Genomic DNA, 140,039 nt, shown 5'->3' on the forward strand with positions numbered 1-140,039 from the left:
GGGGAAGCGATTGGCTCTTTTAAAAACAGCACAGCTGCTGCTTTTTTTCCGCTTCTCTTCTGGTCTCTGTATGAGGAAGGCATGTCATTGATACTGTGCTGATGAGTGACTGCACCACATTACATATTTTTGCCCAGTTTGGACCTTTTTTATTAAAAAAATAAATAAAAGGATTCTTCTAAATAGTATTTCATATGTAAGTCTTTTCAGGGTTAAATCTCACCTGTGTGGCTAACACTTCCTCTTCTGCTTGTGTTGGCGCTCCCTCTACTGCTCTGCATCACAGAGCGACTTTCTGAGCGCTGAAGAGTAGTTTCCAGTCGAGTCATGCTTAGTTCAGTAATAATTGTTCCTTTAGATTGCAATTCAGTTCTTCAGGTCAACTCTCAGAAGTCACGCTTTGGTCTAGAGCTGTTGCTTGTGTTATTTTCTAACTGAAATATATAGAATATAAATGAATTCGATTAAAAAATATATTTTTATATATAAAATAATTTTAAAATAATGGAACATTAACTTACCTTTCTTGTCTATATAGTTTATTGTTTTATAAAAAATGTAATACATGTATTCTAATTTTTATTTTGGATTTATGAAAAAAATTGGTATGTTGCTTGGTGAAATTAAATTGTAAGTAAATGATGTTATAAAATTTTATTTAAGTAACAATGTTTTTATGGTTTCAGTTTTAGTTATATATAGTTATATATAATAATAGTTTGGGCACCTCTGGTTTGAGCAAAACCGATTTTTGCCAATTAGTCCGATTCTTTTTTTCTGTGTACTGTTGAAATTTTGTTGTGCATTGTGCATTTAATAATTTGCTTTTAAACAACAAAATTCATTTTAAATTTTCTGAGTTTGGTTTTATTGTAGATCATCTGGCTCCTCTGACGGCTCTTCAAATTGACGGTACACACCAGATTGATGCACACGGTCAAGTCATGAGACGAAGTAGCACAGAACAAACTGACATCACAGCGGCCGCTTGTTCAGGACGTATCACCTTTATTTCCCTTATTGCCAGATTGTGACAGAATCCAAGCACTGATGGATCATTTAAATCTCTTGAGGTGATAGCAGAGACTTTTAACTCCTAAACACAGCGATAAGTGCAATTTTAGCAGGATCTGTACCAGAAACAGAACATTTTAATGTAATTTAAAGTTCCCTGAGGCTTAAAGATTCAATGGTTTTTATGCCAGAGCTCAAGTAATGTTACATTTTACAGTAACTCAATTTAACATCTGCATATGTGTTTGAGGCATGAGCTTACAGCACAAACATACAACGTTAGCAAGACATGCACCTTTTAACGTAAGATGAGCGTAACCAGCAATGATGAAATATAACAGCACATAAGTCAATCCAAAAGCAGAAGTCCACAAACCTTCTCAACGTTTCCAAGACTTCACTAATGCCCTTGTCAGTGTCTTGTATCGCTCCTTCTTCTCTCCATCTCTGCAGCTCTCCTCCTCTGGCTCTTTCCTTCATTACTTACGGAGCAGGAGGTGTAACTCAAGCTAGACTCTGTCTCTCCTCATGACTGTTTCATCACACCTGCTCTGTCCCTGTTGCACCCGAGGCCTCTTCCTTGTTCTCCTGTTCCCAGTTTGCATGTTGTTCTCCTCGTCCTCTGTGTTCTTTAGTTATTTCCAGTTCTGCCTCTGGTTCTTCCCCAGTCAGTTTTCCAAAACGCTGGTCCTTCAGCTCCCAGACCTGAGCCATGCTCTCGCAGCCCAGCTGGATGTGACTGATGACTTTGCGATTCGAGTACGCTGCTGTGTTGTATTTTAGCATCCATGTTTTTCTGGAATATAGTGTTACGGTCTGTTCCCTGAGGACTCTATGATCGGCTCATTAAAACACAACAGGATCACAGAACAAACCTCTTACACCCCTCTTTGTTTTTCGTGAAGTCACACTGATGGCAGCTCAAGCTCTAGTGCTCATTCAAGTGCAGAATACTTTGATCTTCTTGGCACTTAGCAAAAGCCTTCTAATGAAAGCAATATTATGATTGCAATATCATTTTAATATAAAATGCCTCACCCGTTTTTACTCTTAAGGAACCAAAAAACTTGTTTCATTTGTTTGCACCAGTTGCTACAAAGGTGTTCTAAGTGGTTGCTATAGTGTTTCTATATGGATGCTGCAATGAGTATGTGGTTACTAGTGTGGTGCAACCTACTTTGAGTTTACTAAGTGTTACAGGTATTGAAAGCTCCATAACTTTAACTATTAGTAGTAATAATAGTGAAGCTACTCTTGGTGAAAAGAAAGTATAAAAATGTCTTAAATAAAGCTGTTAATATTTGATCTCAGGATGAATATCTAAATCAAGTGAAGTACTTTACTGAAGTAGTTACGTTGAGACATATCAGAGAAGACCAAGAGACGTGAGCTGAAGGCTCCCCATTGTGTCTCATCCATGGCCATGTGGGGTCTAGCTGGTGTTTTCTGCCTGCAGGACGCTTTGACTCAAGAGGACAGACAACATCTGTCGTTCTTTGCCCCCTCCCTTCCCTCCATTCACAGGCACACACTGCCTCTCCCAAATGGTGCTCTTTTGTATCGGCTATTGTCCGCCGCTACATTGTGACTCTGCCTGTTCCCCAGAGCTCCATTGATGAGTGTTGTAAGAGACCTCAGCCAGAACTCCTCTGAACTTCTCCTCGAGCTTAATGTTTAGCCATAAAAGCTCAACAAAAGACATTTTGTTTTCTAGCTGCATCAGTGTTAAGATACAAAATCTCATACAAACTGTCTTTTAATAGAAAGCGCAAGCGAACATCATAAAGAATAAAAAGTACTTTTTTTTTCTTGGTTGTTTTGGTGATGTGTGTTTGAAATCAAGAAAGGCTTCTCTGCCAAAACACCTGCCAAGTAGTTTCATCCAGTTAGGAAATGTGCCAACTGGTTCAGTTTTTTTCCCTTCCCAAAGCCTTAAATTTCTCTCTCTAGTCTGGTTGGAAAACTTGTAAACATCCTGCAGCTATTTGACGGCATTTCTCAAAGGCCCTTCTCTTGAGCGATGCACCCGCGGCAGGCAGAATGTGGGGTAAAGCCATGAATAGCCCAGTATGGGGTGACCGAGAGGCCAGAGCAGATGTTAATGATTAGCTTCGTTCTCATCCCTATAAAGAACCCGCATCCCAATCTACTCCCCATTTTCTAAAGAACCATTTCCAACCCTTACAGAGTGGCACACATAGAAGTCATAAATCCAGCACCCAGAAAAGACTTGATTGAATATGCGAACCACCACAAAAGAGGCTTACGAGAAAAGAAGCTACTATTTAGCAGGGTCTCACAACACTTTAAAGGTTTTGCAGTTTGTTTTTGGTGGATCGTGTGGTTTATAAGTTTGTCTTTTCTTTAGGCCGAAAAAATTCTGTAACAATTGTGTATGTGGTAGGGGTAATAAAACAATGAAATACTTTTGATAGTTCATAATCTTTATTTGGAAAAATAATTTAAGCTAAAACTTCATTCAGAAGAGAACCAAACAAAAGCCTGTTAATGAAAACAATAGCATTAAAAACATTTTTTTACAATCCTTCTTTAAATAACTTTTTCTCAAAACATCCCAGCAATCCCGAAGTGCCTTTGCAAGTAACAGGAACAACTTAGGAAAAACGCAAACTTAAATAATCTTGAAAACATTACAAATATTTAGAAATACACTTAAATAAAAATAAATTAACTTAAATCATACAACTCTTGTTATAAAAGGAAAATAAAAAACATATAAACAAGGATATTAATCATCATCAACAACACAAAACATATTTTTTTACGTAGAAAAAAAAATTACATACATTTTCTAAACCATAATGCAAAAAAAAGGAGGCTTGGAAGACTTTGAGATATTTTCTTTGAGATTATTTTTTTTTGAGCACTTACACATAGATTCCACTGGTCATGTGACAGGATATGACATCATGTGACATTTTAATCCAGTGCAAGACAGGCCAGTATGGCTGAACATCCACCGTCCCTTGTACACTGACTTGTGGGGCCAGCAAATGTTGCCAAAATATTGCTAAAATGTTACCACAACTTTGCCACGGTGTCACAGAGACAGTCATTGGCAAAACAATTTGTGGCACATTTATTTTAAACTACGTCCTTAACATCCTTAATGTTTGGTGCAGTCTCTGGGCACAGTAAAAGCCTGTGGGAATTATTGGCGGAAAAACCAGCAAATGTTGCCAAAATATTGCTAAAACGTTGCCACAGTGCTGACACATTATTGGACATCACATGGCAAAACACTGCGATACTTTTCTTGTATTCTCTTTCTGTTACTTCTTTCCTAATGCCATTTTCGTGTGATGAACCCACGTTAAAAAAATATTTAAATATGGACACATATTGTCCAACACCTTAAAAATGGCTTTACAGGTCAATTTTACAACTACATTTGAAATTTGAACGAAACTCCTGCCACCATTATCATTTCCGCAAGTTTCCAAGCCTACAGGCCGCCACTGCCTGTGCTTCTTTCAGTACAGAGAACCAGCTCATCCTGAATATCAGTTAATCAGTCTTAGTTTCTCAGCAGCAGTAGTCATGAGGTGGGACATTTCCACCAGGTTTCGAGCAGCAGCATTTTCTGAGGGAGTTCAAAATGTCTCCCATAGGACAGAATGAGCATCGGCTTCCTGCAGGCCCATTACACCTGAGATGGGAAAAGGGAAAAGACAACAAAACGTCTGTTAGTTCTCAGAATCAAGGTAAGAATGCTAACTGGACATACTTTGCATAATGTAGAGTCAACTACATGTGACACTCACCTCAGTTGCGATTACACATTCATCTTTTTCCTCCGACATCACCATGACGGATTTGTATTTGGTGTCGACACAAGCCGACGTGGATGCTGATGCACATGCCGACGCACATGCTGGCTCGGAATACAGCGAATCGGAATACTTTGATTCTGAATACTTTGATTCTGAGTACTTTGATTCTGAGTACTTTGATTCAGAATACCTCGACTCTGAATATTTGGACTTTTCTGATGCATCACTTTAAAGAAAAAAGAGAGTAGCATGTTAGCGATGCCTAAAATGTGAGAGAACACCGAGTACATTTTTTAAAAAATTATCCTGGACAAGAATTCTCAAACACAATTTTTACCTTTTCAGACGTTTCCTGCGCTTCTCCTCAAATTCAGAAGAATCCAGCAGAGATTGGCACTTCACGTCATCGCAGCTCTCGGACAACTCCTTTGCCGCCATCTCCTTCCCAGCGTGCTCCAGTTTCACCTCATGCTTCATCTCGTATTTTACTTCATGCACCAGGTTGTAGTCTGCAGGCGCTTGTCGTGTCTTATAGCTCCTCTTCTCCTTCTCAGTTTTCATGCTCAAGTCTTCGTGATCACTGTGAAAATCAATCTTCTTGTTGATGTTCTTTAAAGGTGCTCCCCCGATGACACTTACGGCCAGGTCTTTGTCACGGTGACAGTTGTTTGTGAGGTTGTTGATCGTTTCGTTTTCCCCATTGGCGACCTCCTCCTCCCTATCCCTTCGGCGCTGCTGAACCTTCGAGCGAACGCAAACCACCACCACGGCGCATGCAACTACCAACAACAGCACCAGCAGGACTCCCGATCCCACAGCAGTCCAGGGAATGTCGCTGCCAATTTGGGACGCTCTGTCCGGAAGCAAGAACTGGCAGTTGCGTCCTCCGTATCCCGGAACGCAAGCGCACACGTAGCGGTTGTTCCTCTCGTGGCAGGTGGCGCCATTATGGCAGGGGTTGTGTTGACAGCGGCTCACAGGTGAGCTGCAGTTTCGTCCGGTGTATCCAGGTGGGCACGTGCAGATGTAACCGCTAGCCCCTTCCTGACAAGTCCCCCCATTTTGGCAGGGATACAGCGAGCACTCATCCCCGGCACGATCACAGTTCATACCCGTGAACCCTTCAGGACACTGGCACAGGTATGAGTTCACCAGGTCGACGCAGCGTGCACCTGAGGATCGTAAATAAAGGAAGAGAATGAGATTCTGGACCACTTTTAATCACAAAGATTCATGGAGTTCAAATCCAAACGGGCATCATACCATTAGAGCATGGACTGGAGGAGCAATGGTCGATCTTCTTCTCACAGTTGAACCCTGCGAATCCTGTGGGACACTGGCAGAAGTACCCACCGTCAGGGTTGTCTGCACAGCGTCCACCATTAAAGCATGGCCCATCTGCACACGTCATGGCACTAAGCTCACAGTTGTTACCATAGAAGCCAGGAGGACAGGTACAGCTGTAGGTGTTCTCCATGTCCTATAAACGCAAAAGGAACGGGATGCTTAGCAAAAGAACAAGAACGAGTGTTTTAATGCAAAAGCATTGGTATGTACATAGTAGCTGAGTCTAATTTACATGTTCCCAAACATTTACACTCACAGTGCAGCTTCCTCCATTGCGGCAGGGGTTTCCTGTGCATTCATTGACCTGGATCTCACAGCTGGCTCCTGCGAACCCTGGCCGACAGGAACAGGTGTAGCTGCCCTGACCGGTGTTGCTACAAGTGGCTCCATTCAGGCAGGGCTTATGATGTGTGCAGTAGTTCAGATCTGTAACAGAGGTGGACATATGTTGAGCACATGTGGATTAATCCAATCCAAAGCAGTGACACATGGCTGCACCGCAGCTGGACAGCTGCTGCATGCTCAAACCTCTCTCTTCAAAGCCTCTCTCCTCTCTACCCAACATCCTTGTGTTCCTTAGTCTTTCAAGGCCATTCTAAATGCTTTTCTTTGATATTTTGTGTCTCTTTCGCTCTGCTCGCTCTCTTACCTTGGTTGCAGAAGAGGCCACCCCAGCCTTCCTGGCAGTTGCATTGCCATGGTTGCTGGCAGGTTCCATGAAGGCACCCTGGGTAACGTATGCACTCATCACAGTAGCGGCCTTTAAACCCCACTCTGCACCTGATGCACAAAATAGACAAATCATCCAATTAGAAAATCAATCCTGAAGGTGGTTTCACTAGCATTCATAACATTGAAATAAACATACTTGCACTCTCCAGGTTTCTCGCAGAAGCCGTGCTCCTCATCGCATCCCGGGAGGCAAATTGCTGTAAGGAGGACAAAACACCTGCATTAGGATCATGGAGGCACATTTTCTTATTTTAACTTTGTTTTCCAAAAATTCTAACTAGGATATTTTATGTCAGATGAAGAGGGATGTTGGGTCACTTAAACCTATTAGTGTTCTCTCTAGCTAAAAAATACTAAAATCTCCTAATCACCACTGAAGAATTTCTGCTTAACACATGACAACAATAGGGTGCTCACAAACAAGGGGACCCTTCTTTCCACCCTCTCTTCACTGTGGGTTAAAACTTTTTTTTCTCCCTCCTGTGCTCTCAATGTCTCTGGGTAGGGAAGATAAGAGTGGACAGCTGGTGTATGCGCGGCCAGCGGGCGACAGCTGCTCCATTGTCTGCGCACTCCCGGCAGCTGCCCACTTCAAACAATACCTCCCCTACGCCAGCCAATCAGCAGCTGGTCCACTCTGGGAGCAACCAATCGGACGCCAGCATGTAAATTTATGGCACGCGTGAGATTATTCCTAAAAACTTTCCTCCTCCCGCCTGGAATAAATCAAGTGGTGTGTTGTGAGAGTGGGTTGGAAGGGGGAGTGTGGGTGTGAGGGGCGGGGGTATTAGTTACAAGTTGTTTGTAACCGTTAACTTTGCTTTTTCTCCCTCTCTTTTCTAAATAAATTGTATACAGTGTTTTCAAATCTGGGTTTACATTTTCAAACGAACAACATTACATTAAGGGAAACTGATGGGATTTTATGCAATTTTTACTATATTAAAATACAATATTTTAACTCACGTTCTGTGCAGTACTGGCCCTTCCAGCCGGCGTCGCAGATGATTTCTCCACGTTCTCCGCAGGTGAAATGCCCGAATGCATCATCTCTGGGCCGGCAGAACACAGAGCATCCCTCGCCGTAGTAGTGCTCGTCACACACAAAGCGGTAGGAGTACTTGAGCTCGGTTCGACCCGCGCTGTGCAGGTCCTGGGACCAGTCCTCGCCCACAGTCAAGTGCCGCTGTGTGGTCATGGTACTGATGATGCGCTCTGGGTTTTCTGCATAGAAAATGATTTTCAGTCATGGAGTTCAAAAATATTCATATTAACAATCTTTTTCTGTTATGAGCCCACATACCTGTTGTCAGATCCTCTTTGGAATCAGCATGCACTGCTTCGATGATAAGAGAAAAGGTTCCCTACAATAGCAAAAAACAGATTTGTCCATCAGAAAATGAACTGAATATTACTTCTGAATTACTTGTCAAAGGCAAAGTCAATGCACCAGTACTCACCGGCCACGTGAAACCGAAATTCATCCTGATGGGATTGGTGAAAGAGCCATCCGGTAAGGTATCTGGCACTTGGAAAGAGTTGGAGCCCAGCACGGGGGTGACGGTGCCTCCGTAGGTGCAGGGCGGCTCTGGAGAAGCATTGGGCTGATAATGTTTCAAGCAGATGCGGAAAAAAGTCTTGCAATCGCACTGCTGGTACTGTGTGGTCAGTCCACCTTTACAGCAGTTCTTGTTGCCTTGCACACCCTTCTTGTTCAAAAACTCCTGCAACTTCAGCTCGAAGACGCCTGAGGAAGACGCCTGGAGAAGAATCAGTGCTTGAATATTAGATCTAAATGTCATAGAAGTAAACACATTGCTTTAGATTCAGACAAAAGTGAGAAGTCAGTCTTACCTGGCAGAGCAGCATGTACATGATGGAGAAGAGCAACAGTAAGTAGCGTCCCATGATGAATAAATAATTAATAAATAGGTTATTGAAAGTCTTTGAGCAACTTGGATGCTCCCAGATCAGCCAGGGGATCCCTCGTATTAAAAGCCTTTTCTTTTCTGCGACTGATTCATTGGAAGAGGCTTGCTTTCAAAAGAGACTGAGCGTGAATGCAGTTCCCTTTCATGTCAAGTGCGCACAAAGCAACAGAATCCCCAGTTCTTCCCCGAAAAAGTGTGTCCAAAACAAACTGAAAAGTCCCAGATTGAAATATAAAGACTTGTTGAATTCCGTCGGAATGATATAATCCTAAGAAGTCGGAGAAGAAAAGTTGAAAAGATGCTCGTGTGTATTCTTTTAGTTCCTGCTTCGTCTGATTATAAACCAGAGTTCGTCACTGGTCCAGCATCCCTCCTCACGTCCTTCTCCAGCGGACAGTGTGTGTTTGTATCTGGAGCGAGGCCGCCTGCCGCCAGTTTTATACGGAGTGCCACATGCCGGGGTAATAATATGCTAATGAACCACTACCCCCAATCTGTCCCACGCTTTACAATGCAGCTCCCTTGCAACCAACCAAGCTCTCCCAAACACATCAGCGCTGCTCGTGTGTGCGTAAAAGTGACGTTCATTTACAACTTGAAGATTTAGGTGTTAGGTTATTTATTAGGCCTATAGATATATTATTTGCATCAGAAAACACATACAATGCGACACAAAAACTGATAGTTTTGTGTTCGTTTATTCGCTCGGGGAGTTATAAAACGCGGTTTTGGGCATAATTAAACTAAGCTAAATTTCGCTTCCAGCACATTTGAGGAATGAATCCTCAAAAAGTTTTCAACAAATGTCTACTTCCCTTTGCGTTTCCTGCTTCAGGGAGTCTCCTGATTTGTGTCTAAAACATTCCTCGGGCTACTGTGCGCGCGTCAGGCAAACTCACAAAAGAATACGCATCATTTGTATGGAGGCCAAATTCTCCACTTGCTTTCCTTTTTCCGCTGTGTGTGTGTGTGTGTGAGAGAGAGAGAGAGAGAGAGCGTGTGTGAGTGAGTGTATTAAACACGTGCAGTAAAAGAGTCCGAAGCGCGCGCGCGTGTGTGCATGAGTGTGTGTTAGCTTGTTGGTGTGTGTGTGTGTGTGTGTGTGTTGCTCGCGTGGCCATCCCCGGGGCGCTCCTCTATTGTGTGCAGGCCGAATAAGTTTGCTCTCAGCTGTATGGTAATTCAGGAAGCACCTGCGCTACCGATCTCACAAAAACAAGCAAATCGCCTCCTTATCGTTCTATTCTCAGCAGTCCATTTAAATAAATATATGTTTGTTTTTGCTGCTCTTTTGAACGTCTTCGATGCCGGACTGTTGTCTTACATTAGCCGATTTTCTTTTTCCATGCCAGTATTCGTTGTTTGAAAAAAGTGTATGTGTGTGTGTGTGTAAAAGAAAAAAAAAGAGGCAGATTTGCGCGTGTGCACTGGGGGTGGGGGTGGTGATGGGGGGCGTTAATTTGGTCGTTCATTTAAGTGCGATTTTCTTAAGCACAAAGGTTTTCGCCTGAGGTCCATAGTAACCAAACACAAGTGAGACAAATTACATCACTGTGTTAAGATATGCTTTGAGCTCTTTCTGTATTTCTAATCCACCAACCTTTAAATGAGCCAAATTCTCTGTGGAAAAAATGGATTCTTAGTGAAACTTTGCTGGTCGCAGTGGGCAAGGAAAAGATGGCATTCCTCTTTTTCTGTAATTAATCCCTGTTTGAGTTTAGCACTTCTGCTTTTTTTACAGTTTCATTACTATTTTTCCCATCATGTATAAAGCCTTTATTTTTAATACTAGTTCTGTGTTTCTACACTGTTTAATTTTATTATAAAAAAAAAAAAACAGGCTGTGAATTTTAATGTAAAAACTGTGTGATAATGTTCTGAATGTATACTGCATATTTTACTAATTGCATATGCAATTAAAGATATAGGCTCAAGTTAAAATACCAAGCAACCTTACATATTTACTTTTTTCTTTTTTTGCATCCATTTATAACTGTAAAACTTTCTGATAACACCACAGGTGGTGCATAAAAGGTCACATGGTGACTTAAAAAGTTTATCAAATTGGCCTCACCGGCAGCAACTATGATTAGTAACATACAAAGTGTGACCCATAAAAACGCCATCAGACCCCACACACAACACAACCAATAGTGCAATATGCAACACACCAATACAGATAACTTTTTAATAAAGCTCAACAAATGTGATTTCGTTTATTCTTTCCTCATAAAATAACAGGTAATTCATGTACATTTTATTTATGATTTTGCATATTATTTTTGTATTTTTTTTCTTAGAAGTTCATTATAAGTTATTTCTTCTTTCTTATATATATATATATTAGGGGTGTAACGATACGCGTATTCGTATTGAACCGTTCGGTACGACGCTTTCGGTTCGGTACGCGGTATGCGGTTCGTTGGACTAATTAATTATATTTGAAAAAAAAAAAAAAAGAAATAAAATGATATGCGTTCAACAAGGTAGCCCAATAACCCAAACGACGTAACAGGCAACGCCCCTGACACTCCCGAAGAAGAAAAAAACACCAACTTATATGTTTATGTTATGTTATGACTCAGTCAGGCGCTCGCTCACTCAGTACGCGCTGAAGGCTCGTTGCAAAATGGCCAATGCGTTTAACAGACTAGAAAAAGAAGATGACTCTCAAACATATTGTTTGAGATGCATGATTCCATCTATGAGCTGCTCGATCAGAGTGACATGAGAGCCCCTCCTTAGAACATTATTTGTAAATCCATGTTATGGTAAGTGTGCACGTGAAGTCTTTGCACACTTTCTGAAATCCACACTGTGGTAAGTTTGCACACTACACTAGTGCTCTGCATTCTTTCTAAAATCCTATATAGTGAGGGCTTCGCGCGGTTGCTTCATTGCTTTAAAAAAAAAAAAAAAACACCAGCGTGAATACTTGAAACATGTCAACTCATTTACGCCGCCATCACCTTATTGTGTCAGTATCTGGGAAAAGACGAAAAAAAGAAGAAACATGCACGCAACAAACTATGCCTGCAGCATTTAGACACCAGTATTATAGCTTACAGGGAATCCAAAGTGCACCCAAACACCAGACCTGTTGGTTATTTTAGGATCTTATATTTCTGGTCTGTTAAATGCATTAGACATTTTGCATTGAGCCTTCAGCGCGTGCTGAGTGAGCGAGCGCCTTAGGGTCCGTTCACATATCGCTCCTAAAAACGCGTGGAAAACGCTAAGCGCATCTTTCTCCTCCTTTCCAAAGCGCTTGGGCAGAAGCGCTCATGAGGCGTCTGTCTTTGCTAAGCAACAATGACGTGCTCTCTCCATGAGACGCGGAAATTTCAGCGAAGGATAAATGGATTTGCAGCTCTAAAAATCGCTTGCAGTAGCTCTGCTACTAAATTTATTTCAAAATTGCAATCCATATACAACTATGATCAGCTGTTCCTTCATCTTGGCTGAGTTTTCAACGTTGTTACGGGAAAGGATGAAGCTGATTGGTTAGTTCTTGTCACATGACCCGCGGTGCGCTTGCGGCATTCTGAAAAGTTGAGATGTTTTTGCATTTTGCTGTATCTAAAACGTACCGAACCGAACCGAACCGAACCGTGACATCAGTGTATCGTATCGAACCGAACCGTGAATTTTGTGAACCGTTACACCCCTAATATATATATATATATATATATATATATATATATATATATATATATATATATATATCTACTGTACGTATGTATGTAGGCCTATATAAGAGAAAGTGTAAAAGTCAAAATTGCATTTAATACACATTTCACAATACATTATAGACTATTTACAAATGTATTTATTCCCATATATATTTTGTAATATTTTGTTACTTAAAGGTAACCATTTTACTAGCCTATATGTTTACATTGCTTTAACTTTAACTTTTTTTCAGTTCTCAATTTTTTTATTTTTTTATTTCAGTATACAAGGCAAAAATGAGTGCTTGAGTTGAGCCACATCTTTGGTCCGGTTGTTTTGCTCGCTGATTCTCCCCTCTGGAATGAACAAGCTGTGAAGAGAGTAGTCTATTGAAGTGTTGGAGCCTGTAGGAGCCTAACTTGAGCCCGGCTAGCGCGCTTCTTGTTCTTGCGCTTTCGTTTTTTATTGATTGTGAAGCCCCTCGGGGGACAGTCACTGAAGGGGGTCCATGGTACGCCTTCAGACGCGACCAGACCCTTACACACCATCTGCCACTGACTAAACGCCTGTCTCCTCCCTCCCTCAGCCCGTGTGTGTGTGTACTCGCTACCCTGCGTCTAAACTGAACTAGAAGCATGCTAAAGAACCTGTAACGGTATGGGCCGGCAGGGGCCAGATGGCGCAGGCGAAGCCAGAAGTGTTGCAGTCCCAGCGGAGTTAGACAGCACATGGGCGGCCGTGGGAACCTAAGCTGGGCTCGCATCACACGGGATCGATCATATGAAGTCGTGTGGGGATCACAATTAGGGGCTATAATGTTGTTTGCGACCTATCGATCGGCGAAGGGGTTGGAGGATCTGATTTGATACGCAACAGTGTGTCTTACAAAACCGTGGCGCTAGACTGAAGAAGCTTACATGGATGATAGAGCAGGGAAAGAGAGAGAGAAGATGCGCGCGCAACCAATGTCCACTTCTGGGGAGGCTGTTGATTATTTTTAAGGGGATTTTAAACATCTCTGTTGTGAAATGCGCATTGAAGGGAATTTGACCCTGCTTTTATAGCTAATAGATAGATGAGCAAACACTAAAAACTACATCTTGTAAATGCAGATGTCAAATAGACGTATCCTTGATGTACCTGCGCTACCAAGGATACTTGTAATTAATTAAAAAAAAAAAAAAAAATATATATATATATATATATATATATATATATATATATATATATATATATATATATATATATATATATAGCCTATAAGAATAAAATTAGGCCTACTAATACACCCCCAGAGTTTTGACTTTGTACACTGTAATCAGAAATAAGTGTTGTAGTCGCTTCTTTATTCTATGGCTCACAGAAAGCGCGTATGCACACGCGTGTTTACCAGGCTACCTGTGGTCCGAGCATTGTTTCAGGTCGTGTTACTTTGACCAACTGTCCGCGGGCACGCAGAACAATCCACGCGCACCCCCGCTCTGACCACGAGGCTCATTATCATGCGCCGTTGCTATGGACCTGGTGGTCGTGGCTTCACTGCTTCTCTCGGGGGCCCCCGAGGGGATACAATCATTCAATAATTACGCGGGGATCCTCTTATTTGCGCCCGCGTGCGTCTGTTTGTGGGTGTGTGCGAGCGTAAGGACACAGGCGTGGACGTTTGGGAGCTGACGCTTGTCGCGTGCCTGCGCGTATCAAAACACATCTGCTGAGGGCTCCAGGGACTGATGCGCGCGTCCGGCCACCACAACATATCGACCTCTGTCTCTCTGTCAACATATTGATTTGACAAATCATAGGCATTTTTGACACCACGATCCCCACGCTAAAGATTTCGATGCATTGCGCTCTCATCCCAAGTGATGATTCGTGTCTCTTGTTGTTTTGTTTTTCATTTTATTATTTGTATAAATTAGTTTTATGATTTCCACTAACTAATGATTGCAAATACCTTTTTAGCTAACGGCTTATTGATGAATTGATAAATTGCTTTTGTAGACAAATATAGTGTCCCCAAAATTATTGAGACCCAAGTCACATTGAAAATCTCTAAATGTCCATAAGAACATTGCATTTTAAAGAAGCACGTTTATTTTAAAATAGTATGCCAGTCAGATTAATGTGGCCAATGTGGGACCATGCACTTAAAAATAATAACAATTATTTAATTGCATTAATATTATATATAAATGTGAATTTGAGGATAACTGACTTCACACATCCACTAAAACTCACTAAAACACCAGCTTATTCAAAGACATTGAGCAAAAAAATAAAGAAAAAATGAATGTTTACCAAGAGAAAAGATCTTTTACAGACACTTGCTCTAATGTTTTTTTATTCTCTAAAGCAGCAGTATTCAGACTTTAAGTGTAACATAAATATCCAAATACATTTTGGGGTCACAATATAAAATGTGTATAAACTGAATTTAATTAAAATGGATGGAGAAGGAAAAGCACCGATAACCCTCATAATGTTCCTCTCTCATTCATAAAATAAAGTTTATTCGTTGGCATTGATGGTTGCATGAAGAACCTTTAGCATCCATGGAATATTTCCATTCCACAAAAGTTTTTTTTTTTTTTTTTTTTTTTTTTTTTATAGTGGAAGAAGGTTCTTCAGATCATTAAAATGTTCTTCACACTAAGAAGAAAAAAATAAATAACTGAATGTTCACTGAAAGGTTCTTTGACCAAAATGGTCCTTCTGTGGAATCATGGTAAAAGGCCACTTTTGAAACCTGTATTTTTAGGAGTGTTTAGTTGGCCTCTACCTAATAACATATGTTTCCCCGTAGTTTTGATGACTTTACTATTACTCTAAAGTGTGAACAACTGTAATAATGAAGTATGAGTAGGTGTGTCCAAACCTTTGACTTACTTCAGGCTTTTGTTTTGAAAATGAAGCCCATCAGAGTTTCTCTGTCTCTTTCTCTGTCTCTCTTTAGCAGCATCTGCCCTGAGGATGAACAGATGTAGGCACCTGTGTTTAGGACTCACACATCCCCCATCCTCCTTTTCTTCTCCCTCTCCTCCCTTTTAACCTCCTCAATCCTCCTCAGAAGGCCCACAAAGGGGTAAAAGAGGAGGAGGGGGCAGTAACTATACCCCCTGCTCTATACCTCCATCACCCCCTCACACACACACACACACACACACACACACACACACACACACACAACCACACATTCCCTGAGGACACAAGCTCTCTATAAGCCTTTGTCATAAGCACTATCTTTCAGACAGGCCCAAACAATCTGTTGCAAGATGATTGCTCATTTCCAAACAACCCTGACAACACAGGTGTGTGTGTGTGTGTGTGTGTGTGTTTGGGGTGTATTGCATGCATTCATGTTCATTTATATGTGATGTGATGCTCTCGAGTGTCACAGTGGATGAAACACATGGTGCGTGATTGTATGTTACAAGAGCTGCAGGTACAGTAATCACACTCTCCAACACACTTCTGTAACAAAATCGAGTGTTGAATGTCAGCGTCACACCCTCCAAAACTGACCCACCCTCACCAAAGCCACAGAAAACACAATAACTAAGTTTAGCTTTTAAGACAAAGCCAGTGGCAGGTGTTGAGTGTGTCGGTGTTAAGATGAAGCTCGTGGGAAGCGCTTCATCACAAAAGGACTTGTTTTCCAAGCACGCACTGATCCGGAGTCAGCGGTCGAAGGCCATCCTCTGACATCTCATCCATCTCTGTTCAACATCAGATATGATTCTAGATCAGGGACATATACACACACACACACACCATGATGCTCATGTTTATATTCACCCTTAAACAAATATCTCAGTAACTGTTGAAAATCAGCCCCTGTGTTTCTTACGATTGTTTAGTGAGGATTAGTGATGATGGATATTCAATCAACAATATAATTAGTAATTAATATAATATAATATAATATAATATAATATTACTATGGACTTAAATTTTTTGTATTATATAACATTAAATTATTGTATAAATATAAAAATATATTGCAATAATAAATATTTTTTGTGTGTGTGTTTTATTATATTTGTTTATTTTAAAAAATAAACAAGCAAGTTTATATGGTTTATAGTAATGTATATATAATTGAAGTTTTATTGTAAAAATAGAAACTTACTAGTAATAATAATAAATATGGTTTAATATATATTTTTTTAATTTGTCATCATTAATATAATTTTATGAATTAACATTGTAAATAATTACATTAATGTTGATATTTTTAAGTAAAAACATTAAATATTATTTACACTTTAAACATATTTTTAAATGCTTTTCAAAAAGTCTCTTCTGCTCACCAATGCTGCATTAATTTGATCAAAAGAACAGAAAAAACAGTAATACTGTGAAATATTATTGAAAATGAAATTTATTCCTGTGATGCAAAGCTGAATTTTCAGCATCATTCCTCCAGTCTTCAGTGTGACAAGATTCTCCAGAAATCATTCTCATATGCTGATTATCAATGTTGAATGTTAAATATCTGATGGTACCTGGTTACAGCTGGTCTGGAGTCAGTTCTTTTAAGTCACACTGGACTTGCGTGTCTTGTTTGTCTTCCTGTTGCCCTCTCATCCCTTCTCTCTCTGTTTTTCTCTTTTATTTCAGCGTTTCTCCACTGTGCACCTGTTGTGATCTCTTCAGGAATTCTCTCTTACACGTGGGGCGCTCGGGGACAAACAGGGGTCCTGAAGGTGAGAGGGTGAAGCGCTCTTTCTTTCCCAGCACTCAGCCTTCTCTTCCTCCACTGTTTTCTCTGGCTTTCCTGCATTCTGTCGCTCTTGTGCTCTCTCTGTAGAGGTCTTAGACCCCTGCCCTGTGAGTCCTGCCCCAGGGGAGAGGGGCTTTTGTGTACCGATGCCCCTGCAAGCTGGACAGACAGCTGCTGTGGAGTGGTCATCTCCACACACACACTCTCTCTTACCCCTGACCTCAGCTCACAGGCAGAAATGCAAAGGCGTGGTTTCGTGAAACTTTAATGAAGACGAAGTCGAGCACGCAATGGAGGCCGTGGCTCTGGAGTGACCTGTGCTCACACACTTTAGACTCCGCAACCATTTATGAGATAATAAGAGAAACTCCAGAGCGACTGTGTCATTTATTCAAGTTTATAGAGAATGAAGACTTATTTAATGTGCGAGTGAGGCGTTTAGTGACCTGAATGCTTTATTGATGCTGAATTCTCTGTGCGGTGCTCAAACATTACTTTTTATTGAGCCTCACTGAAACAAATTGTCCAAAAATTATAGTTTAAGGAGTGTACACACACTTCTGCTTAATTTTGCTTCACCATTTTCCCACCTTATATATATATATATATATACATGTGTGTGTGTGTGTTAGTGAGTGTGTGTGTGTGTGTGTGTGTGTGTGTGCGCACTAGTTTTTTAGTTAAAAGCACACTTGTAAGAAATAAATTCAATAAATGTAAGCAATAAAAAATATTTTCAATAAACCATTCATGTAAAGCTTAAAACTAACATGTTGCATTAACTCACTTGAGGATGATGGCCTCCACACACACACACACACACACACACACACATGTGGCCATATTTCTGTTGTCCTGTTGCAGATCTGTGTGATAATGCCATTATGTGGACGAATCTAATGACGCCTGTTGGTGTGTTATTAAGGCAGCACAGGGGTCATTAGGAGTGTGTGTGTGTGTGTTATAATAAAAGCAGCATGCTGGTCATTAGGAGTGTGTCTTCAGTTGGTTCCCATGCTCTGAAGCAAAGCCGGACAGCAGGGCTGTGCTTTCACACACACATCATGGCACACGCCTGTTGACTGAGGCACAATAAAAGTGTGTGACATCGCCGTGCCCTGGCGCCCCTCTGCATCCACTATGTCTTTTCTCATCCCTCTCCTCCCACCCTCATTCTTCCTTTCTTTCTTTTGGGAATCTCTCTATGCGTGCCTCCCTCCTCAGCTTAGAGTCCTGTGTTCCAGCGAGACCCTTCCTCTTCTAATCATTTTTAACCATCAGATGATCCGGCCCCTTATTTCACACTGAGACTATTAAGATAGAGTCCTCCCCCACTGCACACACACTACTGTGGGTCCTGAGGGAAAGCATTGGAAGCATTGTGTGTGTAGACACACATCTGCGTCAACACACATGTACACATTCAGACACAGTGACTCTCATATGCCCAGGTCACATTTCACCCCCCCAAAACTAAAGAAATTTAAATTAGATTATAGATATATTTTATATAATATGTAAATATAATATATAATATATAATATGATATTTTAAATAAGTAAAATATCTCTTATTACCATAATTGTAAAATAATTCTCATCAACATAATGCAATAAGGAAATACAATAATTATCATTATCGTAAAGCAAATAATGCCATGATTAAATAAAATAATGATCATTACCATAATGTTAAAAATAATTATAAATACCATAATCATGGAAATGCAATAAATAAATATATAACATATAATAATTGTAAAATTATATAATAATTTTTATGCAAAACAAAATATAAATAAATAAATACTTTTCATTACCATAACTCAAAGATTATCATTATCATAATACAACAAATAAAATAATTCTCATTACCATAATGCAATAAGTAAATAAATAAATACTTATCATTACCATAACTGCAAAATTCTTATTACCATTATGCAATAAATTAATAAATTAAATAATGATCGTTAGCATATGGGGGGAAAAAACGTATTACCATAATGCATTTTTCTCATTCTCATTACTCTGATGTGATGTGTTAAAATGCTAATATGTTCTTTTAATATATTTGTGTGTGTGTGTGTGTGTGTGTGTATATATATATATATATATATATATATATATATATGTATGATGTATGAATAACTGATGTAATTGTAGTGCATTAAATATTGTCATTTGAAATTTATATTGATTTAAATGACCAGTAAAGTGAATGTGTTTAATTTATGAAGAAAAAAAATAGTTTTGTTCATATAATTTTATACATATTATAAAAATGTATAGCCTGAATACTCTGTCCCATCTGCTTAATGCATAAATATAAATACAATTTTAGGGTGAAATATGATTTGGACTTTCCTTGATAGGTTTCATGATATTCTCCCACATAAATGTGTAACATGCATGCACATCCACACTTGTGTGAACATGCACTGACACAAAAACACACCTAAGAAATGTATATGTGTGTGTGTGTGTTGGTAACTTGGTATCTGGTCTTATCTGGCCATGATCTGACGGGTGTTTGATGGACTTGTACCCAGCAAATGTGTTTTCAGCCGATCTGTGTGTGTGTGTGGATCAGGGGCGTGAGGTGCCTTTGATGGTGTGATAAATGCGCATGTGTGCGCGTGTGTGTTTGTGTGTGAGGGCGGCTGCCAGGGTCAGCTCTGTCCTGGGAAAGTTGAGCTCTCCATTTACATCAGCACATGTTGAGGCCTTCTGGTGGCTGCACGGGTGTACAGATGGCACCAGCTCATAGCTGCAGATTCACTGAGCTACACGAGCCTGATAAATGGAGGAGAAGAAAAGACATGCATCAGCGTGCTATTTTTCATCATAATCACTGAAAATGTTGCATTAGGGAAGTAGATATGAAATCAAAACAGTGTTATAAATATCAAATCACTAGATTAAGTAGTATGTTTATACTTTTTGAGAGAATTCATGTGCACGTCTTTAACCTATTTAGTCGAGTTTAGACCATAACCAAGTTGGCCTGTTCCATGTCACCACATCCTTGACCTTTCACATCATTTATCACTTGACCTCATATTTTATTCAGGAGATATTTGTGCTTTTGGTCCATCCATCTATCTATCTATCTATGATTCTCTGTGGTACTTTTTGGTGTGTTTTACTTTTATAAAGCGAAAAGGATTACTTTATAGGACCTTTCTGATGTGTTCTCCGACTTTTCCGTCCTTTCCTCCAGCTCTGCGTCTCGCGGCTCAGTGAAACGCAACACCGCGCGCATGTGTCGTGCATTAATCCTCTTACTGCAGCAGATGCTCGTCTGTCAGTCAACCTGCCGCGGGAGCCCGCGCTCGAGCTCGACCGGAGAGCGCGAGAGAGAGAACGCAGCAGGTGCGCGAGGGATTCAGCGCCGTCTTTAGCGATGAAGGAATGGTAAATAAAGCCGTTTATTGAACTTATCATGTCTTGACAGCGGCCACGGGCTTGTTTTGAACCACTAAAGTTGCATTTGTTAACTGGAAAACGCGATGCCGTCGCAGGACGAGGCTGAGGCGGTAAATGAAGACGACAGTCTGCCTCCGGTTCCTCCGCGAGCGAATCTTCAGCTGAATTCACCTGAGCGCCGGCTCAAGTGTGTGCTGGTCGGGGATGCAGCGGTGGGGAAGACGAGCCTGATCATCAGCTACACCACTAACGGATATCCGGCGGAACACATTCCCACGGCCTTTGATCATTTCACAGGTAAACTCAAATATCCATAGGCTACTGCTTTAGAAGTGCGCACCTGGTCCCCGTTATATGTTAACATGTAAAATAAGACCTGTTAAGGACTTTTTGACATCTTATAGGTGATATGTTATGGTAATTGATCATTAATAGCTACATTTATCTCAGCTTTATGTTTAATTGATATTAATTCGATTAGATTAATATTTGAGTGTTTCTCTTATTTCAGCTAGGGTTGTGGTGGATGGAAGACCAGTTGAACTTCAACTGTGTGACATGGCAGGACAGGTGATCTATCTATCTATCTATCTATCTATCTATCTATCTATCTATCTATCTATCTATCTATCTATCTATCTATCTATCTATCTATCTATCTATCTATCTATCTATCTATCTATCTATCTATCTGTCTGTCTGTCTGTCTGTCTGTCTGTCTATCTATCTGTCTGTCTGTCTGTCTGTCTGTCTGTCTGTCTCCATCTGTCTGTCTCTCTGTCTGTCTGTCTGTCTGTCAACATCTTGATGGATGGATGAACTCTTTTTCTCTCTGTTCTTTGAATGGCAGAGCTGGGGGGCAGCAGATCAGCCTCGATATGTAAGCAACAGGAAGAGCGCCACCTACTGTTAGAATCAGATCCTTGTATCCTCTTAGCACAGAGTCCTGTAGATTTCTGTGTGACTGTCACATAGATCGAGTCTGTGATGTTCAGCTCACAGTAATAGAACTTACTCATCAGACTGATAAAGTGTCACTCTATAATGCATCATTTGTCTGGATATCTTGTGTTGTAAATAGAAAAGCACATGCAACTTGCAAAGGTGGAGAAAATGATGCAAGTTGTTGCTGCTCTTCTTGGTAATTTGTGAACCTGGACCACAAAACTAGACTTAAGTGTCAATTTTTCGAAATAGCAAAATAAATAAGCTTTATATATGGTTTATTAGGATCGGACAATATTTGGCCGAGATACAACTATTTGAAAATCTGGAACCTGAGGGTGAAAAAAAAATATAAATACTGAGAAAATCACCTTTAAAGTTGTGCAAATTAATTCTTAGCAATGCATATTACTAATCAAACATTACGTTTTTATATATTTATGGTAGGACATTTACCAGATATCTTCATGGAACATGATCTTTACTTAATATCCTAATGATTTTTGGCATAAAAGAAAAATCAATAATTTTGACCCACACAGTGTATTTTTGGCTATTGCTACAAATACACCCCAGCGATTTAAGACTGGTTTTGTGCTCCAGGGTCACATATATGGTATATATTACTAAATATATATCACAATATTTAAATCATTAAGTAAAATGCATCAGCTGGCACACTTTTCTTCCTGTTTTCAGGACGAGTTTGAGCGCCTCCGTCCACTGTGTTACCGTGATGCTGACGTCTTCCTGCTCTGCTACAGCGTGGTCCTTCCATCCTCTTTCAGGAGCGTGATGGACCGCTGGGCCCCTGAGGTTCATCGCCTCTGTCCGGGAGTTCCCATCATCCTCGTGGGCACCCAGTGCGACTTACAGGAGGACGTCCAGGTGTTGATCCGACTCGCAGACAGCCAGGAGAAACCGGTGAGCGGAGAGGACGCCCGACTGTGCGCCCGGAGCATCGGCGCCGTGACGTTTGCTGAGTGCTCAGCGCTGACACAGAAGAACCTGAAGGAGGTGTTCGACGGCGCCATCTTGGCCAGCATGCAGCACGCGGAGGAGGCGGCGTGGCCGAAAAAGCACACGCTAAGAGAAAAAACTCCAGATAAAATCAAACAGCTCTCAGAAACATGGTGGAGGAAACTGAGCTGCGTCCAGAGCTTTGACCTTCAGTGATGGAGAATCCAATAATGAAAACATGCTTTAAGAAAGTAAACAAGGTCAGTTCATGTTCACTAGACATTTTAGAGATCATCATGCGACACTGAAGACTGGAATAATAGCTGCTAAAAAATTCAGATTTGCATCACAGGAAAAATTACTTTTTAAAATATATTCAAATAGGCAACAGTTATTATGAATTGTAAACTACATATGTATTTATTTTGTTTCTCTCTCAGTGAGGACTGAGCATGAGGGCCGTATTTAGCGTCACCTGTTGTGTGTTGTGTATTCCTGTGACCCAGAAGGGTTTTTGTGTCGTTTGGCCCAGTGCTCTGCTTTCATAGCAGTGGATTAGCTGATCCCGTAAACAGACTGAAGGAGAGGGATTTGATGTCTCCGTTACACCTGTTGTACTCCTGTATGGTACCATGTCTTGTTTACAACTTCATTTCAACTCTTTACTTCACTTTATGAAGTAAAGTGTTACCATGTTTTCATCTCATACATTTAAATGAGTTTAGAAGTAGATGTGCATCAGTGAAAATGAACTTCACCTGCGAGTCTTGTTCTGACGGCCCTGTTAACGGTCCGTATGGCCCAAAAGCCTTTAATCAGATCTGATTCCTTTACCTCATTGTGGTACGCTTTTCCCTCAGTAATCTGGGATGTAAGTACCACCATCACAGATGACCATTACCTGTGCAATGACACTTACTGCAGGCTCTGAGTGCATCTGAATGGTGACAACTGAAATAATACGAAACCCTTAAATAGCAGCATTTAATGCTTCTGATATCATGATGATGCTGCTACACTAATGAGATTCAGATGTGCAAAAATATACTTGAATTCAATGTTTTAAGCCACATAAGTTTAACGAGGTCTAAACTCCTGAGCTTCTTCTCAGCATTTCACTCTTTATCAAGAATAACAAGAACTGTAAAATATATATTGATGGACCACTAATATGAATTGCAATATATCTAATGAAGTTAAAACTATTTTAGATTTTGATGCATTTGGTGTCTAATTGCATTTAATATTTATCAGTTCATGCATTCCCTTGAATTTAAAACCATAGCTTTGGCATTGCTAGCATCATGTTTTAATATCCGAGCTAAAGAAATGTATAAAGCTGCATGCATTAAATTTGAGGGTTTTTTTTAGAAAGAATTTAGAAATGATAATGATTTTTTAGGTGTCATTACCGAACCGTTCAGTACTCTTCAGTGGACGTTGATGAATTCGAGGTGAGTTTATCAGAGCTGTTGCTGATCCGGTAATGGGTCGAGACAGAAGCCACCTGTGGGAATTAGGCGGGCAGATGGCGACTGGTTTTCCCCTCACAGGATCTCTTGACCTCAACCCCCACCTGCTGCGGATATCACCAGTACATAAGTCTTGAGAGCAGTTCAGATCTTCCCACTGAACCAGGACGATGTGATCAGCAGGACTCACTGAAGCGTAGTCTGTGTGTTTCTGATAACTCCTGTAATAACTGGTATTCTTGAGTGTGAGTTACTTATGTTTATTTCCAGCAGCCATGACTGGAAACAATGTTTTGTCACTTGTCAGTAGTATTAAATCTAAAGACTTCATTGTCAGTCTGATGGTGCTGGAAGCAGAGTGTTTTTGGAGCTTCACCTGTAGAGGACACTGTTGAGTTACATCTTGAAGATCAGGTGAACCCATGAGGTCAAGGTCATTCAACATGAAGCATCTACTGTGTGTCTGCATTAGTGCTTACAGAAGTCACAATGAAGGTCTGAATGTCATTGAAATCAATAAAATAGCTAATTAAGTGTCTGTATCGGCTTGTTTCGAAATGCTGCAGAATCCTTTCTCTTCACTAATGTCATTTTTCTTCACATTTGCTCAGGGTTTATTGAGCTCATGTGTTTTTTGGTGAGTGTTAGATCTCTCAAGGGTGCGCACAGATGCAGCGGCTCCGTTCAGACGGGACGGGTGAAGGCTGCACTCCCTCAGATCTGGACAGACAGCAGCAGACACATGTTCAGCACATGTGGAATAATCCTGCAGCACGACAGCTGCTGCTCTCACCCTGATCTCAGGAGTTCATGAGAACAGCCTTTATTCAAAACAGAAACCATTTGGAACAATAAACACTACCGTTCAGATTTTTGAAAGAAATTAATACTTTTATTCAACAAATATGTGTTAAGTTGATAAAAAGTGACAGTAAAGACCTATATTGTCAGAAAAGATTTCTATTTGGAATAAATGCTGTTTTTTTTTACTTTTTATTCATCAAAGAGTCTCGAAAAAGATATCATAGCTCCTAAAAAATATTAAGTAGCAAAAAAGGTTTCCAACATTAATAATTAATCAGCATATCAGAATGATTTCTGAAGATCATGTGACACTGGAGACTGGAGGAATGATGCTGAAAATACAGCTTTGATCACAGGAATAAATTACATCTCAAAGTACATTAAAATATAACGCGTTTTTTTTAACTGTAATAATATTTCACAATATTACTGTTTTCTTTCATCAAATGAATGCATCCTTGATGAGCAGAAGAGACTTCTTTAAAAAGTCATAAAAATCCCTTCTAAGATATTCAGAAAATGTCTTTGTCGTTTTGACTAAAACGGCTTTTTAAAAGATGTTTATCAGATGTTTGTACACTGAGGAAGTGCTCTGGAGTGGTATTTGTGTGCTACCTTCACAATCTGCTGGTCCAGTGGTCAACAGAAGCATCTGCGGGGTGCTGGAGATCAATGTGGACAGCTGTGGGACGGAAACAGCTGTTCATCAGAGTAACTGAAGGAGGTGCACAAGTGTAACACGAGCGTCTAAAGTTGAACCCGGCACAGATTCACCAGCTTCTGATGTGAAAACTACCAACAAATGTTTGTTTAGACACATTATACCAGTAAAACAGAACTGTTCTCTGGAGACACACTTTCTGGCTCATCTATACACACACACACACACACTCTGTGGTATTGCACAGACGTGCAGCTGTCAGTGAGATTAGACTTTTAGCAGGTGTCTATTTTTAGTGCCGGTTGAACAGATCACAAAGGCACGTCAGCACTTCTGATCATGCTGTTTAACAGCCAGCTGATAACAAAGACGTACATCACATCATGAGTGTCCATCAGCAGCTCCAGACTAAACCTCAGCACAGGGGTCAGAGGTGGCCACGGGGTTTGGACCGTGCCGGACAGTTCTTGGCATACGTGCAAATAGCTGGACGGGTGAAGAAACTCTTCATTAGAAAACCTGTTGGAGTGTTAAACATTACACACACACACATATCAGGCTCCAAAAGACCACACTGGAAATCTACAAATAACTCTCACTTGGTAATAAAGTTTTATGGTTCTGGAAATGTTTGAAACAACGTTATGATGCTAAAGGTCTAAGAAATATTTCAGATTGTGCACTGATTTTAGTACAGTGATCATATGAACTCTGATGATGAAATTATGAAATGATTTGCACATGCATCTCCAGTGCTAATACGTTCTAAATACACTCTATTATGCTGTTATTATGAACTCATTTTAAAATATGAAATAAAACATCTATTAAAAAAAATAGTAATGTCACTAGTGGATTTAGACTTTTGGACCCCATTTGGTCCAAACAAATCAGACATATACAAACACATTAACGATTAAAAATATACTCTGGATAGAAATGTCATTATAAAAAACTAAATCTGTGTCCAAACTGGAACAAAACAACACAAAAGGTGTTTATTCATACCTTAAGAATTATACCGACATGCTGTATGATACTGTGATTTCTGAACATAATATGGAGGGGACACGCTGTTACTCAAACAGAGTTTATTCATTGCAGTGCATTAAGAGTACTTCTGTTCTGCAGGTGAAAATATATCTAGCTGTGCATGTTCAGATGTACAAATACAGTGGGCAAAATGTAAACATCGCCGGGGAACATCAACAAGTTAGCATATTTCATATACTACATTCAAGAACATCAATGTAAGTACCCTGAAACCCAATGAGTTTCCTTTTATGAAATGATAAGCAAGTGTATAAGAGAATAAAAAAGTCCAGATAACAGGCAACCAGTTATTAAGATAAAGAGCAAAGTAAAGGGTCACGGCGCATTCAAAGTGTCTATGACGTCAGTGCTGATGCCTTTTAAATATGACAGAAAAGCTAAATGTGTATTTTTCATATCAGATCTGTGCTCTAATAACTTAATGCAGGATAAATAATCACATTCACAAGAATCAAATGATGGCCTTCAACTAGCCCTCAATTATTTTTTCCATCTGAAATATTCATTACTTGACATCTTTGTGCAAAAAGTGGATTAAAATTGATTGTTGGTGATCGGGGAGGAAGAAACACTTGCACAGCACTGCACTCCTAACACGGCCTTAGTTAAAACAAACCAAACACATTCAGAAGAACAGTAGGTTTTACAGCTGACATCGTAATGACAATAACATTCTGGAAAGATCAGAATAAACAATCATAGTCAGAAACAAACCACTCATCCTTACATGAAATGTTTGGTCCACACAAAAATATAATTTGATCATTAAATCCCTGCAGCCCATGTTAAAAATCATGACAAAAGATCAGAAGCCATCTAATATACCCACCAAACACTGAACACCAGACATAAAATGCTCATTAAAAGCTAATAAATAATAAATAGAAACAAGATACTACAAATATTAAAAACAAAGTATTTGAGATACGGCGTGTTTTGGTGTAGTAGTCCTTAAATGCATTCATGAGAAAGTGATTGTAACCAGCATCAGAAAGTATTTTAATACTCTATAAAGAACTTCTGAATATCATATTGAATTTAAAGGAGTGCATGTATCTTTTTGTTCAGTTGTTGGATGTTTCTCTTGCGGCGTCATCAGTGATAGAAACGGCTCTACCTCAGTCGAGCAGAGAAGCAGCTCATGTACTCGGTCGTCCAGCGCTCGTCCCTCACACTCAGTGCTGATCTTCTGGACTTCTCCAGGTCAGCTGATCTCGCCCGCCGCCGGTCTGATGATCGTCCACCTTTTCTGACCTCTCTTCTTGTCTGGACGCCCACGTCTGCCCGATGTATCTGAAAATGAATTTGGATTAATTCAGCTTCATGGAGCTCTGATGCGACTCATTTTCCGTTTCCACACTGGTGAAATCCAGCTCCTTAAGCTAGGTAAAAAATGTTAGCCTGAATGCACTTTACGTCGCTTTGGATAAAAGCATCTGCTAAATGCATTAATTTAATTTAAGCTACTAAACTTCTGTATACCAGAGAAGGTAAACTGACTGAAGCTTCAGGTTATCACTGCTCCACGCTGAATAATTCACCGCTTCCACACACAGAGTCAGATGTCACACAGCGCTTCATGCCACTGATTAGTACTCGGCTGTTTAGTCACATCAAAATCTTCCTCTTTGTTTGTATCATTCATTCAAATCTGTTAAAAACACACTCTTGTTCTCTTTTGCTAATGCCTATCAATGTGGGGAAAAAATACAGTGCAGCTTTTTAAAATATTATTAAAAAAAACATTGGAGCAATAAAAAAAAATTAATATATAAAAGATCTTTTATTAAAAATTATATATATATATATATATATATATATATATATATATAGTTGATTTGTAATAAAAATTATTAGCAACTAATTTCTGCTAATGGCTATCCATACAGCAAAAATAAACAAAATAAAACATTTTAGCCAAATTTAGTGTTATCATTATAAACTGAAACGTTTAATTAAAAATTAAAATTTAATTATTTAATATATGGTCATAAAGTCTGACACGATGTATTAAAAAATATATATTTTTATATTATAAATCTAAAATATAATTGTATATTTTATATTACAATTATATTTTAATTGTAATACCAATATTAGCAACATATTTCTTATATATATATATTACAAAACGTTCTCATGCCAAATGTCATCATCTGAGGTAATGAACTGGCCTTTATATAACATTGTATAAGGTTCTGAAAGTGAGAGTAGTTTGCATTGCCTCTAATATCAGATTCAGTTCAGAAAGCTGCTTTTATCATCAGGCCTCACCTCTCCAGCGGACACAGACACTCTCATATTTGGTGTCCTTCTGTCCCTGGTCTCAATGTGCCTCTCTGCCCAGTCATGACGGATGAAAGACCGTCTGTTCTCACGGTTGGACGTCCGCTCCTTGCTGCCCGGTGGTTGGCTCTTGGCCCTGGATGGTTTTCTTGATAGAGATAGCTGAGATTCGTCACTATCCAGCTCTTTATCAGGGTAGCAGGGCTCTGAACGGGGCGCACGGTGCCTCTGTCGCCGTTTTAGATTCGATTCTGATGGTCCGTTAGGAGTCACATCTTTATAACCATTTTCTGCGATAAAAGCAAAGATACTACTTTGTTTAAAGGAATATAAAACTTTGTTCGAAGGACAATATAAATCAGGTTTCAGTCATTCCAACAAACTGAGGCTTGCAGGACATGAACGTACCCAAGGGAAGAGAGCTTTCCCCGGCTGAACTCGTATCCGTGTGAACTTCTCCATTCACCTGTGGCTTCCAGGAGGACAGCACCTCTGCGTTCTCCTTCCTGGACTCTGATGAGGAGCTGTAGTGTCTGGCATTCAAGACGTTCCCGTCTTTCAGTTTGGGACTGGATCTGCCGCTCGAGTCGGACCCGCTTTCCCATCTGTCCCCGAATAACGGTCTGTGTGTCTGCTCCATCAGCCTCCGCGTCAGTCTGTACTTCACAGAGTCCTCATAACTTTTGGAGAACGTCTCCCATTTGGGATCTCTGAACTTCTTCATGTACTCCGTCCGGATATTCTTGGACATGATGTTGTTATTGGAAGACATCTGGCCCTGCTGAAATATGAAATAAGCACCTAATAACCTATAATAATGTGTCAGTCTTGTCCATGCACGTCCGCATACTTCACGAATCACTCACCATCTGTTCTCAGAAGTGCACAGTGTGGCTTGCGATGCTTTTAATACTGCAATCAGATGCATGTATCGTTATTCCTGCTCTTAGAGTAGGTTACAGCCCACTGCCCACATTATTTATTTATATTCTTTACATAATACATAAGCCGATGCTACATCCGATCTTTCTAAATAGCATATATTACGTTCTCGGGACGTTTTTAATACACGTTTATTGATAAATCGCGACGATGCTGCCGAGCATGCTTATGCATGCTTAATCATAATCTATTTACAACACATTACATTAAATAAAGGTGCAATCGCACTTATTGTAATTAAGAAACTGGATAAAATCATGAAAATATTAGTTGCTAATCTATTAGTTGAAGAAAACAGTCTGATTCGGGCGGCAGCGCACAATGTTTACAGGTCTGTCTTCACCTGAGTGTGTAGGTAAACATTGACTCGGATAAATGTAAGCGCTTTAAACTCACCCACTCCTTTCTTTTCCGTTCCTAATGTTTTAGCGTTGGAAGAAGTCGTACATTTTTATTCTTGTATCCTTGTGAATTCCAAATCCATCAATCCATCGCTGTTGAGCGCCTGCTGCGTACTAGAAAAACAAGCCTCGGCGATATTACAGCTTTGGTGATTTACAATGCGCATGCGCACAACATCACTCGGACTGCCTAAGCACTTGATGCGCACATACGCACACACAATCCAATCTACCGTTTAATTGATCCTAATTTGATTAGAATCGTCTACTTTATTCCAGTGGATAGAAGTTGTTCATTATTTGTGGTGTTAGTTTGTCGTTCGAAGTTTTCCTAAATGGCTAGAGAACATCAGGTGACTGTCTGTATACTTCTTTCCTCTCTTTGTAAGTGATGAAACTTTCTTAGCGCATGCGCATGAAAAGGTATTTGTCTATCTGGAAGATATTTGAACTTAAATATGAAACAAATATGAGGTATGGGAATATTTTTTTTTTGGATTTACTATCTCTGTGCTGTTGGTCAAACAGCCGAAATTAGCTCGTACTTTTCAACAGCAATACATTTTATGGTGGTATGGTACATTGGAGGTGTCACAGGGCCATACTAGAGTACTTTGGTTTAAAAACGTTTTTCTTTACAGTTATCAAAAGTTACCATATAAAGAAGATAATAATTCAGTATTAAACCTGTACTGTTATTCCTTTGAGGTTTATAAGTAATCAGTCTAATTGAGTGTCATTATATAAAGTATAAACTAATAAAGAGTATGATTGCTTTATAAACTGTAAGACTGTCAGTGCTACTGTAATGCTTCTGTCATCCATTAATCATCCTCCATTAGAGCCCATTTAAACAGCCCAGATGGTTTATAGTTGTCAGATTACAGTCATAACAAGACTTTGTGTCATGTCTTAGAGGTTTGATAAATTATGTTTAGTCTGTCTCAGTGTGGGCTGAATCCTAGTGTACTGTATCTTATAAGACTACTGAAACGACATATTCATTGACCATGTACCATGTTTAAAAATAGATTTTCACTTTTATTTGTCTGTTGAAGTGTGATTTGTGTTGGTTTTCGACTGGACCGGGTGTACAGTGGAACGTATTTCAGAGTCACTGGAATCTAAGGGATTCAAACAGCATTCGCCAAAATACCAAGCCATGGAAGTCAGTAATAAATACATTTGTTGTGCAATGAGAGTGCTTGGTATTTTTCTCTCCCTTGACGTTAGTGTCTTTCTCTCAGTTTATGCTTTTCTGCTTGCTCCTGCATCATCTCATAAATGACGACTGTAGAAAAGCTGTCCACAGGAGCAATGCACCGTCGCTTGGTTCCTGAGCAGGAAGCAATGATTGGATGGTGAGCCGGGCGCTTAGAAGCACTTGCGGTGGACGATGCTGGGGCCAGCCTCGTCGTATTCCTGCTTGGTGATCCACATCTGCTGGAAGGTGGACAGGGAGGCCAGGATGGAGCCGCCGATCCAGACGGAGTACTTACGCTCAGGGGGAGCGATGATCTACAGAGAAAGACGACATGTCAACATGGAAAAGCCAATTCAGCAAAAAGCTTGAGTTTTAATGCTCTAGGCCCTATTACCTTGATCTTCATTGTGCTGGGAGCCAGGGCTGTGATCTCCTTCTGCATCCGGTCAGCAATACCAGGGTACATTGTGGTTCCACCAGACAGGACGTTGTTGGCGTACAGGTCCTTCCTGATGTCAATGTCGCACTTCATGATGCTGTTGTAAGCGGTCTCGTGAATGCCGGCAGACTCCATACCTGTGCAATTGTTTTGAGGAGAGCGTATAAATGGATGGAGGACTAGAAGGTAAGACAACAACCGATAATTTCAGGTGTTTTCAAACGTACCAATGAAGGAAGGCTGGAACAGGGTCTCAGGGCAACGGAAACGCTCATTACCGATGGTGATGACCTGACCGTCGGGAAGCTCGTAGCTCTTCTCGAGGGAGGATGAGGAGGCGGCGGTGGCCATCTCGTTCTCGAAGTCCAGGGCGACGTAGCAGAGCTTCTCCTTGATGTCACGGACAATCTCACGCTCGGCTGTGGTGGACGACAAAGCAAGAGTTCTTTGTTTGGTCTGTTGCACACATGCTAGAAATATCCCAATGAAAAGTAATGAGGTACACACCGGTTGTGACGAAAGAGTAGCCGCGCTCGGTCAGGATCTTCATCAGGTAGTCTGTCAGATCGCGACCAGCCAAGTCCAGACGCATGATGGCGTGGGGAAGAGCGTAGCCCTCATAGATGGGCACATTGTGGGTCACGCCATCGCCAGAGTCCAGCACAATACCTAATAAAAGCCAGGAACCAGAAATCAATCAGAGCTAACAGTAAGCTGTGTGTGTTTATAAACTGTTGCTCTTTCGATGACAGCATGTTGTCTTACCGGTGGTACGGCCGGAAGCGTACAGGGACAGGACGGCCTGGATGGCCACGTACATGGCAGGGACGTTGAAGGTCTCAAACATGATCTGGGTCATCTTCTCACGGTTGGCTTTGGGGTTCAGAGGGGCCTCGGTGAGCAGGGTTGGGTGCTCCTCGGGGGCCACACGGAGCTCGTTGTAGAAGGTGTGGTGCCAGATCTTCTCCATGTCGTCCCAGTTGGTGATGATGCCGTGCTCGATTGGGTACTTCAGGGTCAGGATACCTCTCTTACTCTGAGCCTCGTCTCCAACATAGGAGTCTTTCTGACCCATACCAACCATCACACCCTAGAGGAGAGCAAGGGATACAGCATGATCAGAAAAGCCCAAAGAAAACCCATTCAATTATTCCATTGGGAAGGCAAATACAGAGCCAAGGATTTTTGTATTTACCTGGTGACGTGGGCGACCGACGATGGAAGGGAAGACAGCCCTGGGGGCATCATCACCGGCGAAACCAGCCTTCACCAGGCCAGAGCCATTGTCGCACACCAAAGCTGTGGTCTCATCATCATCACACATCTTGATGGTTCTACAATTAAAATGAATGAGAAAAAGCCATAGAGAAGTTGAAAAGGACACTACAACCCTGACAAAATCATCACTCACACTGGTAACCAAGTTCGTTGAGAACTGAAGGCATTATTCAAACCAATCATCTGACCAAAATTTTGTTTACATTGAGAAACTGCATTAATTAATAGCATTCTTAATTATAGCATACTAAATAGCAGAGTGGAATGTGAATGAATGAACAGTTATTTTTTATTGTCAAATACTATTTGTATTTCCATTTGCACCAATATGATAAAATAATCGCAAACATATACTTCATTATTAAAAATAGCTAAACAAAAAAACACACTCCGATTATTTTTATTGTTAAAGACCACTGTTTTGAAATTAAATTCACAGTTAAGATACTCAAAGAACACTGTTTCTGATATGAGTGCAATGAAGTGAATAAAAAAAGTTGTTCATTTCTTTTAAAAGTCAAAACATTTTCCGATTCCGAATCGCTGTACAGAGATAATTAATCTAGTTTGGGGCGTCGTGAAACAGCGCTTACCTGTGTCCGCTCTCAGAGTCGTGAAGTCAAACTGAAGTGCCGCCGGCTCCTGCTACATGACCCGCGGGCGCTGACTCTTATATACACCCGTCCTCTGCTTCTCCTGCTCTTCCGACAACCATTAAGGAATGTCGGTACATTCGAATGGAATTCTTCGCGATCCTCATCCATATTTGGGTGTCGGTGGGTCGAGCGGAGGGGCGCCGCGAGCCGGGCTCCATATATGGCGTTCCAGACCCCAGACCACAGCGCGCGGGCGCAGGGCCGTGTAAGGGAGTCCAGGGCCACCATACGAGTGGACTCAAGAATACAACACTGTTTGTCGACTACATCTCAATATAAGGGCATGAGATTGTTTATCATTACACTTTACCATTGCTCAAATGAAAATGCATTCAAGGTGTAATGTAAGTTGCTGTGGATAAAACTGTGTAAATGTAAATGAAAGTAGCTTCTCCTTCTTTGGTGGGATATTGATCATCAACTAATTATTTACATTTCAGATATCTACTTTAAAGGATGACAGCAAACCAGGAATTATTAAAAATGATCATTTTTGCAATGTATTATAGAGTGAACTCGGGTAAATTGGGCTGTTTTTTGAAAGTCATTGCAATGCAAATAATGGCTTCATTTGCATAAACATGACATTTCTGAAATAAATTAGGGATTCGGTCAGCCTGTGGCACTGGGATAGCAGCATTCAGTTCAGCTACTTCCTTTCCCATAGAAAGCCACAGAAGCAGAAGTTGCATCCCCAAAACTGGATAAAGGGGAGGAGAATCATGGAAAATCTCTTCCTTGAGTCTGATGTTTAACTGAACACTCACCACATTAAGCCCTTAATATACTATATCCATCAAAAGAAGGATAGCAGCGTATTTTCTAAAGCTTGTTCATCAGCTGCCATTACATAATAATTATAAAGATGCATTGTGAAATCATAATAAAAGTATCACCAATATAATCAAAATACCCAGTCAGCAATCCCCTCTGCCTTTCTGAAAACAGGAAATTATAACAATGTTTTACCTTCTTGGAGATGGTTATTAAATTACAGTCATTAGATGATTATTAGACAAGCACTACCCTGTGGCATTTCAATGTTTAATGCCAAGCCTAATGCCACATCATAAACAAGTGAGTATCATATTTCCTCCTGGAGTTCCAGACAGTTTATGTAGTGTCTTTAGTGACTCCAGAGGCTCACACCCCATATAGGGTGTCAGAGAACCCCCGTAAAGTGCAGCTTATTTACTGCGGGCACCACTAATTTTACCCTCTCTTCCCTATTTTTAGTAGACAGTTGCTTCTCCATCAATTCAGCTGCTCTTTTCACACCAGCTGCTGGAGGACGGAGTGGGAGCAACAGATGAGAGGAAGGAGTGAAAGAAAACAAAGATGTTCTCAAACAGATTCTTGCACATACAGAGGTCCCACAGGCTTTAGACACTCAGTAGTGTCTGTACTACGGTGTCGATATCTGCAAACAAATGTGGCACAAACTTTTCTGAACCATTCGTGCATGATTTTAAACTGGTGACGCATGAAGTTAGCTAAAGTTCATTTAAAACATACAAATGTTCATTCTTTGTGTGAAATGTTTTGCTCTAAAAGTGTGCATGCCCAAAAAATGGTCACTTAAAAGAATCTTTTAATGCTGCTCAAAATTCAATGTAAAGACGCAATGTTGCATAAATTCCCACTTATATTTGCCTGCTCTGACCCACCTCTAGTATCAGAGCATACAGTTGTAATTATTGTATAAGTGCATTTATGCCACTTCAGAAGCGCTTCAGTGCCACCTTTGCAGAGTAAATTTGGCATTAATTTGATGTTTTGTCATCTAATACAATGACGTTCAGACATCTTAGAGTGTGGCCTAAGAATCCAAATACATTTGGGTTCACTATCTTTAAGAAAGCACCATAAAACCATTTGTTTTTGTGAATCGGTCTTTGTCTTGCGGCAGAAGATTATAAAAACTGAATGTCTATCATCAATTACAGAAATACAGTTTATTCAGAAAACTCAAGCGTAGGTTCGTGTAAGTATTATTTTTTTGAAACAGTACAAAACAATGTTGGAATATAAACGAGGAAACAGGAAGTCATGTCAAATCTGAGCTTTCTGGTAGTGCTCATAATTTGCTCGCAGGAGGAACTCAAAGTACGGTTTCGATTTGAGAGTCTCCAGCTCGTCTTCCTGCAGAAGATCTTTCACGTCAGGCAGGTACGACTGCAGAGAAACACCTGTGTGCACAAACACAAAACACACTCTGGCTGAATATACAGATTTTGCAAGGAAACTCACTATATGTCCTGAAGTAGCTTTGAAATACTCTATACTTCATACCTGCAAAAATCAAGTCTCAAATAAGCCCTAAACCACTCTTGACACCTCAAGACAAGCTACTAGAGCAACTGTTTGCGTGTGATTGGCAGAAAAGAGAGTCACTGTACCTTCCTGGATGAGTTTCTGTAGGATCTTGACGAAAGTGCTGTCTCTGGCTGCTTCTAGAGGATCGTCATTATCATCAGACGATGACCAACTGCAACCAGTCAGTCAATGAAAAATCATTAGTCATGAAAAATGACACATCCATCCACACTAATCTCATTTGAGAGAGTTTTGTGATGCTCACCTCTCCTTCCAGTCTTTCTTTAAGGCTTTACTGAAGATCTCTCGTTTAATGGCATCAAGATCAACTCTATCCTCCTACAAGTGATGAATACATATTAGAAACGTGCTTAGAAAAGCAACTTTTTAATGTAGCCTGTTATTGACAGATACCTCCTCCAAGTACTCCAGCAGATCGAGAGCTTTCTTGAAGTCATACTCGTTGGCTCCACGGTTCTCATCGCAGATGTAGAGCTGGACGCAAGGAAAAGAGAGACAAGGCAAGACAAACGAGGATGAGGAAGTCTGAAGGAATTAAAAACTGCTGCCAAATGCAGTTGACTCACATGAATGAGGTTACGAGGGCTCAGTAGAGGCATGCTGTCTGGGTTCAGCTGCTTCTCGTCCAGCAGCTGCTTAGGAAGAGTCTCCTGATGAAGCTGAAACCGCTCCTGCTCCACTATATCTAAAACACACACACCGGACAACAGCAATTATGCTTCAGAAATTTTAATATGGCATAAACTGATTGAATTTTTTGGGACTCAAGAGTTTATTTGGGGAGGGAGAGAGGGAAATGTGGGACAGATTTGAACCACAGGTCATGTGATATTCACTAGGCCTGACAAATTGAGCATTAACTCCCATTATTCTCTGTGTCTTGCTTGGTTGGACATGACAGAGAAAATACAGAAAAAGTAAGAAAATGATAAAAATAATATGAAATCCATTTTATATGGACTAAAACTGGTTTTAAGAGAAATCAGGTAGTGGTTATGACTTTCAAACTCGTATGAAGGCAGATGACTGACCGTTGAGCTGTCTGCGCTGCACAGCTTCAGGCATGTCTGACACCAGAGCCGTGAGTTTGCTGAGGGCCAGCAGGGTCTTCTTCTTGCTGAAGTATCGAGTCTCCATGTTGGCCTGACTGTACAGGGTGCGATGGGCCTGTCGTGAAGAAAACAAAGCATTCATAGTGTCAGTAACCTCATGGTGTGCACTTTTGCATATACATATATAAAAACGAATTAAATCTGTGTGTATTTTGTTCCTCTTACTCTCTGATAGTTCTGCACATGTATGTCGTGCAGCCAGCTGAGGTGATCGTGAGCCTGCAGGAAGCTGGCCAGCTGCTGGTGCGTTGCAGTTGGCTGAGACAGCAGCTTCCCTCTCTTGCCTTTCTCCATGTACCAGCGGAACAGGAAGTCAGCAAAGTTCTTCAGGAAACACAGAGAGCTGTGAGTAACTGAATTCGGCACTGTATCTATGATTTCAGTCTGTTTTTAGAACTGTATTCCAATTAGAATTCTTAGAACTGTATTTCAAGAATTTCAAAGTGTCCGTGTGCATAAATATTGAAATATTCTCTACTAGCCAAAAGCTAAACTATCCAGAAGCATCTGTTGATAATGCAGTAGCGGTTAATTAAAAGTTTGGGATCATGAAGATTTTTTAAAAATGTTTGTGAACGAAGCCGCTTGTGCTTATCATGGCTGCATTTATTTGATCAAAACAAACAAAAACATTAAACATGATCTTCAGAAACCATTCTTGGATGCTGATTCGCTGCTTTCAGATTTTTATCAGTGTTGAAAACAGTTGTGCTGCTTGTTATTTGTGTGGAAACTGATATATATATTTTTTTTCAGGATTCTTTGAATTAATAGAAAGATCAAAAGAACAGCATTTTTTTTTTAAATCGAATTCTTTACAAGATAAAACATTTCTTTGCTGTCACTTATTATCAGTTTAATGCATCCTTAATGACTAAAAAGTATCAGGTACCCCAAACGTTTAAGCGATAGTGTATGTGGCATGTGTTGACATGTAAGAGTTCCCGGGTCATTGGGTTTCTCACCTGATCAGCGAATTTGACCATGTACTGCTGTAGTCGACTCTGGTTATCCGTTCGCTCACACAACTGCACCAATATGTCAAAGTCACAGTACTTCTCGGCCAGCGCCGCGACCCACTGATGCTGCCCCAACTCCACTGCAACACACAGACAACACCAAACTACTAAGTAGTGATCGACCGATGTATCTGTTTACCGATATTTTTCCCGATATTTAAGCATTTTTCCATAATCGGGTATCGGTTTTGTAATATCGGATTCGCCGATTTACGGCGCCATCTTGTGGCCGTTTTGAGATTTCCGCCATTGCACCCCGGGCGTCAGAGGAGATCAGTGAACAACAACTCAGTGCATAGGTAAATATATGTTCTACTTGGTTTGCTTTAATTAATCAACTTTATTTAACATAACAGACATGCACAAATGAGATATGAGACATAAATTCCTGATATAGTTAATTTATGCAGCTTGTTTCTAAACAATTGAGACGAACTCATTGAGTCACGTAGTGTAATTCATCATGTCCTGCCCCAATAAAGACGTATCTTTACATGAATTAAATAAAACAGATATGAATGAGTGCATGTTGAAAATAAAAGCGTTGGATTTAATTCTCTATCTGTTGTATTTGCTCACCATTAGTCTAGAAGAGAAAGTTTGTTCATATTGCTTCGCAACTGACGGATGATCTGGAGGCTTAAGCACGGCGACTGAATGAAACTTTTGACAAGATTGTCTTGTTTAAACACCCTAGATTATATTATCATTTACTACATAACAATTATTTCGCTAATACACATATAAATATAGCCGCTTTGTGGAAATTAATTATTTATTATCTCCATACGCGATCGCGGTTGATTAAGTTATAGTCAAACAGCACTTTGTCAGTTGGCATTTCATGATTTAACGTTAGATTAAATTTAGATCATAAAATGCCAACTGACAAGTGCTGTTTAACTGTATATAGTCTCGGGATAAAAGTTCGTTCATATTGCTCAGCACCTGGGTTGATGATCAGGAAGCCTCAAGCAATGCCACTGAATGAAACTTTTGACAAGATTATCTTGTTTAAACACCCTAGATTATATTATCATTTACTACACAACAATTATTTCGCTAATACACATATAGGCTACATATACCGCTTTGTGGAAATTAATTATTTATTATCTCCATGCGCGATCGCGGTTGATTAAATTATAGTCAAACAGCACTTTGTCAGTTGGCATTTCATGATCTAACGTTAGATTGAATCTAGATCATAAAATGCCAACTGATAAGTGCTGTTTAACTTTATATAGTCTCGGGAAAAAAAGTTCGTTCATATTGCTCAGCACCTGACTGGGTTGATGATCAGGAAGCCTCATGCACGGCCACTGCATAAATTTTTTGAAGGAAGCAGGCTTACAGGGCAGAATGCTGAAAGACTCTGTTTTCTACACTAAAACCTAGTTCTGCTTAACTGGGAGTATTAAGTTACACTACTGAATAGCCCTCCCGCCCCCACCAATATGTTAGAATCATTTTTGTGCTTTATTTTTTTACCTGTTTTTATTTTTTTACCTCATCAAAGCTTTTATTTTAAAACAAAGACACTTAGTAACAGTGCGCTAAAATTTTTGGGACTCAGACCCCTCTATTTATTTGTGTATAAATATAATGCTTTGTTTTTTTGTATTCAAGGAGGGAGTGATTGTTATAAATAAAATGGTTTGTTCAGCTCATTTGTTTTGTAATAATTGTCAGAAACAGAAGTATAACAGTAAATAAATATCGGTTCTGCATATCGGTTATCGGGTACATAAACATACAAATAATCTGTATCGGTATCGGTTATAAAAAATCAATATCGGTCGATCACTACTACTAAGCACATGATCTGGCCTGTTTTTCATCTTATTCTGACCACACAGACAGACTGACAGGTAAAATGAGCCATCAAAACTCACGGAGAGGTGCGAGCAGCTCCGAGCGTTTCTGTGTGTACTCGTTCTCCAGCGTGACGTAGCGCTCCTGTTGTCCGGCGCGGCGGAGAGACGTCAGCTGAGCCACGTATCCGCTCAACAGAGAGTCCAACAGCGCCACCAGCTGCTCGCTCAGCACCGCGCGCAGCTCCACGTCTGCGTGAGGATACGCCGCGTGCAGGATCAGCTCGTGCTGCCGCGTGATGACGGTCCGGACTCCACCCGCTCCTCCTGAGGCTGAGAGGAAGAGACTATGACGCTCATATTGATGGAGAGCTGCTGCTGTGTTTATAGCGCTGTGGCAGTTAAAAAAAGAAAAGGAAGTCCTTTCAGGTGTGTGTACCTGTCCATGGGATGTACTCGGGCTCAGGGACGCAGTTCTCTGGCGCTCTGTACAGAGATGCTTTGGTCTCTCGGTACTGTGCTGCTGCTTGAAGCATATCCTACCACACAAAACAACATGATTATTCTTTTCACAAACTGAAAAATATGATTTTATGTCCAGATTCATGATGATCTGAATGAATGAATGAATAAGTAAGAAAGACTGCTGTGCACCTTGACAATGTCATTGACGTTGAGCACCACCTCGGCCCACCGGGCGGCATCCGAATGCTCTTTTAAAGCTTTTTCCTCCTCATCCAACAGACACTCAAAGATGGAGGAGATCTGAGACACCTGGAGACACAACCATGAGATAAAGCAGAGCGAAATATATATTCTACATTCCAGTTTGATGAAGCGTGTGCTGAAGTCTTGCACCTCTCTGAAGAACACGTCCGCAGGCGTGAGGTTGGTCTGTATGTCGGTGTTGCTCTTCTTCAGGGCCGACAGGATGGCAGTGTTCACCAGCTCTGGATGCTTGGCATGATGGTTCTTCAGCACGATGGCGGCCGAAAGCTTCTCTGCGTGTTCACACAGCAAGAGTCGCGTGGCCATGGGGGACATGCGCACCGTTGTGGAAGTGAGGCGATCTAGAAGTCCTGTCTGTAGATTGAACAGAAAGAAAGAGCACTGCTGAATACTGGGAGAAGAATGAAAGCGTATCTCACAGAGTGTGTAACTATTGAGGAACCTGAAGCAGGAAGTCCATGAGGCAGCGGTGAGCTTTCATCTTGTCCTCCAACTGATGCAGCAGGATCAGTGACGTCAGTGTAAATCCAGCGCCCTCTACAGGACAAAACACACAAACTACTAACTGACCAGGGTCCAGAATTAACAACATTTACCATCTTAGAAGTTTGTCACACAAGTGACAACACATATGTGTGGAATATTCTCCACAATAAGCCACAAATAAAGAAATTCAAATGTGAACAAAATCAAATTGCGTCTGACAATTTTTGTGACTGGTGTTTATTTAATTGTATTTTTTTTTACCAGAAGCTAGCTCATTAATTCAGGCAAAAAAATTAAAATAATAATAATAATAAAAAAAGAAAAGAAAAATAACTAAAAATCAATAAATACAATTTATAATATTTAATATAAAATAAATTGTATATTAAATATTTAATGTAAAATAATAATAAACTGTCTCTTTAGGGAAATAAGGACTTAGATCTGGGTCATCAATTTCAGATGATCTGAGTGCATGAATAAATAAATAAATAAATAAAATACCTTAATTTTTTTATAAGAAATATTTATGGCCAAAATATTTTCTTAATTATCTTGTATGAATTTAGGATTGTTTAGCAGAACTAATAATTTATTGTGGTAAAATGAAGTGTTTTCGTCCCATCTCTCACCATCAGGAACCGACTCGGCCCAGCGTGGGTCACATGCAGGGTAGTCGTCCACCAGATCCAGGTCAATCTGGGTCACCACAGCATCCAGCTCCGCACTTCCCTCTCCATCGCTGGGAAAGAGCTCGTCCACCATGCTCTGAGCTCCAACCGGATCATGACTGCAGATCACAGGTCACGGATTCAACGATCACAGACACAAGCAGCCCAGAGATTACGTCTGTCAAGTGAAGGAAACTCACCGGCAGAACTGCAGGAACGCTTGCTTCAGCAGTTTAGTTTTGTCCTCGTGGGCCACCAAGTCCATCTTAGGTGGCGTCTCTAATGGAGTGCCCTGACAAGGTGACAAATATTTCTTTGAATAAATTAAAACATTTTAAATGGATACATATCAATTCTATACCAGAGAATAGTTCATGAATATATAAAAAACTGTATGTAATTATACTTGAAAAAATAAATGTTCTTATATAGAAAAAATAATATTTCCAGATTTCTAGTTAAAGAAATACAGTTAAAGAATATATATATATCAGACTAACACCTGAATACACAATAAATTGAATATATAAAATAGTTTAAATATAATAATTGTTTAAATCGAGAACATTTTAATTTATAATGGGTTGCCCAGAAAAAATGTCACTTAAATAAATGTAAATATTATACATTTCTATATACATATAAATGATATATTATAAAACTAATAATAATTTTTTACATTTACAAAATGTACATTTATAATAAAGTGCCATTAATAGAATGATTTATAGTGCCTTTATAAATATATATATTTCTATATACCTATAAATAACTTTTTTTCTTTTTTTTTTACCAGACACTAGAATACACAAAACTGTGAATTCATAAAATACTTAAAATATTATATAACAGAATACATTTCTATACACAATACACAAAAATGCCTTTTTAAACATAATATTATAAAGGATTGCCCTGATAAGATGACAAATATTTCCTGGTTTATAGTTATATATATATATAATATATTATTATTAATCCTCCCTAAGTAAACCGAGTCCAGACCTCAGGTCCAGGTCCAGCCACTGAGGTGCAGAGCGAGTCCTCCATGGTCTCAGGCAGCAGGGAAGCACTTTCTCTCGCTAAAACAGCAACCAGCCCGTTGTTCTGAGAGAAAAACACCGGCAGACCGGCACACACCCCACCGCCTCGGATACGGTCCCCTGCAGAACAGACAAAACAACTGAGAGGAACTCCAGGAAGAGAACGAGCGACTTGATTGGGTTTCCCCGTCCGAGGGCTGCACCTGGAGAGCTGAAGGAGATCTTCTCCTCGGCGAGTCCTCCGCGTCCAGCTCCAGTGCTGCAGGTGAACACCAGCTCCTCGTTATAGAGGAACGCAGCAGGACTCGACGGATCGGGCAACACCACACGCGTCTTCTGCAGCTCCTCCTCACTCTGACACACAAAAGCACAGCTCAATTCACAGTTTCATGATTTCACTTCAGGAAGCTCACAGTCTAAACACTCGGATCATTCAGCTATGACTGAAGCGTGTACCTGGAAGGGCGGGTTGTATTTGGTGACCTCTACAGTGAGCAGGTCTGGTGAAGGAGCTATGCTTTCTGCAAGAGTAACCAGGCAGAAATACGCCACACATGGAGTGTCGCCCGGATGCCACGCCGCCGCCAGCACCACCAGCCCCGCTCTGAAGAGACACACAGCATGAGTCACTGTCTACTGCTGCACTGTATTACACATCAGTCTGAACATGACATTCAGTTTCATATTCAAAACACTCACTTGCTGTACTGCATGTCCAGATAAGAGACATTCACTCCTTTCTTGATCTCCGAGTAGTTACTTTCTGAGTCCTATAAGACAAATAAAGGGTATTAGATAAACACACACACACACACACACACACATACATATATATATATTTTTTTTTTATAAATTAATTTGAAATAAATTAACACTTGTATTTAGTAAGGATACATTTAATGGCTTAAAAGTGACAGTAAAGACATTTATAATGTTACACAAGATCTATTTTTCAAATAAATATTATTATTTTGAACTTTCTATTTATGAAAGAATCCTGAAGAAAATCAGTTACAAAATTTGAAGCAGCACAACTGTTTACAACATTTCTGAAGATCATGTGACACTGAAGACTGGAGGAATGATGCTGAAAATACAGTTTTGATCACAGCAATAAATTACATTTGTAATATATACCCAAATAGAAATAGATGCAGCATTGGTGAGAAGAGATTAAATTGAAATCTTACTGAACTTTTGAGCACTAAATATATGTAAACAAATAAAATCAAATACACAAGCTGTATTGCTCATTTCACAAATGAGGCATTCAGGGGCAAAGATATTTTCTCACAGCCAGAAAACAGGTTTATTATACACAGGTTTATTTATTAAACACTACCAGTCAAACATTTGGAATACTTAATATTTCTTAATAGTTTTTTCTTCTGCCTAACAAGGCTGCATTTATTCAATAAAAACAGTAATACTGTGAAATATCCTAATTTTAAAATAACTATTTTCTATATGAATATATTGTAAAAAGTAATTTATTCCTGTGATCGAAGCTGATCATTTTCAGCATCATTCCTCCAGTCTTCAGTGTCACATGATCCTTCAGAAACTTTTCTAATATTTTTTCAGATTTTTATCAATGTTGAAAACAGTTGTGCTGCTTCATATTTCTTTGGAAAGAATCTGATCCTTTAAGCAGTCTGCTCTGGTTCTATGCAAGGACTTCAATTTCTATATCAGATGACGTTTAGAAAAGCACATTTCAACATAATTCTAGACACTTCCAAATAATAAAGAAGAGAAGTATCTGACCCAGATGGCGTCGGTGATGCTGTCAGTGATGATCTGATTGGTGCTCCAGCTCAACACCTGCGTCTCACTGTTCTCATCCACCTCCCATTTACTGAGTCCACACGAGCTGAGCGAGTACAGACAGCCGGTCTCCTTCACCCAGAGCACACTGAACACCTGAGGAGCCAGACGTCCCGTCACTGTCTGAACACATCATCTGCTTCCACCTCTAAATATCACACAGTACTGACCATGACGTCGGCCGGCTGGCCGCGGATGCCGAACAGGCTGGAAACCCTGCGTCCGATGCCGGACAGCATCCCCTGACCCTGCTGCACGGGCCGCTGGTGCAGTTTACCGGAGGAATCCGGAGTGAGCCGGAGCAGGTGCCCGCGGTACGACGACACGATGAAACTCCCGCCCTGAAACAACAAGAGAATACAGCTCATGGAAGAAGAGATATGGAAATACAAGCTTCTGCACTCCTCATTTAGCCTGACTGCTCACCTTAACAGCGGCGACGTAGTTGCACGTGTGTCCGGCGAGATCCAGAGATGTCTCAGTGTAAGTGCCGTCATGAGCCAAACTGGGCCAAAACCGGGCCAAACCGTCTGAAGACACGGCCAGTGCACTGACAGACTGAGAAAAAAACACACATTTGCATTGATGTGTGCATCAGGAAATATTTTGTGGGGTATGCGTTCAGAGGTGATCTCACCTGTATGGGTGCAGAATCGAGTGGCTTGGAGGAAGTGATGGAGATGAGATCAGCGCTGTACGCAAACTCACTGGAGGGCAGCTGGAGGTCTTTACACACGGACAGCTGCAATGACAGCAGGAGCACAACGTTTGTACAGCCTTGGCAGCAATTTCAGCACACAGTAATGGTTTCTTTCTGACCTTTGCCACAGACGTCTGAGACACTTTCCAGATGATCAGCTGCTCTCCACAAACCATCCACGCCCAACCGGACGCCTCCACCTTCACAGAGATCTGATCATCCACTGCAACAGACACAGCATCATACACTGACAAGCCTTCAAACCAGAGAATCCAAAGACTGGAAGAGACTAACTACTAGTCCTACTCACAAACGTGTCATTTGAAATGTCTACAGATCAGCCCCAGAGATTGCTGGTGGCAAACCACTAAAACTTCTAAGCAGTTCAGAGCATTGCTTACTGAAACTAAAGGACTTTTGATTGAATCCCTTGTTAGAAAGTAATGATTTACAAGGTTTTGAAGCTTCATGAAGCAGTGTTCTGATTGAATTGCTCCCATCACTAGTTTTAATGCATCAATGATGCCTACAGCTGTCACCTAGGTTGGCAGCACACTCAGTTTTGAGACATATCTTCACACTGGAATTACATGAATCACACAAATGACAAGTTTGCACCCATGAAAGTTAAAGAGCCCAATCTTTACCATCAGCCATGGTCAGCGCCTCCATGACTTTGACCGGCAGAGATGATCCGAAAGTCTGAACATCAAAATGATGCGAATCGACGACTGCATGACTCTGAACTCGGGTGGGAGTGGATCTAGAGAAAGAATGGAGATGCACAAATCAATAAAAAAATTAATAAAAGGTCATATTCATATTCAGATTTAATTTATTTATACAAACTACCTTTTTGTTATTAAAATAACATTAATATTTGTTATAAAGATAAGAACTATTTCATAATTATTGTACAATTGTTTACATAACATGTAAAAGAAACTCCCGTACATACCGTACTTTATTATTTTATAATTAACAGAATAAAATACATTTAATATAAAAAAATTAATTTAAAAAGTATATACTGTCTGTGTTTACTCTATATTACCCTATGGTTTTACCTGGATGTGACAGCGGAGCGGCGTGGAGAGAACAGCAGCCCGGGCTGAACGGCACTCACGCTCCTCCGAGCGCCGGTTCGGGGCGCCTGTCTGCGGCCTGAGCTCGGTGTGCCGCGGGGAGAGAACATAACGGACCCGCAGCCTGTTTACAAGGGACGGAAAATCATTCGAGATAACAGTTGGAAATATTTTACCGCGCGCTCGCTACAGTCGGTCAGGCGCACACAATGTACGTCATTCGAACGCGCATGCGCTCTTGCTGCTGAAGAGTGTGCTGAGCATATACGTATAATATGTCTATGGTGCTGAGCAATAAAACTGATTCTGGGTCAGTGTTACAGAACAAGCGTTCTCGAATAGGATTGGCTGTTTCTCGGAAATGCAGTTTCAGGTTTAAAATGTTGCATATTATAATAACTCCAGTGTGTCTGCGCCGAAATGTATCCATCTCAACATTAAATATAATTTCTTCTTTATTTTTGTACATTACAGCAAAAGCATATCTAGCATTTATCAGTCTCCACTTGTAACAACAAAAATAAAAAGTAATACAAATGTCACTTAAAATATTATGTGTCTTTCTATGTATACATTTTGATTTTATTGATTTTATATAGGTTTCAATTTATATGTGTGTATGTTTTTAACTGAAGGGATGTGAATTGAAGGTCATTGCAAGGCAAATGTATTTTAAAAGTCTCATAAAAAAATAGGAACACCTTTAAGTTATTTATTTAAAAAGATCGTGACTTGATAAATATGATGTTATAAATATAACAATATTTAATTATGGTTATTTTATGCGGCCGTTGCGCCAGATGGCAGTGCTGTGCCGCTGACTCAGCGCGCTCTCAGTGGATGCACCGAAGAAGAGAGCGGGTGACCAATGGAGCTGCGGTGTGGAGCAGCAGTCTTCTCTTGAACTCCTCTTTCATGGCTTAGAACTGCGCTTTTCTCCAGGACTGTCGCACACGGAGTATGCAGTAGGTGTTTAACAGCTTTAATAACCAGTAAAACAGATCTAAACAGCTGCGAGTCGAGTGTATTTGAGATCAGAGTTTGATAATGAGCTCAGTCACTGAGGCCGCGCGCATACTTGACCTGCAGGATCCTGAGAGCAGTCTTGATTGATTTCTTAAATCTCTTCCAAGATAATCAAAGAATTGATATGTGGCTATATGGCGCAGAAATTAACCTATTTTCCTGTGTGTGTCTCAAGTCATTATCTACCTAGGCAGCTATAATGAGGCATCATAGACGTGTTAAAATTTAACGTCCGAGTTGAATCGAATGTTCGCGCACTCTTATGATGTTTTAAAAAAAATCAACTCAAATATTGGAACATTATTTTGATTCCCAGAATCATATAAATGTAATATACTTATGATGCCCTACAATAAAATAAAATATTCGAGCATTTTTATGATTCTCTGAAATCGAATTAAATATTCAAGTATTCTTATGATTCTATCAAATCAAATAATCAAGCAATTTATGATTTCCTGAAATCAAATAAAAATGTAAAGTGCTTATGATGCCCTAGAATCAAATAAGATATTCAAGCATATGATTCCCTGAAATTGAATCAATTATTAATTGAAGCATTCTTATGATTCCCTAAAATCGAGTCAAACATTTATATTGATATGATTCCCTGGTGCTGTAAATCCAAGCTTTAGTCTTTATGTTGAATATTCTTTCACCATTAATGGGTGCTGTGAAGAGAGATATGACGCTGTGTGTGTGTTACGTGTCTCCTTCAGGAGATGAAGCGGGTTCGGACCGAGCAGATCCAGTACGCAGTGACCCAGTACCTGAAGAGGAGGCAGTATATAGACACAGATGGGTCTCTGAAGGGGGCCAAACTCTCCCAGTCTGCTGAGGAGATGGCAGCCAGTCTGACAGGTGAATACTCTGTAAATGAACACGGATCCTTAACTCTAAATGACAGTAATAGCGATGCTCCTGTCTTCTCTCTCTCTGGCGTGTGCAGTTCAGACGGAGTCCAGCTCTGTGAACGTGGTGTCTGCAGCCCCGTGTCAGTCAGACCCGCAGCAGTACGAGACCCAGTTCTCCAGACTGCGCTGCTTCCTGCAGGGTGAGAGATGACACACGCACACTCTCTTCTGATGCTGTAATCCAGATCTTATCTGGGTTTAACTGCCGTTTTCTGTGTTTCAGAAGCAGAAGCACCGTTAGTGAAGGAGGTGAGCGGCGTCTTGTTCCCGCTCTTCCTCTACCTGCACCTGGACATGGCGCGCTGTGGCCTAAAGGGGGCGGTGGACTCCTTCTACAGTCGCTTCCACTCATTCTTCCAGCAGGACCCTGAGCAAAAAGCCATCGTAGATCTGCTACGAGGAGTCGTCACGCCTCAGGTCAGTTACTTTACTGTTAAAACTTTTTCTGTTCATGGTGAGACTAACCAAACTTCATTTGCTCTCATTCTTTGTGACACAGATTTTTAATGCATCAATAAGGCATCGGTTACTCACCAAATGCACAAACTTTGTTCTTCAATTCAATTTACATAATGCATAGTTAAGTAAACAAGTGTGAGGTCAGATAGCTGTTATCAATTAATAAAAAATGTAAAATGCAGGTCAGATTTACTTTGATGCATTAAATTTACACTAAATTAACAAGTTTGCATATTTCTAACAAACATATTTCTTAATAAAATGTATATAATTAATATAGGTCATTCTATATATATATATATATATATATATATATATATATATATATATATATATATAAAATGTGTGTGTGTGTGTATACTTGGAAATAATCTATATATAGCACTTTCTAAATATTTGTATATAAAAAAATAAAAAAACGAATTTACAAACCAAAAATGTAATTATATTTTAAAATCCATTTTTATTTTATTTACACTTTGCCATTTTATTTTATACACACACATATATAAAATATATATATTATACACACAAATAAAAATGTACATGTATATCTATTATTATATTTTATATTATTTCTTGTAAGCACAGGTATATTTCTACATTATATAAAATAAATTATTAAATGTAATAGCTGAGTTAAAATACAAGTATATAAAATATAAACATGAGCTTTAGTAGCTTATTGTGCAGTTTATTTGTGACACAGTCAGTGTTAATTTTGACACAAAATTTTAATTTAGTTTTAGTCTTAGTCTTTTGACTATAATTCTTTTTAGTTTTAGTCAAGTTTTAGTCATCTGATTTGTTTTAATTTTAGTCTTATTTTAGTCGACTAAAACTGCTTGGTATTTTAGTCGACTAAAATAAGACTAAAATCAATAACAGATTTACTAGACAATTTTTTACAGCTGGTATAGGAAACAAACTTAACCAAAATATATAAAACACAAATTCAACTTTATTTCAACACAACTGTGTCTTTATTTCGATTCAAAAGCTTTTATGCAGCAACAAACACTGTCATGATAATGTAAACAATAACAAGCTGCCAATTGACCATCAATAAAAGAAAAATAACGTTAGGTCCAGGACCTTAAAGCTTACAGCGGAGCTGAACAATAAGTGCATACATTTAAAGTAAATATTTAATAAGTTGGGAGCTAGGTGGATAAAAAAAAGTAACAAGATTTTATAAGGTATTCATTTGTCTAGCAATATTGTATGTTTTAAATACTACAATATTGCTAGATTAGTATGTATAATGATAGGATGTGAACATTCATGTTTCACATGACTAATATAGAAATATTTGTGATATTGTCAACAAGTAGAACATTATAAAATATACTAAACATTAGTATTAATCAAATGTATTTATCATGATATTACGTATTAGTATTGTGCTCTCATCTAACTTGAAGAAGGGGCTATTTTACATTACTTTTCAGTTCGTAATATTTAATGCTACAACATCTACGCACTGCACTATTCCAATTTTGCTTAGCTCAATAAACAAAAGAACATCGTTGTGAAATTACATTTGAGAAAATGTCCGGGTGGCTCGTCTGTAAATGTCTTTTCAAATTGGTTGTGTTCTTGCCACGAATGAGCGCTCCGCGTGCTTTACACTTTGTTTTGTTTTGTTCGTCGTCAAACATGAAGTGAGCTGTGGACATTTTGTCGCTCTTTTAGACATCACCTCTTCGAATGCCGTCTTCCCGGGAGCTCATTTAAAAACTGAAAACCTTCGCTTCATGTCTCAATAAGTCAGGCTCTGATTGGTTCTCTTCTCTCATGCAGTCTCGCCTGTTCTGTTTTGCCGGTTCTTTTGTTGATTCCTCGCATCTCTCCCGTCTGCTGATTTGATTTTCGTCACAGTCTATTTTCGTCTCGTCCTTTATTCGTTGACGATAATGTCAATCAATTTAGTCATAGTTTTAGTCTCCATCAGTGCCTTCTATTTTAGTTTTTGTTTCGTTTTCGTCCGCAAAAATATATTTGTGACGAAAATAATGACGAAAATATTTAGTCAACGAAATTAACACTGGACACAGTGAATAATAGTAGGTGCATTGCATTGTGGGATGCAGTATTCCACAGCGGCAGGGAAGTTGTCAATCTCCTAGCATGCTGAAACTATTATTTTTTTTTTTGTCCTTCCAGGATGTGAGCTCAAACCCTAAGCTCTGCTCGCTCCTGGATCACAAGTATGTGGTGCACCTGACGGATCAAGCGTACAGCTACCTGCTGCGTTACCTGCAGAGCGATGACAACAGCGCCATCTGCTGGGTGCTCAGCTCACACGTGCAGGTAAGAGTTCAGCTAGGGACTGCTCACAGAAAACCAGTTGACCTTCACCACAAAGGTCTTTGTCTTCTCTGTAATTGGTATCATTCCTCACATGTTGTCTCAGGTGGAGGTGACAGCAGCGCACCGAACCGACTACCAGCTGTACGGCGCAGGCACAGGAGCAGGAAACACTACCTCCACTTCCTCTTCCTCCACTGCATGGACTGCGGGGGATGGGGCGGAGGGGGCGGAGCGTGTGGAGGTCACGGCAGGGTTACCTCAGAACGAGGTGGCGCTGGAGGCGCTGCAGGACTGCATAAAGCGTGTGCGAGAAGGTCCGCCTTCGCTCACCACCGTCTGCTTCTACGCCTTCCAGCACACGGATCAGCAGCTGAACACGGCCGAGGTGTCACCGGACAGCCGTCTGCTGGCGGCCGGCTTCGACAACTCAGCCGTGAAGCTGTGGAGTCTGCGGGCCAGGAAGCTGAAGGCAGGACCTCACAGGGTCGACGTGTCTAAAATAAGACTGGCCTGTGACGTGCTGGAGGAGGAGGTGAGTGACTGACAGCTGGCGGTCTCTCTTGTGTCATGAAGCTAATGGTGATCTTCATTAATATTAGCAGTGTGTGTGCACATCTGATGATAGCAGCTGATGGGTATTTTTCTGTCTTTTGACGGTTTTAAGTGTCTATTTATTTGCTCTAAAATGGCTTACAGAAATTTTACTTTTAACTTATTTTATTTTCAAGTAGAAGTAAAATGCAATGAAATTTAGAATAAATGAACTCTTAATTGACTAAATAAACAATATTTTAAAAACAATATAATGTACTAATAGAACCATGCATTATTTACATGCATAAATAGAAGACATTTTAAAGCTTGATTTACTTATTTTTGCCTAATTAAGCCATGTATCGCCATTAAAGTTTCTGATGTTATTTGTGAGACAAACTCTAATTACTGCAATGTAAAAAATGTAATGAATGAAATATAAGTGAATGAAATATACAATATTTCATTAGTAATGTATTTATCATGGTAATATGTTTTCAGCTTTTTATTTGTTGATTTTAAATATCAAATCAATCAATAAAATAATCAGTTAAGGGCACAGATCATCATTCATTTAATGTGCCTGAACGTTTCCTGAAAATTCAAATAAACCCTAGTTTTAACCAAACAGTCTTTTTCCAGTATTTTAGAATGTTTAAGTAAAATACAGTATAATTTACAATAATTTAACAATATATATTTTTAATAAGTTATGTTTTATTCATTTTTATTAATCTAAACATTGCCAAATAAATAGCATTATTTTACATATATAAGAACAGGAAGATTTTAAACTTTGCATGATGAGATTTTTGAGTAAAGCCACAAACAAATGAATGTTATTGATTCAAAATCACTCTGCAGATGAATCGTACAGCAGTAGAGATTCTCTTTTACTATTTTAGCTATTATATTATCTTCATATTGATTTAGTTAAATGTGTTTTCATCCATCTTGTGTCATTCACACGTATCTCTGTTTGTAATCAGGCAGATGATGAGGATGCCTCGGGCAGTGAGATAAAGACCCTGCGCGCTCACAGCGGTCCGGTGTACCGCACGGCGTTCCTGACGGACGGCTCCGGCCTGCTGTCCTGTTCGGAGGACTCCACCATTCGCTTCTGGGACCTGAACAGCTTCACCAATACAGTCCTGTACCGTGGCCACGCTTACCCCGTCTGGGACGTGGACGTCAGTCCCTGCAGCCTGTACTTCTCCACGGCGTCCCACGACCGCACGGCTCGCCTCTGGAGCTTCGCGCGCACCTATCCTCTGCGTCTGTACGCCGGACACCTCTCTGACGTCGACTGTGTCAAATTCCACCCCAACTCCAACTACGTGGCGACGGGCTCCACGGATAAAACCGTACGCCTGTGGAGCACGCAGCAGGGGGCGTCTGTGAGGCTGTTCACGGGGCACCGCGGACCCGTGCTGTCGCTCGCCTTCTCACCCAACGGTAAGTACCTGGCGTCGGCCGGAGAGGACCAGAGACTGAAGCTGTGGGACCTGGCGTCCGGCACCCTGTTCAAAGACCTGCGGGGTCACACCGACAGCATCACCAGCCTCTCCTTCAGCCAGGACAGCAGCCTGGTGGCCTCCGCCTCCATGGACAACTCTGTGCGGGTGTGGGACATCCGCAGCGCCCACGGCACCGCCCCCACCGACGGCTCCAGCAGCGAGCTGATCGGACAGTACACGGGCAGCACTAGCAACATCCTCAATGTGCAGTTCATGGCCTGTAACCTGCTGCTGGTGACGGGCACGGCGCTGGAGAAACAGGAACAGTGAGAATGTGTGTGGGGGGCAATCTCAACAAAACACGCTCAGGTTATATTTCACCCCAAAATCAGAAGAAATAATTCAGATTCAGATCGGGTCTTTTCCGCTCCAGGAAACTCAATGGCAAAATGCATCCCAGTTCACCTTGAAGCCATTTAGCACCATAAATGATCTTTTTGCATTCTGGCATTATTTTTATAACACAAGTTTGCGTTTCTGTAATGCACAAAAAAACAATTAGATGTAATTTGAATGGTAAGGTATTTATCAGGGTGGTATTTGTTGCATTGCTCTTAATTCGTTGATTTAACTAAATAGAGCACATAAGTTTATTTTCTCTAATGCATCTAGATGTTTTACAATAAAAATTATAATTGTTGATATATCAGTGGTGTAATATGGTAACCATGAAATAATTCTGCATAAATTAAAACGTAGTTCAACAAATATTTATAAATTCATAATTTGCAGTATTATTATTATTTTTTATTAAAGGAAGTACAAAAAAGTATTATTACTTTAAGAATTTGGGAGACATAAAATTGGCATAAAAATAAAATGGCACAACAATAAAAAAAAACAACAATCTTATTAGACTTTATTTTCTTTGAGCAAAATATATTTCTAATTTTTCTTTAGGTGAAATATGTCCTGGACGTGTTCTTGATGGGTTTTGGTTGTGTTTTGTAAAGTGAGCGTGCTGGTGATGTTTGGCTCAGTTTTGTTATTATGTATGATGATGCCTCTAAAGGACAGAGGTGCAGCCTGCTGTTCTCATACAGATGTAAATATTAGATATTGTATTAAATCTTTTTTTCCTGAAAAGAGTTAGGTCATTATTTCCATGTTTGTATCTTTCAGTTCAGCTCTTTTCTGTTGCTGTTGTTTTGTTGCTGGCTTATGTTTGTAAAGGTAATTCTGAAAGCACCTCTCAAGCTCTTCTCCTGGACGTTCACCAGGAAGCCAGATAAACTGGATACATCCTACTGTAGGTGTGAGATACAGTCCTCACCGTTTGTCTTTTGTAAGAACATAACTCAAGGGTGGACTGAATGAAGTGTTTCCTTGAATCTGATTTCACAACCCTGCACTTAGTTTTGTACAAAGCAAGTTAAGTTTCTCTGTTTGAATTGATTTTCTTTTGTGTCCCTGTTGGTCAATAAAACAATCATGGGACCTTTGTCTTTAACCGTGAAGAAGAAAAGCCTTTGTAGTTTGCTTCCTGTAAAAACAGAACAAGTGTTTGGTTCATCCTGATACTTGTAAATATACTTTTGTAATATTTCCTGGCTGTCTGGATCTCATTTTTGATGTTACTATAGTAAAGTTATCAAGCAGGTTGCCGTCCACTTCCTCACACACAGGCTGGGCTGCTTCTCCCAAACCTGTTCTGCTCTTGATGGGTGTGACGTCTACCTGACGAGCCTGTCTGCCGCTCTGGCTGAACTCCTCTCAAACACAAGCGCACCGCTCCAGACGAGTGTCCTGTCTGTGGTTTTGGTTTGAAGATGCCCTACAGCGTGACTCTGCCGAGTGGCTCGAAGCAGGCGACACTAGTGGACAGCACACAGGCGGACGGGAAGACGTATGAACAGCTCCGCCAGGAGTGTTTGCAGAAGGGGAAGCTGTTTGAGGATCCAGATTTCCCAGCTGTGGGCGACTCGCTCTTCTACAGCCAGAGGGTCCCCATTAACTTTGAATGGAAGAGGCCAGGGGTAAGTGTAATCGGTGGAGCATAAAGTTGACAAATGTGTAGAACTATCTTTATCTCGATACAAAAGTATCAGACGATTTTCAAAATTCAGTCACATTTCTGACAGAACTATTTAGTGCCATAACTGGTCATTTTATTTTCAAAGGGGATTTATTAATGTAAAAAAAAAAAAAAATCCAGTTTTTGGATGGGGTGAGGCATTTCTTTCTCTGTGATGCTCTTCCTGTTCGTTTATGGATGGATGTTAGATGAATGAATGAATGAATGAAGTGTTTTTTTAATGGTTAGCAGGCCTAATTACTAATGTTTTCACTGTAGTATTACATACATTCCAATTTAGATTTTTGACCCTTAGGATACATGACTTCTGATTTTATGCACAATTTGCATAATTTAGAATGCAATGAAAGCACTTTAAAACCCGTTACACAAGTTCTCAGGATAATTCCAGTCTTCAAATCAACCATGCTGCTCGCTTTATGAACACACACCAGTGCTCTATTTCCTAACATTTCAGCTTCCTTTGAGTGTCAATGTGTAACATCGAAACAGAGGTCATATTTGTGCATTAAAGACACTTATGAAGCCATGCAGCAGGTCATGAATGCAAATGGAATTATGGCATGCACAGAATGCGCACTGTTTATTTAGTCAAGAGTGATCCAATGGAAAGTGGATGTAGGCTTTATTCAGTTGGAAAGAGACTACTGGGTTGAGTTTAAGAACAGGTTATCAGTGGTTGTGACATGATATAAGATGATCCACACCCTTCTTTCACTCTTGTAAAACTTTAAGGACCTCTGGATGAAACTACTTCTGCATTTCATTCCAGGGCGTTCCTGCAGAGCGACTTTAGATATGCAGTGCGTGAAGACTGTGGGCTTGTGTTAGAATGTGAACACACCTCACACAGGCATCATGGGCGTTCAGACGTCTCCCTCTGTCTCGAATCAAACACTTCATTAGATCTACACTAACGGCAGATCATGTGATGTGTTGTACCTTCGTGAAATGTCCATAAAAATAGTTCAAATTTAAAATACTGTTATGTAAAAAATCCTCAGTGTTACCAATTCTTCTGTCATTATTGCATTCAAGATACTTCAAAAAAAGGATGGATGCTTTTTAAACGATTGATGTTTTTTGCTTATCTGGATGGATGGATAAATGGATAGCGTTACGGATGGACATTATTATTTGATTTGATTGACCGATATTTTCTCCTGATTTGTTCAAATTCAGGAAATCTGCAAAGACCCCAAATTCATCACAGGAGGAGCGACCAGGACAGACATCTGTCAGGGCCAACTGGGTATGCGGTCCTCTCATTTCAGATTATGACAAAATGAAACCCAAATCTGATCAAAACCCTTCCAATGACCAAACAATGAAATGATGCATCGGTGTTGGGGAAAGTTACTTTTAAATGTGATGCATTGCAATATTGCATCCCTCCATGAAAAAGTAACTAATTGCATTAGTTACTTTTTATGGAAAGTAATGCAGTTTACTTTTTCATAAGGATATGTCGGTATCAAATTTTCCTGTTGTGATCAATTGCTAATGCTTTTATCACGTATACGGTATTATCACTGTATTGAAATTCAGTTTAAAAAAAGTGGTCATAATACAGTATAACAGGTTAAATAACTTTTTTCTAATAATATAAATAACTGAACATTTGAATTCAATAATGCAATACAGAAAAAATATAAAGTTAAAAGTTTTACACAGATTAAAGTGCAAAAGAACTATAAAGACCAATCGGTATCACTTTACAATAAGACCTCATTAGTTAACCTTTAAGATTCACAATGAGCAATAGCTACATTTGCCACAGAAGTTATTAATCTTTGTTCAAAAATACAAGTCTTACTTCATGTTAGCTCATTAACACAGCAGCAACTTTCAATTTTAACAACGTGTTATTAAATATTGGAATACCTAAGATTAATGAATGTTCAGATTAATTTTTCATTGCCAGTTTATATTAACCAATGAATTAACTTTCAAAGAATATCTTTGGCATATTGTAGTCCAGATTAAAATGAAAAACAAAAAAGTTTGAAAATAATAGCCTATTAAGTTTAAATATTTAAGTATTTGGTGCTGTGATGAACACCATAGCAAATCCATAAAATCTGAACGGCTATTTTAAATTATTTAAATGTGTTTTAGAAAGTAGGGCAGCTGCTTTATTTATGGGGTTTACTGGGTAAGGGCTGCATTTTCTGAAGTTTAGCGCCATCTGCTGTCAGAGAGTGAGTGTGCTTTCATTCAGCATGTCTCTCACGTGTTCCTCATGTGCTTCTCATGCTGCTTGTTTACATCAGAGCACACACGTGTCTTTCAAGCAGCGTACAGCTGTGATGCGCATTTTGACCAGTTGATGGAAAAAGTATTCTGAAAATGCATTCCAAATTCTGAATAATTTGTAATATATAATTATTCACAGTATTTAGAAGTGCCCACGATAACAGTATCATGCATATTCATTACAGTGATATATCACATTACTGAATAACAGAATAATCTACTACTGACATGACAAATTTATATTTTTGGCAACTTTAAGAGCCCTTTCACACCAAAGCGGAAGTAAACAAGCCTCAGGCTGAAGGAAGTACCTCACACACATTTTCTTTCAACAGGTGGACAGATGTCAGTGATAAATGAGAAAACAGAGTAACTTATGCTATTTAAAAAGAGTAACTTTGTTGTAAGTTTAAGAAAAAAAACTAGAGAAAAAAAAAATAATGCATTACTACTTAAAAAAAAAAAAAAAAGTAACTTGGGTTATTTGTAATGCATTACCCCCAACACTGTGATGCACTAAAACTGATCATGTGATGATCTCCATGCAGGAGACTGCTGGCTGTTGGCAGCGATCGCCTCCCTGACCATCAACGAGGACACCCTGAGGAGAGTCGTACCACATGATCAGGACTTCGATCGCGGCTACGCTGGAATCTTCCACTTCCAGGTGAGTCCCACTCTCTGAACACTCTACCGTTTCCCAATGACCTTGACCCCTGAGCAAACTCCCCTTGTTGTGTAGTTCTGGCAGCATAATAAATGGCTGGACGTGGTGGTAGACGACAGACTCCCGTGTGTGAGGAGCAAGCTGGTGTTCGTCCACTCCGCTGACCAAACTGAGTTCTGGAGTGCACTTCTGGAGAAGGCCTATGCCAAGTACGCACTTGAGTTTACCAAACAGGATACACATTGACTTCTTCTCGCATCTAGCTTTGAGGCCTCAAGCATGTTTGTGTAAGTCAATCATCTCCTGTGCGTCTCTCTCAGGCTGAACGGCAGCTATGAAGCCCTGAAAGGAGGAAGCACCATGGAGGCGATGGAGGACTTCACGGGAGGCGTGGGCGAGATGTTCGAGACGAAGAACCCCCCCAGCAACCTCTTCCTCATCCTCAAGAAAGCTGTGGAGAGAGGATCAATGCTCGGCTGCTCCATCGATGTAAGCAAAGCTTTGTTGGACTCAAAGTGAGATCAGTGGCTCATTCTGTTGTTCCTGAATTCCAGATGTTGGTGTTTTTGTATCACTAGATCACAAGTTCTGCTGAATCTGAAGCCCAAACCACGACTGGTCTGGTTAAAGGCCACGCTTACTCCATCACTGGAGTAGAGGAGGTAACCACAGCAAACCTCATTCAAACCAGAGGTTAATTGTCATCATCTCTCTTTTCTTTGCTCAGATTTACACATCATCTCTTTCATCTCGTCTCCTCAGGTCAACTACAGAGGAGCAAAGGTCCAGCTGATTCGTATTCGTAACCCCTGGGGTCAGGTGGAGTGGAACGGACCCTGGAGCGACAAGTAAGCGTCCATTTATTAAAAATGATCAAAATCTCATAATAAGAGTAATCAGTAAGAAGCCTCATACAGATTTTGTGTCATTACCTATGTTTCCAACCAGTTTTTATGTGAATTTTGGGTGATTGCATGGAAAAAGCTGGATGTGAACAGCAAGATCCTAAAATGTGCACTTAAAAAAAACAAATGAGGTGGATAATTTTTTTCAATTCAATAAGAAAACATGCCGATAAACTATGATGGAAACCAATTTACTAAATAAATTCATGGATGCACAAGAAAATTCACTTGACTTTGCCTCAACAGAATGTAAAGTCAGAATGATTTTGTATAATTACATCCACAAACATCCATCCACTTCCAAATGCAAGATAACATGACAGCGATTGTTATTGCATTTCGTTTTTGTACAGTGAGGGGCAAGTCATCTAGTATATAGGATAAAAGAGCCACAGGCTTCCCCAAACGAGGCAACTTTTTATTATTTAAATCTCATCTTTCAGCTCCAGGGAATGGAACGCCATTGACACTTCAGAGAAGACACGTCTTCTGCACAATTCCCTGGATGATGGCGAGTTCTGGTACATACGACCCATTAGACATCCAGTTCACACGAGACTGACTCCTCATATAGTCACTTTCACATGAGAATCAGTGTGAGCTCATTCAGAACTAACATGATTTGTTGTGTTGCAGGATGGAGTTCGGGGACTTCAAAGCCAACTATGATAAAATCGAGATCTGTAACCTGACTGCGGACTCTCTGTCGGACGACGTTAGTAAGAAGTGGGAAGTGAATTTGTTTGAGGGCAACTGGATCAGGGGCTCCACCGCTGGCGGCTGCAGGAACTACATCGGTCAGTGCCACATGGCTAACTTCACATACATTTCATCATAAACATTTGCATGCTAATCCAAACTATTGATTATACATGATGGCCATTATTTAGAGTTCCTTAGACCTATATTTGTGTTCTTGATCTCAATCTTCCCTTCTCAGACACATTCTGGACAAACCCGCAGTTTAAGCTTCGCCTGGACCATCCGGATGAGGGTGACAAGCTGTGCAGCGTCATTGTGGCCCTGATGCAGAAGAACCGCCGTCGGCTCAGGAAAGAGGGGCTTGATCTGGAGACCATTGGCTTTGCCATTTACGAGGTGCGAGAGATATAATGCTGTTTTGGAAGATGGGTTTGGAGAACTGCTTGTAGTTCCTCTCGCTTCACTGACGTCTGACTTGCTCACTTACTGTGCCCATAGGCTCCTGATGATCAAGACCACCAGGGGAAGGACTTTTTCCGCTACAACGGCACCAAAGCACGGAGCCGTTCTTATGTCAACATGAGGGAGGTGTCCGAACGCTTCAAAATCCCACCAGGAAACTACCTGCTGGTGCCCACCACCTTCCAGCCGCACCACGAGGCTGATTTCCTGATCCGGATCTTCTCCGAGAACAAAGCCGGAGCCATGTACGTCCATGCAAATAATCCCCAGGGTCATATCAGACAGATTTTAAAGCAAAATTTCACCCAAAAACGAAAGTTTACTCCCATTTACTTATGTAATTCAAAAACTCAAATGCTGCTGTTTTTTCTGTGACCACATAATGAGATTTAAAAAAATAAATCTTCATGCAGCTTATGGTGAACATATTGATGCAGCTCCAGAAAACACAGAAATGCACTAGTAGTATTATGAAAGTAGTTTAAATGACATCATAAGCATTATATTGCACTATATGGCTGCATGTACACTGCGGGTCTTGATGCCCAAATCCGATTTTCTGACTACCGTATTTTTCAGACTATAAGTCGCACCAGTGTATAAGTCGCATCAGTCCAAAAATATGTCATGAGGAGGAAAAAAACATATATAAGTCGCACTGGACTATAAGTCGCATTTATTTAGAACCAAGAACCAAGAGAAAACATTACTGTCTATATGTGTTCAGTGTAGACTACAGGAGCACTGAGCAGCATAGAGCGCCCTCTGGCGGCTGGAGACGGTAATGTTTTCTCTTGGTTCATGTCTCTTAGTTCATTTCTCTTGGTTCATGTCAAATTAATTTTGATAAATAAGTCGCACCTGACTATAAGTCACAGGAACAGCCAAACTATGAAAAAAAAGTGTGACTTATAGTCCGGAAAATATGGTATATTCTTTTGACGACCCACTTACATCATCTTTTAAAAGTTACTTGTATCCAATTTTCGCATTCACACTATACACTGATGAAACTACCGAATGTAGACCTTCTGATCTGGAAAAGGAAGTAAAACAACATGAAATAAAATGGTACAAATGCAAATAAAATTATACAGTGTTTTGCTTTTGTATTTGTTTTTCAAGCTTTTTTTCTTACATTGGCACTGTAGTCAAGAGCGCTTAAAACCGTGCCTCCCCATTTCTCATAAAATATCTTCAGACACGGATTTATTTCTGTAATAACACTGTCTCTTTGCCCCAAAGACTTAAAAGACATGAAACCTCTGCATTGTTCTACTGAGTATCTGATTTGTCTGCTTACATGGCACACGCAAATGCACGCATCTGATTTATATCCGATTTATTACCACATATGAATGAAGCCTGAATCCGATCTGAGAAAACCGGAATAGTTTCTATGCCACATGATCGGAATTGAGTCACTTGAACCATGCAGTGTAAATGCATAGTGAATTCATTTATGAAAATGGGTGTTTGCTTCAGTGCAATTTTAAAAAATATATATTTCTATAAAGTAAAACTCAAAAACAGAAACAAACATTTTAAATGGTGGTCAGTGAGGTAGTATACTCAAATGTATACTTTTAAATTTCAAGTAAAATAAATTCAGATTTATTTTTACACCAATGTCATGTGTTTTGTGTTTGCAGTGAGATGGGAAACACCATTCAAGCAGATCTGCCAGAGGTGAGTCGGATCATTTAGAGCAAGGTTCCTGAAATCTGAACCTGGAGATCCACTGTCCTGCAGAGTTGAGCTATAACCCTAATCAAACACACCTGAGCATGCTAATCAATGCTAATCAGTGTTTGGGATCATTAGAAAATCACAGGCAGGTGACTTTGATCAGGGTTGGAGCACATCAGACCTCCAGGACAAGATTTGTCAAAGGGGGATTTAGAGTCTTGTTTTTTATAAGACATAAATAGTTCAAAACATAATTGTATGCTAAAAGTGTGTTTGTATCTGATCTGCGCAGCCGCCCAAGCCAAACCCACCTGAGGAGGAGACGGATGAGGAGAAGGGCCTGAGGAGACTGTTTGAACAGATCGCTGGATCGGTACGAAACTGTGATGAACTCCAGTCGACCGTCTACTGCAGTGTCGAAGAAAAACACATAATTAGCTGAGTCCCAAATATGTCAAATTAAAATAAAGTATAAAAATCTTCACCTGCGCATCACGTGACTATTAACCCACATGACAGCTAATGTGTGATCGCGCAGAGCTGCGTCAGTAAATGATTACACGTAATCTGGATTACAAAAAGTGTAAATTGCATTTTAAAATACTGGTAATCAGATTAGTTTTTTATGGATTACATAGGCCTATTATTCACTCAATAACAAAAAATTATTCATAACTTATTGATTCTCCCTAATTTCTTTAAAATGTTCCTTTCTAAAATAACCTACTGATTATGTACACTCAGAAAGTCCAGTTTTGTGGACATTCACAAAAAGACCACTGGATTTACAGAAATCATTTCAGGTTTCTGAAGCATTTCAACATTGCATCAACTACTGATGAACAAATTAATTTTAATCTGAATTATCACTCAGTAGGTTTTTTAACCATGTATTACTATAGCTTTGGAAGGCTTCACGTGTTCACATGTTTAAGGGGAAGTCGTGGCCTAATGGTTAGAGCGTCGGACTCCCAATCGAAGGGTTGTGAGTTTGAGTCTCGGGCCAGCAGGAATTGTGGGTGGGGGGAGTGCATGAACAGCTCTCTCTCCACCTTCAATACCACGACTTAGGTGCCCTTGAGCAAGACATCGAACCCCCAACTGCTCCCCGGGCGCCGCAGCATAAATGGCTGCCCACTGCTCCGGGTGTGTGCTCACAGTGTGTGTGTTCACTGCTCTGTGTGTGTGCATTTCGGATGGGTTAAATGCAGAGCACAAATTCTGAGTATGGGTCACCATACTTGGCTGAATGTCACTTTCACTTCACACTTCACTTCACTTAACATGTAATGCAGGCATTCCCAAACCTTTGTCATCTGTGTCTCTTTCACCTGATATATTTACCTGAAGTGCCCCTGAGATTTTCAACTAAATATTGAATAGTAAAGTATCACATTTGCATTTTCATCGTTCTCTTGATGTTGTCTGTTGGTCACATGACATGCAGGTAAACATCAAATAATTTTTTTTTTTTTTTTTTTTTTTAATTGTTGGCTTTTCATTTAACTCCTAAACAGTTTAGGAGTTATGACGCTTTGTGCTTTTGCATCATTGTGGTACAGGGTTATCCTATTTAAATCACTGTGATAAATGACATGGGTCAAAAGTAATCAAAATCTAGTCTGTTTATATTACCTAAAATGTGTAATGTAATGGATTACGTTATAAACTAACTAATATTTTTGTCCTGTCATTTGGAATAAGTAACAGATGACAAATTGTAAGTAATATACCCCAGTCCTGGTGGTGGTGCAGTGATGGCACTTCGATATTAAAACAGATTGAGCATGCCCTCGTCTGGTGTAATTGTGAATTACAGTATGTTTTACACTATTCCCCATCTCTCCCTGTAGGATAATGCCATCAGCGCCAGAGAACTGCAGCACGTGCTGAACAATGTTCTGAGCAGAAGTGAGTCTGCCACCATTTTCAAGCATTTTAATCCAAAACCAATAATACAATAAAGATCCAACATGCCATGCATCCGTCTCTCTGCAGGAAAAGAGGTGAAGTTTGATGGTTTGACGCTCAATACCTGCCACAGCATCATCAACCTGATGGATGTATCCTTTCAAAGGCTGTGCATGTGCTATTAGTCTAAACTAACCCACTTCTGCATTGTTTAATCACACAATCTAACACTCTCTTTGATATGGGAGTATTATTTCGAGCCACTGTCATGGAGTTTTCCTGAATCGAGTCCAGGTGGATAACACCGGAATGCTGGAGTTCGAAGAGTTCAAAGTCTTCTGGGATAAACTGAAGAAATGGATCGTAAGCTAACATTTACTCATTAGTTACCGTCTTCCAGAATATCACCGTGTTTCTCAGAATGGGAACTGTAAAGTTGTGTGGTGTGCTGTTGTAGATGCTGTTCCTGTCTTACGATACGGATCGTTCTGGACGCATGTCATCCTACGAGCTCCGCAGTGCTCTTAATGCTGCAGGTAAACACACGGGACAGTCCCATCATGAACCATTACTGTGCAATTAAAACCCAATCAGTTAGAAAGCAGTATTTTATCTGAACTGGTGTGTTTTCTTCATTCAGGCATGCAGTTGAACAATAAGCTTTTGCAGTTGCTGGGCCTGCGGTTTGCGGATGAAAACTTTGAGATTGATTTTGATGACTACCTGACGTGCATCGTGCGTCTGGAGAACATGTTCCGTACGTTATGATGATGCATTAACTAATAGTCTTAGACTTAATTTCTACTATGTCTAATGCTGGAATTTTTGTGTTTTTATGTGATTTATAAACAATATTCACTATGTTCCAAAACATGTGGAGTGTAAATAAAGCTTGGCATATAAATCTGAATTTTGAACATATGTTACAGGCATTTTCCAGGCCTTAGATAGTCAAAAGAAAGGAGCGATCAGTCTGAACATGATGCAGGTAAAACTTTTTATTATTATGATTTGTAAATGTAAAAAAAGAAAAAGGCATAACAGTATTTATTTATTTTTTGCAATAGAGTTGCAATGCATGAGCTACAAGTTTTTTCAGAAATGTTAACTCTCCTCCTTCTGGTAGTTGTTAGTTATTTCCTTATTTAACAACTTTTGGAAAGATTTTAAGGAACATTGCTTTCAAAATTCGTTTATACATTTATGAGCTCCTTTCATACATATTTTAGTAAGTAGAGTTACTACTTTTCATCATTGCAACACGCAGTGAGGTCAAAGTAACAAACAAATGTTCATTTCTTCACAGTTCCTGATGTTGTCCATGAACATCTGAGGATTCAACAAATGTGATCGAGTCAGCTGTGCCACTGTGGATTTCCACTGTTTTGCTGAATTACTCTTTACACATTTGTGTTTGTTTGTGGGGTCTTTCCCATTGCTACCGAGTACTGATTTACTTGAAAGTTTTACTGCAATTACATTTTGAACAAATTCTCCAGTGTTGTGTTCCTGATGGCACTTTACTTAATGGATGTTGCAAGAATATTTAATGATTGCAAGATGTTGTAGTATTCACAGAGCTGCTAAACCGTTGGGTTTTCGTCTTGAAATGTGCATGCAGGAATTAACAAAATAAGGAATATAAAAATGACAATAATGTACTTTGGCTAGTGTTATGGAGGAGCTGTGATAGAGCATCCAGTAACTGAAGTGTTTAATAAAAATATTTTAAGATTAAACAAGGCTCAAGCATTCTGTCATTAAAATCGACACCAAAAAAAAAAAAAAAATGGCCAACGTATTCCTGGTTAACATTGTAAACATTTTAAGCAATTCAAGCAAATATTCAAATAAAAAAAATGAAGGAACATACCAATGAAGGGGATTCATAAATATATATATAAAATATTGTAATCAAAACAACAGGCACTGGAACAGACACAATAAAAACACAAGAAACATAGAAAACATGACTAGATTAAATGACAAAAAGCCAATGTAATGTGAGTTGGAATATAAAAGTTAACCATTTAATACGTTTCTTAGAAAAGCAGAATTTGTCGAGTAGCGTCTAACGTCATCATCAGTACGACGTCACGTCCCTATAACGGTCGGGTCGCGCCCTTTAGCACGGTCGTACACCAGCTTCAATATATAATTTTAAAACATATAAACAAAAAGCATCATATATAAATGATACATGTTGTTTAAATAACAGGACTATCGTTCCTCCTTCAGTCAATCCAGATGGTATGGTCTCAAAAATAGTCCACGTGTTTCTGACAGAAGGATTATTTCCTCGTTGTTTATTTTTCATGACGTTGATACTATTGAAATCACTTTATGCCTGAAATAAAAACGCTCGGATAATACATTAGTAATACTTGTAAGGATGGTGGAAACTTCTGTTTTTTGTTTGTTTTGTTTTTTTACATATTTAATAGCTGTCAAGGTGAATCCAGTACGTGTGTATATCACTACCCTGTTAGTTATTAAATAACTTTGTCATGTAAACACGAAATACAGACTTGTTTCAGTGAAGGTTTATGCTTCAGTTTTATGTTTTAGTAAGACAGCAAGCAGTCTTAATATAATATTTAATGTGTTTATTGTAAAACATTTGGCCCAAACACACAAAGATTAAATAAAATCTACCCCAAAGTGACTCAAATGATCCTGCTATAGCAGCATATGAGATATGTGTGTTGGCTGAATTATATTTGTGAACTGCTTGCCTCCAGTCTTACAAAAAGAAGAAAGCCTTCATCAATGAGAAGAACGCAGTGTCCTTGCACCTGGTGAACAGAAGTGCAGATGAGACGGCACCTCAGCATGTCCCTCTTCCTGCTGCAGGGTAAAACAAACACACGAAACCGGTTACGCAGGCATGACATTTAAAATGCCACCCCCGGACTGTGTACCTGAAGCACCTGAGATAGACGTCCCAGCCCACAGCTCCTCGCTTGTGCAGAGACACAAGACCAAAACCTGCAGAGGTTGAAGAGGACATGGAGGAAGACCCTTCAGCAGCAGCTCCTCCATGCAGCCCTTAGATCTCCATTTCTCACAATATATTCTAAACGTGCCACTGATGATCCCATTTTTAAAATGCATACTGCACCTTTAAAAGAGTAGTCCATACAAAAAAATGGAAATACTCACCCTCATGTCATTCTAAACCTGAAGGATTTTATTTCTCTGTGTAACACAGCACAGAAAGATATTTTTTTATACTTCTGGCAGTCCTGGTCAAAAATGTCCGGCCAATAAAACATTTCCTGGAAATGTCTCCTTTGGCTACATTATCACCAAATACTGAGTTCAGTCTTTTTTTTTTATCAACTTATTATTATTATTTTTGATCATAGGAAGATCTGGTGGTAATATAACATTATGAGGTAATATAACATAATGAATTTATAAGCTATTTTTAAAAAGCCTGTTCATTTCTGACTGGAATTTTTGCACAGGGCTTCATTATTTTGTGTGGACATATTTTAAATGAAAACATGAAATTGAGGAAGTTCTTATTAATAGCCATCACATCAGCTGGGAATCAGGTTTTGTTACTTGCTCTTTCAACAAAAGTAGGTGTTGTTAGGGAACAAAAATGTGTACACATCTCTCAGTTATTTTTACTGAAAATATGCGTGCAGCTATAGTGAGGGTTACAACAAACTACTTTATGGTCCGATTGCATTTCCTGCAGATGATGGGCATTGTTCTGTTTGTGTTTTGATGACACTCTGATGTTTTATGTTGATGTTTATCATTCATGCAGACAGCCTCCATCAGACTGCCCTCGTCTGTTTTCACATCTGAGTTTGAAGAGGAAGTGGGTTTAGAGATCAGAATCAGTCCTGTAGAAAAACATTTACTCTATTTCAGATCATACCTCATTGGCTGTCCTGATTCACTGGTCGATTCATAAACAAAACCATAGATCTCAGATAGGGCTGTGTCTTGATGGATGACTACACCGGTTTATTATTAGAATAAAGTACCATTCAAAAGTTTGGGGTCAGTAAATAAATATTTAATTAAAAGTGTCCAGAAAGGCAATTATAATTTATTTTGTGTGTTTTTTTTTTTTGTTTTTTTTGTGGCCATCCTGGTTATTCTTATGATCATGTTCATCTTTCTCTCTCAGGCACATACTCCAAACTCTACAACCGGCACACACTGATCCAGGACCCTCCAAAGGTGAAGAAATCTGCCTCACATCATGTTTCATATTTAATAAACTGTTCAGTCATTTCATTATACAGATAAAGAAGGAAAGAGACTGATCAGATTCACTGCGTGTTAAATTTCCAATTCAAATCGTCATCCATTTTGCATGTGAACCAAATTTCAGATAGGGTTTGTGTCTCTGTGTCATATATATCTAGATCGCCTACAGCACAGTGAAACAAGCAAGCATACTACATTTATAACAGTAAGGCTATGACATCAATTAATGTTGTGAATTGACATTGAATTTGCTAATCTTAACAAGTAATACCTACTGTAAGAGTGACATGTTAATAGGTTTTTAAAGCGTTGAGAATCATCGAGCTAATTCACAGTAAATATGACTAATAAAGCACACAGATGTATTTTGTTTATTTGATCTTTATAATAATCTGCATGTCATGATTAAAACACATTTCAGAGGTTATTAGATGTTTGTTCATAGGGATGGATGGGGGTTACATAAGCATTATTAGCGCTTAAAAACACACAAACACCAAGAGGCGTGGCACTTAATGCAAACAGTACAGCACAGTGCTTGCAACACCAAGGTCATGGATTTGAATCCAGCATGAGCTGTTATCATGTGTATCTTGAATGCAATGTAAGTATCTTTGGTTTGATGCATCTGCCAGATGCATAAATGTAAATATTAAATATTATTCTAACACAGTTAATATTGTGATTACCAGTTGACCTGTCAGATATTATCAGCTTTTTGAGAAGAAGTGTGCTGGCACTTCAAGTTGTCAGACTTGGGATTTTTTGCTTATTTTATAAAAAAATGAGTGGAAAAATCCCATATTGGAAGGGGAAGTGTGCTCGGTATTAACCACTTGACAGTAGATCTACATAAAAAGCCCCACAGCAAACACTTTTATTTGTTTGTTGTTGTTTGAGGAGAGGAGGTCAGAGAAGAAAGCAAGCAAACTGGCATTCAGACAAGAGAAACTGATGCAGGAGAGACAGACGTTCATGGCCTGAAGCTGTCGTAGGACAGCAGAGACGCTCCAGAGACTGTCCACATACATCACTGCGACTACAGGACCTTACTGAAGACACGTCACTTCACAGGTTACACTGTTGCAGTGCGTGATGACATCATTTTCCTTGTTTTTGTTTGACTCATACAGTGAGTTCTTGAATGGATGTTTTGAATAGTGTTGCCATGGAAACATAACAAACGGAATCTACAGAAGCTGTTCTATTTAAGTTTGACTGTTTGAAAGTAAACAGGTCAACATGAGTTAATGACTCGGCAGCATTTTTTGTACAAAAATATAATAAACATTCAAAGGTTTTCCACCAGTTATACATTTTAAAACACACACACACACACGTATCATTTTTCCATAAATCCCGTTCAGCTTTTAATAAAAACACAATATGAAAAAAAGTCACTTTTTATTTTTAAAGGTGGCATTAAATGAAACTTAACGCATACTATCTCTTGTCCTCTCCCATGATTGTTATGCAAAGTGCACCAGTGCCATTCACAGGATTTGAACAATAAACAACTTTGACCTCTTAAGTTCCTGGTTTATCATGGAGTGAGCAGGCTGAAGATCTGCTACATGACCATGTGCTCGGTGTTCACATCGTGTCAGAATTACAGCCATTCTCTGAGTAGACAAAAACGTTCACGTCTTTGTTGGAAATTATGATTGAAAAGTGGTTTAAAAGCTCAGACATCATACAAAAACAACCAACAGCATGTTTTTGAAACTGTCTCTTCTGCTCACCGAAGCTGCATTCATTTGATCAAAAATACAGTAAAAAGTATATATATATAAAAAATATTGTTGCCGTTTAAAAGAACCCTTTCTACATTAATATATAGTATAGTTATCAATTTATTTTTCTGATCAAAGCTGAATTTTCAGCATCATTACTCCAGTCTTCAATGTCTTGATCCTTCAGAAATTATTCTTATATGCTGATTTGATACTCAAGAAATATTCATGATTATCAATGTTTTTTTTTGTAAATATGCACCAGGTATCGTGAGCTATAATACAATGTCGCATCAGTAATGTCACATGTAACAGTAAAGTATTTTCCTGTAATCAACTCAACAAAACCATGCAAGGATCCATTAGTTGTCGTGAGTTTTCCAACAGAACCAAATAAAACACAATGGAAGTAAATCCTGATGAGACGTGCAAGAACGCAGCATAAATCCACATGAAGTGAGCAGCACTTATAAAAGATATTGTAAAACTTTGTTCCAAGGCAACAGGATGAGACTCTGTTCAGATAGAAGATAATACTACAGTATGTAGAAAAATCTAAGTATTGATGAACAAAGATATTCTCAAAAATAATAAGGAGAATTAAAAAAACCTGTATGTATTAGTGTATGAGGAGTTTCGGTTCGAATAAAAGGAGTGCCAATGAAGACAAATGCCAAACACGTTTTTCCATTGTGCCAACAAACCGGAAAACCTGGGGGAATTCCATCTCATGATGTCACGCGAGGGCTTGTACTCGAACGATTAGGCCCATCCCACAACGTGTTCCCAAAACACACCCTGGCGACAGGTACAGGGGTTCTGCTGTCTTTGAGGTACTTTCCTTCACTTCTGTACCTCTGAAAGCATTTAGGCTGGGTAACTCTCCACCATATGTCCGGGACTCCTATTATTACCTGGGAGCGTGTGGACAGTCATAAAAGTTCGACAGATCGCTCTGTTCACTTCCAACAAGGTCATTAGGCCCATAGGGGTTTTTAACTTCTGAGTCAGCACTTCTCAGATCTTTGGAACTGGAGGACCATTCCTCATCACCAATCTTAAGTAACAGGTCTTGTTCTTTAGTGTTCTTGGCCGGTTCGATCTTCACAGCGCTGCAAGGCTCTGGTTCCACTTTAAGAGTTCTGCACTTGTCACCTTTTGTTTCACCGAAATCCTACCAAACCAGAAAGAGACAAGTTTACAGTCATCCATCCATCCCTGTGCAGGAATGCTGCTGGGTAACACCAAAGACGTCAGGACAGATCCGACCAATCACAGCATGTTTACCCTCAAATATATGACTTTCTTCACAAAAGAAGAACACTGGACCTAACAACATTAGACAATCCACTTGTGCACAATCATCTGTTATGTTTGCATTTCTGATTATGTCTATGTTGCTTTTCTATTGTTATTATTTCAGTTTTAGTCATTTTAGTACTTGCAATTAATTTTTATTTTTAGTTCAACCTAAGTTTAAGTTTTTTAGCAAATATTTAGATTTGATTTTGTTTCAGCTTAAATGACCAAAAGCAAATGTTAATAGTAAAGTAGATTTTGTGTCCAAAACTGGAAAGTTTGAGCTGATTTAAAATGACTGTGCCACTGTAATGCTATTCATTTCATAACTACATTATGATCATTTAAATGTGTCTTGGTTAAGCCGGATAGTGCAGCAGTGATGTAAATACACAGATGGAGGCTGATTATAGTTAAAAAAGGAATTGATTTTGTTTAACTTGTTTGAAATGCCATTCTTACACAAATTCAGACATTCAGGCCAATTTATGTCAGAATGCTTTACTGAAAAGGGTACACAAAAAGATTGAACAGCTCAAAGAGCAACTTACAAAAACGTTGGGCGACATAAGGAGAACTTTCTTCTTTATTTCTGAGTTGCACTTTGTCACTAGCAGCATAATGATGGCAGTCATGAACAGCAGTGTAAAAACGACTCCCAGAACTGGATACACGTACACGGTGATCGGAGGATCTGGACGGAAGAACAAAGTGAATTTCATCATATGAGCTTTTGAATGCATTTATGATTTACTGTTTGGCACATCATTAAATATTATATCACTGAGTTTTGGTTTCAGGTTCGCACCATTGAACCCATACAGTGTCTGTTTTTGTCTCGTGTGTCTTCAGTATTTATGTATGGTAATGGCAGGACTCAGGTAAATGCACTAACTTCCAATCTAATCTTAGTTGAAACAACCCAGCTTTTTTTAAAGTGTCTATGCCTTCTGAAATGAGCAGAAGTCTGTTTGGTTGAAAACACACTTACAGCTTCTTATGTCTCCTGTGAAACAGCTGCTTCTCAGATTGAAAAAACTCTGTCTGATCTTTCCAGTCAGATTGACGCAGTATTCACCTCTGTTCTCAGAAAACACAATGGACGTCTCACATGTATTTTGATTTATTTCACAGGTTTGACAGGTTTCATTCCTCTCCTGTAGAGAAAAAAAAAACTAGTTACAACCAGTTAACACAAAAATAAACAACTTGTCATTATTTGCCTTTCTTTTGACTTGAGATATACACTACTGTTAAAAGATTTGGGGTCAAGAAGATTTGTTTGTTAAATTAATACTTTTATTCAGCAAGGATGCATTAAACTGATCTAAAGTGAGAAAATCATTTTTTTCAGGAATGATTTGATTTGAAGCTAAATAATTAAATTAGAATCTGGACTTCCCACAAAGCAGTCATTTGAACTACTTTTATGTTGCTTTATTGGAGCTATAAATGATTATCATATAGAAAAAAACTGCTGAAGATTGTTCAAGTGAGGTGTGTTGTATTTGGTTGAACTATTTCTGCAAGCAGACAGGAAGGTGAGCATTACTTCTGTTTCAATACAGTATTGCAGATTATCGGTGAGGCCGCGCAGAGCTGGAGAGTTTCTGTACAGCTGAAGAGGGTTGATGAACTGGACGTGAAGTTTGCCATCTTTGGGAGAAAGTTTAACCTCAGGAAAATCCAAATAACCTGAACACACAGTAGTACAGTTAGATCATTTATGATAGATGATATTTCCACTAAAAACACAGGCTAAACATACACTTAATATTGGCGGTAGCATATTTATTATAGCTGAAGATATCTGATGGGGTCGGCTCTGACTCCTCTCCTCCTCGCAGCGCTGTCACAGTCACAATGTAGCGGTTGAATGCTGGATAAAACAGCATACTGGATATGTTTAGATGCAGACTTCGTGTAAGTTTTTGTGTAATATTAGAGTTCCTGGAACAAAAATAAATATCAGTGAGCTGATGGCAGACAAAATCATTTAGAGACTATAACAGGTTTTTATTAGCTGGTAAAGAATAGGATTCTTTAATTCAGATGATTTACCTTTCATTGTAATCGTGTATAACCTTCACCTGGAATTGGACGTCCTGATCGAGATCAGGATATTCCCATCGAACTTCGACTCCATAGCTGTCGCACTGAATCGACACGCTCGCAGGAGGAGACGGACGACTCGCAGCTACAAGAGACACATAATCATATTAGTGTTTGATCAATCACATGCTCTTTTCTCTCTGTTTGCATGATCTCCGTCTATATTACATTCTTATTATACTACGCACAACAATGCTCATAATTCCCAATCAGAGTACTGTAAAAAAAACTAATCTGTCAAGACATGTGTGGACCAAATTTCAGAAAATAATGAAATATATTTTGTATAATTAAAATGAAGGCTGTTTTTAAAACCATTACGATTCTGTGCATTGTAACATTGCTCTCAAAAGAAGACAGTTAAGCACATTTTATTGTCAGTAGTTCAGTAAAGTAACACAATTCTCATGTGCACTGTAATGCCCACAAATGATATATTCAAAAACTGTGAACTGCAAGTCTTGATCAATTGCTGAATAAAAGTATACATTTCTTTAAAAAAATGTATATATATATATATAATATAATATAATATAAACATATTATATAATTATTAAATAAAAGTATTAATTTCACACAACACATACCAAAACCATTTTCCCTTCCCTTCCCGCTGGCCCTACTCTCCCCCCACACACACACACACACACACACACACACACACACACACACACACACACTTGCCATTTATTAACAGATGCCATCTAACCTGTCACACACTCAGCTATTCCCATCAACTTTATATCTTGTATTTTGGACTTTGCACTGCTTTTATCTTCAGATATGTTTTAAACCCCTATAAAGATGACCTTCAAAACCTTTTTTACTGCTGTTATGTGACATAATATTGAGTATTTAGCATTGTAATGTGTTCATATCTAAACCCCTAAAGTCATATCTGAAGCCCCCCTCCTCTTTTAAAGGGTGTGTATATGCCTGGTGTGGAATATGTTAAAATAATGGTGTAAGTGTCTGTGTGGTTTTGACTGTTGCATAATAATGAAAATCAATACAAATAGGCTATTTGAATAAAATGGGTAACTCCGATCTCTTTGTGTAGTGGAATAATTTCATTTTACAGCCTCACAATCATATTTTCGCATTAATTTATACAGTCTAATTAGATCTATTCATAAGTCAGCTGTGAAATGCTTGAACTATGAGCTGCTTCATGGATTTAGTTCATATGTGGAGTACATAGCGTGACGTGATGGTATGTCCAGACGTTCAGAGCTCTGTGTTCAAACACACATTAAACTGGGAATGACAGGAATGTGTGAGATGTCAAACTGTGATTAACAGAACTGACAGTAAAGGGTTGGATTTGTGCTCTTCTTGATGAGTTTTTGACACACCTACATTCAAGATTAATCTCAGATGTCAGATGAATGGAAAAATATTGAGTGAGCCTCGCTTCTAGATGTGAACTAAAGACTTTTAATACTGTGCCATCCCACTGACTTATTTTAACACACATTAATCAACAGTGTTAGCCAGCTTGCTAATTTTCAACTGCAGTCATTAAAAAAAAAAAAAACCTTTAAAAGAAACAACAAAACAACACAATAACTAAACATTAAATAACATTTCGACCATTAGCCAAGCAAGCACACAAAGCGACAACACACACACAACCCTAAACAGATAAGACACAAGCCTGCTGGAAAACAGTAAGCATTCACAAAGCACATAAGATGCCATTTAGAGTTAATATAAAATAATAGCAAACACTTAAATTGTATAACACTATAAAAAAGCATTCCAAACAATTGATAAAACACTAATTACATAATCCAAACATACCGAAGCCATGCATTGGCTGTCTGACAACGAGCAAAGGACATGGGACATGTCAGGGTTAAACAGTAACGATAGTAATAGCCTAATAAAAAGATCGATAACTATATAGATAAAAAATGAAATATATTAAAAATATATAAACTTTTTTTTTTTTCAATTAACAATAAATTACTTTTATATTTCTAACATAAACGTAAGATAAAATAAACCCATCTTACCCTCTGAGGCGGATTTGTAGGTCAGGATCAAGACAGTGACACTGATATAGATCTGTATCCGCATTATTGCCAGCGAGTTTCAGTCCAGTAGTCACATATTATTTCTTCCAGTTTAAAATGTTAATCCTATCGAAATTATTGTTCCCCAAGTGTAGTGAAACACTTTTGCGTTAGGATCTGTATTGTTGCAGAGCTACATGACACAAACACAAGTGAGGAGCGCGCGGCTTCCAGGGAAATGACGTGCCTCGCGCACTCCCTCAGGCGCGATACAGGCGTTTACTGGTCTGTTACTGTCTGCAGGTATCTCTCTCTCTCTCTCTCTCTCTCTCTCTCTCTCTCTCACTCTCTCTCTCTCACACACACACGCACACACACACACACACACACACACTACATAGGCACACTGCAGATTTGAACAAGAATCATCGCAGGTTTATTCAGTCACGTTTAATTTTTACCTTAATTTAATGTAGTATAGAGTTCAGCTCTTGGTGTACATTATTATAGTGCCATCTGATGTTATATCACATTACATGCAGGATTCCAGACCATATATATTTATAGTGTATACATTAGTCCATTTAGTTTGTTTTATTAAGTGATACTTAAGTGAAGTTCAAGTATATTTTCAAGTATACTTTATGTAGAAAGTATACAAATGTCAGTTGTATACTTTTAAGTGTACTGTTTCAATACTCCTTGGGACTAAATTGGCCTACTTTCTAGTATATAAAATTATACTTTAAGTATAACAGTAGCAACATTTTAACTAGTTTACTTCTATATTTGTAGTTAGTACTGCAATTATACTACAAACCTGATTCCAAAAAAGTTGGGACGCTGTACAATTTGTGAGCAAAAAGGAATGGAATAATTTACAGATCTCATAAACTTATATTTTATTCACAATATAATATATATAACATATCAAATGTTGAAAGTGAGAAATATTGAAATGCCATGCCAAATATTGGCTCATTTTGGATTTAATGAGAGCTACACATTCCAAAAAAGTTGGGACAGGTAGCAGTAAATGTACATATAAGGAACAGCTGGAAGACCAATTTGCAACTTATTAGGTCAGTTGGCAACATGATTGGGTATAAAAAGAGCCTCTCAGAGTGACAGTGTCTCTCAGAAGTCAAGATGGGCAGAGGATCACCAATTCCTTGTTCCAACTTTTTTGAGATGTGTTGATGCCATGAAATTTAAAATCATCTTATTTTTCCCTAAAAATTATAATTTTTTTCAGTTTAAACATTTGATATGTCATCTATCTTGTATTATGAATAAAATATTGAAATTAGAAACTTCCACATCATTGCATTCTGATTTTATTCAAAATTTGTACAATGTCCCAACTTTTTTGGAATCGGGTTTGTAAAAGTGAACTTATGGTTATACTGATAGTTTACTAATTAAATACTTTGTACACTTTAAAGTATAGTGTCAGTAAACTGCTAGTTTAGTAGTTTTATACTGCAAGTATACTCATAAGTTTTCTTTAAGTGAACTTTACATCATGTTTTAAGTATATTACTATGTCCCTATTTAGGTTTTAATTTATAAATATTTTGTTATATGAATATCTGAACATGCAAAACATCCAAAGAAAGAACAGGGTATTTGCTTGTAAACAAAAACATTTTATTTTATTTCTTCTTTAAACACTTTAATGTGGGTAAGTTTAAAAAAAGAAAAAAAGAAATAACATTTTGAACAAAAAAGCTGAAAAAAGACTATGAATTGGAATCAGAAGGATAATCAAAATGTAGATGGAGTTGATCAACACCCCAAAGCTTGAATGTAAATATTACCTCTTCATCGGTCGACATTTTATTCCATTTATTCTGTTACAGCTTTGATGCCGTTTCATGTCAGATCATGTTAAATTACATGCATTAGTATCTGTTGTTTCTTTTTCTTCTTCACTTGTGTTTTTTTTAAAATTCTGTACAGAACATGTGTACTAGTGCCCTCTACCGTATAACAATGAAAACAGATTCTAGGAGCACAAGTATAGCTCAAATATTTTATTAGACTTTTTGTAAATATAAGTCAAGTATACTTAAATGTAATTTTAAGTGTATTTCTGAGAAGTACATAAAGCCCATTTCTGAGAAGTACATAAAAAATAAACTAAAAGGCTGAATCCAGTCTCTAACCGTACCCGGTTGATGTTTTTTTTTTTTGGCACAGGCATTTCTAAACAACTCAAAAAGTAATGAATAAGAAAAGACTATATGATTGATAATGAAGGACAAAAGAGCTATACAGGTTATTTTATGTTTTATAATCTTACATTGAAACAAATTTTGATAAAAAAAAAAAAATAAACATCCAATTTTAAAATGTGCATTAATCAAGTGGCAACCTTCTCTCCTCTCTCGTGAAACCAAAACGGAAGTGACTAAAACTGCAGTTCATCAGTTGGCCGCTTGAGGCTGGCTGCAAAACGGAGTCAATCCCATAGACTCCCCATGTTAAAATGACCAACTTTACAGCAGAAAAAAACATGTTTACAGGTTCAATAAATGATTTTGGTCTATATAGCTAATTTTACCCTTCATGAAAACTGTGAGGGGGGTGAATTTTCTTTTTTTTATAACTCATCCATTTAAATCATATTAGGCCTTAAAGTTCTGCATTAATTATAGGTGTGGCCACTTGACTGACAGGTGGATTGTTGTGCTAGGTGGGCATGGTTTTGGCAACCAGCTCCCGCCTCTTTACCCATTTTTGATTATCTTGGAGTGATGTGCCTTGACGCAAGGAATGCTTTTTTGCTGAATATTAATTTATATTTTAAAAAACCTACGAATGACAGGAATGTGTGAAAAGAAAAATATGGTTTGATTTTTAACTAACAATAACTTTGGATACAGGGTTAAATGATGAAGTTTAATAAAGCTACAAAAACGAATCAAAATCATACAAATTACATTGCCTGCAGACTGAAGTGACCTATAGGAAAGTGTTGTGCTCATTATATGTAGCTAGACAAATCAAACATAAAAAATGCAACAAAATCAACAATACAAATCAGATACTTAGTGAAGTAATTTAAGTCAGGTGTTAAGACTAAACCCTGAGGTGCCAATAAAACAAACACGGACATAAAGACAAGCATAAAAAACAGAAAGCCTGAGTTAAGTCTCTTAAATCATTACAGCTGCTGTTCTTTGTGGAAGCAGATGTGGAGTGAATGTGAGTTCTGAAAAACAAGGTGACAGGAGCACAGGCGCATAGTTGACACATGAAAACTGTAACAATGTATCTTACAAGATAACACGATGTAACCTCGCTCTCACTTGAAATGTGTTCCCACATTAAGTCCTTGAATTTGAGGGTACTGGACCTGGAAAGTCCATGAAAGGTCCTTAAATTTGAAGCTAATCAAGGTGTGGGAACCCTGTAAAAAAAAAAAATCCATCAAGACATTTTTTCACTTTTTCAAGCTAAAATATGAGTCCTCATTCCATAATGTTTTTAAAATAAGGAAAAAAAATAATATAACCAGAGTGTTGTACTTGCTTTCATTAAAACACACAGAATAATAAAATAATTCATCCTTCTCTGTAATGAATAAAACACACACACACACACACACACACACATATACATTTTCTTCTATAATTCTCTTTTACACAGAAGAGCGTTGGATGCATCTACCAATTGTCTATTATGACTAGTTGCTATGTTTTGAAATAGTAGTGAAGTCATAACTACAACATAAAAAATATATAAATAAAATGCTCTGTTGACATTGATGCTGTGTTTCCACTATTATCTGCCTTGTGAAGTCTGTTTGGTTGAAATCACACTTACAGCTTCTTGTGTCTCCTGTGAAACAGCTGCTTCTCAGATTGAAAAATCTCTGTCCAATTTTTCCAGTCAGATTGACGCAGTATTCGTCCCTGTACTCAGAAAACACAATGGACGTCTCGCATGTTTTTTGATTTATTTCACAGGTTTGACAGGCTTCATTCCTCTCCTGTAGAGAAAACAATAGTAACAACTGTTTAAAATAACAATTCACAGAAAAATGAGCATTTTGTCATTATTTCTGCACTCCATTTGACCTGATTTGGAGATTTGGGGTCATTAATACTTGTTTTCAGTAAAGACGCATTAAACTGATCTAAATTCAGAGAAAATCATGGTTTCTATAACACTAATATGGAAAGCATGTTGGGAGCAAAACACCAGACACAAGACTGACATTACACTCCACTCCTGGAAGGTGCGTCCATGCGCCCCACAACATCTAATGGGGAGGGAGGGGGGGTGCTCTGGAGGCCCCACATGGAAACATGGGACAGCAGGCATCTAGAGTGGTTCCCGGTCCATGGTATATCAGGCAGTTTGGGATGCTATTGCAGAGCAGGTGGACCAGGAAGCCTCTATAGCTGGGGCCCTATTACCCCCTGCCCCCAATCCAAAAAAAATACTTGGGGAAAAATCAAACCTTTAAGGTCCTCTCTGGGCCTGACTCGGAAACTAGAGCCCTCCTTAGGCTGGATGTGGGAACTGGTGCCCTCCATGGGCTAGACTCTGGGACTAGAGCCCTCTCTGGGTTTAATTCAGGGACTGGAGCCAACACTGGAGCTGGTTTGGGGGCGAGGATGAGGGATGAGAACAGTCTTTTCCTTCTCATCCTTGGAGAGTTTGGGGACTCCCTAGCTTCGGCAAGTGGGCAGAGCTATTGATGAGGTATGTGGGAGTTCCCGGCTTGGGGGCGAATGGGGAAACATGCCATGGTCCAGGGGGGCTGGATGAGGAGACTTGAGATTTGCCTTTACTTCTTCCACTTCGAGTTCAGAACCATTTAAATAAAGGACGAGATCCATCAGCTCGATCAAGGGGAAATAACAGGCGGGGAGATCACAGCGGACAGTCATCATCCAACCCCAACAGAAATCAGGGGAATGACAACATTCAATATGTCGCCAAAGAACAAAGAACTGAGAACAGGAAACACTTTAAATAAATGAGGAGGGGATGAAGAGAAACACCTGGGAGTAATAAACATAATTACACATAAGGGAAAACGGGGTCATGGAAAGCATGTGGGCAGCAAAACACAAGACACAGTACTGAGAATATACACATAGAAAATAGTCATTTGAAATTGTAATAATATTTTATAATGTTACTGTTTTTACTGTATTTTTGATCAAATAAATGCAGCATCGGTGAGCAAAATACACTACTTACAAAAATATTTTTTTTTAACTCTGAATGCTAGTGTACATAAATATTTTCAGGAATTATTTGATTTAAGTCTGTTTCTCTCATAAAGCAATCATCAGCTACTTTCTTCTTTTTTGTGCTTATTGAAAGTTTTATTTAACTTCTGATTATTACAATACTGAAAAAAGCTGTGAAGGTGAGCATTACTTCTGTTTCAATACAGTATTGCAGATTATCGGTTAGGCCGCGCAGAGCTGGAGAGTTTCTGTACAGCTGAAGAGGGTTGATGAACTGGACGTGAAGATTGCCATCTTTGGGAGAAAGTTTAACCTCAGGAAAATCCAAATAACCTGAACACACAGTAGTACAGTTAGATCATATATGATAGATGATATTTCCACTAAAAACACAGGCTAAACATACACTTAATATTGGCGGTAGCATATTTATTATAGCTGAAGATATCTGATGGGGTTGGCTCTGACTCCTCTCCTCCTCGCAGCGCTGTCACAGTCACAATGTAGCGGTTGAATGCTGGATTAAACAACATACTGGATATGTTTAGATGCAGACTTCGTGTAAGTTTTTGTGTAATTTTAGAGTTCCTGGAACAAAAATAAATATCAGTGAGCTGATGGCAGACAAAATCATTGAATAAAAAAAACCTATAGAGACTGTAAAAAGGTTTTTATTAGCTGGTAAAGAATAGGATTCTTTAATTCAGATGATTTACCTTTCAATATAATCGTGTTTCACCTTCACCTGGAATTGGACGTCCTGATCGAGATCAGGATATTCCCATCGAACTTCGACTCCATAGCTGTCGCACTGAATCGACACGCTCGCAGGAGGAGACGGACGACTCGCAGCTACAAGAGACAAATAATCATATTAGTGTTTGATCAATCACATGCTCTTTTCTCTGTTTGCATGATCTCCGTCTATATTACATTCTTATTATGCTACGCACAACAATGCTCATAATTCCCATTCAGAGTACTGTAAAAAAACTAATCTGTCAAGACATGTGTGGACCAAATTTCAGAAAATAATGAAATATATTTTGTATAATTAAAATGAAGGCTGTTTTTAAAACCAATACTATTTTTTGCAATTTATCATTATTCTCAAAAGACAGTTCATTGACAGCAGTGCAGTAAAGTAACACAATTCTCATGTGCACTGTAATGCCAGAAAAGTGATATATTCACAGATTGTGATGTAGTAGTGGTATATTAGGTGTAGATTGTAGTAGAATTTGTTTTACTGAATATACAATGCCAATTAAAAATTTGGGGTCTGTAATATTTGTAATGTTTTTGAACAACGCCTCTTCTGCTCACCAAAGCTGAAATTATTTAATGGGAAATACTGTAAAAATTGAAATACTGTGAAAAAGGGAATATATAAATGTTAAAATGATTTAATTTGATTGAAATCAGATGTCTTTGCACAGTCTAAGAAAATGTCTTTATCTAAATTGTGTCATTTTACACATTCATTTATTCAGTCACTCTAATCAGATTGATTCATAAGTAAGATATGATATTGAACCTTGAACTTTAAGTCATTTAAAGTAATCATAAAAATAAAATGGAAAAATATCTACCAAAGTGTGTTGAGTTTCAATCTTCTCTATGAAAACTAAAGCCTTGTAGTAATGTGCATCCCCCTTCACATGTGCCAACCACGTCTTTTTTGGCAAAACATAACTTTAGTCGTTAATTATCAACATTTATGAAACATTTAGTGACATAACATATGTCTCCGGTTTGTTTTTAACAAGAAAGTGAGCTTTCCAAATTAATAAAATAAATAAAAAAATAAGAATAAAAAGTTTGTTGGTGAATAATAATAAACATTTAAAATATTTCCATGTGTTTATATGAATAATATATTACTACTATTACTATTACTACTAAAATAAATGTGAAATAATATCATCTTACCCTCTGAGGCGAATTTTTGGATCAGGATCAAGACAGTTACACTGATATAGATCTGTATCTGCATTATTGCCAGCGAGTTTGACTCTTCGAGTGAAAAATGTTTATCCTGTCGAAATCACTGTTTTCCAAGTGGAGTGAAACTTTGTCGTTAGGTTCCGTTGTTGCAGAACTGAGACAGTGAGGAGAGCGAGGTTTCCAGGCAAGCGGCGCTCTTCGTGGAAATGACCAGGGTTGCCAGGTATTCAAACAAAACCTGCGCGATTGAACCTCAAAACTAGACCAAATTTAGCGGGGGTTCTGTTGGGGGTCGCGTCCAGACGGGAAAACAACAGACGTTTTTGGCGAGGTTCCAAGGACTTGCCAACACTTGAACATGTTTATCTCGCTCACTACACGGAACTTATTTCTGTAGGCATAAACTCATCTGAAGCCATTGCAATTATGAAAGTTACACTTATTAACCATTATATCACTCACTCGCGTTTAATTTTATAAGAAGAAGGTTTTACCTTCATTTAATCTAAATACGGTAGAATTTGCGTTAACCCCCACACTTATTATTCGAAATATTTCCAAATGTGTTAACTCGGCTATATCAGGAAATATAAGTAGCCTGAATGCGTTTTGCACCACATTGTTATGTGATCTGGCTAATGGACAACCAGAGTAATAGTGTCATCTATTAACATGAAACACGACTTTTTATTGAAATAGGCTACCAGATATGGGTGTCATGCCATATTTTTTTTTTTTTTAAATATGATTGAATTTGTATTTAATTTTTATAAAAACAATACTGTGTGTGTGTGTGTGCCCAGCAAACATTGGTCCGACGGCGACGTCGTGTGGCCGGCCAAAAATAGTCGCGGTAGGACGGCATAAATCGGTAGAAATACCTAACGCAGAAGATTTCCTAAAAATGCATTCAGATATGTTTGTACACGTTTATAGTTCTATGGGGTTTCATGTATAATTGTTTCTTTGACTTTTAGATACATGTAGTTCAATATTTACCCGTGTTGTGAATCGGTTGTGAGAGGACGTCACCTAGTGACGTCATTTACACGTGCGTTACACGTCCATCATGACCCTCTGTGAAATCCTTGTGGAATATGCAAAAGCTGTGCTTACACCTTGATTAATACTGCAATATTTAATTAAAGTGCACCAAGTAGTTTTTAAGAGGTTTTAAAGAGGTTGTGAATAGACGTCCACTGACGTCTTTTAAACGTCTCGTCATGGTTTGTGAAAAGATGTCCAGGCAAGACTAGCAGGAAAAAAAAATTATATACAAAGTAAATATATTCACTTTATCTTGTTTAAAAAAAATTATAATCACAAAGAGCCCAGTGTGGTTAAGTGATTGCAATCAATGCTCAATGCATCAATGCTGCAATTTAGTCATTATTTCAACCTGTTTTATGTATTTGTTGTTATTATTTTTATTGAATCTATGCATATACATGTGAAACAGATATATACCCGGTCACAATTTCAGTCTGAGTTGAATGTAATTGCCAAAACGGTGCTGCCAAGATGTAGACACAAAACATACTGATGTATTTCGTGATATTACAAAATCCCGCGATAGGATAGATTATCTCGCGAGATCTCGCTTTCTTCCGGAAGTTCCCTTCCGGAAGTTCCGGTATATTGAGCAGGCAACCACGAGGAGGAGAGGACTCGAAGAGGACTGAGATGTATCGATATAAATTATATAAATCTACTGTTGTGTAAATACATTTTGTATTATTTGATTAACGTGCTTGAGTTTTACTTGTTTGACACGAAGGAACCGAGAGAAATGATGCCCACCTTGTCAACTGAAATTCACTGAGTATGGCTAAAATTAGCTAACGTTAGAAGGCTAAAAGTTACTTATATTGATGTAATTTTTATTGGTACGCTTTAATTAATTATTCAGGGGACATCACAGCTCTCCTGTCTTATCAGAAATGTCCTGTTCACTTTCTCACAGTTACACTGTGAGTGTTTCTCAAGGGCATCACATTAAAGCATTACACCTTTTGTACAATAAAAATAAAATCTAATGCTTGTTGATTACATTTTTTTTCTAATGTTTCATTTATGATTCATTCATCTTGATCCAAGGGTTTTTTTTTTTAGCTGTAGACCATAAAGATATTTTGAAAATAAGTGCATGTCATTTATCTCAAATGTTTTATTTTATTTATTTTAAAAAGAAATGTATTCTCTTGCCTCAGATGCTGTGAAGAGGTGGAGAACACCTGAAGCTTGCTCCGGGAAGAGATGGGGGTGGAGGTTACAAGAAATGAGCCAAACAACTGTAGTTTGTTTAAGGGATAGTTCATCCAAAAATGAAAATAGTCATAATTTTCTCACCCTCATGTTACGATCATAATAATTTTTCCTACAGTGGCAGTTATTGGATTGTGAGATCTGCTTGGTTACAAACATTCTTCCAAATATCTTTGTGTTTATAAGACAACTGTGTAAGTCAATGACAAGATTAATAAAGAATTGATAAAAAGAAACCATCTTTTAACATTCTAGTAGAAAACATTCTCAGAAATGTAATATTTGAATTCATGTCGGTTCTATACAGTTTAAAATCATTTACACCACTTTGATTTCATAAATAGCAATGTTTTCAAACATGTTTTATGATGAGGGTCTTATGTTTTATGATATTCTTGTCACATGACAACAATGGCTCCTGCAAGGTGTTTATGCCACATGTTCAAATATTAATAATGTTCTTAATATTATATGATTAAAGTATTTTAAAATAAATGCAATTAATATTGATTTATATTATATATAAAAAACATTAATAAACAAACACTGCAAATATAAATTTTTAACAATAATAATGGACTTTAAGATTGAGTATTTCAGCACTTTTTATTCAGTGATGCCCCTCATTAAATCATAATTCTGATGAAAAAAATGGTAGGCCTGTAAACTTATTTCAGGAATCCAAAATGGATACAAAGATAACATTGAAAAACACATTTTTAAATATATTATCATTTTTAAGATTATTATTTGTCATTGTCCCAGTAAAGCAAACGTGAAAACAATAGAACACAGAAAGGTATACAGGTTTGAAACATGAGGGTGAGTAAAGGAAAGAATTTTCCCTTTATATAATAATACAGTATTTTTGTAATTAGTATTTTATTTTGGTTAACAGATGCTAAACTGTTCAAAAACAAAATGTGCTAAATCAGAACATGCTTCTTTTTTTTTTGCATATGTCCACAAATAATGTGTTATTGTTAGTGATGTACTCTTGATTAAGATGTTTTATGGACGTTCATGTCTGACTGGACCGGTCTTGAACTTCTGTCAAGATGTTTTAAACCTCAAGACATAATTGATTGCCTTTCACGATGTTACACAGTGGGTGTGTGATTATTTTATATGCAGGCTTATATATATATACATACACTTAAACTATGCAGCAACGTATTTAAAAATCCAGAAGACAACGACGTCCAGAAATAGGCGCATTTAGACGTCCAGGGACGTGCAGAAAAGACGTGCAATTCACGTCTAAAAGACGTCAAAGACGTCGGTTCAACTTTCATTTTGGAACTATTTTTCAACCATGACGGGACGTATCGGATGGATGTCTTTTCAACGGTCAAAAGACGTCCGATTGTTTGCTGGGTGGCTGCTCCGCTTTCTTCTGTTTGTTTTCTTCTTTGTCTTGTCCACTGACTCATCCTCTCCCAGCAAACATTTGGATGTCTTTTGACCGTTGAAAAGACGTCCCGTCATGGTTGAAAAATAGCTCCAAAATGAAAGTTTAACCGACGTCTTTGACGTCTTCTAGACGTGAACTGCACGTCTTTTCTGCACGTCCCTGGACGTCTAAATGCGTCGATTTCTGGACGTCGTTGTCTTCTGGATTTTTAAATGCGTTGCTGCATAGTTTAAGTGTATGTATATATAAGCCTGCATATAAAATAATCTCACACCCACTGTGTAACATTGTGAAAGGCAATCAATTATGTCTTGAGGTTTAAAACATCTTGACAAAAGTTCAAGATCGGTCCAGTCGGACATGAACGTCCATAAAACATCTTAATCACGTGTACATCACTAACAATAAAACATTATTTGTGGACATATGCAAAAAAAGGAAGCATGATCTGATTTAGCACATTTTATTGTTTTTGAACAGTTTACCATCTGTTAACCAAACTAAAATACTAATTACAAAATACTGAATTATTATATAAAGGGAAAATTATTTCATTTACTCAAACTCATGTTTCAAACCTGTATACCTTTCTGTGTTCTGACGATATTGTTTTCATGTTTGCTTTACTGGGACAATGACAAATAAGAATCTTAAAGATGATAATATATTTAAAAAATTGTTTTTTCAATGTTATCTTTGTATCCATTTTGGATTTCTGAAATAAGTTTACAGGCCTACCATTTTTTTCATCAGAAATATGATTTAATGAGGGGCATCACTGAATAAAAAGTGCTGAAATACTCAATCTTAAAGTCCATTTTTATTGTTAAAAATTTATATTTGCAGTGTTTGTTTATTAATGTTTTTAATATATAAATCAATATTAATTGCATTTATTTTAAAATACTTTAATCATATAATATTAAGAATATTATTAATGTTTGAACATGTGGCATAAACACCTTGCAGGAGCCATTGTTGTCATGTGACAAGAAAATCATAAAACCCTCATCATAAAATATGTTTGAAATCATTGCGATTTATGAAATCAAAGTGGTGTAAATGATTTTAAACTGTATAGAACCGACATTAAAATATTACATTTCTGAGAATGTTTTCTACTAGAATGTTAAAAGATGGTTTCTTTTTATCAATTCTTTATTAATCTTGTCATTGACTTACACAGTTGTCTTATAAACGCAAAGATATTTGGAAGAATGTTTGTAACCAAGCAGATCTCACAATCCATTAACTGCCACTGTTGGAAAAATTATTATGATCGTAACATGAGGGTGAGAAAATTATGACTATTTTCATTTTTGGATGAACTATCCCTTAAACAAACTACAGTTGTTTGGCTCATTTCTTGTAACCTCCACCCCCATCTCTTCCTGGAGCGAGCTTCAAGTGTTCTGCCATTGCTACATCCCATTCAGAGTCTCCACTCTTTATGGTCTACAGCTAAAAACAAAAACAAAAAAAACAACCTTGGACCAAGATGAATGAATCATGAATGAAACATTAGGAAAAAAAGGTAATCAACATGCATTAGATTTTATTTTTATTGTACAAAAGGTGTTATGCTTTAATGAGAAACACTCACAGTGTAACTGTGAGAAAGTGAACAGGACATTTCTGATAAGACAGGAGAGCTGGGATGTCTCCTGAATAATTAATTAAAACGTACCAATAAAAATTACATCAATATAAGTAACTTTAAGCCTTCTAACATAAGCTAATTTTAGCCACACTCAGTGAATTTCAGTTGACAAGGTGGGCATCATTTCTCTCGGTTCCTTCGTATTAAACAAGTAAAACTCAAGCACGTTAATCAAATAATACAAAATGTACTTACCCCACAGTAGATTTTATGTAATTTATATCGACAAATCTCCCTCCAAGAGTCCTCTTCGAGTCCTCTCCTCCTCGTGGTGGTTGCCTGCTTGATGTACCGGAACTTCGGAAAGGAACTTCCGGAAGAAAGCGAGATAATCTATCCTATCGCGGGATTTTGTAATATCACGAAATATATCATATGTTTTGTGTCTACATCTTGGCAGCACCGTTTTGGCAATTACATCCAACTCAGACCGAAATTGTGACCGGGTATATATCTGTTTTACATGTATATGCATAGATTAAATAAAAATAGTAACAACAAATACATAAAACAGGTTGAAATAATGACTAAATTGCAGCATTGCTTTGCAATCACTTAACCACACTGGGCTCTTTGTGATTATAATTTTTTTTTAACAAGATAAAGTATATAAATATATATGTAAATATATTTACTTTGTATATAATTTTTTATTCCTGCTAGTCTTGCTTGGACATCTTCTCACAATGTCTATTCACAACCTCTTTAAAACCTCTTAAAAACTACTTGGTGCACTTTAATTAATTATTGCAGTATTAATCAAGGTGTAAGCACAGCTTTTGCATATTCCACAAGGATTTCACAGAGGGTCATGATGGACGTGTAACGCACGTGTAAATGACGTCACTAGGTGACAAACGATTCACAACGCAGGTAAATATTGAACTACACGTATCTAAAAGTCAAAGAAACAATTATACATGAAACCCCATAGAATTATAAACGTGTACAAACATATCTGAATGCATTTTTAGGAAATGTTCTGTGTTACATATTTCTACCGATTTATGCCGTCCTACCGCGACTATTTTTGGCCGGCCACAAGACGTCGCCGTCGGACCAATGTTTGCTGGGTATTGTCTCTTTTACTTTCTTCCCTATTATCTCCCTTGCTGTCTTCTAGACCACTTATCTGGCAACCTTTTTTTAACTATTTGGTACCCTAAAAAAAAATAAAAAAAAATTATTTTGCTTTTCCCCTACCATCTTTGAAACAGACACATGCATTGATAAATGTATGCATTGCCAGGATTTAAAATATTACTGAATGATAGCCAGAGTGCTCTGCTTTAAGAGATCTCTACATCTCTCTGTCCTTAATTTCAAGTACCAATAGCTATAGCTACACTAAAGCTATCTAAAACAGTTGGAGAGTTGGAAAGACTGTATCAGTAATACTTTTGCACGAATTTGCCAAGTATAGGTCTCTGCAAGAAAGTAATGGGAGTTACAAGATCAAGGTGTTTTTACACCATGATACCTGATTGGTTGATGTAATAGTGACGTTAGGTTTAGGGGTTGGGTTGGGTAAGGGGGATCATTTAGATTGCATGATTCAGAAACACCCAGCAGTTTTAAACCACCCACATGGTGATAAACGCCCACTTTTGCTCTGCAGAGACCTAAGTCTCCGAATTTGACTATATTCTCCAACATCAGCTCTTACTGTCATTGATCACAGGCAAGTGATTTCGTCCAGGAATCCTAAAATCAATCCGTGTGGAATCACGTAATTTACCCGGAAACAACAGATTCTAATTTTTGATTGGGTGGTAGGTGTCATTTAAATAGTATAATTTGAGACATTGAACTCGGCTGAGAAATTCCCTCCACGTCCCTGGGCCTCGTCCATTAACTGTATAAAGGAACAAGTAATCAATTACTTCTCAGCATGAGAAATACAAGTTATATCTGTCTGTCTGTCTGTCTGTCTGTCTCTCTCTCTCTCTGTCTGTCTCTCTCTCTCTCTCTGTCTCTCAGTCTCTCTCTGTCTGTCTCTCTGTCTGTCTGTCTGTCTCTCTGTCTGTCTGTCTGTCTCTGTCTCTGTCTGTCTGTCTGTCTGTCTGTCTGTCTGTCTGTCTGTCTCTCTCTCTCTCTGTCTGTCTCTCTCTCTCTCTCTGTCTCTCAGTCTCTCTCTGTCTGTCTCTCTGTCTGTCTGTCTGTCTCTCTGTCTGTCTGTCTGTCTCTGTCTCTGTCTGTCTGTCTGTCTGTCTGTCTGTCTGTCTGTCTGTCTCTCTCTCTCTCTCTGTCTCTCAGTCTCTCTCTCTCTGTCTGTCTCTCTGTCTGTCTGTCTGTCTCTCTGTCTGTCTGTCTGTCTGTCTCTGTCTCTGTCTGTCTGTCTCTCTGTCTGTCTGTCTGTCTCTGTCTCTGTCTGTCTGGCCTCTGTCTGTCTGTCTGTCTCTCTGTCTCTCTGTCTCTCTGTCTGTCTGTCTCTGTCTGTCTGGCCTCTGTCTGTCTGTCTGCCTCTCTGTCTCTCTGTCTGTCTGTCTGTCTCTCTATCAGTCTGTCTGTCTGTCTGTCTGTTCTCATCCGTGAGTCTTTGTCAATTAATATGCAGTGGAGTTGACATGTCTTTGGATGTTCCAACTGTATGCATTTTATTCCAAACACTCTTGCAAAATATTGAAGAATATTCAGAAATTTCAGCTAGAGCAGAGATTCTCAATTTCAGTCATATGTTGCTTGGATTATATTAGACTCGGATGATCCATTTGAAAGCATTTGAAAAGTCAGTCACGTAAAGATTGCTTCAGTTTATGATGTTAATACTGTCTCCTAACAGGAGAGGTCGCTAGATTTCAACCGCTCACTGATTAATATAGCACAGTAGGCTGTGCACTCTAACGTAAACATTAGGCCTACTAACATTAGCAAATAAAACCGTGCACTGCCGATACCCTGGAAATCACTATATTTCTGCCTTTCCGAATGTGAAACCTGGAGGAAAGAACAAATTAGCTTCTTCCATAAGCCTGTATGGTATTTTTGCTACATTTAAAAATGTAATTAACTATACATTGATTTCCTTCAATAAAAAGGAAACTGGGTAAGACGATGTAAGAAGGTGTGTAGACATGTATTAGTAATCTGGCCCCTTGGTAGAAATGAGAAGAAATTCTGGCCCTCATCAAAGTTACCCATCCCTGGCCTACAGTATCTTCATACACTTACTAGAGAAGTGACGTAATATACCTCTGTTAATAAATCTAATTTCAATTCACATCTCGTACACTTTAATGCCCTTTGAATTGAAAATTTTACTTAGCTATCTAAATAGTACATTACATAGAATTCTGTTGTTTTCACACACAGATAGTACTCACAGGAAGTCCCCAAATGGAGGTTTTTGCCAATATTTTTTTATCAGGTTTTGCTCACTTTTGGGTACAAATTTGTCACCTAAATATGGTTAAGTAGGTACACACACACCATCTGTGACTGATCCTTCACCTCTGGATGTGAAGTTTTCTGCATCACTTATATAACACATCAGAGCTGGATCTGTCTGGAACAGACTAACACTGAGCAGAAAATCACTTGAAGATGAATTTGTGGTCATGTGAAGGTAGTTTTTGGATATATTTACTTGGTTAGTGTTTACAGCGAACAAGCTGTTTCACTCAAATGATTTGGACTTCCCAGTTTTATTAATTACAAAATAAGACTTTATATTATATGTTATATGTTTTTGGATTGGATTAGAGTTGAACATGGGTTTTTTCTATGCAAATATATTTTAAAATGTGATCAAAGCTTTATTTTCAGCATCATTCCTCTAGTCTTCAGTGTCATACGATCCTTCAGAAATCATTCTGATATAATGATTTACTGCTCAAGGAACATTTATTTAATATTTCTTATATATTTTCTGCGGAAATTTTTCCCAAGGATTTTTTGATGAATAGAAAGTTCAGAAAACATCATGTATTTGAAATAGATATATTTTATAACAATATAAATGCCTTTATTGTATAAATGTTTATTTGATCAATTTAACGCATCCCGAAACATCACTGTTATGATGTTATGATGACATATTCACCTCACAAAAAAGTTTTTGTAAAATTAGTTTTTGGTGAATCATTTAAATGTCTGTGCAATGGTGGAAAGACGTTATTACAATACTTTAGCTAGTCAGCTAGTCCTGCAATCTGTTAAACTGTAACAATAACATTAATATTAGTGATAAAATGTTGATTAGTTATACATTTATATATTAGTATAATAATGGCATTTGTTTTGTGGATAAAATAAAATCTAATTACATTTGATTAAATATGAATACAGGTAAGATTACATCCGTGAGCAAGGTAAAGGAGAAAAGAGCAGTACTGGCTCTTCCTACAGATGAAAAAAAAAAGTTTCATACATAAAAACATGTGATGTTTCAGGGATTATGGGGGGATGACATAGAAAACTCCATAGTCTTCCTCTGATAAGATTGTGTAATGTTGATTTTCATGAACTGCAGTGTTTTTGGTTTAATGCCAATGTTTTAGTATACATGATATACAGTATTATTTTTGTTTTAACTATACATTTTCAATTTAAATAATATTCATTAAAAATTTAATGAAATTCAAAGAGTATAAAGCATTATTCAGCAAAAAAAGAACTGAATAAATAAAAACACAAGTTGTTGGAAAGTATGTATAAGATGTCATTTATATTAAAGCTTATAATAGTATCAATTGAGTCAACACAAACAACACCTCTGAGGAAAAATATTAACTATACGTAAATTTTCTCTTATTCTAAGTTATAGATCCACTATTGTATATATTGTATTTTAAGTACCTTAACAAAAAAAAAAAAAAAAAAAAAATATATATATATATATGAATATATATATATATATATATATATATATATATAGAGAGAGAGAGAGAGAGAGAGAGAGAGAGAGAGAGAGTTTTTTTTTTCTTTTTTTTACATCACTTCAAGTAAAGCCATTCTAAAATAAAATTCTATAGGATTATCATATTGCATGCGGTAAATTCATCAATAATTTTTTTTAAGGACAATGGGTTTTATTTGTTCTCAATAACATTGAACAAAACACACTAAATAAATAATTCCTTTCTTTTTTAAAGTTGCACACATATACTCCGCCCTATTTACTATAATTCCTTTTTACACAGAAAAGCCACTGCAGATCTTCAAATAGCTACAATATGTTGAGAGCTCAGCGTTTGGTATGACCTCCATACAAACACGGGTCAAGGGCACACACACACACACACACACACACACTAAATCATCAAATCCCTGGCAAACGTCTCCACCCTCAGATAATGCCCTTCATCATATGCATTCACACACAGTCGCTGGATCACTGAAATAAAAATGAATGACAAAAGTTCTGAATAAACGTTGTTTTTCATTTCCAGGACGTCTAGATCCCTCACAACTAGGCAACCAGCATCTCAAATGTGTGCCCTTGTGTCAGCTTCATGAAGGCCACGACACCAGCTGAACCTCACTGTGTTCCTCAAACAATCCACATGAAAACGGTAATGACAACAACATGATTATTTGCCCAAGACAATTTGAGTGGTCTTTGCTCATGCAAAACTCATCATAACTGATCAGATTCATAATTCACATTTGGTGGATGACTGCAGGAACGACTTGCACTTATGAGAATTTGCATATAAAGTACTTTATCTGCACATACAATACTCTCACCTATACACTATATAGCAAATCTCACCTATTGTTTACGCTGTAGCAAAATGTAACTATTATCAGCTCAAGCAAAAACAAACCATTGCCTGATGATGTTGGAGAGATGGAAACTGACACTGTCCCAAACTATCACGTACTTTGATGCACAGTTGATGCACCTACGTAAAAAAAAAAAAATCAAGATTCACCTAGGAGCAATTTAACAAAGCTGGAAATGGGAAATGTATAGAAATATGCTTGACATATTATGGCAACTTTTTCGACCATTTTGCATGTAAAGACTTATGCTATGAACTAATGCCTAAATCTTGTGGGGGGTGAGACTATTCAACAGAGACCCATTATAATACATTTTGGTCAACATGACACAAGCAATTTATAATGTAGGAAACAGCAGAGTATTGTACATAATCATTTGCATGGATTTACCAAAGCATTTGCAACTTGTTCAAAGAAATGAGAAACTGCTTTTTTGATGTGACACAATGATGTGAAGATTGAACAGGTAGTTTTGAGAATTTCAATTCTGATTTTAGAAATGTACCAAAGCGACTGAGAAAAACTGTAAAACAAGGTTTGCTCCTATTTATCCATGAATACTTGTACACACACACACACACACACACACACACACACACACACACATACTGGTTTCCATGTTTGATGGGGACCAACTTTTTAATCATCACATGTGGGGACCACCCTTTCTAAAGGGTTTTGAGGTTTGAAAAAAATTAGGGACACTAACCATAGCTCTCTTAGCCTATACACGACTTCAGACAACTGAATTAATGAAGTAATGTCTTGACCATGCTTAATGGGGACTTCTGAAATATCGGGTGAACATGACTTACAGGGACCAAATTAGCATATTTTATGCATATCATTTGCATAATACACACACATTCCCATGATTTGAGGGGACCTTGCGCACACACTAATACGCACATTCCCATGATTTGAGGGGACCTTGCGCACACACTAATACACACATTCCCATGATTTGAGGGGACCTTGCGCACACACTAATACGCACATTCCCATGATTTGAGGGGACCTTGCGCACACACTAATACGCACATTCCCATGATTTGAGGGGACCTTGCGCACACACTAATACGCACATTCCCATGATTTGAGGGGACCTTGCGCACACACTAATACGCACATTCCCATGATTTGAGGGGACCTTGCGCACACACTAATACGCACATTCCCATGATTTGAGGGGACCTTGCGCACACACTAATACGCACATTCCCATGATTTGAGGGGACCTTGCGCACACACTAATACGCACATTCCCATGATTTGAGGGGACCTTGCAACAACAAATATTACAAATGACAAATAAAAGGCATTTTACTGCATTTGATATTTTGCTCTTAAAATGGGTTTAATCCACAAAGTAAAATTTAAATGTTTATTAGTAGTACAAAAGTTACAATTTTGAAATTTCACTTTATTTTATGTGGATCTATACTGTAGTGAGTCCTGCAAATGGTTCTAGTGATGCAAAGCTTCATTCTCGCACAAAAGCCCAGTTTCACAGACAGATTACCAGGAATAGGCCTTACTTAAATTAGGGTATAGACAGAGGTGGGTAGAGTACCCAAAAACTGTACTCAAGTAAAAGTCAAAGTACTAGTCTTGAATAGTTACTTGAGTAAGAGTATCGGATAAAAAAAAAAATCTACTCAAGTGGTTAGTTACTAGTTACTTTGGGTCATATATACTGAGCCTATTTTTATTAAGATATATAGATAAAATGTATGTAATGTATGTGTGTCTGTGTATAAATGTATATATTTCATCAGCCTTTACTCCAATTTATGTAATTTATTATAAAACCCTGTCTGTTTACTTAAGTAACAGATATATGTGTCATGGCATAACATATTTTTAATAGGCCTGACTTTATATTAAATGTGAATTTAACATTAAAAGTTAATGTGATATAAATATTGCTAGTAATCTTTCATTGTTCAGAAAGAGAGCAAATAACATTTACATTATTAAAGATCATTTTCACTGACAGTCTAGATTTCAATCACTCTCAGAAACTACCATTAAAATCACTGAAACTGTTAACACTGTGAAATCAATATCTTAATTATAGATTCATACACACATCTGCACTTTGTTGTTTCTGACGAGAGAATTCTCCAGAAAGCGGTCTACAATCAGTGAGCGTGTGAAGGAAGCACCGACATTTCAGCGATGACTCATCGGAACACCTCTGATTGGCCAATGCTTTAATAAGCTCAACAGAATCGTGTGTGATTGGTTAATGTGCAGCGCTGTAAAAACGCGTCTGTCTCTGGCTCAGCGCCAGCAAGCGATCACAGATCTGAATTTAGCAGCTGATGATATGACTTGCTGAACGTACTCGCGCCGGTGTGATTGTATTACAATTAATAAAATCTTAATCAGCTATTTTTTTGTCTTTTGGAAGCTGCATTCAACTTGACTCCCCTCTGTTATAAGCCACACACGTACATCAAACTAATGTCACAGTGGTATCGTGTAGGCTACTGTAATCGAATGTAGCCCAAGTTATTACCTGTTAAACAGTAGACAGCACACGCGGTGTTCATCTAATAAGGATCTCCATCCAGAGAAAAGTAGACGGCGCGTTTGGAATAAACTGAAGCATTTACAACATTTATTGCATTAAGATAAAGTAACGAGAGGAGCTTCACCCACAGTAACGAAGTAAAAGCACAGATTTTTCCCAAAAAAATTTACTCAAGCAAGAGTATAAAGTCTTTAAATATACTCCGAAAAGTATTAGTTACCCCCAAAAATTACTCAAGTAAATGTAACGAAGTAAATGTAACTCGTTACTACCCACCTCTGGGTATAGAAACAGCTTCTATTAAAATGCCTTAGAAAAAAACATTACTGGTTTGCATTTTGAGACAAAACAATGGCACTGACATGTTTTACAAATCCTTCAGTGCAAGTTATCTTCAGTTAGGACGACTCGAAGTTGCATTTTGCACATGTGAATACAAAGGATTTAGCATAGTGAATGATTGCCTGTATATGTTCCAACTCATATCATACCCACAAGTCAAACATTTAAACCTTTCCACTTCGAACTATTCTTTCTTTAAATTATTTTAAAGTAGTGTTTAGCCCCAGCCAACCACCCCACATCAGCTACTACTCACTGGATACTTATCAATACAATAAACCTACTACTACTTGAACTTCAAGACAATAATTCAGATTAAAATGACTGAATTCAACTTTTATTTAGTTAAATTTCACATAACTCTAAGTCAAACCTCAAAACAAAACCTCAAAAGTCCTGTTATACTAAATGTAAAAAAAAAATATATATAAACTCTCACCATGCTTCCTTTCACAAACATGGATTTCAACTTTTGTTAGACCAATGCTTTCAGCGTGTGGCCTTGCACTGGTTTAACGGTTTAAGTTATTCTATTTCTTTAAGTGCTGCTGTGGCTTTAACTTTAACAAAACTTGCCATGCCAGATAGTTGCATCTTTACAGTATTATCTGCACTGCAATTTCTTTTTGAAAGCTGTAATGCGATTATAAACATAAAATTTTACTGTCTTCCAATCGCGGTTCCTCAGAGCTTGTGGTTCAGCTTTCAAGCATTTCTCACAGTCACTCTTTGCTGGTACAGTGCCAGATATGATGAATGACTTCAGGTGCCTTTCCACCGCCTGCACCTCTGCCTGCTGCCAGGGAGCTTTCTTCTGGCTACTTTTACCTTAAAGTGATCAGAAAATAAGAAATGATTAAGAGTGTATGCTGGAATTCAAATCTGAAGTTCTGAATTCTGAATTCATTCAAGGATTCGATCTCTCTCTAAACCCTCCTTTATCGAAGCTCGACTCTGTTCTGATTGGTCAGATGTCCCAGTCTGTTGTCGGTTCTACCGCTGTTTGAGAGTAGGTCAAATTACACATTCGCACACAGCCAATGAAAACCTGAAGTCTGGAATTACGCAGGACTCGTTTCTTCCTTTTGGGAGACTAATTTAATTTGTCCTGAACTTTGACCTTTTTACATTTGATCTTTTATATTACACACTACATAAAAAGGTCATACCTGAGTAAGCATAAAAGGGGTACTTTAACTAGAATTAGGTCAGAAATTTGTGACTAAATACATAAGATATAACACGATGTCTGTAGTCATTTTTTGAATTGTCGAGAGAGAGAGAGAGAGAGAGAGAGAGAGAGAGAGAGAGAGAGATTGATATTCTTGCCAGATACGGTGCATTTATGAATTTCAGAAGGATCTATGACCCTCTCTAGAGACAATATGCAATGCATTTTTTTTTTTTTTACTTACGTAGATTTACTTAATTTCCAAATGTGTTAAATTTACTTGAAAAATGATTGTGCAAAAACTTGCCAAATAAAAATTAAGTAAATTTACCTCTTGTTTTTTTTCAGTGTAGGGTAACTGGTGGCTTTTAAATGACAGAGGCATGAATTTAGAATTTCTCAGGGATAAAATGACAAACAGATATAAGCTTAGTGATTAAAATGAGCATTCTTTTTTACCATGTGGCTGCTACTGCAACGTTTAGCCAATTCTAGTTGAATTTAATCCTACAGAAAACAACAGACGTACCAAAGAGAAATATGTAAAGAGTTCACCTTTGCAAGGTGGTCTCATAGCACTGGCTCCTGAAGACATCGGCACTTCTGATGATGGTTTGCCTCTCTTGTGTGACATATTCCTCTCGGTAGCAGGAAGTGCCACCTCGGCTGAAGCTTTGATGGAAAATAATCAAAGTTCAACATTTTCAGAAAGAGAAGTAATATATATATATATATATATATATATATATATATATATAAAATAGTAGTAAATGTGCTATAAAATTCTGACAATGCACAAGTGATGGGTGCTATTGTCCAACTCATGATTTTAATCATGATTATACAGTAGATACCGTAAGTGAAATTAACGCTAAAGTGTGCAGTTGTTTTAATCATTGCAAGTATAGCTGAACTACAATCTACATCATGTCTTTTCAAGAAACATTTTAGAAAAAATAAGCTCAAACTCTTTAAACAGAGTACTTCGTTTTATTTTAGTCAAAAAGGAATCATGTCACAATTCGTTTTGTGCCTCGACCCACCCAACAGAAGAGAGTGGATCAGCTAGCTTTACATAATAAATGTAACTTTCTCTTATGAACCCTTAATTTTATAGTATTAAGTTCCTCAAAAACAAAAAGTTTACAATAAAACATGTTGATAATAAAATAGATAAATTTATATTCATACTTAATCATATGTAATAAAATGATAATGTTGAAGAATAGCTTGGAGGCATTTGACAGTAGTTTTGACAAAAAATAAATACTTGTTTAGTGTACTGAATCATCTTCTGTGCTGGAACAATGTGTTTGCCCATCAGGTCTTCACAAGTCACTTGACTGATAACAATCAATAACTACAAAATGTAATGGTGTATTTTGACAGTAATACAAACCGTCAACAGTAGATGAACAGGGTCCCTCTTGTATGCTCTGGTCTTCCTCATCACAGTCATTAACTTGTTCTTCCTCATCACAGTCAACTACTTTTTCTGTGGAAGTACAAAATACAGCTTTACAGTGGTATATAATGGTTTGCAAACTTGGTATAGGAATAGATGGTTAAAAAAAAATCTATTAAATTAACAAACCATCAGGATCTATCCCAATTTCATCCAAGTTCTTGCCATGGAACTCAGCTAATCTTCCTTGCTCAAGAGCCATTAAAACTTTGCTGATCTTGGCTAGTTGCAGGGTCTTCTCAGGGAGTCGATAGAACTCACGATGGATTCTGATGTCGTGCCCGAGAAAGTTTGCCAGCTGGTCCATCTCGGTGTCGGTCATGTTCAGCACTGTTGAAAGGGTCGCGGCATGCTTACGCAGCCTGGTAGATGTCAGTGCCTTGGGACACTTTGCACCACAAGCCTTTGCAAAGCCACGGAGGCAGTCTGACCCTCGGAAATGTGTCATGGCTTCTGGTCTAGCAAACATATAGGCATTGTCTTTTAAAACCCCACACGCCTCTCTCTGCTTAACAAGGAGTTCTAAGGAACACAGCATTTTTGGAGTCAGAAGGACTGGAACTGGCCGACCACGCTTTCCCCTGGTGATAACCCTTGTGAAGTGTCTGCAGAGTTTCTTCTCCACTTCGGAGAGAGCCCAGTCCACATCCTCATGTGGATCAGAAGTGTCTCTTGATAAAAACACAGACAAAGGCATGCTCGCCACCTCTCCTTCTCTCCGCCGATTAAAGAGAATCATCTGAGCTAGACACACCTTGGCCAGCTCCATCCAGGCTTTAGTAGATGGACTTTCAGAGAGCAGGTTGAACCACTCATCTTGCACTTGACTGAGAAAAGTATGCAGTTTTTGTACGTCTTCAGTAAAGGGCATGAGCGTGGGCACATTCCACTTTGCTTCCCTGATATTCCTCAATGCTGTAGCAGAAATCATCTCGTTCCACTTATTCGCATGGACTTCTTGAAACTCACTGGCATTCTTCACAAGCTGTTTGTCATTGGAGATTAAGCCCTGAGCTTTCAAGAGTTTGCATACTTTAACCAGGGAATTCCCAAGCTTGTTAGCAAGAGATGGAATCAAGAATTTGTCAGTTTCACTGTCATACCCACATGTATACTTAACAGCTTTGACGGTCTCCATGTACTTCTTTGGATTTACACAATCTTCCAGTGTTTTTAAGGAGGTGACTTTCCTGGCATTGTGAATCAATCTTCCCAGTTCTCGCATCTTCTCCCGCACACATTGTTTATTCTTATCTGATAGCCCACCTTTGTTCAACAAGTGCTGCCCAATATCAGTAATTACTCTGTCATTTTTTATTATATCTGTGATTGGGTCAGGATTCATGGCACTGATTACTCCCCACAGTTGTTTGGTCATGTTTGAAGGCACAGGCCCTGTGTAGGTACACATGGACTGAACACGGTTTTTTCCTGGTTTGGGAGGGTCTGATTGTGGTTGAAGTCTACAAGTACGCATGTGTCTCCACAGGACCTTTCTTGTAAAAAGTCCTTGACAGTATGCACAATGCATGAAATCTTCTCCCTGCACTTCTTTACGTGGTCGTTTAAATGGCACTAGTTCGCCCTTTCCTGACTCCATAACAGCTGCATTGTGAGCATAGTTTCCTCTGTTGCGAATATAATCAAGCTGGTTTTTCCTCTCCTTTGAACCCTTTGGAAAGCTTAGAGCTCTAGCCACATCAGACTTATTTTCATGTGAACTTTCTAGATGCCTTGCCATCTTAGCATAGGGTTTACTGCAGTACAAGCAGTAATGTCTCTTGTTGTACACTCTAGCACCATCTCTTTTTTGGTATGCACTAACAACTATTCCGTCTGTTGTGTTCTGACTTGAACTGGGTTCTTCTCCTGTTCCAGATGCTTCAGACGCAACATTGTGCATTTTGTCTGACGTTGTGGTGTCACAATCAGGGCAACTCACTGAGCCAGACTGATCAATATCCAGTTCATCAAGAAGCCGACGTTTTGCCTGGTTTAGTGTAAGGCTAACATCACTTTCACTTTCAGAAGTGGTATCTGGAACATAATCATCGGAACTCTCTGGTGTAGAATCAAAGAGCTCATCAGAATCTTCAAGATTTGTATCTTTCATCTAAAAATAAAATAAAGAAAGAAATGGGTAGAACTGCTGCAATTAATTGATCATTTGATTTTGACAATAGTAGCCAATTTAATGTGTCTCTGTTAATCTGTTGAGTTTTTTTTTTTTCTCAATTTTGCAAGTCACATGTGATGATTTGCTGCTTCTTACCATGTTATAATAAAGTTCTCAGTGCAAAAGTTATGAACAGTTGTTCTGACAAAAAAAAAAAAAAAAACTGATCATTTTGGTCTTAAAGTAAAATAAAATTGAATAATTCTCTGATACTTTGCAGTCAATATCACATGAGAATATATTAATATTACATAAATTACTGATGAGGAGAATGATCTTAGGAATGAAAAAAAAAAAAAAAAAAAAGACCACGTCTCTTGTTGTGACTTAAACTTACTATGACACTTTTAGTCCGTCTCAGTTTTGGCACAAAAATCTCATTTTCACTGTGGTTCTGGGTTGCAATCTGTAAACAAAGTATAAACAATATTTGACATTTCTATTGCATTTGAAATATGAAAATAAAAAAGTTGACCAGAGATCAAGAGTGGAAAATATCCCTGTCCAACATCCTCTGTCTGCGCTCACACACACACACATCTTGAATAAAATGGGCTTCATGGGGACCTTTCACACACAACGTTTATTGTTCCTCATTGGGACCAGATTCATTTAATCTCACACAACATCTCAACTCCCAACACTGAGCGACCAAAAGTGTGTTGTGGGGACGTCGTGAGTGAAAATTTTAAAGCACCAATTAACCAAGAAAAAGTTACTTGTGAAGGACAAAACTGGCCCCAAATATTCCACTACCTCTAACCTACTGGACACATGTTGATAAACTGTTGAGGGAACTAGTTTACAGCAGATAAGCATCAAAATATGCACCAAAAACATGGAAAAAACTGACAGTAGACATAACTTTCCATTGATAAATGTGACCATACCTGTTGAGGAGACCTGGTTTGACCAAAAGCATCATCCACTGGAGTCTGTGACTGGAGAGAAGCATCATCCACTGGAGTCTGTGACTGGAGAGAAGCATCATCCACTGGAGTCTGTGACTGGAGAGAAGCATCATCCACTGGAGTCTGTGACTGGAGAGAAGCATCATCCACTGGAGTCTGTGACTGGAGAGAAGCATCAGAGTCACCTGCTGCTCTGCTATTAGCAGCAATGCTGCTCTCCTGCAAGAGACAACACCAATAATGAGAAGATTTCACAACATGGAAACACAAGAGGCTAATCTGATGCAGACACTGAATGACCAATGAGACAATCAGCATCATTTTAAACATTTATCCCTGTCCAACATCCTCTGTCTGCGCTCACACACACACACATATTGAATAAAACGGGCCTCATGGGGACCTTTCACACACAACGTTTATTGTTCCTCATGGGGACCAGATTCATCTAATCTCACACAACATCTCAACTCCCAACACTGAGCGACCAAAAGTGTGTTGTGGGGACATCGTGAGTGAAAATTTTAAAGCACCAATTAACCAAGAAAAAGTTACTTGTGAAGGACAAAACTAGCCCCAAATATTCCACTACCTCTAACCTACTGGACACATGTTGATAAACTGTTGAGGGAACTAGTTTACAGCAGATAAGCATCAAAATATGCACCAAAAACATGGAAAAAACTGACAGTAGACATAACTTTCCATTGATAAATGTGACCATACCTGTTGAGGAGACCTGGTTTGACCAAAAGCATCATCCACTGGAGTCTGTGACTGGAGAGAAGCATCATCCACTGGAGTCTGTGACTGGAGAGAAGCATCAGAGTCACCTGCTGCTCTGCTATTAGCAGCAATGCTACTCTCCTGCAAGAGACAACACCAATAATGAGAAGATTTCACAACATGGAAACACAAGAGGCTAATCTGATGCAGACACTGAATGACCAATGAGACAATCAGCATCATTTTAAACATTTATCCCTGTCCAACATCCTCTGTCTGCGCTCACACACACACACATATTGAATAAAACGGGCCTCATGGGGACCTTTCACACACAACGTTTATTGTTCCTCATTGGGACCAGATTCATCTAATCTCACACAACATCTCAACTCCCAACACTGAGCGACCAAAAGTGTGTTGTGGGGACGTCGTGAGTGAAAATTTTAAAGCACCAATTAACCAAGAAAAAGTTACTTGTGAAGGACAAAACTGGCCCCAAATATTCCACTACCTCTAACCTACTGGACACATGTTGATAAACTGTTGAGGGAACTAGTTTACAGCAGATAAGCATCAAAATATGCACCAAAAACATGGAAAAAACTGACAGTAGACATAACTTTCCATTGATAAATGTGACCGTACCTGTTGAGGAGACCTGGTTTGACCAAAAGCATCATCCACTGGAGTCTGTGACTGGAGAGAAGCATCAGAGTCACCTGCTGCTCTGCTATTAGCAGCAATGCTACTCTCCTGCAAGAGACAACACCAATAATGAGAAGATTTCACAACATGGAAACATGGGGGGGGGGGTGACATTTTACCCATTAGACCAGGCATACAACCCCCACATTTAACCCCTAAATTGGTCTAAGAACATAAGACCCTATTATTCAATGTACTTAAAAAAATAAAATAAAAAAACACCGACCCTCAAGTCATAATGGTTACAAATTATTTTCATATTTCTAATAGATTCAAATTCTAATTTCTTCAAAAACCAAAAATTAGTTATTTCTGCAACTTACTTGGGTTCTCCATGGGCAGTCGTCTCCCCCATAATCATATGTGATTTCTTCTCCTTCTTTAATGTCTTTCAGCGCAAATAAACACAGGTGTGCCTTTCCATTCACATCGATTTTCTTCATCTTACAATTTGGATGTTGGTGGTCATCGTTAACTAACCGCCCAAATGATCCATCTTCCCTAGATGCATCAATGCTAAAATTTGAGAGAAAAAAAAAGGGAAAAGGATAAATACAAGTGTTATAATGCATCAACACAAATCAGTGTCTTAGGCTGCATTTACACTGCATGGTTCAATTGACCCAATTCCAGTTTTCTTCATCCCATGTGGCACAGATCAGATAAGAGTCACCAGCGTTTAATAAGGAAAATGAAGAGCATGGATTCAGATATTATCAGATCAGTTTCAGGCCTAATTCAGGACTAATTACCCCTTAGCCAACTGTTAACTGGTCAAACTAGTTTCATAAGACAATGAATGTACTATTGAAATTGAAACTGTAACAGTTTTTTTTTTTAGATTGTCACCAAATGCCGTTTAAAATGCACACACTGGATAAGTGTCACTCTTAAAAAAAAAAAATCTAAGCACGTTGTCAAAAAAAGGATACATTCACAAAATCAGAATTGGTCATGAAGACCTGTAGTGTAAATGTGGCCTTATTTTAGCAAAAGGAATATAGCTTTGGTGCAATGTGACTTCTTACCACCATGTTTTCCCTCTCCACTTAAACTCGAACATAAAAACAGCACAGGATGGGTGGTAGAGTTTTCTTCTCCTCTCCAGCTCTGCATAATTGATCAACTCACCCCTGTACTCCACAATAAAATCTCCTTTGCAAAAGGAACCTTTTGCAAATAATCCACGTCCTGCAGATACAGCAAAAACATTTTCACCAAAAAAATTAATTAATAAATCTTGCAGAGATAAAGGGTGATAATTGTGCACACAGAACACATTAATAGTAGCTTATTTAAAATATTCTGCAACCTGGTTCCTAATTAACATAGATTTTCTATTCCATACTCACAAGGTTATGGTTCCATATTTCGTAATTATTAAGTGATAAATCAGTCATACCAGACACCACCTTACCTTTCACCGCATTGATGTAGTTCACCTCTAATTTAGTTTTGTCAGACTTCGTGACAACATGATGCATGGCATCCTTAAGAGGGCTGATTCGTGGTGGCATTTCAATCTGGAAATATATATATATATATATATATATATATATATATATATATATATATATATATATATATAAAATAAGTATAAAAAAGTATTTAAAAAAATTACACCGATTATGGAGAGATATGCAGAATTAAACTAAGGTGTTTATTAAGCAGATTTTATCTTTATTGTCATGCAACACTGTATTGTACTTACGTAATGCAACAGTTCATTACAATGTTACATTTATCAATGTGACAAATCAAAACTGAAGGTTACATAAATCTAGGACAATGTTAGCGTTTAGGGCCTCAACTCACTACATTAATTTAGGCCCTAATCTCTCACAAAATGACAATCTGTTCCTATATAATCCCAGGCCTTGAGAACTGCTGATTTGGACTACTCTTATGGACGACCTCTCCATACAAACCCTGGTTTAGTTTAACTACTGTCATTACTACATCGAAGATTAACCTTAATCATTTGTTCATTTAAAGCTAACGTTACATACCTTTTTTATTTTGCTTCATTTCTCTCACGAGCCCAGTTAATTATATGATTAATATATAATTATAATTATATATTAATAATATGACATAAAAAGAGAGGTTTTTGTTATACTAAAAACTTTTTTTTTTTTTTTGGAGTAACATCTAAACAGTTTTATTTTATTTATTTTTTTTGTAAAAAACCATAGTTAATTTTTGGAATGCAATAACCCCTCCAGAACCCGTGACCAAACAAGAAATGTAACATTTCTTTAATATAAAAAAAGTAATAATTCCCCTTCCAGAACTAAAGCAAAACAGACAGAAAGCAACTTAATATGCAAAGAATCGCTACATTAGCAATCAGGCAGGCTGAATATTTGATAAAGATTTTCACTCAAAAATGATTCTTAAATTGTATGATTATGCGATCGCTAATTGAAAAACAGAGAAATATCACAGGCCATACATAGGCCTCAACAGTTAATTAGCACCACTGTTAACTAGCTAGCTAGCGACTTTAGATCTAATTAACCTAATTGGTTTTAAATGTGCTTACCTTTTATTTAACTTTTTGCTCTGCACAACTTCAGAATCTCCTCGAATCTCAAACAATCTCCTCGAGTCGGTATCTCCTGTAAAGTCTTCTTATCGTCTGTCCGTGTGAAGTGTCCACTTAATACGCATATTTTCATATTGCTGCTGATATCGTTCCTAATGAGGACGAGGAAGTGGGCGGGGCCTACCATATATAGATAACGTGTGTGTGAAGAAGCGCGCGCAGTACCGCTGAGAAATGTTTGGGGGCGCAGCTGAGCACTCCCTTCACACTCACACATTCACGGATAAACGTGTGTTATGGGCCATCGCTGAAACTCCGCCCATCACCTTCAAAACAGCTCCTCTAATCATTTATATGGCTTTCCCTTATGGGGACCTGACTTTTGGTCCCCACAACGCAAGAGGTCCCCATGACGTGACTGTGTAAACAGATTCATGTCCCCACAACGTGATGAATACCAGAACACACACACACACACACACACACACACACACACACACACATATATATATATATATAATGAACATATTTAAAAAATATAAAATCTCTGTCTCTTTCTCTCCATTTTGTCTTAACTGAAAACCGCTCAAAGCAGATCCAGATAAATGAACTTGAGGTCATCTGCATGGAGAGACAAAGATAATATTGTAGAATTAAGGACAGTGTGTGCAAATCTTCAGTAAAAGTGGTTGCGTAACAGAACGCAGTACTTATAGAAATAAGGTCGAGAGACTGAAAACACAAATGGAGACTTTATATTACAGCTATAAGGGCATAACTGCGTCCCTGAACTCACTCAACAGATTCTCTCTTTATTTGAATTTGATATTTGAAAAAGAAATAAAGAACCCAATGTGAAATGCTGTTGTCACATTAAAACATTTGACTGAAAGCATGGAATGACATTTTATTAGCAGATTGGGCCATTTTCTGTCTGAATGTAGCTTATTTCACCCAGATGTGGGTCAGCACTGGTCTGGCCTGGTCTGGAGGAGAGCGGTGACCCCGTTTTGTGTCCGACAAGGCAAAGCCTCATGCGGTGTGTGTGTGAAGGGCTAACGTGTCGGGTTAGGATAAGCATTGAATATGAAGCTGGGTGACACATGAAACACACGAGTCGAAGGTGCTGCAGTTCAGGCTTAGTTTGATATATATGCTTTTGATATTTCAGTGTAGTTTTTATGTCTGTCATTTCAATTAAATTCACTCTGTTAGTGTAGTGTTAGTTTAGTTTTATATTTACATTATATTTTCTAAATTATTTTTGATTGTTTTAGATTTTCGGTATAGTTGTATTATTTTTGTACAATATTTTGAATATGATTATTATTCATATTTTGCATTTATTTTTGTATTAATCTGTGGACATTTTTATTTATTTATTTTATTTTATTGATCATTTTTAACTCAAGTTCAGTTTTCACAATTATTTTTTCTTTTGGAGCAACATTGTGTGTTCATGTGTAAGAGTAATGAAATATGAATGTGGGATTCATTTTGTGCTGTCAGCAGCACTCATAATTGTTTTGTATGGTCATGTGATTAAAGTGTCTATTCAATAAACCTCTTTTGCATGATTGCTTTGTCCACATGACGTCTGGCAAACTCTCATTAACAATGGTCAGACAAACCTTCACGTGTGCATCAGAGATTTGGACCAAATTACACAGAAATGTCCATTTCTCTAATTAAAAGCACGGCTGCTGCTAAACCTGAAATGTTCAGTCCCAGCCGTCCCTTATAAATCCAGATATTAGGATTGTTCTGCTCCCGAAACTCATCTATCTAAGCACCAGGTTGTCATTTCTCATTCATTAGTGCTCATTTTGTAGCTTAAAGGAAAATTTCAGGCAAAAATGAAGCAAATTGTACAACCCACACGTAAGTTGCACATCCACAACATATTCTTTCATATGGTTTCATATGATTTAAAGCCTTTATAGATCCATTTACTTTTTTTAATGACATGCTTAATTTGGTAAAACTTCAGATCAGGTAGATAAGAGTTTCTTAAGATACGAAAATTGGCACGTTTTTAAATTCTTGCTTTCTTACATCACAATACTGCTTATAAGCTATAAGTTAAAGGAGACAGTACACAGTAAAATGTTGATATTTTAACATTAAAAAAATACAGAATGCTTGTGTTCATGTGAAATTTTTTAAATCCGAATGAGTGCTTATTGAGTTGTTTTGCAGCCGGTGCTCAGACATTAATAAACCAAATGTACTGACAGAGGTCCACGGCATATCAGTAATGAGCTTTAGTCTTAATGAGACTACGGCCATGATGCCGCTTTGGCTTGAGCAGGGTTTAATCGCTGATTGACTGTAGCTCAGCTCAAATGCCCTGGCAATCATTTCACATCTCCAAATAACCAGACTAATTGAATTCCATTACATGTTTTGAAACTACAGGCCTTTAATCATAAAACTGGGCAATTAAATATCATCCTACTAAGAATTGGGAGATAAATCATGACAACTGATATTAATACGCATTTAATAGTCTGTTATTGTTATAAAGATTTCTTTAATTCAAATTAAATTATCTTTACATTACCAGAATTTCAGAATTTTGCCCATATAAATATCAGCATATGCAACAAATTTGGGCATCTCAATAAAATGTAGGTGTTTTTTCCTCCTTGAGTATATACTATATAAAACTAAAGCATATCTCTAGATGTTCACGTGCTGCTCTGAATGCAAAAGAAATCCCTGCCCATTTCTGCCACCATCGCAAACCGCAGCAGCACTTAAACTTGTTTGATTGACAGCTCCATCCTCTCTATCCCTCGCTGCTGTTTATTAAATATAGGCCAGCTGTGCGCATCACAAATCCCCAAATGATTGCCTTTCGGGTCTTCTTTCGCCTCGCACCATTGGCTGACCGCTGGCCTGATTTCCACTGATCTGCATGTGCGAGCATGTGAGACAGTACTTAACACACACAAGATGCAGCTGTTATCCTGCTGCGCTCTTTAGACAGCTGCCGGCCCGTCTCTCTCTTCCTTCATCAGTCGACACTCTTCTGTCAGCGGCAGAATGCGACGATTGCTGAACAGCAGCTGGATAAAGTTTGGACCCGCTGGAAGAGATGACTGGGTGTCTGGGTCCCCATCGCCGCCTACTGCAGAGCAACGACTACAGGTTAGTGATCTGTCCCATTCAAGATGAAAGTCATTATCATCCAAGATGAGGTTAAGGAAATTAATTAACAGAAGACCAGTACAGTTCGTTGGACTATTAAAAATAAAGGTTCTAAAAAGGTGGCGATGTCATAGAAGAACCATTCTGGACCTTTTATTTTTAGGATGTTTTGGCTTCAGTCGTTGACTTCATGTGGGAATCAAACGACATTAAAGCTGCAGTCAAACTCAGGCGTATGTTTTGAGTTTAATTTTGAAGCTGTGTTGATCTGAAGTTCCAGTTGTGATCTCCACAAGGGCTCATTTGATGTGTTTTGGTGTTGACAAGGGGGTTTAAATGACCAAAATATCTAATCTAGCTGAAAAGCAATATTTAACTTCTAAAAACATTTGGTTACTGTAATTTTTCTCCCATCCTGGTCTGATCTGATCTGTTTTTTAAAGGGTTTGGGGGCACTTTTCAGCTGTGAATAGGGATGGGTATTGTTTACATTTTATCGATACGATACCGCTTACCGATACCGATACTTATCGATATTGTTATCGATACTATTTATTTATATACGAAAACTTTTCAGCTGTGAAACCCATTTTCTTTTCCAGTGTTGACCATTCAAAGACCAGCTTAACCCAGATAAGAAGGACTTAACAGGCCTTCAAATACAGATGTTCACATTCAAGAGCTCAAGTAACCGATGATGTCCTTTACGTCCCTATAGGGTTACCACTGGAATGAGCTCTCGAGCGAAAACAACGGGAAATCGGAGCTAATCCTGCACATCGTTCTCCCGCTCGTCACGCTCCTCGTGTTCAGTGCCGTGTTTGTCCTTCTTTACCGAAGGTTCAGGCAGAACAAGCTCGGACTGACCAACATCATCACGCTGGACCTGCAGGACCCGGAGCGCAACGCCGAGATTCTGTCGTCACTCACCGGGAACGCGGAGCGGCTGAACAGCACGAGCTCGGACATGTCTGACGGGGTTTTGCTAATGGTTTACCTCCCGCCGCCCTACGAGGAAACGCTGACGAAGATCACACGGGCCGCCAGCCTCAGCAGCGGGAAAGACATCGAAACCGAAGACCTCGAAGCCAAACTGTGTCCCGAGCTCAAGTCGAGCGGGAAGTTTGTCTGAGAGAAGCACTAAAGACACACTGGGGCTAGTTGTCACACAGTGAAGATGACACAAGGGCTATCTCAGTTTTCTACATATCTTCTCCAGAACTTGTTGGTCTGTTGGGTGAATTGTAACAAAATCTATAGAATACCCTTGACATGTCACTTGTATAATTTTGAAGGGGGAAAATTGCAAGCTCAATATGGCCCCGCCTTCTGATTAAAAGAGCCAATCGCTAATCGGTACAATCACTGCGTCAATGGAGCTGCCGTTAAAACTTCTGGTTACTAAAGAAAGGCGTTTCTCAATGTCAAGGATACTTCCTTGGCAGGACTGATCCTTCCAAGTCACTTCCTTCAGAGGCTAGGTGAGACTCCTCTTCGCATTCGGAGAACACATGGAACAGGCTAGCAAGTGCACGTAATTGCGTCATTACGTCAGTGAAAAGGTCCGTTTGAATAACGCTGTGAATGGTATCATTAAATTACTTTGGACAACTTTACTAGTTAAAAGAAATGCCGATGAAGCAACCAATTGTTAAATGACAGGTCCGGTTCAGTTAACCATTTGTTTTTGTATAATTTACAATATCAATACGGTAGTAATTTGTACTGGCATTTAAACGTCAAACTTTACTTATATTTACTACTGTTATAACAAATGTTTGGTAACGTAAATAAAACCTGTTAAAGCTCCGACATTTTTGCATTTTTTAACTAACGTTAGATAGAAAAGCTGCGGGCGATAGGATTGTGGGTGATTTAAGAGCACGAAGGATACACATAGGATACGCATCCTTTCCTGTGTATGGGATATTCTTCGAAAGAAGGACTCAGTCCTTGGTTGAAATTCAGAGGATCCTCAACATTGGAACAGTCCTACGATGGATGTCTATGACGTAGCATCCTCGAAATACTGGCTTCCGAGGATCCTTCTTTGACATTGAGAAACACCTACGGTCAGAGTTTTGGAACGTGCGCTCAGAACTGCGCGTGTGCACTGGCAGGTCTTGCCTGAATAATACGCTTTTTTTAACGCATTTTGAGCAAAAGAGACAACATTTATGAGACAGTTGTTGTCAGATTTCATCTGTGACTTAAAATATGAAATTTAAATCGTAAGCATAGCGAACAGTTTTGGAGAATTTGATGTTTCATCGAGTGAGATGACTTGCCTTGAAGGGACTTTGATTCTAATCTACAAACTAAAACAACAGCGGCAAAACTTTAAGGTATGTGCCTGACTTTCCAAAATAAACCTCAAGTGAAAAATATTCACTTGAGTGAAAAGTGTGACAACTAGCCCCGGCCCCACTATAGTGACGACATCAACTGATTCTGAACTGAACTTTGCAGGGGTTTTTATACTGTAAGATAAAATAAACCATACACAAAATAAATCACCTTGATATTAGGTTTGAATTGAAATGATGTATTATATGTATGTTAGGAGAAAATTGTTAGCCTGAATGCAATGTAAGTCGCTTTGGATAAAAGCGTCTGCTAAATGCATAAATGTATTTAATTAATTCATTCATTTATATACGTTGACATTTGAGTAAATCTCTGTGCTTTGAAATACTGCGTAGTTAGGTGCACATTGTGTTATATGTACCACAATTACTAGAGACAACAACTAATCCTTTTTTATATCTGCAAGACTGCATCAGTCCTCGTTTGCATTTAAATATGAAGCACAATCCTGACAGGTTTTGCATTACCATCAGTCATGTAGTCTCCTGAAGAACTTCTAATAAAGACCAGATTAAATACTGCTGGTGTCACTGAGGTTTTTGCGGTTTACACATTGCATATATTTCTTCATACAATCAGTTACTTGACATATTAACATGCAATAGGCTACGCTTTAATGTAGGCTATATGCAAGTAAATTGAAATAAGAATAAATAACAATATGCATTTAAAACGTGATACAAATCAGGAATTCCTATTTATCAAGAAATTTCTATATTTTACAAAACATTAGGCCTAGTTAAAGTTATTTGGTCAATTTATTTATTTATTAAAGTTAAGACTGTATTTGTCCATCTAAATAGCCTAAAATTTCATACAGCCTGTGTTTTGTTGCAATTAACATAATCAATAATCATACTTCAGCACCACAATCCATTCATTAACAAGCTCGCCATCTAGTGGAGATTTGTATTGCCCACTGAATACAGAAAATGGTGAGTAAAACATCTAAACTCAAGAATCTCAACCACTTACTGAACCATCATCCAGTTATTTTACAGTATCAACCACCAACTCTTACACACCACAAAGTTTTTTTTATTTGCTTTGGCAGCACAATGGACATGGAAATGTTTATCTCAGTTATCTACTTCAGACTGAAGAGGCACAGCGGAATTAAAGAAGCTCATGAGCACAATACTGCTTTTCAAATGGTTTTAATGACTCATATACACAACACAAGGTACTTGTGATGGGGATTTGTTGTCTTGCAAGAAAGCTACGAATAGAAATGCACAGAAATGCAATAATAAAGCAGGGAGCTACAAGAGGTCAGGACTTAAATCAAGAGGTCTTGAATTCAGGGTGTTTAACAGCCGGCGAAGAATGAAGTGGTGTTCACGGTGATGCACTGTGGCTGGTGGATCAGCGAGATCCTGTCAAAGGAAAGCAGAAAAACATTCAAGTATTATTTTTAGAAGAGCAGAGACATAAGCTGATTTAGAGATCTCGGTATCAAATTTGAATATACTTGCATGCATGTAAATTCATTAATTTTTTCAATTAAGTGCTATATTGAATTGGCTCTTGTTTCATTCACTCACATTTTATGGATGGGTTTAGAAGTCTTGGGGTCAGGATTCGGCGCAGATCTGTTATAGTCAGATGAACACAATATCAGGACACTTGCACAGATTGAAATGCTAATATAATCTTCTGACTTTTGTGTGTGCTATTCAATTCAGTTTACTTACACTGCATTTATAAGAGCCTGGACACAGGCTATGTCATCACTGGTGTCACTGTCAATCAGCTCTGAAAGAAAAACAAAGACAATCACATTTCATTTCATTTTAGAGAATATTTATGCATATAAGGCGGTATTTATTGGCTGTATTACAATTTAAAATAACTGTTTTCTGAATATGTTGTAAAATAAAATTTATTCCTGTGGGGCAAAGCCAAATTTTCAGCCTCGTTACAGTTGTGCTGCTTCATATTTTTTTTCAGGTTTCATTGATGAATAGATGAATAAAAAACAGCAATTATTATAATAGGAATCTTTCGTGACATAAATGTATTTACTGTCACTTTTGATCAATTAAATGCATGCTTATTGAATAAAAGTGTTAACTTCTTTCAAATGAACCCCTGTTATGGTTATTTTGCTGTATTGACCATCTCTTTCATGTACTCACTGTCGCAGGTCAGCCCGCAGAGGTTCAGTGAATGACTTTGAGTAGAGCGGCACACCACGTGGTCACTAAGCTGGAACAAGCCATAAAGAGTCCAGACCTCACTTTTGTCCTCGTCACTTCCCAAACGGGGTGCACGGGTGGCTGGCCTGGGGGTGGTGCGTGGACCTTTTCCTTTGACAGACCTACGATGGCGAGAACCCTGAACAATGCTGTGCTCTTCTGGCTCAGCGATCGTCTTAATGGCGCTGGTATTGAAGCCAGAGGTCAGCTCGACGTGACACACGACTGTAAAGAGAGTTTGCCCGAAGAAGAATATCACAGCCATTCTGTTCCATACATCTTAAAACTGAAAGTTTCAAAATGGGTTTTCACTGCAATGCCACAGAAGCACCATTTTAAGTCATTTATTTTCTTACCACAAATAACATTTTAACAATCTAAAAACTTTCATCAATGCTAATAAAAAACCTTTCAATAAAAGTGAGAAAAAAACCACTATGCTCACCAGGAAACTAATGAAACAGTCTTACCTATTTTAATCTTCACAGAAGCAGTGATAGTTATCTAAAGCTCCAGATGTAAATAGAGACTCACTCTGTGCCAGTATGTCTGTAGAATTGGGAGCTGGCAGAGTAAGGCCTCTTTCAAGCTGCCGCTTCAGCTCACATTTACTCAAAATCACGCTTTCACTCACGCCAGCTGCCAGGAATAAAACAACCACGACTGCCAACATCTTCACGTCTGGATGAATTCTCACGATCTCTCTGTTTCTTCTACAGGGAATGATTGCAAGTTGAGGATGAGCTGCCTGTGTAGATATAGTCCCACCTGTTCCCTGGAGAGGGTCCGTCTTTATGTCAGTGGACTATGTAAAATAGTTTGAAAGGTTTCGTGTCAGTGTGTAGGCAGGTGGTTTTAAGGCACTTTGTTCTGTATGAAATGTTTTGGTTTGGTTTCAGTGTTTCGCTGAATCAAGTTCAGAGAAATAGAGAAAACACAATGAAGACAATGGTGGGTGGAGAACTGGGTTTGTCATGTACAGGGGCGTCTGACTGGGGGGTAAAACCAGTACTGATTACCAGGGCCCCAAAGGAAGAGAGGGCCCTTGAAAAGTCTGGAATATATATTTTCGGGGGGGGGGGGGGGGGGGGGGGGCAGTAGGACTATAGTAGGGCCTATGCATGTAGGAAACATTCATGGAAATAGAAGTAATGGCAAGCACATGATCAGTTCACATACTTTACAGTGATGCTGGCCACTGAATTTATGTTCTGAAATAAAAGATAGGAGGAAAAGCATTTTGTTGTGATACAATGATGCATGCATATCATTTTTTGCTTTGTTCTGGATCAAAATAACTAGTTAATTTGACGCCATGCCGGATGGAAAGGTTGCCAATGCATTTTGGGTCACTAAGTTTGGGATTAAAACTAGTGCACATATTATAGCAAAACCTATTCGTACTCGAAAAGTGCATGCTCAAATCCAACTCTCTCTGCCCCCGTGAACAGATAAATAAAAATATGCACAGACTGGCTACTGTTAACTACAAATTATTAGTGAATGAGGGATCTGAAGGCCTATTTATATGCTCAAGCTAAGTTCTTATACCCTCACTCTAATGTTTATGAATATGAATTATAATAATAATTAAATAAGGGAGCATGTTCACACAGTGCCTATAGGTACATGCATGTGCACCCCTATGCTAATAAAATGCGTAAAACACGGAAAAACCATTTCAAAAACAACTTTCTGTTCAACCTCAGCGCACCTCTTTTTCTCACGCACACAGGTTTTCCAACTGAGAGCATTCAGCAAGATCTTGAGTAATGGAAATGTGCTATTATTAGTTTTTATATAGCCACACTCTCACTTGTCTGAAGTGTGCGTACATCTGATGGTACATCTGATTAGATCTGATCTGATCTAATTGACCCACAATACAATCAAAATATTTTAACATACTGTATGATTATGTCAGAGAAGAGGGGAGGGTAAATAAATAAATTAAATGCAGTGTATGATATGAACCCATTCACCATTCATAAATTAATATTGGTTTATTCTATTCTGCAGCAGGTAAGGTACAGTTGGAGACTGAGATGGGTCTTGAATTTGTAATTGTTCTGGAGCCTTTGGAGGAGCTTAATCATCGAAGACTGGGAGGGGCTTGTGGGGTTTACTGGTGGAGGTTGTGCTGGGTCTTGAGGAGAAGGTTGTGTTGGGTCTTGAGGTGGAGGTTGAGCTGGGACTTGAGGTGGAGGTTTTATTTGGGTCTTGAGGAGGAGGTTGTGCTGGGTCTTGAGGAGGAGGTTGTGTTGGGTCTTGAGGTGGAGGTTGTGATGGGTCTTGAGGTGGAGGTTGTGCTGGATCTTGAGGTGGAGGTTGTGCTGTGTCTTGAGGTGGAGGCTATGCTGTGTCTTGAGGTGGAGATTGTTGTTGGGTCTTGAGGAGGAGGTTGTGTTGGGTCTTGAGGTGGAGGTTGTGCTGGGTCTTGAGGAGAAGGTTGTGCTGGATCTTGAGGTGGAGGTTGTGTTGGGTCTTGAGGTGGAGGCTATGCTGTGTCTTGAGGTGGAGATTGTTGTTGGGTCTTGAGGAGGAGGTTGTGTTGGGTCTTGAGGTGGAGGTTGTGCTGGGTCTTGAGGTGGAGGTTGTGATGGGTCTTGAGGTGGAGGTTGTGCTGGATCTTGAGGTGGAGGTTGTGCTGTGTCTTGAGGTGGAGGCTATGCTGTGTCTTGAGGTGGAGATTGTTGTTGGGTCTTGAGGAGGAGGTTGTGTTGGGTCTTGAGGTGGAGGTTGTGCTGGGTCTTGAGGAGGAGGTTGTGTTGGGTCTTGAGGTGGAGGTTGTGCTGGGTCTTGAGGTGGAGGTTGTGATGTGTCTTGATGTGGAGGTTTTGTTGGGTCTTGAGGAGGAGGTTGTGTTGGGTCTTGAGGTTGAGGTTGAGCTGGGTCTTGAGGTGGAGGTTGTGCTGGGTCTTGAGGTGGAGGTTGAGACCCAGCACACAAGATTCAATTAATTTTGCTACAAACAGAAAATACTGCGTTATATCTCCCCATGGGTTAGGGAGGGTGAAAAAAAACCTTGGGAGGAACCAAAACTCAGCAGGGAGAGCCAATTTTCTCAAGACCCAGCACAAGAGGAGGTGGTGTTGGGTATTGAGGTGGAGGTTCTGCTGGGTCTTGAGGTGGAGGTTGAGCTGGGACTTGAGGTGGAGGTTTTATTTGGGTCTTGAGGAGGAGGTTGTGTTGGGTCTTGAGGTGGAGGTTGTGCTGGGTCTAGAGGTGGAGGTTGAGCTGGGTCTTTAGGAGGAGGTTGTGTTGGGTCTTGAGGTGGAGGTTGAGCTGAGACTTGAGGTGGAGGTTGTGTTGGGTCTTGAGGTGGAGGCTGTGCTAGGTCTTGAGGAGGAGGTTGTGTTGGGTCTTGAGGTGGAGGTTGAGCTGGGACTTGAGGTGGAGGTTTTATTTGGGTCTTGAGGAGGAGGTTGTGTTGGGTCTTGAGGTGGAGGTTGAGCTGGGACTTGAGGTGGAGGTTGTGTTGGGTCTTGAGGTGGAGGCTGTGCTAAGTCTTGAGGAGGAGGTTGTGTTGGGTCTTGAGGTGGAGGTTGAGCTGAGACTTGAGGTGGAGGTTGTGTTGGGTCTTGAGGTGGAGGCTGTGCTAGGTCTTGAGGAGGAGGTTGTGTTGGGTCTTGAGGTGGAGGTTGAGCTGGGACTTGAGGTGGAGGTTTTATTTGGGTCTTGAGGAGGAGGTTGTGTTGGGTCTTGAGGTGGAGGTTGAGCTGGGACTTGAGGTGGAGGTTGTGCTGGGTTTTGAGGAGGAGGTTGTGTTGCTTCTTGAGGTGGAAGCTGTGCTGGGTCTTGAGGAGGAGGTTGTGCTGGGTCTTGAGGTGGAGGTTGCAGTGGGGATTAAGGTCAAAGAGAAGGTGGAGCTTGAGGTTGAGGAGGTTGCAGTGGGGCTTGAGATCAAGGTTTCTATGGAAGCTGTAGTAAGGCTTGAAATTGATGTTTCTGTGGAGGTTGTTGTAGGGATTGTTGTGGAAGTTAGATGGAGGTTGTGGTGTAGGTGGGGTGATCTTGCAAACAAACAAATAAAATGTCCATTAGAACTGAATGCATAAATCATAAAATAACAACGCAAGCAAGCCGAATTACAAACACATTTGATTTAGCAATAATATATGTTAGTCTCTTACCAAATGTTCTGTTGTTGGAGATTCAGATGAATGAGAGTCTTCAAATGTTCCTCAGTCTTCACTGTCTTGTGTATGTGATCCATATGTCCACTCATATATGTTAGAGTCGCCTCCACCTGCAGCTGCACCTTTACGTTTCATCCTACCATTATTAATACTTTTTGTCATTTTTTTTTTTTTAAACATGTGTCAACTAGAAGAAAATTGGTTCTCCCTGCTGAGTTTTGGTTCCTCCCAAGGTTTTTTTCTCACCCTCCCTAACCCATGGGGAGATATAACGCAGTATTTTCCATTTGTAGCAGAATTAATTGCAGAAATCTTGTATTGAATTTAATTGAGTTTAGGGCAAAAATATAGCAAATTCACTGCAAAACCAAATAGGCTGCAGTAACTGCAGTGGTTGTCCTGGTAAGTTAACTGTGTTCATTATGCTATTTTGCTGTTGTAGTATGTAGTATCATACTTGAAGAATTGCTGATGTTCAGGTAGGTATATTCATAAAACTGTATATTATTGTTTATTCATGAAGTCAAAGTTTGGCTGGTTAGCATGGGTAAGTTAGCAAGTATTCAGGTCATATTTGTCCTGCTGCTCCAGATCACTAAATCCTGACTGTTTTTTCTTTGGGTGGATTGGTTTTTCAGGGTGGACCCAACTTCTCTGTCAAGCCAGTTTAAAACAATGCAATGCAGTACTTATTTGATTACCTGATTATGAAAGTTATATAATACACAATCAGAACCAAAACCAGCCCTAGCACACTATTTTATATTTTCACTAGCAGAACAGGTTTTGCAACCTTAAGACCTAATGTTGCCTTAAAACAATTATTAGGCTAATCCAAACAATAATAATAAAACAAGAAGAAGAAGAAGAAGAATGAATATGGGGTGTTACCATCCAAACAAAAACAAAAATATACTTTACAAAAGCCTGATTTTTCTGTGTGAACCAAACCAAAAGTAAGTGATATAGCTTTAATTTAGTAAGTAGTTAAGTTAAAAGGTCACAATTATTATTAAATATTACATTACTATTATTATTATTATTTATTTATTTTAATCATTAAATATTATCTAGCCTATTTACTAAATAGACCTTTAGGCATGTGAACTGAATACTCTGGACAACAATTTAAAAAAAATGTAAAAAAAAATTTTATAACTCTATGTTGTGCAGTTTTAAAAATGGATTATCTATATTTATTTAGAACACTGAAAAGCACTGCACTTCAACACTTAACAAGAAATTGGAAACCCTTTGACCACTTGAAAACCTATTTGATTTTTAAAAATATTGTTTTGATTTATCTGATTGAGATCTTTCTTGGTATAGTCTAGAGGTGTCACATAACCTGTACATGATGAAACCCCCTGAGACAAAGACGCCTCTGATGTGTTCTCATGTGACAAAATACTATTGTATTTTACTCTGTTTCTAGAACCTACTGTGCTTCCCAGAAACCACACTGCAACATACTGAACCTAAAGTGACATAAAACCACCTACATACTGACATTCAACAACCTCAAACTCTTTTATTTCACAGAAGCCATCAACACAGAGATAAGCCCCTCAGAGGAACAGGTGAGGCCATATTTGAGTGGCCAGTTGTTCCCATTTTCCAGGGACAGTGTCTGTATTTGGTGGCCTGTATCTATCTAAAAATGTTACCAGAAATGTCCCATTTCTTTTTGAATTTACAGGCGGTTAAGTGAAAACCGACAAGAAAGGCAGAGTCAGAGCACACAGGTCCACTGGACCAACAGAGGGCACTGAGCTGATTGTTCTGTCCTTGTCAGCTTCATATTAATATTACATTACATATAAATAACACCTCTAAATAACACAAATAAACCACTTTTACCACAAACATACCTCAAAATGCGTCTCGAGACCCTCTATTCTGTTTAATTTAGTTGCGTTCTATCTATTTTTGAAAGAAACTGCCTCTTGAGTCTTGCATTTCCAGACTTTTGTCCCTGGCTACTTTTCTGGAATAGATCATTAAAGGGGTCATCGGATGCCCGTTTTCCACAAGTTGATATGAGTGTGCACATTTTGGGTTTCTTCACACAATATTCTACAGCACCGTATTAAATAGCTTCTTCTAAAGGGATCTTTTCAAAAAAAAAAAAACATTAAAAAAAACTAACTTTCGTGTGTGCACGAGAAACTTTTAAACATAGAACAGTGCACACTGAGCCACCTATTGCACCATCAGCCCATTTTGTGGTGTGGTTTCTTGGACTGCCACAGAGTACGCGTGAAACAAGACCTAAGGCTTTAAAATATGTATACTGCCCTAACAAAAGGAGCATTTTGAACACTTTTTTTTTGACCCTTTTTCTTGGCAAATAAGACAATGCACACAGCTGTATTGTGCCATCAGCCCTTTTAGTGTCATGGTTTCTCCGTTGCCACAGAGGATGTGTTAAAATGGACATTAGGGCTTGATATTAGAAGTAGGCCTACTACCCTAAGGAAAGTCAAACTTTTATTAATTCATATGCATCGAACAGAACACGTGCAAGCAGAGTCAGCTGACAGTGTCGATTGTCTTCCATGTGTTTTTTTTTCTCTAGTCAAATTTGATCTTGTGAGTTTCCTTAAAATCTCCTGTCACTGTAAAATCGTTCCTATGATCAACAAGTGTCTGGTCTCGCAATTTGGTTGAATCATCCAGTTTGTGCATGCAGGCTAAAAATCAGTCGAAACTGTCTTCATGTCTGTGGTCTCCCATGGTTTTAAAATGTGAAAATCGTCTCGTGTGTCCCAGGCCTAAAACAACCAAGTGAAGGTGGAGTCCTTATGGAAGCGTTACTTTTTAAATAATAAGGTAAAGTATTATGAATGCACTCTACACTGGAACAGTGAGATTCAATGAACAGAGACTGCTTTATTACATTTGTAGACAGAAATGTGAAATTGCCCCCTGCCCCCTGTTCAAAGTCTTTCAATGATTAAAACTCGCACAGATCCCACCACCATCATAACAACAACCTCATTATCATTCAATCAAAGGCAGCTGCTGTGGAAGCATCAGACTGTTTTGACTGTATGTAGCATTGATAGTTAAGTAGTCTATATGACTCTGAAGTTGACTGGTTCAAATCTACTTTATTACAGCATGACAGGAGAGTAAAATCATATTGTTCCACGTGACGGTGTTGATGCACTCGGACAATCCACAAAATACTGAGAGGGAACCACAAAGTGACACTCCTTCAGCAAAATAGTGCTCAGCCTGCAACACACAAAAGAGTCTTTGAACATTCAGGCCTGAGTTTACTTCTTAAGCCTTTAATGCAGTTACATTTGAAGCAAATATCTATATTAATAAATATGCAAAGTGAAACATCATTTGTGCCAAAAATGCACAACTACTTCATATTTTATTACATTTTATGAGCATTAATGAGTTTAAATGATTTGCAAAATTACAACAGCTACAGTATTACACAGGTCGTGGGTTTGACATCCAGGAAAGCAAGAACTGATAACATGCATGAATGTAAAAGTAAAATATGAATGTGAAAATATGAATTGCATTGCTTTTGATGCAGTCGTGTGCACGCACCTTTTGTACACATGAAATTATAAACAGTCATAAATTGCAATGTTTTCGACTTACGTTACGAGTGGAAGAGTGATGTTGTTTTTCGGTCTGGGTTTACTGTGAATAAAGAAAACATCACGTTATGAATTAAACCTTATCTCAAATTCTCAAGTCATCATTTTTGGGTAAACGTTTAATTTTGAATGGACACTACACCATTTTTTATACATTTCAGTTGGCTTCAACAGCAAAATGGAAAATAGATCACAGCATTACTATGACCAAGGGTTGATTATATTGGTAAGAAGAGAGAAAGACTTTACATTTCATAACATTCATTAAACTGTGTACTTACATGCTGCTAATAATGGTATTCAGGCAGGCGATGTCATTTGTGATATCATCGTCAGTAAAAGCTTTTGTGAGAAGAGAACACAAGCAAAAACTCTTCAGTTGAAAGCAACAGGACCATGGCGCAGAAATTCAGGAACCATAGGATGTAGTGTTAATGATTACTGTGGCGTGTTTTCTCTCAGACTCACCAGAGCAGGTCGTGTTGCAGACATTGATAGATGGGTTCATGCCAGAATCACAGGCCAGCTGATCACTGAGCTGAAACACACCGTACAAGTGCCAGACGGGACGCTGTGTTGTGTTCGGTTTTATGGAGTGGATATTTAAGGGCTCTTTAACTTTGGCAGGGATGTTTTTGACAAAGCTGGTGTTGAAGCCTGTAGCGCCGGCCAAGCACACAACTGCCTCAAAACCAAAGGTAAAAGCATGTGAGGGTGATCCACCATTCATCTGTACACGAACATGTCACATAAACATGGCTATATGGTGAGCGAAGGGAATCTGTTACTCACGTCTAGCGTTGAGATCGTTCACGGTCATTTTGTCTCCCATGGCCCGAATCACCTGGATCTGAGTCGTCTCCAGCTGCTCCTTCAGCTCACATTTACTGATAATCCTTCCCTCAGTCACACTGGACAGCAGAAAAACCAGAGCAAACGCCCCCAACATCTTCACCGCGTTTACACTCTTCATTTCTGATATCTGGAGAGGGAAAGCAGAGACAAATGGCAAACTTGTTTTTAGTCGGTTACAGCTTTGATTGCAAAGGCATAGTGCAGAAAATCTATTTGCGGCACAGCTGTTTTCAGCATTGATAATAATCAGAAGTGTTTCTTGAGCAGCAAATCATCATATCAGAATGATTTCTGAAGATTATGTGACACCGAAGACGGGAGGAATGATAATCACAGGAATAAATTAGAATTTTAAATATTTTCAAATAGAAAACATTTACTTTAAATATTTTTTATTTTTTTAGATTTAAATGTAAGTTCAGAATTACTAGCAAGCCTCACTTTGAACACATAACTTGCATTAAAACAGCTAGAAGAACCATATTATAAATGACCATAAATGAGTCTTACTAGAGGTTTTTGTTGTTTTTGTTGTTGGAGATACAGATGTTCCTCAGTCTTCCCTGTCTTCTGTATTGTGACCCGTCAGACTTATATACGTTATAGTCGCCTCCACCTGCAGCTGCACCTGTGCTCTTGCTTTATCCTACAATTAATTGTGAGATTAATTATTTTCCTTAATTCCTGTCAGAGGAGGATGGGCTCTCCCTGCTGAACATTGGCTCCTCCTGGTGTCTTCATCCTCCCAAACCAAACATCTTGGGCACACTGCATGGGAAATTCCTTAATTAATTAAAAAAACAAATGTGTATATATATATTAATGTATTGCTGTATTGTGCCATTCAGGTCATTTAAGCTTGTACTTTTGAAATAATGTCCAGCTGTTTGTGATTCTGAAGCTGAAGTGCAAGGCATGTTTGCAGCAGACAGAATACAGAGGTCAGAAATCACTCTTTAAAGCTTTAAATCCTGGCTGATTTGTTTTGGGTGGATCTGTTGGCAGGGTGAAAATGTCAATTCCTTGTAAAGACTAAATGCTTCTGTGCAAAAGTGCTTTTTGGGCAAGGCACTGACGTTTAAAAAGCAGTTTTTCTAGAAACTCATTAATGGTTTTAGACAAGAAAATTAATTCAGACAACCTGATTTAAGGCTCATTTAGTAATTATGAATTGTCCAAATAAGACAATCCAAATCAGACTGCATCATTTGCATTGTCACGCTAGATGATTTGCAGCTTACATTAGTGTGTCAAAGTCTCATGCAATTGCAAGTTAATGTAGGAATGATGGTGTTTTACTGCGAAAGATTAAAATGTAAGGTGTAAGTGTTATTTGCATGCTTTTCAAAACACATGCTGATCCAAATCGGCATTGCAGAATTAAAAAGACTTTGTTTGGGTGGATGATTACGAAACATTGGGAGGAACCAAAACTAACCAGGGAGATTAGAAACATATATTAATCTCAGCATTAATTATGGGTGGAGATATATATATATAACGTATATAAGTCTGATGGATCACATACAGAAGACAGTGAAGACTGAGGGACATTTGAAGACTCTCATTCATCTGAATCTCCAACAACAAATCAACTTGTAGTAAGATACATTTTAATATTTATGAAAAATAAAATCCATATGATAATTATTTAATATATTTGTAACTAAATAACACTTTTAAAATATATATATATATATATATATATATATATATATATATATTTACAGTATTTGATCATTAGTTTGTATGCATGATCTAAAATACTAAAACATTTTATTCGCTCATTATATTTTATATCCACACACCATATCAGTATATCAGTAATCAATAAGTTATATTTCTTTCTATCATAATTATGCTCAAATGTATTGCAGGTGGAAAGCATGCATCTAAAATGCACAGAAAACAGATTGCAATAGGTTGCAACAGCTGGCTAAACTAAAACTTGAATAACCAGTTTAACAGTACAACACTTTTTATATTATTTAAAATTTTAATATGATAAGGAAAAGAAATACACCTTAGAGCCTGTTTTTTTTATTTTGTTTTTATGATAAAGTGACAGTATTTAAAAGCCCTCAGAAACAGCACAATCATATAGTTTTAAACAGTGATTTATGTTTAGACAGAAGTTTAAACATTCACAGTATTACGTACAGTATTAAACTAAAGTGTCTTAATGCAGAAACTCCCTCTATTCGGAGTCTTGTTTAATCTCCCGCCACCATCATGATGATCTTATTACAACTCAATCAAAGACGGAGGCCATGGAAAGCATCAGACTGGTGTGTGTGTGTAAGTCATGCAGCAGGATGCAGCTAGAGTCTGCTCTGTGTGTGTTAAACACAGTCAGCAAAGTAGTTTGGGGAAGCGACAGAGGGGCACTCCTTCATCTCCACACTATAACACACAGAGGACAGTCACACTGTGAACCTTCAGGCCTCATTGTCACACATATATATATATTTATATATTTTTTCAAGATATATTTATGAACCTACATCTTCTTTACATCAGTGGGGATCTCTTTGGGTTTAGCTTTCCTGTAAAGAAATAAGACAAATGCAGTACTTTTGTATGTAATGTTGAATTTTTCTAACTTTCTAATTAAATCGTAAACACGTTTGTGTTATCATGCCAAACTAACGTGAAGAAAAACACATCCTCCTTTGAATTAATGCATCAAAACAGAATTAACTAAACTAAAATATGCATGAGTTTGCTGTGTGCTTACGTGATGTTCATCAGGGTCTTCAGGCAGGCGATGTCATCAGTGATGTCATCATCTGTCAAAGCTTGCGTGCAATGAAAAACAAGAATTCAGAGCTCGTTCACGGTGCTCTCTTGCTCTTTGAATTTTTTCAGTGCAGAAATTAAAAACACTCACCAGAGCAGGTCATGTTGCAGACATTGAGAGATGGGTTCATGCTGGAATCACACGCCAGCTGATCACTGAGCTGAAACACACCGTACAGGTGTCTGAAAGCATCGGTGGCTGTGGTCGGCTGTGGATGCTGCGTCTCGTGGCCGGGGCCCTGGGGTCTTTTACTGGGAACCTGTTCGTGGTGCTTAGGTGGAGCTTCAGCTGGAGCCTGAGGAGGAAGCCGAGATGATGGAGCCTGGGGTGGACCCCTACGTGATGGAGCTCCAGCTGGAGCTTGAAGTGGACCTTGTGATGCATCTTGAGGTGGGGCTTGTGATGGCTTCATCTCTTTATTGTGGTCCGTGGCGTTTTTGACAAAGCTGGTGTTGAAGGCTGAGCTGCTGGCCTTGCAGACAACTGCCTCAGAAAAGAAGAAAGACATAGATGAGGGTCATTTCTGCAGATAACCTGATATGAAACTGTGCAATCTGGCTTCCTGCAGACGGAGGGAGAAGCTGAAGAACAATAACTCACGTCTAATGATGAGACTGTTCACGGGTATTGTCTCTTTCATGACGGTGATCTGCTGGAACTGAGCGGCATCCAGCTTGGCCTTCAGCTCACATTTACTGATGGTCCTTCCCTCAGTCACACTGGACACCAGCAGCGCCAGAGCAAACGCTGACAACATCTTCACTGGGTTTACGCTCTTCATCTCTCTCTCTGTTTGGAAATCTGGAAATTAAATATGTTCAGTCAATCCAGAGAATGCTAAACACATCTTCAAGTAGAGCCAATAATGGTTACAAGTATTAAATAATTGCATATTCATTAATTAATAGCTTTGATTGGGAAAAATTCTGATCCTGAACAAAAAAACATCTTTATTTATAGATTTATAGATTTAATTTATATATATATATATATATATATATATATATATATATATATATATATATATATATATATATATATATATATATATATATACCACAGACAATTTTTTTTTTTATACAATGACAAGCAGGGAACAGCTAATGATCATATCTGAGCGAAAAACAGAACTGAGCTTTAATATATCTTACCAGATGTTCTGTTGAGATGCTGCTTGTTGGAGAGTCTTCTCCAGCTTCAGTGTTTTTCTGTACTGCGGTCCATCTTATATATCTTCGACCTGTGCTGTTGGTCCATCCCATCATCACGAGGACACCATATTCCTATGATGTCATTGCTCTAAAAAACAGATGGCACATACTCAGGTTGACACCATTGTTATTATTTATTTGCACTGTTTGTCTCCAGTGCTTTCCAGCTGAGTGGAGTGATGCTGATGTTTTGATGCTTGAACCTTTGAGCTCTTTAGATGTTATGTAACACACACGCACACACACACACACACACAGACACCCACACACACACCCACACACACACACCCTCATACAGCAGCATTTCCAATTCAAATAGCTGAATACCACATCTAGAGGCCACTGCTCATCTAACAGCACTGCTGTGATTATCTCAAGCCTCGAGTCTTTAATCTGTTTTGTTTGGGTGGATCTGAAGTGCACAATGGTTTTAGTCTAACTAAAGCATAATTTAAGCATTTATAAGTTATGCAATGAAATCTATTCATATCAAACATGATCATACCAGATGAGTTTCATGAACCAACATCTGTTCTTATATCTTATAAATCTTCTTTTTATTGCATCTTTGAGTTTATGGTAGAATTATAACACTTCGAACATTTCTGTTAAAGACAGACAAGATTATTGCCATATGTGATTGATTTTAACTTTATACAAGGTCAATCTGACAAGCTTTCAGTGGACATTTCCTCCATTTCGGCCAGCATCTCGATCCAAATCTCTGAGCTACACTCATTTGAGTGTATGCAAACAGCACACAAATACTTGGTTTGCTCAAAAATGCTTGCTTTGACCTTTGAGTGTTGTTTCAACATGTTATTGTGAACGTCACATGGATCAAGACAACTAATAAATCTGATAAAAAGACACACAATCCTTTTAAAGCACAATTTCAAGGATTATTCATCATATTCTTGTGAATATGCCATCACTATTCTTTCAGAATGTTACTTTATTATAAATGCATTCACTTTATTTAATTTATATTTAAGATGCAAGATACATATTCAATAAATAATGTATTTTTATATTCTATATTTGAATAAAATATATGAATACATTTCAGAATGTTCCAAAGAGCATATGTGTGCAGAGCAGAGAACATGGTCAATATCATTCATTTGCTTGTGTAATATATGTAATATAATATGTCCATTGTAATAAAAGGAACAGACTTTACACAATGGAGCTGGATAAACAGAGCTCATCTTTTATAGTGATTCACTGGCTCTGAGGGCAGGTGCACAAACAAAGAGGAAAAATCAGACATAAACAGTGGCAAAAATAAATGGTTTGAGCTCCCTTTAAAAATGAATGAGACATCTACTAACAATGTATGAGTGATTTAAATGTAAAATAATTTTATGAGGATACACATCTACTTCTTGAATGGCTATCGATGGAGAAAGATGCTCTTAACAGACAGATGGTGTACTAGCCGAGGTTAACTGGACCAGGCAAACCAGCTAAATCCTGATTCTTGGATGGAAAAAAACATTTCCTTTGTGATAGCTAGACACAGACGAACATGCTTCTACCTTTCATTCATGCAAACACTGATTTGTTGATTTTTTTTTTGTAAAGACAGACTTAGACAAGTGTATTTTTTTATAATTTTTATTTGCATTGTGAGGTATGCGTGTATGAGTTACATGCAGCATAACTGTGGCTATTTTGAGATCATTTTTCAGGTTCGCTGAAGAAACACTGAATGTTTTAGGGACACCCAGCGAAGTACTGCGCAGGATTGACGTTGCGGCACCCGGTCAAAGCAAGAATAAACTGCTGCCTGTAAGACACAATGTGAAGAAACAAGGGTTACATCTCAAAGCGTATTTCTGCAATTATAAATATATGGCAAATATTGATGTAAATATATTTACTAAAATGTTTTTCAATAAATTTTAGTTACTTCTGTTTTCACATTTTTTTTTATATTGTCCAAAATATATATTGTATATTTTTCACTTTGAAATATATTTCTTAAGCCTACTAAGCTTTTTGGTATTGAATAAAATCTAAATATAATTCTAATTAGTATTTCTCTTGACTCATGCCATCTTTGAATTGTTTGACTTACTTGGGCGGAGAAGCGAAGGCTGAAATAGTGCTGTAGGAAACAGGAACATGAATATTACAATTTATGTATGTGGTTGACTGGTATTGGTTAGTTATGAGAAAAATATGCTTGCTTTTAGTTATATTTTGAAGGTTTTACAATGAAGACTTTTGGCCATTTACAATTTCAATGTATTTATTTTGCATTGCAGTTTCTTAATAACAGTGGTCATTGGGAATGCTCCAAATCTGATCTGACCTCAACAGAGTCATGCAAATGAGCGGGGACAGAATGTGGTGACTACCAATGGGAGCGTAGATGGGGGACAACTTACCCAATCCTTTCGCTGTCCAGCAGTGTCTTAAGGCATGCGATGTCATCCCTGATGTCATTATCAATCAAAGCTTTGGAAGAGAATTACATGACAATAACTGTAGTTAGAAACATAATCCATTACATTACATATTGCAGATAATCAGACTACTTTTGGATCGCTTTTGACCTAACTTGTTTATCACGTGGATTTAAACAGGATAATCTTGTGCCATATTATTATAATTTAATACATTCGTCGTTATTAAAAACATAAAGTGAATTAATGCATTAGTGCATTATATATGTTACCCTGGAGCACAAAATCTTAAGTTGCATGGTTATGTTTGTAGCAATAGCCCCCAAAATTATATATTTTTCTTTTATGCCAAAAATCATTAGAATATTAAGTAAACATCATGTTCCATTAAGATTTGTTAGTATTTTGCAAATTAGTTTGTATTTTGCATTGCTAAGGACTTCAGTTGCACAACTTTAAAAGCTATTTTCTCAGTATTTAGATTTTTTGCACAAATAGTTGTATCTCGGCCAAATAATATTGTCTGATCCTAATAAACCATACATCGATGGAAAGATTATTTATTCAGCTTTTGAGATGTATACATTTACTCAGATGTATACATCTCAATTTCGAAAAATTTACACTTAAAGCTGATTTTGTGCTCCAGGGTCACATATTACGTCCAGGTTTCCCAAACTGAGATTCATGAAGGAACTGCAGGGGGTTTGAGAGTTTAATGAAAAGCCAGTAATTATTTATTACCCAACACTGTATTTAACTATTTTTTTGTGGTGGCTAATTTGTATGAATTTGTATAATTGTATTTGTATAGTCTGCCCACATTTAGGTTTAGGGGTGAAGCATTATATATATTTATAGGAAATCATCACCTTGTAAATTAGTTACATTTTCTCATGAGATTGTTCAATCTTATTATCACGTTTGTAACCAGTCACATGACTCACCGCTGCATTTCATTTTGCAAATGTTTAAACTCTGAACAGATCCGGAATCGCAGGCCACGCGGTTGCTCAGCTGGAAGATTCCCAACAGCTTGGTGGTGAGACGATGCCTTTCTCTGGAATTCTCCTCGGAACTCTCGGAATTATCGGAACTGGCACCAGGCAATCTAGATGGGCGCCTGAGTTGTGCCACATCTTGGGATCTCTTTCCCCTTGGTCTTCCACCGGGACGACCGGGTCTTCCTCCTGGTCTTTCATTGGGTCGTTGTGGTGGTCTCACTGGGGGTCTCACTGGGGGTCTGGAGTCCTCTTGGATGGTGGTGACCAGGCCGGTGTTGAACTTCGACACACGCTCCACAGCACAAACGACTGAAACAGAGACAGAAGAACTCTTGGCTTACATGTGTACCATTACTAGTTGTCAACTGACTGAGTGTACCCTTGCAACACTTACTTTGGGCGATGAGGGTCAGATCTGCAGTATTTCCAGGCACACTTGTAGTCACATTTCCGGCCACATCTGCAGTCACATCTACAGGCACACTTGTAGTCATATTTCCAGGCCTATTAGTGACAGCTCCAGGCACATTTCCTCCGAAAGCAGCCACAAGTTGGGACTTCAGCTCACATTTACTGAGAATTCGTCCCTCACTCGCACAGGACACCAGAAGAACCAGAGCCAACACGGCCAACATCTTCCCCTTCATCTCTCTCTGGAGATTAAACACAGAGCAATGGAGAAATTCAGATTAAACAATCCTAATCTGCTTCTGCTTCAAGTTTCAATGTGTCTGTTCTCTTCATACTGCACCAATAAAGTGCTTGCAGAGAAGGATCGTAATAATCACAAATGCAATCAGCAAACTTCTGGATTCATTCTTAGGTAAAATGACCCTTTACCTTTAGCTTGTCAGTGGATTAATACCCTCAAAGGAACACCTTGGTACCTTAAGGGTATCTAAATGGCTCATTACTCTTGCATATTTTGATGCAGTTATAAAATAATGCATTAAAATGTTTAGCCTAGCAGACAAATGAGTAGTATTGCTAAAGCATTTTATTCTAAGAAGTTCAAAAGTGATTTTACCAGAGAAGCTTTGACTGTTGTAGATGCAGGTCTAGACGTCAGTCTTGCTTTGGGCTAGTGTTTGTTTCCTCTGTTCGATGCGTGCTGAATGGACGAGCATGGGGATTTTTATACTAAATTTAATGTGATGACCTCACCAAGTCAAACACACTAAACCTGCTGAAGAACTGCCACATGACTCAGATTTTAAAGACAAATTGCATTATGATTTGGAAACAGCTCCTTATCCGGTGTGTGTGATGTGATGTAATGTCACTGAGACGCTCAGGTGGAGGTGAGTCAGGTTTTGCTTCGTCACTTTTTTCCTCTCGGCATTCCAGCTGTTTTTAAACGGTGGTCTGTTGTGTGCGAAGTTCCTGCTGGATGATCCTGAATTTAAAACATTTATTAAACATTTCTGCTTTATTATTATTATTATTATTATTATTACTGATTATTATTTGGTTTTATAATAAAATTTCAAATGGTTACCATTGAACCTAAGAATTCAAAAGAAATCTCTCTCTCTCTTTTTTCCCCACTGATGTCCAACGTAGAGCTGTCAGGTGTAATATCAGTGTAAAACCCTGCAGTTTCAACTATATTAAAAATGTTTCAGGGTTAAAGGCTTGAGGTTAAATAACAATGCAAAAATGTAGAATAATAGAATAATATATATTTAGAAAAATATATATAACATGTATACTGTACACTATTTATTTATTTTACATAAGCAGTTGCCTTTTAAATTGAATGGAATAGTTAGTGTGATTAACTCACAATTGAGTCCACTTTATTTAGAAGTTATTTTGATGTTGCTTCATGAGATACTTTAATATTATATTAAAACCCATGTGGCAAAAATACATATTTTCAGATTTTAAATATATTTTGGTAACATTGATGGTAAAAAAATAATATTTACGTAAAAGTATTACAGTTTTTTTTTTCAGTAAAATGCATGCAGCCTTGGTGAGCAGAAGAAACTTCTTTCAACAACAAATTCTTAATTCTTAAAAGTATTAAAAATACTAGGTTTTGATTTTATGATTTTACACCCTTAAATATGGTGTCAGAAAGACAAATCATAAATTATTTTTTTTAAATGTATGCAGTGAAATACTGTACTGGTGATGAATAGGGAAGAACAGACTCTGTGTTGCATGTATAGTGGGTGGACTGTATTGCACACCTGTGGTTGGATTCCTGTTATGTAATATTAGCCAGACAGTCAAACAGTTTCGAGAGTAATTTATAAGATCTTAAGAGCTGTTTTGTCTCAGTTATTTGAAAGAGAGACTCTATTCAACTGAATGATACTATGATGCTTTTCCATGATAAGACTGTCAATCTTTATTCTCTAAAATACATGTTCTTTCAAATATGCAGATGCACATAAAAATATTACTGAATTGAAAAGTATTCTAAACTGTGTACATTGTGGCTCCAAAATATAATTAGACATAATATCATATCATAATATCAAAGCAAATCACTTTAAAATTTCTGTTATTTTTCAACAGCTTGAAGTCATTTTTTTGTGAATGCAGAAGTTATTCATATGAGCATGTTTCACAAAGTCTAATAACTGAAAGTGTCCAAGATATTAAACAGTATATTATTGTTTTACACTGTAAAATCGAACTACCTTTTTTTCTCCGGAGTGAAAATGTTGTTTCTTTTCTTTTTTTAAAGCAAAATATACTAGAAAGTTACTATTATACTATTAATATTATACTATTAATATTATATTTTCTTTGAAAAAGATGCTTATGTTTCTTATTTGTTACTGACATTTAGACATTTGAAGTGTCCAAACTATTTTACAGTGAATTGGATCTGTTATTAAATGGCCAAATTGCTTGATAATTAAATACACTTTTATTTATTTAGGTTCAGTATCCAGTGCACCAGGACAAATCTGGTGAAAGAACAAAATGAACAGTGAGTTATGATCATGCATTATAATGCAGGCATTGAATATCAGAGACGATCCATTTAACAACTCTGACAAAGAAGACTTTTGTTCTGTGTCTCTAAAGCGAGGTATCAGTTTGCAGGAAGACGGGTGAAGAGTGTGAGTTATTTTAGACGAATGTCAGCATGACTCAGGCATGTAGATGTTGACAAGGACATCAGCATCTCACAGCTGTGATTAACTGATATCTAACAGTTAAATATAATTAAATATGTTTCCCACACATCGTGCTTTGTCAAATGAAGGTTCAAGGGCAGGTGGAGATTACTGCTCACTTGTTAGTAACTCACTTATTTGATCATCTAATGAATTGGATTGGGGTATTTAAATATTTGCATAGCTACGGCATGCTGCACTGATGTATAATGCTATTCTAATGTTGTACTTTGAGGTAAATCTGAACCAACACAACTGCACAGATCAGTCAGCTTAACCTAATCACCCAAATCTTTACAAAGCAATTCACATGAAACTCAGACATTTGTACTTGGGGTTTCACACGGAAGTGCATGCATTCGTTACAGAAGTGCAGGAAATATAAGTATGGCTTTTTTAAATGCATGTTTTACATGATAGATCTTTGTCACTGTGCGATTACATATCACCAAAATATATTTTTTTTCCTCAATTGAAAGGTTTTGATTGCAATTTTGATAGGAGCTTCATCTCATCTCTGCTGCTGCTGCAGTGGCTCTAAATGTGAATCCCAATATATATATATATATATATATATATATATATATATATATATATATATATATATATATATACACAAAATATGACCAAAAAAATGGTCAGTTTTTGGCATTTTATCCCCTCTGAGCTGCTAAAATCCTCTTGTTTCAGAGTGTTGTATACGTCATGTCATTTTGTGATGTTGATAGAAAACATCACCTCTTCAAGGTGCAGTGATTTTGCACGCATGCATATTTCAGTGTCTAAAAACACACAGTTTGTAAAAGTATTTCACACTAACATAAAAATATCACCAGCAGCATGTTTTACTAAACACATTATTTGTTTCTGTGAGACACAGATGGAGAGTTTCCCACAAAACTGCATGTCTACAGGTCATCAAGCTCTTAAAAAGACAAAGCACCATAAAAATGACAAGAAAATGACTTGTTATTCATTCTCAAATCAAGTAATTCAAACAATTACATGGCTTTCAAATCAGTGTTGTTTTAGTAGCATTGATATATACCATCTATTGGTATTTTGAATTATTTCTTTTTACATTATTACAATATTCTGTTATTTTGATAGTTTTTTTAATTTTGTAAGTTTTTGTAATTTTTATTTGTTTAAATGTCTGTAATTGTATTGGTTTTTATACAGGTTTTGTTATTTTAGTAGTGACAAAGTTAAACTAAATGCCAGTTTCTGCAACTAGATGCAATATAAAATAATTATATTTATTTTCAGTTAACCTTTCATTTAATTTAAAACGCTTGTTGAAACAACTGCATCACATAGAAAAAAAATTAAGGCAAGAGAACATTTTTAAGGTAGCTGGGTAACAAATTGTTTATTATAGTGTATGATAACCTTGTCAAATTGCTGACATACCTAACTATAAAGTTTTACTAATAAAAATCTGTACATCTCAAAGTGACAGTGCGTCTTTGATAATGGTTATGAATATTCACTGCTGTGTTCAGTCCAATATAAAATCTTTTTCCAGTTCCATTTAAGGAACATGTTTATACACACACACACACACACACACACACTGTGTTTCTCCACGTACAGATCAAGAACATCCCAGTGTGTGAAGGACAACTCTACAGTTACTCAAGTCGTGTTTACACATGTAACCTTTGTATATGCAAAACACACTTTTGTAAGGCGTGAGGGAAATAATTAATGAAGAAATAAGCCTTCCAACAACACCATTCCTGATTATCCAGGGCAGGAGACCGAGTTTCAGAGCTTAAGAGACGGGATCTTTTGTAAGAACGGAAGGTGAGTGTTGCCAAACATGAAGGCAAGGACCTTCATCCTAATCTTTTGTCTCTGACTCTGAATGAAAGACTTTAAAGGATTCCTCTACAAACACAGAGAGGGTTTTATGTATTGAAGTCGCTGAAGCCAGGTAAACCGCGTGAGACATCAGACCTGTAGACTGTCGGATCAGTGTGTTTGATGTGTGTGCTTCTCTGTGAAGAGTCAGCAGATCAAAGTTTCTTCTCTGGTATTTCTTTACGGCTCTAGATTCATAACATTGCATGTCTGGAGTCTTCAGCATCGATCTGAGGAGAAATCAGAAATCCAGCTAAATTAATAAATTAACATGCTCCAGAAGTTATGATATGATCATTGTAGTGACGACATCTTTGTGTAGGTCAGCACATCCCTTACGAAAATTAAGCATGGTTATAATTAATCCATGGCTTTTTTGCGTATTGATTACCATTTGTACAACCACAGTTTTACTACAAATACCATGGTTAAACTGTGGTTAATTTGTGTAAATTACAGTAACCATGTTTGTTTGGTTTTATTTGTAGGAAGACCATGGTTAATTTTCGTAAGTTATATGTTAGTATCACTAACTCTAGATTTAATCCTTTCACATTAAATTGATGTTGATGGTGTTGAAATTATGCAGCCAAGTGATGATATCTCAGATCATTATTTAGTTTTGTCTAAACTTCATATAGCTACACTGTAAAAAATAAGTGTAATTTTAACTGTAAAATTTTGTAAAAACGCTACGGAAAAAAACTGATAATAGGTTAACAGTAAGTTCCCATACTATATACAGGGAAAAACTGTAAAAGATCTAACAAAGCATTTAATGTAAATTTACAGTAAAATTCTGTTAATTATACAGCTTTTAGAAGTAAAAAAAGAACAAATCAATGTATAATTTACAGTCTAAAACTGTAAACTGATATTCCCAGAATTCCCTGCGTGACACTCCACGTTTGAAAGTATTTTGTTTAAATAATCATGTTTTTAAATAGTTCTTGTTATCAGTTATGTACATTTGAGCTTTATGTTACATCTTCTGTTGCTTAATGAAAGTTTTTTGCATTATTTAAGTATCACGTGTGTTACCATGATGGTGTTTTGTGTTTCCATAAATGTGCACCTTCTATATGTTAATATATACTTCTGCTTGTGGTGAAGCTACTTGTGATGAGCTTTGATACTTCATGTGGCTTTCTCTTATACAGTACCATCTTTATTATTATGGTGGTTGTCAGTATTTTCAAGGTACAAAACAGATTTAATTTTGTGTGTTGTTGAATTTACTGGTTTATATTCACATTTTCTTGTTTGTAAATTACAGCTTTATATTGTAAAATTAACAGTTTTTGACGTAAATGTGTTTACAGTTTTCTGTAGTTTTACAAAATTATTCTGGCAACCACAGCTGCCAAAAAGTTTTTGTAAAAACAACAAGAAATTTTTTACAGTGTACAACTAAATTCTACTTCTTGTATTGTATAAGTATTGTAGAACCATCACTTATACCATAAAAGACTGCTTTGTAAGTAATCTTCCTGATGTATCTGAATTCCTTAACACATCCAAAACCTCAGAACAACTTGATGATGTAACATAAACTATGTCTCATAGTACTGAGACTGCTCTCCTTAGAGTTAAAATGACCTGCTCTTATCATCTGATTGTGGGTGTATCTCTCTATTAGTTTTATTGGATTTTAGTGCTGCGTTCGACACTATTGACCACAACATTCTTTTGCATAGACTTGAATACTTTGTTGGCATTAATGGATGTACATTAGCATGGTTTAAATCGTACTTATATGAACGCCATCAATTCGTAGCAGTGAATGAAGAGGTATTATATGGATCACAAGTGCAGTATGGAGTACCTCAAGGCTCAGTACTAGGGCCGCTACTCTTCACGCTTTATATGTTACCCTTGGGAGATATCATCAGGAAACATGGTGTTAGCTTTCACTGTTATGCTTACATACCAATTTGCAAAACTAATGGAATGCATAGTCGATATAAAAAACTGGATGACGAAAAATTTCTTACTGCTAAATTCTGAAAAAACAAAGGTGTTAATTATAGGACCTAAAAACTCTGCATGTAATAACCTAGAACACTCTCTAAGACTTGATGCATGCTCTGACAATTCTTCGTCATCAGTTAGGAACCTATGTGTGCTATTTGATCGCAATCTTTCCTTAGAAAGCCACGTTTCTTGCATTTGTAAAACTGCTAAATTACGGCCAATGCTCTCAATGTCATATGCAGAAATGTTAATCCATGCATTTTTGACTTCATGGATAGATTATTGTAATGCTTTATTGGGTGGTTGTTCTGCACACTTAATAAACAAACTACAGTTAGTCCAAAATGCAGCAGCAAGAGTTCTTACTAGAACCAGGAAGTATGACCATATTAGCCCGGTCCTGTCAACACTGCACTGGCTCCCTATCTAACATTGTATAGATTTTAAAATATTGCTTATTACATATAAAGCACTGTTTAGCACCTCAGTATTTGAATGAGCTCCTTTTACATTATACTCCTCTACGTCCACTACATTCTCAAAACTCAGGCAATTTGATAATACCTAGAATATCAAAATCAACTGCGGGCGGCAGATCCTTTTCCTATTTGGCGCCTAAACTCTGGAATAACCTACCTAACATTGTTCGGGAGGCAGACACACTCTTGCAGTTTAAATCTAGATTAAAGACCCATCTCTTTAACCTGGCATACACATAGCACATTAATACGCTTTTATAGGATTTTTAGGCTGCATTAATTAGGTGAACTGGGAAGTGACTTGACTTCCCATAACACCCGATGTACTTGCTACATCATTAGAAGAATGGCATCTACGCTAATATTTGTCTGTTTCTCTCTTGTTCCGAGGTCACCGTAGCCACCAGATCCAGTCTGTATCCAGATCAGAGGGTCACTGCAGTCACCCGGATCCAGTATGTATCCAGACATGATGGTGGATCAGCACCTAGAAAGGACCTCTACTGCCCTGAAAGACAGCGGAGACCAGGACAACTAGAGCCCCAGATACAGATCCCCTGTAAAGACCTTATCTCAGATGACCACCAGGACAAGACCACAGGAAACAGATGATTTTTCTGCACAATCTGACTTTGCTGCAGCCTGGAATTGTACTACTGGTTTTGTCTGGTCAGAGGAGAACTGGCCCCCCAACTGAGCCTGGTTTCTCCCAAGGTTTTTTTCTCCATTCTGTCACCGATGGAGTTTCGGTTCCTTGCCGCTGTCGCCTCTGGCTTGCTTAGTTGGGGTCACTTCATCTACAGCGATATCGTTGACTTGATTGCAAATAAATGCACAGACACTATTTAACTGAATAAAGATGACATCACTGAATTCAATGATGAACTGCCTTTAACTGTCATTTTTGACGCAATAATTTTTGTTTAAAGCGCTATATAAATAAAGGTGACTTGACTTGACCTGGTTCCCCCAAAAACTCAATAGGATTTTTCCATTTCTTTAAAATTATTGCAGAAAATAAGCTCTGTGGCGAACAAAAGTTTATGAATCTTACACTTTTGTTGTTCATTATCAACTTTTATGAATTTTGAAGCCTAAATACAAATGTCAGAAGTAAAAAGCTAAGTAATCGACACCACATTTGCAATGCTTAAATGATTAGTTCAGTCTTTATTAAAAACACTTTTTTGAAAGTTTGTTAGAACAGTAAATAAACATAATGAGGTGAAAGTGACTAGTAAGTAGTACTTGAGTTAACCTGTTCGATGTGATGACTTTTAATGTCCCCAACAACCGCTGTTGTCCCTCTTAACCATCTGATAGCAGCTGCCTTTTTAAATGTTGTAGAATAAAACACGATTTGTGTTCGCCACAGACATTATTTCATGCATTTATCAATAAACACATGAACCATGATGGAGCCGGAAGTGCTAAAAGGGTTTTTTCTAGGTTTTAGCCTACAAAAAAATACATCATCTGCAAGCATTGCTAAAGCACTGGTGATTTAATGTGTGTTGCATGTGGCCTATAGTGACCCCTGGTGGTCGTGGAGTGAACTGCAGTGTATTGCTGGCAGGATCAGAGATTTACTGACAACTAAAACTAGTGTGAATCTGTCAGAATATACATAAACACATTTTCTCAGCTAGTTTGAGAAAATGCAAACATTTTGATTCATCTCTTTGTACCAGTAGGGTTAAGTAAATATGCGTCTGTCTGTCTCAGATGTCCAGAAGTGAGCTGATGGTATAAACTCTTGCAATCTGACCGGGATACAGTCCCAAAACATCTCTGCCATGCCTATGAGCACTGGAGAAACAGTGCTGATCAAACAAACATGATGCATGCAGTAGAACATACTAAGATGCTTAAAGTCAATATGTATATTAAAAGCAATAAACAAGATCAAACTGGCCCAATTTTGGTGTGAAACATAGTTACACAATGTGATTGTTTGGAGTTAATCCAAGCTATATATCATAGCACGGTTGCAAGAAAAATTGCATAAATGACATACTTTCTTAACTATTCAACATCCACATCCAGAACTGAATGTTTATTTTGAGATGTTAGGGGTCAAAACTCAAAAACCTTTAGACTTACATGTGTGTTGGATGTTTTTTGTGTGTTTGTGTCTTGACTTTCCTTAAACTCGTGTAACCTCAGAGCAACTCCTGACCCTGCCATCCTGCACTGAAACCCTGACATAATAACACAATTCAAACCCGTTTTGGTTAAGTCTAACATGCTCTTTAATAGCAATTCATATAATAAGGCGCCAGTTAATGCAATGAACAAACCTAAGCAGGTTTACCTGTCAATCAATCTGATTTAGAACCAGGATGATTGACAAGCAAACCAGTTTAGGCTGACTTGAACCATTGTTTTATTTTTTTAACAGGGTAATATTGAAGTAAAATGGTGATCAATACTGTTATGCATCATCAGAAATATATTTATGAATATATCTGCATGAATCGTTGCTATAGTTTAATATTCTTTCTGTGATCCTACTGCGGCTCCTTGTGTCTTGTTGTTTTTGTCGAGTCACAACCAAATCACACATTTAAATGCAAATTCCTCATCTGAAAACAAATCGAAACCTGCTTTGAAAGACAAACACAAGTCATCTCACCTGCTTGTTTTTAGTC

At 38.2% G+C, this 140,039-nt stretch overlaps 14 protein-coding genes and 1 long non-coding RNA gene across 23 annotated transcripts; 4 read left to right on the top strand and 11 right to left on the bottom strand.

The window, feature by feature from the left end:
• Window positions 1–3,440: 3,440 nt before the first annotated feature.
• dla (deltaA) lies at window positions 3,441–9,483 on the bottom strand. The gene is made up of 11 exons (XM_026226556.1): window positions 8,742–9,483; window positions 8,348–8,647; window positions 8,191–8,251; window positions 7,854–8,111; window positions 7,024–7,084; window positions 6,805–6,935; window positions 6,412–6,581; window positions 6,072–6,288; window positions 5,146–5,980; window positions 4,800–5,034; window positions 3,441–4,684 (listed from the first exon to the last, which is right to left on the bottom strand). Exons 1-11 carry the CDS (start codon window positions 8,793–8,795, stop codon window positions 4,679–4,681), a joined length of 2,328 nt encoding a protein of 775 aa, XP_026082341.1. The 5' UTR covers window positions 8,796–9,483; the 3' UTR covers window positions 3,441–4,678.
• A 10,614-nt stretch (window positions 9,484–20,097) lies between these two features.
• On the top strand, window positions 20,098–24,552 carry LOC113058601 (rho-related GTP-binding protein RhoU). 3 transcript variants are annotated; one of them, XM_026226765.1, is made up of 5 exons: window positions 20,098–20,629; window positions 20,737–20,938; window positions 21,153–21,211; window positions 21,492–21,521; window positions 22,286–24,552. In XM_026226765.1, the coding sequence occupies exons 1-5, from the start codon at window positions 20,627–20,629 to the stop codon at window positions 22,760–22,762; spliced, it is 771 nt and encodes a 256-aa protein (XP_026082550.1). In that variant the 5' UTR covers window positions 20,098–20,626; the 3' UTR covers window positions 22,763–24,552. The 3 variants fall into 3 exon arrangements, with proteins under 3 accessions (XP_026082550.1, XP_026082460.1, XP_026082637.1); XM_026226675.1 differs by having other exon boundaries at window positions 20,098–20,938; XM_026226852.1 differs by lacking the exon at window positions 21,492–21,521 and having other exon boundaries at window positions 20,179–20,938.
• Window positions 24,553–26,559: 2,007 nt separating this feature from the next.
• On the bottom strand, window positions 26,560–31,047 carry ccsapa (centriole, cilia and spindle-associated protein a). 4 transcript variants are annotated; one of them, XM_026227086.1, is made up of 5 exons: window positions 30,161–31,047; window positions 29,689–29,734; window positions 29,231–29,603; window positions 28,811–29,112; window positions 26,560–27,829 (listed from the first exon to the last, which is right to left on the bottom strand). In XM_026227086.1, the coding sequence occupies exons 2-5, from the start codon at window positions 29,689–29,691 to the stop codon at window positions 27,650–27,652; spliced, it is 858 nt and encodes a 285-aa protein (XP_026082871.1). In that variant the 5' UTR covers window positions 29,692–29,734; window positions 30,161–31,047; the 3' UTR covers window positions 26,560–27,649. The 4 variants fall into 4 exon arrangements, with proteins under 4 accessions (XP_026082871.1, XP_026082989.1, XP_026083048.1 ...); XM_026227204.1 differs by lacking the exon at window positions 29,689–29,734; XM_026227263.1 differs by lacking the exon at window positions 29,689–29,734 and having other exon boundaries at window positions 29,231–29,623.
• A 134-nt stretch (window positions 31,048–31,181) lies between these two features.
• LOC113058747 (actin, alpha skeletal muscle 2) lies at window positions 31,182–33,831 on the bottom strand. The gene is made up of 7 exons (XM_026226961.1): window positions 33,680–33,831; window positions 33,004–33,142; window positions 32,574–32,898; window positions 32,316–32,477; window positions 32,036–32,227; window positions 31,764–31,945; window positions 31,182–31,683 (listed from the first exon to the last, which is right to left on the bottom strand). Exons 2-7 carry the CDS (start codon window positions 33,130–33,132, stop codon window positions 31,540–31,542), a joined length of 1,134 nt encoding a protein of 377 aa, XP_026082746.1. The 5' UTR covers window positions 33,133–33,142; window positions 33,680–33,831; the 3' UTR covers window positions 31,182–31,539.
• Window positions 33,832–35,678: 1,847 nt separating this feature from the next.
• Window positions 35,679–46,797, bottom strand: nup133 (nucleoporin 133). The gene is made up of 26 exons (XM_026227370.1): window positions 46,548–46,797; window positions 46,128–46,243; window positions 45,600–45,703; window positions 45,418–45,522; window positions 45,207–45,338; window positions 44,951–45,121; window positions 44,721–44,876; window positions 43,653–43,723; window positions 43,410–43,557; window positions 43,157–43,307; window positions 42,916–43,073; window positions 42,111–42,202; window positions 41,872–42,029; window positions 41,196–41,290; window positions 40,883–41,107; window positions 40,679–40,798; window positions 40,464–40,563; window positions 40,106–40,357; window positions 38,157–38,290; window positions 37,357–37,515; window positions 37,111–37,246; window positions 36,646–36,764; window positions 36,473–36,553; window positions 36,324–36,397; window positions 36,142–36,230; window positions 35,679–35,931 (listed from the first exon to the last, which is right to left on the bottom strand). Exons 1-26 carry the CDS (start codon window positions 46,673–46,675, stop codon window positions 35,795–35,797), a joined length of 3,411 nt encoding a protein of 1,136 aa, XP_026083155.1. The 5' UTR covers window positions 46,676–46,797; the 3' UTR covers window positions 35,679–35,794.
• A 585-nt stretch (window positions 46,798–47,382) lies between these two features.
• taf5l (TAF5-like RNA polymerase II, p300/CBP-associated factor (PCAF)-associated factor) lies at window positions 47,383–54,875 on the top strand. Of its 3 annotated transcripts, none has more exons than XM_026227697.1 (7): window positions 47,383–47,534; window positions 48,311–48,452; window positions 48,541–48,645; window positions 48,729–48,922; window positions 51,131–51,277; window positions 51,381–51,809; window positions 52,801–54,875. In XM_026227697.1, the coding sequence occupies exons 2-7, from the start codon at window positions 48,314–48,316 to the stop codon at window positions 53,596–53,598; spliced, it is 1,812 nt and encodes a 603-aa protein (XP_026083482.1). In that variant the 5' UTR covers window positions 47,383–47,534; window positions 48,311–48,313; the 3' UTR covers window positions 53,599–54,875. The 3 variants fall into 3 exon arrangements, with proteins under 3 accessions (XP_026083482.1, XP_026083565.1, XP_026083400.1); XM_026227780.1 differs by having other exon boundaries at window positions 47,383–47,530; window positions 48,732–48,922; XM_026227615.1 differs by having other exon boundaries at window positions 47,384–47,530.
• Window positions 54,876–54,985: 110 nt separating this feature from the next.
• LOC113059162 (calpain-9-like) lies at window positions 54,986–65,694 on the top strand. The gene is made up of 20 exons (XM_026227487.1): window positions 54,986–55,304; window positions 56,546–56,615; window positions 58,168–58,286; window positions 58,362–58,495; window positions 58,607–58,775; window positions 58,865–58,948; window positions 59,049–59,134; window positions 59,635–59,712; window positions 59,828–59,988; window positions 60,132–60,289; window positions 60,392–60,600; window positions 62,008–62,044; window positions 62,337–62,417; window positions 63,898–63,955; window positions 64,043–64,107; window positions 64,250–64,318; window positions 64,413–64,491; window positions 64,596–64,712; window positions 64,885–64,943; window positions 65,262–65,694. The coding sequence occupies exons 1-20, from the start codon at window positions 55,098–55,100 to the stop codon at window positions 65,286–65,288; spliced, it is 2,067 nt and encodes a 688-aa protein (XP_026083272.1). The 5' UTR covers window positions 54,986–55,097; the 3' UTR covers window positions 65,289–65,694.
• A 3,884-nt stretch (window positions 65,695–69,578) lies between these two features.
• On the bottom strand, window positions 69,579–75,621 carry LOC113059394 (uncharacterized). The gene is made up of 7 exons (XM_026227895.1): window positions 75,351–75,621; window positions 73,282–73,417; window positions 72,989–73,170; window positions 72,773–72,915; window positions 72,212–72,377; window positions 71,772–71,914; window positions 69,579–71,095 (listed from the first exon to the last, which is right to left on the bottom strand). Exons 1-7 carry the CDS (start codon window positions 75,412–75,414, stop codon window positions 70,832–70,834), a joined length of 1,098 nt encoding a protein of 365 aa, XP_026083680.1. The 5' UTR covers window positions 75,415–75,621; the 3' UTR covers window positions 69,579–70,831.
• A 2,614-nt stretch (window positions 75,622–78,235) lies between these two features.
• Window positions 78,236–82,777, bottom strand: LOC113059455 (uncharacterized). Of its 2 annotated transcripts, XR_003278094.1 has the most exons (7): window positions 82,496–82,777; window positions 81,280–81,415; window positions 80,970–81,151; window positions 80,754–80,896; window positions 79,182–79,347; window positions 78,665–78,765; window positions 78,236–78,567 (listed from the first exon to the last, which is right to left on the bottom strand). XR_003278094.1 is itself a non-coding variant. In XM_026228012.1 (6 exons), exons 1-6 carry the CDS (start codon window positions 82,557–82,559, stop codon window positions 78,746–78,748), a joined length of 711 nt encoding a protein of 236 aa, XP_026083797.1. In that variant the 5' UTR covers window positions 82,560–82,777; the 3' UTR covers window positions 78,236–78,745. The 2 variants fall into 2 exon arrangements, 1 of the variants encoding a protein (XP_026083797.1); XM_026228012.1 differs by having other exon boundaries at window positions 78,236–78,765.
• A 13,516-nt stretch (window positions 82,778–96,293) lies between these two features.
• On the bottom strand, window positions 96,294–103,603 carry LOC113059557 (uncharacterized). Its single transcript, XM_026228147.1, has 6 exons — window positions 103,555–103,603; window positions 101,607–101,675; window positions 99,223–101,206; window positions 99,028–99,123; window positions 98,184–98,300; window positions 96,294–97,285 (listed from the first exon to the last, which is right to left on the bottom strand). Exons 3-6 carry the CDS (start codon window positions 101,204–101,206, stop codon window positions 97,062–97,064), a joined length of 2,421 nt encoding a protein of 806 aa, XP_026083932.1. The 5' UTR covers window positions 101,607–101,675; window positions 103,555–103,603; the 3' UTR covers window positions 96,294–97,061.
• Window positions 103,604–109,004: 5,401 nt separating this feature from the next.
• Window positions 109,005–110,730, top strand: LOC113107938 (small integral membrane protein 28-like). Its single transcript, XM_026271109.1, has 2 exons — window positions 109,005–109,315; window positions 110,034–110,730. The coding sequence occupies exons 1-2, from the start codon at window positions 109,211–109,213 to the stop codon at window positions 110,445–110,447; spliced, it is 519 nt and encodes a 172-aa protein (XP_026126894.1). The 5' UTR covers window positions 109,005–109,210; the 3' UTR covers window positions 110,448–110,730.
• Window positions 110,731–112,829: 2,099 nt separating this feature from the next.
• Window positions 112,830–114,838, bottom strand: LOC113108669 (lysozyme C, milk isozyme-like). Its single transcript, XM_026272329.1, has 5 exons — window positions 114,415–114,838; window positions 113,821–114,105; window positions 113,377–113,437; window positions 113,227–113,274; window positions 112,830–113,058 (listed from the first exon to the last, which is right to left on the bottom strand). The coding sequence occupies exons 1-5, from the start codon at window positions 114,551–114,553 to the stop codon at window positions 112,992–112,994; spliced, it is 600 nt and encodes a 199-aa protein (XP_026128114.1). The 5' UTR covers window positions 114,554–114,838; the 3' UTR covers window positions 112,830–112,991.
• Window positions 114,839–121,922: 7,084 nt separating this feature from the next.
• On the bottom strand, window positions 121,923–122,621 carry LOC113108944 (sperm acrosome-associated protein 5). Its single transcript, XM_026272383.1, has 3 exons — window positions 122,438–122,621; window positions 122,114–122,326; window positions 121,923–121,987 (listed from the first exon to the last, which is right to left on the bottom strand). Exons 1-3 carry the CDS (start codon window positions 122,616–122,618, stop codon window positions 121,923–121,925), a joined length of 459 nt encoding a protein of 152 aa, XP_026128168.1. The 5' UTR covers window positions 122,619–122,621.
• A 1,914-nt stretch (window positions 122,622–124,535) lies between these two features.
• On the bottom strand, window positions 124,536–126,536 carry LOC113109429 (uncharacterized). The gene is made up of 6 exons (XM_026273375.1): window positions 126,452–126,536; window positions 125,901–126,101; window positions 125,391–125,783; window positions 125,238–125,298; window positions 125,005–125,046; window positions 124,536–124,903 (listed from the first exon to the last, which is right to left on the bottom strand). The coding sequence occupies exons 2-6, from the start codon at window positions 126,079–126,081 to the stop codon at window positions 124,843–124,845; spliced, it is 738 nt and encodes a 245-aa protein (XP_026129160.1). The 5' UTR covers window positions 126,082–126,101; window positions 126,452–126,536; the 3' UTR covers window positions 124,536–124,842.
• A 1,653-nt stretch (window positions 126,537–128,189) lies between these two features.
• LOC113110141 (uncharacterized) lies at window positions 128,190–129,959 on the bottom strand. Its single transcript, XR_003293124.1, has 4 exons — window positions 129,873–129,959; window positions 128,908–128,977; window positions 128,595–128,624; window positions 128,190–128,303 (listed from the first exon to the last, which is right to left on the bottom strand). It is a non-coding gene; the product is annotated as an uncharacterized LOC113110141 (long non-coding RNA).
• Window positions 129,960–140,039: the final 10,080 nt, after the last annotated feature.

The sequence above is a fragment of the Carassius auratus genome, chromosome 1 (assembly GCF_003368295.1).
Source record: "Carassius auratus strain Wakin chromosome 1, ASM336829v1, whole genome shotgun sequence".
NCBI lineage: Eukaryota > Metazoa > Chordata > Actinopteri > Cypriniformes > Cyprinidae > Carassius > Carassius auratus.

Bases quoted from the DNA above. Each gene is read 5' to 3' on its own strand.
- dla (XM_026226556.1), bottom strand. From the start codon at position 8,795: ATGGGACGCTACTTACTGTTGCTCTTCTCCATCATGTACATGCTGCTC. The intron at 8,252-8,347 runs GTGAGTACTGGT...TTGCTATTGTAG, and splicing joins ATTTCGGTTTCACGTGGCCG to GGAACCTTTTCTCTTATCAT. The intron at 7,085-7,853 runs GTGAGTTAAAAT...TCCTCCTTACAG, and splicing joins GGGCCAGTACTGCACAGAAC to CAATTTGCCTCCCGGGATGC.
- LOC113058601 (XM_026226675.1), top strand. From the start codon at position 20,725: ATGCCGTCGCAGGACGAGGCTGAGGCGGTAAATGAAGACGACAGTCTG. The intron at 20,939-21,152 runs GTAAACTCAAAT...CTCTTATTTCAG, and splicing joins GGCCTTTGATCATTTCACAG to CTAGGGTTGTGGTGGATGGA. The intron at 21,212-21,491 runs GTGATCTATCTA...TTTGAATGGCAG, and splicing joins TGTGTGACATGGCAGGACAG to AGCTGGGGGGCAGCAGATCA.
- ccsapa (XM_026227086.1), bottom strand. The intron at 29,113-29,230 runs GTACGTTCATGT...CTTTTATCGCAG, and splicing joins GGAAAGCTCTCTTCCCTTGG to AAAATGGTTATAAAGATGTG. The intron at 27,830-28,810 runs GTGAGGCCTGAT...ATTCATTTTCAG, and splicing joins TGTCTGTGTCCGCTGGAGAG to ATACATCGGGCAGACGTGGG.
- LOC113058747 (XM_026226961.1), bottom strand. From the start codon at position 33,132: ATGTGTGATGATGATGAGACCACAGCTTTGGTGTGCGACAATGGCTCT. The intron at 32,899-33,003 runs GTAAATACAAAA...GCTCTCCTCTAG, and splicing joins TCGGTCGCCCACGTCACCAG to GGTGTGATGGTTGGTATGGG. The intron at 31,684-31,763 runs GTAATAGGGCCT...CTTTCTCTGTAG, and splicing joins CCAGCACAATGAAGATCAAG to ATCATCGCTCCCCCTGAGCG.
- nup133 (XM_026227370.1), bottom strand. From the start codon at position 46,675: ATGTTCTCTCCCCGCGGCACACCGAGCTCAGGCCGCAGACAGGCGCCC. The intron at 43,074-43,156 runs GTGCAGCCCTCG...TCTGTTCTGCAG, and splicing joins GATCTCCTTCAGCTCTCCAG to GGGACCGTATCCGAGGCGGT. The intron at 40,564-40,678 runs GTGCACAGCAGT...TTTGTGTGGTAG, and splicing joins ACGTCAATGACATTGTCAAG to GATATGCTTCAAGCAGCAGC.
- taf5l (XM_026227697.1), top strand. From the start codon at position 48,314: ATGAAGCGGGTTCGGACCGAGCAGATCCAGTACGCAGTGACCCAGTAC. The intron at 48,646-48,728 runs GTGAGAGATGAC...TCTGTGTTTCAG, and splicing joins ACTGCGCTGCTTCCTGCAGG to AAGCAGAAGCACCGTTAGTG. The intron at 48,923-51,130 runs GTCAGTTACTTT...TTGTCCTTCCAG, and splicing joins GAGGAGTCGTCACGCCTCAG to GATGTGAGCTCAAACCCTAA.
- LOC113059162 (XM_026227487.1), top strand. From the start codon at position 55,098: ATGCCCTACAGCGTGACTCTGCCGAGTGGCTCGAAGCAGGCGACACTA. The intron at 60,601-62,007 runs GTACGTCCATGC...TTGTGTTTGCAG, and splicing joins GAGAACAAAGCCGGAGCCAT to TGAGATGGGAAACACCATTC. The intron at 64,492-64,595 runs GTAAACACACGG...TTCTTCATTCAG, and splicing joins CAGTGCTCTTAATGCTGCAG to GCATGCAGTTGAACAATAAG.
- LOC113059394 (XM_026227895.1), bottom strand. From the start codon at position 75,414: ATGCGGATACAGATCTATATCAGTGTCACTGTCTTGATCCTGACCTAC. The intron at 72,378-72,772 runs GTAATGCTCACC...TTTTCTCTACAG, and splicing joins AATACTGTATTGAAACAGAA to GAGAGGAATGAAACCTGTCA. The intron at 71,096-71,771 runs GTAAGTTGCTCT...CTGGTTTGGTAG, and splicing joins TTATGTCGCCCAACGTTTTT to GATTTCGGTGAAACAAAAGG.
- LOC113059455 (XM_026228012.1), bottom strand. From the start codon at position 82,559: ATGCAGATACAGATCTATATCAGTGTAACTGTCTTGATCCTGATCCAA. The intron at 80,897-80,969 runs GTATGTTTAGCC...CTGTGTGTTCAG, and splicing joins TGCTACCGCCAATATTAAGT to GTTATTTGGATTTTCCTGAG. The intron at 79,348-80,753 runs GTAATGCTCACC...TTTTCTCTACAG, and splicing joins AATACTGTATTGAAACAGAA to GAGAGGAATGAAGCCTGTCA.
- LOC113059557 (XM_026228147.1), bottom strand. From the start codon at position 101,206: ATGAAAGATACAAATCTTGAAGATTCTGATGAGCTCTTTGATTCTACA. The intron at 99,124-99,222 runs GTTTGTTAATTT...GTACTTCCACAG, and splicing joins AATTGGGATAGATCCTGATG to AAAAAGTAGTTGACTGTGAT. The intron at 97,286-98,183 runs GTGAACTCTTTA...GATCACTTTAAG, and splicing joins TATGAGACCACCTTGCAAAG to GTAAAAGTAGCCAGAAGAAA.
- LOC113107938 (XM_026271109.1), top strand. From the start codon at position 109,211: ATGCGACGATTGCTGAACAGCAGCTGGATAAAGTTTGGACCCGCTGGA. The intron at 109,316-110,033 runs GTTAGTGATCTG...ACGTCCCTATAG, and splicing joins CTGCAGAGCAACGACTACAG to GGTTACCACTGGAATGAGCT.
- LOC113108669 (XM_026272329.1), bottom strand. From the start codon at position 114,553: ATGTTGGCAGTCGTGGTTGTTTTATTCCTGGCAGCTGGCGTGAGTGAA. The intron at 114,106-114,414 runs GTGAGTCTCTAT...CTCTCTTTACAG, and splicing joins TACAGACATACTGGCACAGA to TCGTGTGTCACGTCGAGCTG. The intron at 113,438-113,820 runs GTGAGTACATGA...TTTTTCTTTCAG, and splicing joins CTGCGGGCTGACCTGCGACA to AGCTGATTGACAGTGACACC.
- LOC113108944 (XM_026272383.1), bottom strand. From the start codon at position 122,618: ATGAAGAGTGTAAACGCGGTGAAGATGTTGGGGGCGTTTGCTCTGGTT. The intron at 122,327-122,437 runs GTGAGTAACAGA...GTTTTGAGGCAG, and splicing joins GAACGATCTCAACGCTAGAC to TTGTGTGCTTGGCCGGCGCT. The intron at 121,988-122,113 runs GTGAGTCTGAGA...TTCTCACAAAAG, and splicing joins CTGCAACACGACCTGCTCTG to CTTTTACTGACGATGATATC.
- LOC113109429 (XM_026273375.1), bottom strand. From the start codon at position 126,081: ATGAAGAGCGTAAACCCAGTGAAGATGTTGTCAGCGTTTGCTCTGGCG. The intron at 125,784-125,900 runs GTGAGTTATTGT...TTTCTGAGGCAG, and splicing joins GAACAGTCTCATCATTAGAC to TTGTCTGCAAGGCCAGCAGC. The intron at 125,047-125,237 runs GTAAGCACACAG...ATTTCTTTACAG, and splicing joins AAGACCCTGATGAACATCAC to GAAAGCTAAACCCAAAGAGA.